Below are 112,015 nucleotides of genomic sequence, written 5' to 3' on the forward strand. Positions count from 1 at the left end.
TAAATTCAGCAATCGGTTACATTGCCAGCGCACAGCACTGAATATGTGTTAATTTACATAAATATAAAGATGTATTACACGCTTTGTCATTTGCTCGTGAATAATTTAATGCATACCACTTGAAAGTGTGGATTAACAAATGAAAACCCACACTTTTGGTCAGAGTCGAGTAATTTGCCCGAGTACAATTTACAAGACTCTGGCCAAAACTGTGGGTTTATATTCTTTGAAAATTCAACATTTTCATGTGAGTTTTTCGTGCTTATACTACAAAAAACGATAAAACTGAAAATGTCTCTCTGTCATTTGCTCGTGAATAATCCAATGCATAGCACTTGACAATGAAATTACTTTTCTAATACCCCCCCCCCCCAGAAACCTCCATCGGAAATCTATAACCTCAGTCGTAAGAAGCTGTGCCTGCTAAGGTCAATGTAGTGGGTTAGTCTTGGGCCACTTGTTATATAATTCAGGAAGCAGTCTACCTCTTCGTCACCTCTAGAAATTACACCTTGACTAAAGCCGTTCGATTTACGAAATATGCCACAGTAATGTGTAGCAATTACGCTTTGCATATGAATACAAGTGTGACTGTTTTACAATTAGCATAAAGACAGAAAGAGACATGTGTGGATTAACAATAATGAACTATCGGCCAGATAATGGTCACATGACCATAAGTGTAAACTTACATACACTGTATTATTGATTAGTTTGTTTTATTATTTGCATGGGAATGGGTATATCGAAATATACATCAGAATTCAGTTCAGGCACGCTTTAGGGATGAATTGATGCATTTAATAATTGTCTTGTTGAACCCAGATTGGTCCGAATAGTTGTTCACTATTGTCAACTACAATTATCACCCCTTTCCCGAATGTGGAAACTGAACCCTCCCTAAGTGAAAATGGAATCGCCTATTATATACAATAACTCACCCATACATGTTATGAACTCCACACATGACACACAGTAGTATTTGTTATCACCACCGTTTTAATAGATGATGATTCAAACAATATAATACATTCATTTTAATCGCAGTGTTCAACACCGGCTCTCGGGAGAAATTGATAAGAATTGTCAATTGTTAATTCAATCCAGTGGGTCGTCTTCTCAAAAGCTTCAGCTTTGATCGGTACATGCTGCATCGCAGAATTTCACTATAAATTAGGAAATTCGACGGATTATCTTCTTTCCCAGCGACGCCATTTTTGTTCCCTGTCTGCGCATGCGCTTTGTTTTTAGATACAGTGTGAATTCTTCAATAAACGGATCAAAACAGACGATTGCTACGACAATAATTGTTGACATCATGCCGGAACTGCAAACGTGTTCGGCTGGGCTACAAATAAAGACAAAACTGAATGTGACCCATCCATGTAACCCGCATTTGTCTGCATGACCACTGCGACAGCCATTTTGTTTCTGGTTATGCATTAATTGACGGAGCGAATATGCGATGAGTATATTGACAAAACATTGGACTTTAAGAGCAGAGAGTTTTCCAATGATTGAATGGATTCGTTAATTGTGTACCAATCGCAATAGAAGCGCATTGAATTACAATGTTGGATATTCAAATCATTCAATGCATTAATGTTGATGACTTTGCTGAAATGAAAGCGGATAACGTTCTTAAACTTTGATAGGTATACAAAACGATTATCGATCGTTATTGATCAACAGATTACCTCATCGTTGAATCAAATCGAAATTCATTGCTTTGAATAGAACTACGACAAAAATATCGATTATTACCGTTCGTGATTCCAGTATTCAAAAGAGTCTCAGGAGGTCTTCGGGAAAATTATCCGGTAGTTCATCACAGAGGAAGCCCCAAAGCATCTCACCGAAAAAAGACATCTCAACGAACGTGAATGAGCGTTGTCTGATTACAACCACGCTCGCTGGGTTGGTGACACTGATACCTGAATTGTCTAACATCGTAAAATTATCTGTCTCACTTCAGTATTTCCAGATTGTCGAGCACTGTACACGTTAACACGCACTTTAATTTGCCCTGTAGATCTCAGAAAACTTCCCCAAATAGCACCTGGTAAAATTTAGTGTGGATTAAAGGGCGGTAGTCGTCGCGCCACGCATGCGCGAGATATATGGGTCTCATATATACAAAGATGGCGACTTTGTCTCTTGCGCAGATCAACGAGTACAAAGTGAGACGTTTCCAAGCTTTAATGTAATTTTTACGTGATTGGAAGGTGTTGAAAGAGTCACCGGCGGTAATCAGTGCAAGTCGCGCCCAGGTCAAACCTCATACTTGTGATTTCCATTTGAAGAGCACATTGGATTGTGGGAAAATCAATGTTTATCAACAAAAATGTCGCACATGCGCAGCGCGACGACTATCGCGCTTTAAATATTATCTCCTCTTCTCAAATTATAAATACATACAGCACCGATATATCTGTTGTAATGTACGTGTAATAATGTAAACCAACGAGAGCTTCTTACACATGGATGATATCAACATGTGAATATACAAGTTAGACGGACAGTAATTTTTGAATGAACGTATTTTACCTTGTCTAGTATAATTTCTCAAGCGTTTTTTTATATATATATTTAGGTCACTAAGCAACGTATTTACGACGTATTAATGAATTTAATTCAGTTGGGGATATATGCTTTATGAGATTCGTTGGGTGACTAGAATACTCATGTATAATACCGATAATTAATAAATAAACGTACCTGTCAAATAGGTGTGCAACTTTCAATGTTCACTCACTGCATTTGTTCGCATCCGAGTATTCAGAGCTACACACGGTTAGTTTTGCGTACGTTATTTTGGTGTCATTTCGAGAGGTCTCTAAACACGTTATACTGAAAAAGGGAAAATATTCACTCCTGGGTTTAATTGTAACGGATTTCATATTGGCAGCATATTCACTGGGTTTTAAATTTAAATTACTGGTTTGTGGAGCAAGCATTACATTACATTACATTGTTAAATGTTTATATTAACTGGGGTTTGAATTTAAAATAGTATATTTACCTATCAAATAAGTAAAAGTGAAACCAAGCGAATATTTAAGACCTCTACAGTATAGCACCAAACTTGTTGGCAATACGAGACTCCGGTGAGACGAGGAGATCAACCTAAGTGCCGGGACAAAGAAGTTAGAATCCTTTATCAAGGAACAAATAGACAAGGACATGGCTCCTATGGGACTAATAGATCGACCCCTGTTATACATGAACAATAAGACCAACCTGTTTATATCCATCTCTAAGACTTACGAAAATAATAAATAAATAAAAATTGTGGCCATCTGTCGGCCATATTGTACCGAATAAAATTACTTATATCAAGTTGTGTTGTATAAGCATGCGAGCTGCAAATCAACCTGTTAATACAATTCATCGGGTTTGGGTAATATCTAGCACAGAACTAAACAAACACGTAGAGGTTCCCAACACACTGTTTAGCCCGAGGCGGGAGAAACGTGCACAACGTGTTGTCGCGACCTTGCCTTCGGACACAAAGGCATAGTACCGACGTAAATTCGCAAACCACCAACTTTCTGATTACGATGGTCTGTATTGAGTTCCACAATGTGTTCTTGAATAAAATTGCCGGGCGGTCTGCGTGCCAACTTAGACAAGAAGCTTAGACCAATTGAAGTAGACGATAGGTGACAGAATAAATCACAATTACAAGAATATAATAAATACTGTATATATTTCGTCCCTGCTCTAAACCTTCAATGAGAAAACGTAGTTTATATTCTTATACATTTCCATACATAACTCTGCACTGTAAGTTCTATTGTGCTAGGGAAGCGAATTATTCTACAGTTCTGTTCTCTTTGTTGTTCAGGGTTTCTTTAAAGTTCTATTCTCACTTTGTAAATATGTGACTCACCACTACCAGAACATAGGCTAAAAACATAAAATGGACAACATGGACAAACACAACATCCCTCTTTAAATTGTCTAATTATTAAAATTTGAAGCTATAGTTTTAAAAACTTCAATAGACCAAACAAAATTAGAATGAAATAAATAGTATACACAGGAAAGAAACAATAAAACATTAATATAACTAATGAAGAAGTTTATTGAATGAAATAAATGCATCAACGAATATATTTAATCAATTAATTAAAAATAATTTCTTGAGAAAAAAAAGGCATTGTGATAACGAGGTCAGTACCAAGGTAATAAGGGAAGTGAGACGTACTGTGTTGACATCATGATATACTGTCCTCCAGTACTTAGTCGAGCCAGGGAGCTGTAATGAGATCGCATTACAGCTCCCTGATCGAGCCGAGCACGCCCTTGCTGCGAAATAGAAAAATACTGAAGCATTGTTCATAGTTAATGGGGAACTGTATTTTGACCAACTGTATCTATTTCAATTATTTATTCTGTTTTACAGTTTTTCGATAAAAACACATAGTGTGTTGACATACGCAAGTACGTGTGCGTGCCGTCTCGTGGAGGTCACGTAATTCCATAGCATACGTATTGGCACACCTTGCGTAAACTATCTAGCTTCACCACATTAAAAAAAAAAGTGGCAACTCGGGGCCGAGTAACTTACTGTATAATACTTTATTTTAGCTGGATTCAATTTTCGCTGTTTTCAACTTGTATGACATTTATTTTTGATGAATTTTGATGAGTTGAATGTAAAACATTGGAAAAAACGTATTTTCATAAGATTTTATTTTCACTGATTCATTCTATCAGCGAAAATTAGTTCCAAGTGAAAATAATGTACTTTACAGTACTTAATGTTTCTTGATGTATGTAGAACCACTGGCAGTTCTTTACCCCAAACTGGCAACACGGGCATCATGATGTACTTTCAAATAAAAATATCCACAGTTAATTACAAAAGTATTTATTTAACAAGTTACGATAAATAGAAGTTACCCACAATACCTACCCTATTTCTGTTGTCAATATTACCAGAAACACGATATTTATTTTGTTTGGCCGTATCGTTGAAATCAAGGTGTGTGACGTCAACATTTAAAACACTAACTATGGTCCAAATTTTGCACTCTTGTCACCTTTAACAGAATAAACCGCCCCGGAAACCCGTATAATGTTTTTCTTCTGTTGGTGTCGAATATTTCAACCAAGACATGTAGCCAATGGAAAATTATGTCCATTTCTTTCGAAATTAACATATTGATCATAGAAAAATACTAAAAAATTGTGAAATATTGGCGGGGACGAAACTTTGGTATTCCAGTGTATCTTCCCTGAGTGTAACTACTTCGGGGCGTTGGTGCACATACTTCTGTAACCATGACGACTTATCATCATACTTGTAAACAAGGGTGTATGTTACATTGATAAGTTCGAATTCGTGTCAGGGCACAGTTTCTACTCAGTCTGTCGATTTCTGAGCACATTTGAAAATCCTTCTTTTACTCTCATTTTTTCCAGATAAATCGAATCAAATCGATCAGCGGTACTATAGTTACTGATTGTTCTCGGGTATAGAATTAATTTGGTAGTGCCGGTGAAAAATAAAAGCAATGAATAGCCTGGTCGATTTATTTGCATTTTTCCGCTCTCAAGTTGTTGTGCCTATAAACCCGCCACCAATGACAGCACTTATTTTCATAGTCTATATACGCTGAAAAAGATATATCATTAAGTTCTTTGGCATATCTCTGTGGAAATCATACATTCCGACACGTTTACATCATTTGAATACGGAATTCTACGTTAAAACATCAGTGTCACAAAGGTCGCTCTCACCATACTTCTTGATTTCAAATAATTATCGTAAATTTTGCGAATTTGCTGGAGAATAATTATCAGTTGGATATATCTGGGGAATGTTGCCTTAACTCCTTGCTCCAAAACTGAATGTAATATCGCCAACAACGATTATTTATTTATTTGTTTGTTTGTTTGTTTATACATAAATACAGCAGCACCTCGCGAAAAAATACTTATACCCCCTACACACATGATACATATTTATTTGTCTGCCTATCGTTGATTAAAATGCTGTGTTATTCTATACAGACATTCACCAGTAGTACACACATGTGAATGAGGAGTTGACACTACTCCGTCATTATTAGAGATATTTAAAATTATTTACACTCTGGTCTAATCTTGATCGGGCAATGCTCATGACGGTGACACAGACGATCACTGGCCTAACATTAATATGAACGGAAACAGATGACAAATTGTATTGTTACGTCAGATTTAAACTTTCGAACTCTATATAATGGTATATTTGTGACATCACGCACATGACCTATATGTGGAGTTCATTGTGAGATCAACGTCACGTTCAGTCACGTGACATATTAACGCGTGTTTTACCGGTGTTATACTCTGCCCGCTGCGCTTCGTGCTGATTTCTACCTTGTTCAACACTCCAAAATATATCTAATCTGCGAGACCATCAACAGATACTTATCACACTCGAAAAAGGTGCAGTCCTACTTAGACAAGGCGTAGCCAGAAAAAGATACGACGCGATTAGAGGTAGTTTGAAACGATTCTATTCGAGAACGCGACTTGACGTGTCTCTCGCGATACTTGGCAAGAATTGTCCACATGGCATTGTTGTGATTATCACATGCACACCACGCCGTACAGTGTATATACAACAGCGCTGTTTTAAATACCGTTTCACAACACCATATCAACTCATCAGGCAACTAGGAAATTAACCGCACGCTACCGAGGAGATATATTCGCTTGATCATGTCGGACAGTTCGTCTGACGACGAGTGTATTCCATATGATTCGACGGCGAACTGCACGACCGACTCAGGCCGCAAGCTGGCCGAGCGATTGTCTCGCACGAAATGCGATGATGCGCTTGAGGATCAAAAATGGGCCATGTTAGCGGGACAAGCGGCTTTTAACCTTCAATCCAACATCTTCCGCGCTGTGTTACCGCCAGGACTTATCAAGCCTCACATCTTTCCCCGCAATATCTCCGACATGGAACGAATGATAGACAAATGCAAGAACACAGTGGAGGAAGCCAGGCTGGAAAATGCCGAACAAAAATGGCAGGAGCTGAAAGCAAGATTACACTGGAAACGCGAACACGAACGTGTTTTAGAAATAATTAAGTCGGCGTACATGCACATAGCACACCCGTTAGAGGTACTCATGCGACTTCCTGTGGATCAGAAAAACAACCCAGAAGACACCAAGAACGCCTTTCGGATAGTATTGCAGCCAAACTTGCGAGACAGAGGCGACGAGGTATTGAACATGTTTGCAACGTTCGGCAGTTTGGTGTGACAATTGCCGGCGTTGGTCAGATTTAAATGGATTGTTTGTAGGATTGACATTGCCACATGTGAAGCACATATTTTCTAATATTCAGCAATTGAATTATTAGTTTAAATTTAAATTTGTTTATTATTTACATTTGTATTCTTATGTTTTGACTATTGGCAAATTGAGAGACCCGGTATAGCATTTAATCATTGTGTTTATATAAAAAACGAATCTGCATTTGTGCATACCGAACATTGTCGCAATGCCTTGTCCCTTGTCCCTTGGCACTTGTGTTTTCTCTTCTCGGTCAGTGACGTATGTGACATCACCAGGGTATGAAGTTTGTTTTTTTTGAATCTCGATTATCATTTATATTTCATGCGTCCCGTATCAATATAATAAGCGCACCAAAGTGGAATATCGTTCGTTCAATAACCTTCAACCTTGTTTCGTTATTCCAATTTTCTTGAGATAATTAAATCGATTTTCAGTAACCTTCCGTCTCGTGACATTGTGTTGTGTTGTTATAAACTACTAGTATCCATTGTACGTGTCTGCATTGGCCAAGAGGCCGCCTATTAAGAAAGCAGGTGGTTATAGTCTCGAGCATGCCCCGCTCGCAATTGTTGCGTGAATGAGAAGTAGTTTTTCAGTTCTTGGACAATACGCAGTTTCGTCACTTTTAGACGACGACGTCAGTCTCTGTCGAGGCAGGATGACCTAATTTCTATTTTCAAAGGGGAACTTACCGTTTCTAGTTTCGAGTCGTATTCATTAACGAAGGGGTGTGAATGTGACATGTTCCCTATACTCATTGATCAATATTTGAATAATGTCCGTCAATTCTGCACAATTCTGGAAACAATTAGTGTACAGTAGTAGTATTTACATTTATTTACATTTAGATACTATTTGCTGTACATGTGACGACAGAATAACTATTTTAAGAACGACCTAAATGTCGCGTAGATGTAAATGTTATTCAGACTTCGATGCGATTCGTTTCTAAAAACACTTTTGTTTATAGCGTCATTAAACTGTGAACATGGAAACAGGGCAAGGTCATTACACTTTACGTAACGACACATGTATCTATGCTTAGTGATGTATTTATATCAAGTGCCATCGCAGCCGCACCCGAGGTCGTCACCGTGATATACGGTATTACCCTGTACCTCTCGGAGCATAGCGGCAAGTTTATCAACGGTTAAACCCTCAACTGTTCAAGTCAATGTACACGGGGCTGGCAGGATAAGGGTTAGGAACATCTTCGATCAACATTGTTATTTTGACGGATATGCAACGATGTCACGTTGCGATGATAGCGGCGTTGTCCCTTGATAATCAAATTAAAGTATTGTACTCTAATCTTTAAAAACTCTGACAGTGATTTAAAAAAAAGAAATCGATCTTTTTCCTCAACAAAAGAGGGTATTATTTTTAGAGGGAAATATTTCTTGGTATGTCATGAATGTTTTTGTATCGGTATTGGTCTACTTGGGACTTTTACTGTACATCTAGACGGCTCGTTGAACTTAAGTGAATAGAAGGGATAGTGTATACAATCGCTATATTAATTTCACTAGTGAAATGAAACAGAAAATATGTTTGCCGTTCAGGGGTTTTTGTCATAATTATGTTCTTTTTTCCCCCGAAATTGTTTGATTGAGTGCCAAGTTATTATGCATTTGGTCAAAAATTGAGGATATATATGTTATGGACATACTAACAGCACCTCGGCAGTTGAGAAATCCTTATTCGAACATGTTCAGCTACTTTCAGGCACATGAATATATTAGCATAAATTAACACCACGTGACATGACAGTATTATTAGTACTCTTTGTGTTTGCTGATTTATAACAAAGATATTTTTGGATTTAAAAAAGAAAAAATTAATCGGATTAATGTGTTTAAATGTTACTGATCTGAATGTTTATTGACACGTTACTGCACTGTTTTTTTTAATTACCTGACTATAGCGAACCATAGTGCTGAATAATAGAACAATAAACGCTGTGCTGCTTTGTTGATGTGAAAACTACCGCCCGCACTGTAACGTTAGGGATGGACCAATAAAACTATGGGAGGGGTAACAAATCGGCGCAAATTATTTGTTTTATGTCACACACTGGCAGTTTTGAGCTAGATATTGTCCAATATGATGTTGCTGTATTTTAAAACTTGTGACCCATGATATGACTGACGGCAGCTCAGTGTATCCACCCGTAGTTGAAACCTATGGACTATGGACATAACGGTAATGTACACTTGCTATAATTTAATCGAACTTCATTTGGCCATAGACCATACATGTTTACAATAACCCCACCTATCCATAGTTTGAGAGAAATTGCAAACGTTTATTTTATGCTGATGAGCCAGCAATTATTCATTCCTATGCAAATTAGCTGTGTTGTGTTTTTAATTCACTTCTTTCTATGCAGTGAATGACGTAGTTGTATAAAGAAAATATTACATAAAAACTAACGCGTGTTTTTCCTGTTCACATCTGTAGTTATTGATCGCGCCCTTTAGTGGTGTGACGTCGAAATGACGTATTAATTGAGGGCAATGATGATTTAATTAACAACTGTTTTTGGTTGTGTAGTCGTTTGTCATCTGAAATATTGAAAAATCTCTTGAAAACAGTCTTCGTTGGATGGCTACATATCAAAACGATATCGAAGATTTTAAACCGTCTTCATGTCACCCATATACGTCATACAAAAGTTGTGTCGCTGGAGGGCGCTATCTATAAGAAAGGCGTGTATTGCTTATATTAATAGTATACTAGTATTACAGTGAGTACATATTTATTTTTTTAATTAAACGGACTTTTGTATAATATGAGCCCCTGAATGCACTAGTTGTATTACAAATGTGATGTTTTGAAGAAATACGTCAAATAACTTATCACGTGTTCCCCGGACGGACTGATTCGTATATCAATGTGCATACGGTTGCATATTCTTGTGATGTCATTCCAGTGACCGACAGTCCGTTAGGTATCCACGGAAACCATTAAAATCGCACTGACACGGCTGCATCAATAGCGATTTATATGTGTGCGTGTGAGGGAGTGGCGATAACGCGAGAGTTCATGTATAGGTCAGCCGTGTTCAATATTATATTTGTTTATTTGTCTCAGTCCCGTTGGATATTGGACGAAACTCGTATATACATATAATAGACATCGTGATTTCGTTGTTGTATTGGCTTCGCGCATATAATAACGTTAGTAGTAATTGTCGCTTAATGGACAAATATTGAATGGCAGTAATGACTCAAGATGAACAAAAGGGCCGGTGGCACCAGGTTTTAGTAGCTGTCCGCGTCGAATCCTTTTAAATCCGTCCAACCCGACGATTATACCTACCCTCCACGTTATTCCATGGTGTTTTGTTTGTGACATGAACAATTGGATGATTATGAACTGGTTCGCCATCACTTAAATTAAGAGACATCGACAGTGGTATTGCATTATTAAATGGCCGCTTTCAGCCGACCCAACGTTGCAACCATCATGATCTCTCACGTGTAGCAAGCGAAATCGAAACGTGGTTTTATTCCGCCAGTTTTACCGGTATTGTAGTGCCATGTCACTTCATATTGTACTCATGTTTGCTATAAGGTTCAGAACCGGTTCAGAACAAACGCCAGAGAGTAAATAAACAAGCAATGCAGGCTCGGAAGGTGATATATGAATGAGGTGTCAGGCTATCCGTGAGTCATTCGACGGACACTGTACTGTATTATAATTAACTCTGGCATGTTGCCAAACAACTCCTAGTTTACATAGCGTTTAAACACTTGAAAAAAAGAAAGTGTCCAATATTTACACTAAGTCACGCGCGATTATAGCGATGGTTTTACTAGATTACTAGAATAATCTTAAAACTTTGACAACAATTTCATAAATTTTGAAATTGTTTTGATCTTTTTCCTCAACAAAGGAGACAATTATTTTTAGAGAGAATTGTTTTGGGGTATGTTATGAATGTTTGTAAGCTTATATCGGTAGTACGTGACACTTTTACTGTACATCGAGATGGTTTACTGATCTCAGTGGCTAGAGGGTTAGTATCTACATTTATCCAATACATCATGGCAGTTCAGTGTAATAAAGCAGCGTAATAATTAATCATACTATCAAATAACAATTCAGACAATCTGATTGGTTCGTGCAAGCAGATTGACCTTTTGACATCACGCATCCGTGATGCCAAAAGGTCAAAAGATGACCATCGCAATATCTCAGAATGTTGGTAGTTTTACATAATATTTATTTGAATTATTATTTCAATTTTTCCGGTAGTTTCAGATGTTGTTCAATATATATATTATATGTGAGACGTTAGTTTTAATTCTCCCAACCTCAACGTCGGTTTCCGCGCATATACATTTATTTCACCCGCGTCTAGTAGTGATTCGTCACGGTTTGTGAAACGATCACCGTTTGAATTGACTTCAAAATTATTATTTATGTTAATAATATAATTCCCAAACCGTAATTGTAGTGATGACTCGCAATAACGACAATCGGCATTCATACATGGTGATTTGTTATGCAAATTCGTGACCCAACAATATCAGATATGTTAAACAAAGACATTTAAAAAAATCTTATATTGTAGGGTCACTATTAGTAGTATTATGTTATTATTATTATAATCGATTGGGTGCCAAGTTATTACACATGAGTTGGAATTATGAACTTATGTAAGGAAATGTACACTCGCTATAATTTAATCAAACTTACAACTTGTATAAATATATATAGCGTGAACATATGAGGGTACATGTGGCCAGATGAGATAAATGTTGTGTTTTACGGCTACCATACCTATCCATGTTTTGAGAGTAATTGAAAAGTTTATTTTTGTGCAAATGAGCCAAAAATTACTCATTCAGATGCAAATCAGCTATGATCATTACATTAATATAATTTTTATGCATTTCCCTCTACGTAATGGCTGACTAAAACGTAGTTGTATAAAGCAAATCATTGTACACATTTAATTTAAATCATGATTATGTACAATCCATTGAAAAAAAAAAAAAACTTTCTTTTGCGTCGATTTGGTATTCAAGTTTTGTTACAGCGAGCATATGTTAAAAATGTCTTTAAATTAGACGATATTTGGACTTGTAGATCAACTCGGTATAATAGGATTCCTGACAGTGTTATATAAACTCCTGAATACACTAGGTTGTACTACAAATTTGATATGGGATACACGTGAAATAACTTATCACGTGTGGTGTTCCGGGCGCACTGATTCGTGTATCAGTGTACATACGGTAGCATATTGCTGTGACGTTGTTATTCCAGTGACCGACAGTCCGTTTGTTAACCATGGCAACGGCTGCGCCATCAATAGTGATTCATATGTATGGTGGGGGGGAGAGAGTGGCGATAACTCCGCGAGTTCATGTGTAGCGGGTTTGTCCTAATGGTGAGATAATCAACAGGATTGAACAAAGAGGCGGTGAAACCAGATTATTGAATAGCTGTCATTTTAAATCCGTTCAACCCGGTGGTGACCGCGACAATTACACCAACCCCCACGGTGTTCCATAGTAGAGGGGGGCAAGGGTTATTTTCGTTCACAACGTAATTGCAATATTTTTTTGTTCGTACTACGTAAATTTAAAAAAAAAATTCCGTAATTCTGTAATCACAGGCTAGACGTACAACGTAATCGATCAAATATTTTTTTTGTACACTGTAAAAATGTGTCATTTTTCTCGGTACGTACAAGAATTTACATCCAAATAAAAAAATCTTAAAGAATAATCCAGGAAAATTACATTATAGAAACTGTAAAACGACTAGATGACACAATTCACTACAAAATTGAATGTCAAGACGTAAAAGGCTCTCTAACCGAATGAAGAGCATTACGAGGGTAATATGCGCGTGCATCTCTACACACGGCGCAGCAATGGCGGAGAATTTGAGCCGGAGAGCAGCTCTTCGGATCATTCAATGTTCCTTTTTTTTAACACTGTAAACTGTAAAAACGTCTTTTTTTCCTTGTAAATTGTAAAAAGCCCTTTTTATTTCCCGTAAAACCGTACCAGCTACCCCCCTTGCCTCCCCTCATAGTAATGTTCTTGTTTGTGAATTGGGAATAATTAGTGACTGGTTCGGTTGTTGGAGTTGTGGAGGAAGGAATGTCTGAACGCAACAACACCGTGCAGGCGGACGATGAATGGCAGTGTTTTGCATTTCACATGTATGGTGGATAAGGTTCAAAACCCCAATGAATAAACATACAAACATACAGTGTTGGAGAGTGCTACATGGATGATGTGTCAGTTTATTCGTGGGTCACTTGGCGGACAATACACGTAGTATACACGGAGATCTGTCTGACATTTGAACGATCGTGATATTATTGGCTTGTTGTCAAACCACCACAGTCTCTCTACTAGAGTCTCTACTCCCAGTAGAGTGACTGTGCCTCCACCGAGTCTATTTCTATATTCGATCGGGAGTTTATTTCTGACGCCTCTTGGACTAGATTATCCAGCTACAGCGATCAAAGATTATCGAGTGTAATTCGAAGTCATGTAAATATATTAACAGAAATATACAGAAAATGGGAGTAGGTTTTCGTAGTTCTTGAAATCATTCAAAATAACCATGTATATTGAATACCAAGGTACCAATAACTTACCTACTACTATTTTCCATATAATACATTTATCGATCATTGCAGCTTTCTTCTATATTCTTATTTAATACCGTCCACATCGTTCGCTTCACATTTTCTGACCCCTAACTATTACTCCACGTACAACAGCTGAGTTTAATTCTCCCAATTTCATGAGGAGGTCTCAGTTTTGAAATATTTTTCTCATTTTCATCTTTTTTCCCGTGGTAAAATTGCATGTATATTTTCCATTTTTGTTCTGTTTATTTCACAGCAGTTTTATGTCAGTTGCACTGGTTAATGATTCATATTTACACACGTCCGCAGCAAAAATAAACTCCAAATACGTCTGACTTGCTTTGGGGGACTAACGAAATAAAACATTATTGTCTCCCCTCGACTCTTATAACCTCTCGAACACCATCATGAAAAACGGGTCTATTTCAGACAAAAGACTGCATTTTTATCTCCACGGACACCCATCGTCATGGAAACCGGCGCAATGCATTCCAAGGGCACTGATTGGTATTCAGCCAGTTCGCTCAACGACATACTTCTCAAGTCATGGAAGTTTAATAATTTAATAATCAAAATACCCCGATTGACGTCTCCGTGACGTAAAACTAAACATACTTTTGACCGACAGCGATCAGGATGGACATCTTGAATATTCACCGCTGATAGCACACATACCCCTCATACCATTAGTGTTTTCAGTGCATAGCATTATACTGCATGGAAATTGGAATTCTGAAGCCCGACACCAACCATGGCTGTGAAATGTCATTGGCACTGGGTGTTTTATAACTTTTATATTTTAAACCCTCCTCCCCTTGATGATGAATCCTCTGACGTCAGTGCTAGCAATACTGGAATTAGACTGGCAAAGTCTTTTTTGTTTTACAGAAAATATAATTAATTGCCAATTTAGCCTTTTTAGGGTGATCGCGAAAACTAGCCAATCAATACTGGAATGTCACGCCTAGAACTTGGCAAGCACATGCTGTAAGTTTGACATGTATACAAGCAGGGGATTAGCCATTTGAACTTATGGGGGGGGGGATCTCGAATAGTGTAACCAATGCATTGCTTTTCGCGGTGTTTTATCCGTACATTTTCAATTTTCACGATCTTGCTAACATCTACCCCTTCAGCGTCGCCCCGTATTTTTTAAAAGTTTATTAATTTATTCTACAAATATGCAGTCATCAATACAGAATATTTGACTGAATCCGCACTGGGCGGAAGAAACCGAAGACAGAGCCCAGATCATAGTTTGCTGAACCTTTCTAAATATCTTTACTCGCACTTTAATTATTTGTTTTCTAATTCGGCGAATTCATTACAAATGTGCAATCAAAACTAACTGAAGCATGCTTGGCCCGAATTACAGGTAGGAGACTAAAAATGAAACAAAAATATTCAGGTCACCGAGATGTCATGGTTGATTTCTCTGGTGAAATTATTTTTTCATATCTCGAAATTTTGCTCGATGATATGAGATGGAAAAGCCATACATTATTATTGATATCAATCATGATACTGTGTGATAATTTGCTGTTATATGTGAGGTTCCTCCCATGATGCATTGCATATATGCGCAGTAACATGCTCAGTAACGCAAAATTAGAATTCGGTTGGAACTGCCATAATTATGATGAAAATGATATAAATTTGATATCTATACATAAAATATACATGTAATATAGTCAGGGGTCATTACCGTTTTATAATCATACTATACGTAAATATTATAGTTTCAAAGGGAATCTAATTAATAACGTTTCAGAACAATCATATATACCCCGAGTTTTGTTCCAGCTTTTCTTTTTCACTATTATGATAATGTTTCCTATCTAGACGCGAGATGAGAATTAGCTGTTTTATAATCATATAAATATTATATGATTATATTATATTAAATATTATATGTAAATTAGCTGTTTTATAATCATATAAATATTATAGTTTCAAAGGGAATCTAATTAATAACGTTTCAGAACAATCATATATACCCCGAGTTTTGTTCCAGCTTTTCTTTTTCACTATTATGATAATGTTTCCTATCTAGACGCGAGATGAGAATTAGCTGCCTCTTGACTCCGAAGGGCTGAATTCAATTTAGTATAGTGTTTTTTTCTCCCAGTTGCCAAGTTTATTTTTAACAGCGGAAAATAGTTCCATCTGGCTAAATGGTTTAGAACGACCATGGTATAAACCGTGCTCATTTTCTGCTTGATAGAAATGACCTGACTTGCGTGCATAGCGTGACAATGGCTTATCATTGCGTTCACAGTGTTGTAGCGCCACCAATTACAATTCTATGAATGTCTTCAAGTTAAGATCCATTACGACGCCAGGATACGAGTACATAAATGGCTCAAAACTGTCCCATTTTATAGGTCACTGAACTCATGAGTAATTATTCGTATTATCAGGGTTGTCGAAGTACATTGTTTGTGGGTTTGATTCCCATTCATTTTACCAAGATAGCAGTAATCGATAGCGTTCATTTCTAACAGAACAATTGATATTTTAAGTTCAATTTGGAATTATGACCATATTGGGCGGAGGTCATTGATATGTAATCTATCAAGTTGTATTGACAAGCCGGTCACAGTTATTGACAGGTGTGCCGGGTGGTTATATTACCAGGCGTGATGATACATAACACCGTGATTCGTTTCGTTCTAAAGAAAGTACGGAGAGCGGTCACAATCACGCACCTTCCTCCCCATCTCCACTCCTTTCGTTAACCATACACTGCATGCAATGTCCAACACATGGCTGTTCAATATTCGCTTAAATGATTGACAGCTACAAGGACACTCTCATCTGAAACATCGATATCATTTCGAAGACTAATAGGTAACATTTAATTGTGTATTTATGTATAGTCTGTCTGTGCCGAAACACCATACATCGATCAGCAACAATAAATTAGCAAATTCAGTGATCGATAACAAATATATGCTTTGAAAACCTACTCGTATATTCGCCAGTAACGTTGCAGTGTCATATTGAATATCGCCCTCTATAGTAAGCAAATAACACCGAATAAACGGCAAGGTAAAGACTATGTCTAATTATAGTAAATACGTACTGCGTGCGTGACTCGAACCGGCGCCCGCGTACGGCACCCAATCGCCTAGCTTCACGCCACTACACGTCTTCCCCTCGGCCACCGGGCATCCCCAAAAAAGGATGCCTAATAACCGAGCTTATTACGTGCAGAGAACATGAAACCCGTCCACGCGATACGCGCCACACAGCATGGCCAGAATGCGGCAAAGGCCTTCAGATCTGGCTGTAGTAGGATGGTGAAAGTAACGGTACAGCATTTTAACAGTGAATAAGTACTGAGAAATAATTTTTTTTAAACTCATAGTTGCCCTCTATAGTTCAGTACTGTATTATATTTCATACGAAGGATAGCAAGTAAGAGTGGGTTTTGAGCTTGTTTCCATGGAAACTGAGACCAGGATAATCACAGCATTTCATTATAAATACCTAAGCGTGAAAACCCAGCTGTTCTCAGACAATCAGTAGCGATACACATACACCAGGTAAAACTCAAGTACTTCGGAACACAACGCGATAACATTGTTATATATGCTTGTATTGTACGCTGAACATACTGATCAGCATTGACAGTTGTTGTAATCTCACGTAAAAATAAAATACTTACCATTAAAACTAAAGAAATAAAATATGCCAATTTACACCTAAAATCAACGTGTAAGAATGTAAGAACTAGTACGCAAAACTCGAGTTCAACATTGTGGTATGTCTAGATTCTAAAAGGCCGTCTCGCATGATTGAAAACGTTCTTTCTCCGTTTAATTCCGGCTCTCCTCACTCCTCTGGATAAAAGAGTAATCAACGGTTTTTACAATGTGTATAATGCTACATTGTGTCATTAATTACGCCAGTCCCGCGTCGAGAGAACAATTATTCGACAATGGCGCGAACTGATAGATTTTGTTACATTTTCGTAATGTATATTTCACATTTTTGCGCGGCGTTTTTTTTTATTGATGTTCGTAATGTGTTGTTGTGTATTTTCTTTCGTGTAATGGTTCCATGATATCGACACGCACAAAATTGAAATTCATCAAAGTAAATGAGCTACCCCGCCAAGCGGTGCTGATATGACATTGCGACTGCTCATAATCATGATACCAAATGACTCAGTTTACTGCCCATTCGCCAACTAGCCAACGATTATTTGTCTGACAGTTGGTTCAACACAAATAATGTTGCTAAAATATACTAATAAATGATTCATCTTTAAAATGTGGATAACAAAAGTGACTCGCATGTCAATTATAATTCGCCTTAGGTAAATAACATTGGAATCCTCGGACAGACAATTGGAGTTAAAGTGTACACTGAACGCTAGATTTTATTTCATTTTCTGCTATCTTGTATTTAAATATCAAACACCAGAAATCTGTTTTAAAATCCGATGACTCATTTACGAAATATAGCGGATTCTGTTAAAATCGCACGTAAGCTCCCCCCGTTTGACCTCGTTTACATGACCTCTTGGATGTGACGTCATAAGTGTGACCGCCCTGTTCAGTTTGCCGCCATTGATATGTAAACCGTATGTAAATGTCGTTCGTGATCAGCTGTGTTATTGTTGATTTTCGTGTATGTTCTACGGTTTTATTTTAGTGATATTGCAACCAAAGACGCGAACTGTTGCGTTTGGGAATTTTTTTATTCATTTGAGCTTCGTATTTAAACTAGTAATGTCAAGTGGTTGTGACAGACGAGGTAAACGCTGCGTTGCTTTCGGGTGCTGGAACACGAACCTTGACGGTGTTTCGCTTCACGCATTCCCCCTCGACAGACCGTCTTTGAGCAAACTTTGGACGAAGTTTGTTCGGGTGAAGAGAGCTAAATGGCATGGTCCTACGAAGCATTCTGTGCTTTGCTCAGTGCATTTCACAGACGAGTGCTACCCGGCAAAATACAAGTTTATGCGTGCGATGGGACAAGTTCCCGGAAGAAAAACTTTGCACAAAGATGCCGTGCCAACAATTCATACCGGCGTCCTGGCGGAGAGTATTAGTAACAAGACTGATACAAGTCAAGCGTATCCGGCTGTCTCAACACCTAAAAGGCCAAGGATTGCTTTTCTTAAAAGAGAAAATGCTAGGGTAGGTATTTGTATTCGTTCATGTTCGACTATGTGCCGCGCACTGAATTTACCGCGAGTATGTTTACGTTTACACATAACGACTGGCTATGGCGGTAATGCTATTACGTACGTTCAATTGTCTGTTTTTTTCATACATTATTATTTGTAATCATTGTTTGATACAGGTAACTCTGCAGTATTCGGAGGACACCCATGACGAGGACACAAGCCACCAAGTACAGGACACTGATTCTCTTACCGACAGCTCTATTCAGGTACTGAACATTTGCGAGAAACTTGCATGAAAAACATGTATGTATTCTATAAACAGCGTCTTGGTGTGTTTATATTAGTGTGTTTATAAATAAATAAATAAATAAATAAATAAATAAATAAATAAATAAATAAATAAATAAATAAATAAATAAATAAATAAATAAATAAATAAATAAATAAATAAATAAATAAATAAATAAATAAATAAATAAATAAATAAATAAATAAATAAATAAATAATCACTTCCTAAATTTTGTTTCACATTTAAGACTTTAACCAAGGCTAAGACTGTTAGAACATATGGTACTCAAATATCTTACAAGCAGCCTAATAAGAGAAGTGTGCGTGTACAAGTAAGGCCCTTTGGATCAAATAAAGGTATGTATTGTATGTGGGGAGGCTAGGAGAATATTTTATGTTGAAAATATTTTTTTCTCGTATCTTGACAATGAATATTTTTTTTTTCTCTTACCCTCAGATTTTTTTTTTAAAAGGTTCTCCATCACACTGCCAGGTTTTCAGATGGGACAATTACATTTGGTATTGTATTTGAACTTGACTGTGTTATTTGCATTACAGTTTGTCAGACAGAGATGTTGCATCCTCCAGAAAGAAGAAGCGTTCAAGTACAATGTGATCTCCTGAAACCAAACCAAACAATACAAGTACAAGAACCACCCCCAGACAATGAACTTGACACAACTTGGTCAAGTTTAGAGTCCAATGCAACAACTGATTCTGATGAGACATATGAACAGTCAGAATGTGAATCACAAGCTTCATGTTCGAGTGCTGATGATTGGTAAGTTTTAATAAAATTATAAAATATAAATGGGAAAATTTGTGAATGAAAGTAGGTAAACATGGTGAGCATTGAGTAGCTTCACATCACACGGTTTATGGTAAAAATAAAATGTGTTATACAATAAATATAGTTTAGTTTATTTCTCTTAATTATAGGTGTATGCAGAAAAATAGATTCTTTGTTGCTGGGGAAGCTCAACTCATGAATCTATTCCACACATGTACCAGATGCTCTTCACCTACATTAGGTGAAATCACACACATATGTGGCACAATGGTAAGAGTGGAGCAGAATTGTGTTTTTTGTGGACTAAGCACAAAATGGAACAGCCAATCCATGATAGGTTCCATTCCAAGTGGAAATCTTAGACTTTCTTGTGGAATTTTGTTAGCTGGGGCATTAGCATCAAAAACTTTACGTGTCCTACAGTTTATGAATATGCCAAGTATTTCAACGGATACTTTCATGAAACATCAAAGGTACTACCTCCAACCAGCAGTAATGGAAGTATGGGGAAACATGCGTGGAAAGTACATTGATGATGCACTTCAAAATGGAAGGTCACTTTGCATAGGTGGAGATGGGAGGTGTGACACCCCTGGCCATAGTGCTAAATTTGGCTCATATTCAGTCATGGACCTTGATAATGGTACTATGATTGACATACAGCTTGTGCAGGTATTTATACATTTTACTTACCAAGTACCTCGTTTTATGTAAACACCAATCTAGTAACAATTTATAATTAAATTGAATCTATTGTTTATATTCAGAGTAACGAGGTGAAAAGTAGCTGCCACATGGAGAAGGAAGGTTTGGCAAGGAGTGTGGCATATTTACAGGGTCAAGGTATTAATATCTACAAAATAGTCACAGACCGTCATGTTCAAATAATTAAATGGGTCAGAGAGAACATGACAGATACTCAACACTGTGTGGATGTGTGGCATGTTGCTAAAGGTAAGCAGTTTTCTCCCCCCACAATCTTTGAGAGCAGCTGTTTTATCATGCTTAAACATTTTTCCATTGTTCTATTGGTATGCAAATGATCCACTGTTATCCGTGGTCTATTGATATCAAAAATTGATGGGTACTAGGGTAGAACAGATTATTTTAGATGAAATTGTTAATCCTTGTAGGATATTTTCAATTTATTTTAGTCAAATACAGCATCAGTGATATTGATAATATTCAATATTCAGAGCAATTTAAGTGCAATTTTATAACATGACCAGCAAATTACCTTGCAACAGTTCAACTATAATCATGACTGAAAACACAGAATACTGATGATAGGATTTATTCCTTAAGGTCTACAGAAAGAAATGCTAGCTCTTTCTAAAGAGAAAGAGTGTGGTATATTACAAGACTGGATCAAAAGTGTCACCAATCATCTTTATTGGACTGCTGCCTCAACACCTGATGGAAATGGTGATTTGATGATGGACAAATGGACATCTGTTGTAAACCACATCCAAAATATTCATGAGGGGCATGGAACTTTCTTTCCTAGATGTGAACATGAGGATTTAACAAGACAAGAGAGAAGAAAGCGATGGTTAAAACCAGGTTATTTCTCTCTTATTCACATTTTAACACACTTTGACTAGGATGGTATATGTATGCTGTTATTATAATGCCTAAATATTATATATATATTTCCAGGAACTAAACCCTTAGAGAAATTGATAACGCTCCTCAATTCTCGACAAATGAAGAAAGATATACCTAAGTTGTCAACAATACAACAGACTTCAGAACTGGAAGGATACCATTCTGTGGTGAATCAGTTTGCCCCAAAGATGCATGGGTTCTCATACAATGGAATGATGTGCAGGTAACTGCGTACTTGTATTAATCAACATTGAAAATAAACAAGTAACTTTGCGGTCAAAAGAGCTTTGTTGTAATATACTGTGAGTTGGAAACGTAGGCTGGAGTGATGTTGATAAAGATTGGCACCATAAAAGAAACTTGTCATTGTATTATTTCACAATGTGTACCCCCCAAAAAACTACCTTCCAACTGGTACAGTTGAATAATAGCAGCAAAATATATTAACATTGAAATGACGACCTGAAATTCAACATTTTTGAAAAAACATTGGCCCTGGTAGTTCTGGCTAACAAATTAGTAGATTAAATTAGTACAAATATAAGTTTTATCACATTAAATTCTACAATCAAACAGAGAACAACATATTGTTTACAAATCAACAGGTTTGGAGACGTGTGTAATACACAAGTTCTCATTACTGTCTTTGACTTTAATTATTTACTGACAGGTCTTATCCCTGTGATAGAGCCTTCTAACTTCAAAAGTTAGCAATCACAATTGATGTAGTATGTAACAAGTATTCTAACACTCAGAATTTGTAATTCTATTAAGTCCTTAGTGGTAAAATACAGTATATCATAATGCATGGTTGTTTTATTTATAGGCTTGTCTTGGCAGCAATGCATTATAATGAAAATGGTGGGCGACATGCTGCTGTTACTAAGCAGGGAAATCCTTGCTATAAAATAACTTATCCAAAATTTAAAAAAGGCAGTTACACAGTGCGTCAAGTAAAGACAGAACCTACCTACAGTAAGTACCGGTATAAAATGTTCTACATGCATGTACACTAGCAGCTTTATATATTTGCATGACTGAAGCCACTTAAAATCACAACCACAGCTCAGTTTTTCAACAAATAAAACAATAACAATAATTAAAAAAATAAAATATTCTTTATTACAGATTATGTACAAAATGTGACAACTAATGTCACTGCAAGAGTGGTAAAATGTACCATGTCACAGGCAAAAGGTGATGTGTTGAACAAAGTACCTCCTGCACTCTGCAGTGAGTTCAAAAGACCGAATAAAGAAGTGGCAGTTTCTGACTTTCAGTCGAGGTTTTTTAATCAACATAATTAAATCCCTGATAAACTCCATTCTGTGAAGGATATGTTTCTCTGATAAGATGAACTGCACATGATGGGAGTGGAACTCTGACATCTTTGCCTAAATATCCCCAGCACCATCGGACAAGTTGCCTGTAGGCAACATACCTGTATCTCCTGCAAGGAAAATAAATTGAATGTACAAATTCTGTCTACTGCACACAGTTTATTCCAACCTAATAAAATGCCTATACTTCTATTGGACATGAGAGAATACTGTTAGTACACAATTACAAATGTAATGTAGTTGGTATGGCCCTCAACAATATTACTGAGGTTCTGGTTGTACATATTTATGTGTCAACCATTTTCAGTTCACAAAGTTCAGAAATTTCTAGCAAAACATAATTGTAATTGGTCTGACATTCATTAACATTTATGCACATCTACCATAATACATTTTCAGTGTAACAAAAACCATGATATATTTTGTCCTAATAAAATTGTGTTCATACCAGACCAGTATGTGCGACTTTTAATACTTACTCAGAGGATTCTGGAATAGTTCCATGGTACTGTCTATATACATGATAAGCTGTTAGCAATACATACTTGTCCAGACACACTGGCTTAAATCCAGGATGTTCTGTGATGCATGCTGTATTTGGAACTTCATCACAGACAGCTTTCACCTGCATTATTTCATAACAGCATCTACATTCCTCAGCAGAGGGCATGACATGACATCTGTTACACTGACACTTAAATTATATAAACAACATATACTTGAAGCAGGTATCTCAGCAAAAATGAAATTTACTATCTTGTTATTTACCTCCTAAATACAGTATAATTATTTGTGAGAACAAATTATTACCATATCAGAACTATCAAAGGTAAGTTGTCAAAATCTTAAAATTGATTTATTTTGCATATTTTCAAAATCATTTATTCCTGACACTTGAAAATACGGTCTTCACCTTAATATTCATTAGGCATTACCTCTACGATATAGCACCACCCCACCCCAAGTCTCAAATAAAAAAACAAAAACATCACAGCAACTTATTGGGAATAAGTTTTTTAAGCCTCCTCCCAAATGCTAACATTCTGGCCCCTTACAATTTAATTGTATGTGTTGTGGTTGTCATGATCTGTCTAATAATATAATGCTGGATGTCCAATATACAAGATAATTTCAATTTGGCTAATTAGTAAATGTCTTGCTTAAATTCGACTTTATAATTTATAATTACATCACAGTTGGGGATAGAGGGACTGTGATTACATGCATCACAAATATAAGCTCCTATGCATACAATTTAATCATAAATTGTAATTAACTACTAAGGCAATAATATGAAGCTTAAATGGTAGCTGTTGTTTCACCGATCGTATTGTACTGACTTGCAAATATAATGTCAACAGATACAGAAAATGAAATTAAACTTAGTGGGCTATGCATGTCTGAGTTCCGTGATTGAACGTAATCAGAACATTTCGTTCTGGGACTTAAACTACTCCGAAATACAGGTTAATAATTATTCAAAATATGCGGAACTCCGGAAGTTAATGTTATCAAAACCAGCTGATTCGACCACTTACCACTCGGTAGTATTCAGGCGATCGCCCAAAGCATCACCGACATCGTTTTCTTCAGCAGAATCACTGTGACTGTCGTCGTTAAATTCGGGCTCAAATTGGTAGGGCCGTATACCTCCGTCAACCGATGAACCCTCGACATCGAAGTCAGAAGACTCGTAATTCAACTCAAGCTCGCAATCACGGCTTTGCGACGACGCATCACTTGGAGTTGACGAACTTTCAGCACTATGAGTTGGCGACGCCATTATTCCTTAGGGTTATGTTTGGGTCACACTTGTGACGTCACAGATTTGACGCCCATAAATGACGCGGAGTTCCTGACAGACAAATGAGCATCGACGCACCGGTAAAAATGCTAACATTGATCGCCCATAACAAAGCTCATGGTGCGTGAATTTTGATGAAATTGTTGGTATTGTCACCAATTTATTTATTGAAATATAATATCTTTGACGAATTTATCGTTCAGTGTACACTTTAAACTAGCCATACTAATAATAGTAATATTGACAATATTGTAATATTGAGTCGATCATATCTCAAAATGGTTATATCTTTAAAATGAATAATTGGTAAGGGTTGGTTATTTTGCTCACGTGACTAGTATTTTAGACTAGTATATCCTCGGGGCGGACATCCGGGCATTTTCTACCGCCTGGCAACCCTCGCGGTGAAAACAAAGACCAAAAACTCACAGAAAACGGTACTTTGCGATGGCTGTTGAGAGTCCCCTGAACAGTGTAACAAGATTAGCCCCACGTGTGTAACATATATGAATTTGGTTGTTCAGGATTACTTCAAAGTTGAGTTTGTATTGTTTTCTCGAATTTTCACCAGCTCAACCGGCGTTCCACAGCAGCGCGCACAGAGCCCATAGAAATGCATGTACATGTACAGTGGTGCGCGTCGTAGCAACGTGGAACGTCTTGTGACGTAGCTCCGCCCCGAGGATACACGTCTCTGACCTCGTGATTGCCCCTGTCATGTACTAGTGCACAATAAGCCCGGCAAGTATAGCTTCGGGGTAGATCGGGGTAGGTCGCCTTCAAGTTTTTCATATCCGTAAGAATTAATATATTGTATCAGAGGTACATTGCTTGGGGTTTGCAACTCGCATAGTACTGTATGGTGACATCATGTCAAGATCCCATTCAAGTCTCTTCTCGTAGATAGCGAGACTGAGGCTACGACCTTCTGACATGACACATATCAATGTTCAAGGTTTGTAATAAAAAAATAAAACTTTTCTTGTCACTATCATAGTGAAAAATGTAATACATCGAAAATGTACAGAAAATATAGTTCTCGTAATCCGTCATATCGTGGGCAGCTATTTTGATCCACCTGGACATCCCAGTATCCTAGTTACCTCGGGCATGCGCATTCGCATTTTTCTGAGTTGGAACGCTTATGCGAGAGCGAGATTGTGACGGGATCTTGGTATCATGCCACCGTAGTTGCAAACCCCAAGTAATGTACCTCTGATTGTATACATTGATTTGTAGTAATTTCAAATTAGAATTCTATTTCTATCAGTTGCGCCCTCTTGTGGTGAGACGCTTCATGGCATATGTGACTACATATACTTGCACGACATATATTTGTTACACCCGTCTTCGTCATTGTGGTGCACTGTCGCTAGATGACGCGATTTATAAAAAACGGTGCATTCATGGTTTCTTTCCAGCGTGTCACCTTTAAAAATCAACAGACGATAGTAGAGAGTTTAAGATTTGCGTACGTAACGGGAACGTAACGTGTTGTTCTAATTTCGTTTGCGTTACGTTCTCGAGTGTCAGAAAATGATTAAGTACAAGCGCCCACGACGGGACCGTAACTGAAACAAAACCACGTCAATCCGTCTGTCACTGGGCAACCATAATATTATAACTATCCAATAAAATTTGTTAAGTCATTTCACGTCCGGAATCTGAATTAGTAGTTAGTTCCCAGACATTTGACAGAGCTCTCGCTATTTCCATCCACTCTGCTGAGGCCCCAGGCCTGTTTGCCGAATCCTCTTTCAGCAAATCAATGTCATGCGTTTTCAGTGGGTATAAATATCAGCTAAAATGCATCCAATATTTCTTATTTTATCATAAATATACAAAAAACAATCTAATATAAAACGTGTTATCAATGTCAGTGAAAATTATTCCAAATTGACAGCGAGAAAAGCTCTCGGAAATCAACTACGAGTCAGTCACCTTCATTACGTTCAAAACGAATGCCGTACGACCAGGCAACCGATGACGTCATTGGTTCGCGCGGAGGTCATGCACAAAGCAGTGACGTATCCGTTCTCATTCCGTTCTCGTATGCGCATCTTAATGTCTCTATTGTTGTCACTGGGACGTAAGTCAGTAGCCGGGAACGTGTAATATACCTGAATCTGACTGGTTTCGTTGTCATCTTTCATGTCACTGTTGAAGGGTTCAACAACCTATTTTAATGGGTAACATGTTTAAATGGTGGTGATTGTGCGACATTTGTGCTGATAAATATTGGTTTTCCCACAATCTAATGCGCTCTTGTAATACAAATCAAGAGTACAAGTTTTGACCTGGATAGAGCAAGGTGCACTAATTACCGCCGGTGACTCCTTCGATACCTTCCAATCACCAAAGAAATCACCTAGTTAAAGCTTGATAAAATCGCCATCTTTGTTCATATGGCTCCCATACTCTCACGCATGCGTGGCGCGACGATCACCGCCCTTTAATTAAAACAATGGTGAATTAGTTTTTTCTTGAAAACGGGAGTTTTCAAGTGTTGTGCGTGTCGGAGTGGATCACTTTCTGGGAATTCCATAGAGAAAAAGTGCTACAATTCATTTAAAGGTCATTGGTCTTCGCACCGCCTCCTGTTCAATGTGGGGATCATAGCGACTTACACAACGCGTGTAAAATACACTAAGCAAATAACACCGAATAAACGGCAAGGTAAAGACTATGTCTAATTATAGTAAATACGTACTGCGTGCGTGACTCGAACCGGCGCTCGCGTACGGCACCAAATCGCCTAGCTTCACGCCACTACACGTCTTCCCCTCGGCCACCGGGCATCCCCAATAAAGGATGCTTAATAACCGAGCTTATTACGTGCAGAGAACATGAAACACGTCCACGCGATACGCCCCACACAACATGGCCAGAATGCGGCAAAGGCCTTCAGATCTGGCTGTAGTAGGATGGTGAAAGTAATGTAAAATACACTGTTCGTTTACAAATTGGAACGCGCGCCTTTAATGGCGAGACGAAGAGAAGGGACGAACATCTTTTATAAGGTCGATAAAATCACAATATGAGGGAAGAGGGAAGAGAAACTTTCAAAATCCTTTTGGAAGAGCGCATATTTTAATAATTATCTGCTTAAAGGCAGAGTGGTCTGAATTTTTAGTGTGAGAAATTCACCAATTAAACTTGCAAATTAAGCATAATCTTAGGCAGTGCCATCTAAGCCGGGACTATTTTGTGAATTTGTGATAAAAAGAGGGGACAGGTGGTGAAAAAGGTTAAAATAGACGTTGGGCAACACAGAATAGTCACCTTCAATTAGAACATTTCCACATGTGTAACCAATAAACCAGGAGATGAACTCCATTTTATCATGGAATGAAATCAATACCAGGATCACATGAAGGTCTCATACCACTATAATAATCAACCAATGGCTGCTCGTAGCAATGCCTAGCAAGAACCAATGAAATTGTTTAAATATTTTTTTTCTCAGGTGCTCCCTGTTTGAGGGCGTAATCACCTGGGTCAGAGGTGAGACCAACATGTGGTCTTTTGTTTACTACTTAGCGGCTGTGTACCTGTGGGTTTATTCTGTGTGTATTTGGATGTTCTAATCTTGGTGTTTTTCCAGTGATTTCTCTTGGTGCAATCCAAATACAGTAGGTGTGTCTTGTTTACCTGAGATTTGCAAGAGTTTGAGCTGGCCAACATGTTAGTTTTTTTTCATATGGTTGATTACTGGCATGTTGATTTCCCATTTTTGAGCCATATTTTCAACTTTCTTCGTCATTTTCATGTCGCAATCTCGTCATATGGTAACATTGTCGTCTATGGAAATTCAATTAGTGGTATGAGCCCTGAAAGAGCTATTCAAAGGGCGGTGGTCGTCGCGCATCGCCTGTTCCAATTTCATGTAAATAAACAATGTATTTTACACGCGTTGTATACGTCGCTATGAGTCACGTCGCTATGAGTCACATATCGAACAGGACGCGGCGCGACGACCACTGTCCTCTAACGTAACAAAAAGACTCACACATACACAAATTCATCATCAAACCACCAATATTTATGATCAAAATTGTAGGTATTCTCAGCCAGTCTTATACCAGAGAGTTTTTTGTTATGTTTTCTGTACTTTTCTGGTTTGTTTTTGATTGTACACGTATTCGTTTTCGTCTGCGTTTTCTTTCTGTGTGCGCTAGGGGAGATATGGGATTGTTATTAAAAAATATGATTCAATTATACTATAATTTTTACTCGGGTATTTTCTAGGCCACCTCATCTGATCCATAATGATTCCCAAATTTGGCGAACGTGACAGTGAGGAAAAAACGCAGTCAACTCACATAATGTAGTTTGTTTTCACTAATCGAGTACACGTACATGTATACCGTGACGGAAAAGTAATATTTCTAAGTGAATTGCGCCACAAACGGCGAGATTTAAAGAACGGTTCTGGGTTAAAGGTTATTTCTGGTCGTATAAATTATCGCCGATAATCTCATCAACAACTCGGTGCTGGTCCTTGGATTTCTAAATTGGTTTACCGGTATTTCCCGTCGTTGTTTATCTGCCGTGTTTGTCTAACAGCGAATATAATTGGTTTTCTAACACCTCTATCTTTTTATCGGACTAATACCAATGAAAGAACCCCCGGTCAAGGTAAATATACATGGTGTATAACGAAAACTGCGCTCGCTTGAACGTACACACAGCACTGTACGCAGGGCTAGGGCTAGGTTTGACACAATCAACACGTCCACTCATTTAATACATCAATTCATTGAAATGTTGTCGGTCTGTGGTCTGCATCAGCTTACCCCCTGAGATTCTGATTTCCCACGCCTGGTATTTTTAAAGTTGTGGTTAAATTGTTTGCGATGTTGTCATCGTTGGCAATTCATATAATATGTATGTCTCTCTTGTCTTTGCGGTAATGTTAACATTAACTCGCCATGTCTATCTCGAGGTCAAAACGCAACATGTTAAAATTGCTTCACGTGTGCTTCTTTTGAAGTTTGATAACCAATAGCATTTGTGCCACCATCGGGAAAGGCAATACATTGTTTTTCTGAATAGTAAAAATCTAGAGAATGCGAGAGTCTGAGTGATTTGTCCACGGGGTGTTTGCATTTCGTCGGTCCGTTCAGTGTCTTTGACGCATTGCTTTGTCGTGGCACTATCAGACACTAGTCGAACCGTTCGTTATATTGTCTCTTTTGTAAATAGCTGTATTTAGTATTTAAATAAGGTTATCCAGTACTCTGAGCGTTTATACCGTCATCATTTTACTATTCGTAATTCTGTACTACTGTTTGCTTATCGTTGCAGTCAACAAATTGTCATTTTGATCTAGCTTTCACTTTTTAAAAAACGCTTTTCCTAAAGAAGAAAATCCAATTATGTCTAATATTGCAGCAAATTTACTTTTTAGATTATAATATAATAATGTAAACAAAATATAAACAATGGTGCCTGGTGATTCCCTGGTGATTCAATCCTTTAACTAGAGAGTGTACCCCTTTTGTATTGTCAGCACGATTTAGTATAAACAACCTTATAATTTTTGAGTATTTGAGTATTTAATTGTGCCAAAATTCAAATCTGAAAATTAAGCTGTTTGCAAGTTAATCTGATCAAAATGTGGTGTTTATTGTCTTCACCATTACTAATCCTGTCAACCATTGCTGTTTGAATTTTTCTTTGGGTGCATGCTAAACAGAGCTAACCTCGAAAGTACTGAAAAATCTGTATTAGAAGCTGCGACTTCTATAAAATTGGTATATTCTGACAGAGGCGATGCGGCTTCTATTGGAGCATCTACACGTATGAGAAATGGTGAATTTTTAGTTCTCAATTGTTAAAAAAGAATGGGTGCGACCTCTATTAGGGATGCGGCTTCTAATACTAATTTTACGGTAAGTAATGTTTGCTTGGATACAGTGGTAATCTAGACATCCTATAAATTTGAAAGGGAGAAACATTTAAATGAGGATACAGAAACTCAAAGAGTCTGGTATACATCTAAGACTTTTCTTAATGGAAAATGCTTCACATCAAACATTGATTTTGTTAAAAAAGGTTGTGTCTTGATGAAATATTAAGATGCAGAAAACTCATTCATAGCTTAATCCATGGGACTGCTTGGTGATATGAGGTTGCTGGCAAGACGTATCTTGCATATACCTGTTGTATTTATTACAGTACACATATTACTTAACAGGTAAAAGTTTTCAAACAAAATTTTCCAACTATTCTATTTTTCAACATGCATCACATACTTGCAGAGTTTCCTTGGTTACAACCACGTATTGTCATCAAGATTATGGTACGCTTCTCAGTCCAACGGTAAAATATAGTGGCACCTTTTAGCAAAACATCATCTATTTTGGAAAAACAGCATCATTCCTTATAAGGTAGGGTGCTGATACCCTGATTGATACCAAATTATTTCACACGACGACATATAGTTTATTTCTTATAAACTTGTAATTTGTAATTAATAACCCTTCAACCATAACTTGACATTTGAATGTGTTTTTGATATAACCACAAGGAGCCCAGGAACAATGATCAACTGTACGCACTCCCTATGAGCGGGGGCGGGGGGTGTATTGGCTGGTATCTAGTGTACGAAATAGACAAGGGATGAAGGCTCCAGCCAGCTAATATTTTTTAAACTGGAAAAAACAACAGACAAGCAGAATGAAAAATAAAATCTATAAAAAATACCAGATTAAAGAATATTAGTTGCTCTTTCAAATTTCGCCAAAGCCTTGCCTATATTTTACCTATATCTGCAGAATAAATCAAGAAAACTACACAAATTGACTCCATTCATGAATTATTAACGGTTGGCCCGAATGCACGGCACAGTTGGCGGCGAAGAACCAATCACAAGACTGGTTACAACCAGTTGAGCAAGGGTAACAGAGTTGTAACCTTATGATTGGTTGTTGACAAATTTTGGAACAGGCCAAAGTGGACTGGGAGTTCTGAACTAAAAAGCAATAACACTCTTTGTATGTGGGTTTGAATCTCACTATTGTCAGTAGTTAGAAAGGTTTCTCGTCTATTGAGGTTGAAGTACACTGGCAGTCACGCTAGTTTTCGTGATCACACTAAAATAACTAAATTGACAACTAATTATATTTTTATTGTAAAAAATAAAAAAAGAAGTCCCGATAGTCTAAGGTTGAAGCAGTTTTTCCTGCAGCTGTTTCCACCGGAAGGTTTCGTCAAACTCCAGTGAGCTTCCTATTAATATCTCATTTGTTTTCATATACTAGTAAAATAAAAGATTATTACTACATCTTAATCATAATGCCTCTATTTCATATTTGGATCAATGTCTGTGAAATAACTATGCAATATTTTTCTTGTTAAATCACATTTAGTTGGTAGCCTTCATGCTTTGCTACTGAATTCTGAAAATTTTCTCAGTTAGACATCAGAAAGCTGCTGGCTTACCAAGAAGTCTTCAAACTTACTTTATCAGAGTTTACAGCGTAGACTGTCTTTTAAGCCATTCTGAATGTTAACTTTTGGTAACTAGAGAAATACAATTGAATATCGATGATTCAAATCCTCATATCAGCAATAAGCTAGTATTTTTTCTCATCTTATAGTTTTGTTCAATCGTTTCAGACAAAGGGCAACTTGAGACAATGAAAACCCCTGTCTATAATAAGTAGCACATGTACTTGCTTATATAACACATGCAACAATAGGTCAAAATAAGTCATATTTTAATGATCCAACATTCCTATCATGAATAATATTTTCTGCATGTTCACCTCTATTGGAGATGTGCTTCCGTTGAAGCAAATACTGTAAAATACAAGTATTTTCGTTTGGAATTAATTTTCGCTGAAGGAATGATTCAGTGAAAATAAAATCCAGTGAATATACCTTTTTTTCGTATATTTTACACTCAACTTGTTAAAATTAAAATAAATTCCGTACAAAACACTCAAAAAGTCTTTTCAGCGAAAATAAATTCCAGCTATTACAGTATGGTATAAAATTTTTGTTTTTAGTTAACCTATTTTTAAAAAATCAAAGCAGTTAGAGTGTGCAAAGTTCACTGAAAGTAATATGTCAGTAGAGTACCAGGCCTCAGATACCTCCATTTGAAATTACAGCATAACTCAGCCCTGAGTTTAACCATGCATGCACAGTGCCGTCTGAATACCATACTTGGACACAGTAGGTTAACCCTGAAACCATGCATGTGACTTGTCAACCTAAATTAAGTGTTGAAAGCAAACCCAAGCTGCATAAATGGTCCTTTACTCAGTGGTTTTGTAATGGTGTAACTTAAGACCTATTTAGCAATTCAGATTGTCACTTTGTTTCCTAAAGCTTCCGGGATCTCATGTTAACTATTTTTTTTATAAAGAAACAACCAATTACGAAAGACTTTGTCTCAATTCTCTCCTAGTCTTGGGTTAACTTTGTTTATACGGTTCAGTCCATCCAACAGTTTGAACAGTTCATGATGGAACATGTTTTCGAAATTTCTTGAAATGAACCTACAAAAACATACTCGCCAATTCTCATTACGCTTCTACCAAATTCTAACCAATGATTTCTCATTGCTTCATGCCATTCGCTGAAAATTATACTCATTGTATCAATTATCAACTGCGTGTTTGTATGTTTTTAATCAAGGTACAAAATTTGCTGACAAAATGAGCATTGATTCAACAAATGAGTGGACACAACATAATATGCAGATTACACAATCTATTTTGATATTTTCAGTTTATAACCACTAGGTTTTTTAGTTCATGAATTTTCCAATAAAAAAACAATTTCTATTGTAATTTTAGATATACTCACGTGAATTTAATTTTGCAGATTTTACTCATCAGCAAAATTGAATAATTAATTTCTTTGCAGTAGTATGAAAGGAGCTAGAAACAAATTTATCTTCCAGCTGTCTAGGTGCTGTTAACATGTGCATAGCAAGCTGTCTAGGTGCTGTTAATATGTGCATAGCAAGCTGTCTAGGTGCTGTTAACATGTGCATAGCAAGCTGTCTAGGTGCTGTTAATATGTGCATAACAAGCTGTCTAGGTGCTGTTAACATGTGCATAGCAAGCTGCCTAGGTGTTGTTAACATATGCATAGCAAGCTGTCTAGGTGCTGTTAATATGTGCATAGCAAACTGTCTGGGTGCTGTTAACATGTGCATAGCAAGCTGTCTAGGTGCTGTTAACATGTGCATAGCAAGCTGTCTAGGTGCTGTTAATATGTGCATAGCAAGCTGTCTAGGTGCTGTTAACATGTGCATAGCAAGCTGCCTAGGTGTTGTTAACATATGCATAGCAAGCTGTCTAGGTGCTGTAAACTCATAGTTGCTGTCGACATAGGAAGTAAAGTAAGCAAATAACACCGAATAAACGGCAAGGTAAAGACTATGTCTAATTATAGTAAATACGTACTGCGTGCGTGACTCGAACCGGCGCTCGCGTATGGCACCTAATCGCCTAGCTTCACGCCACTACACGTCTTCCCCTCGGCCACCGGGCAACCCCAAAAAAGGATGCTTAATAACCGAGCTTATTACGTGCAGAGAACGTGTGGCTGTGTGGCGCGTATTGCGTGGACGGGTTTCACGTTCTCTGCACGTAATAAGCTCGGTTATTAAGCATCCTTTTTTGGGGTTGCCCGGTGGCCGAGGGGAAGACGTGTAGTGGCGTGAAGCTAGGCGATTAGGTGCCGTACGCGAGCGCCGGTTCGAGTCACGCACGCAGTACGTATTTACTATAATTAGACATAGTCTTTACCTTGCCGTTTATTCTGTGTTATTTGCTTACTTTACTTCCTATGTCGACAGCAACTATGAGTTTAAAAATTATTTCTCAGTACTTATTCACTGTTAAAATGCTGTACCATTACTTTCACCATCCTACTACAGCCAGATCTGAAGGCCTTTGCCGCATTCTGGCTATGCTGTGTGGCGCGTATCGCGTGGACGGGTTTCACGTTCTCTGCACGTAATAAGCTCGGTTATTAAGCATCCTTTTTTGGGGTTGCCCAGTGGCCGAGGGGAAGACGTGTAGTGGCGTGAAGCTAGGCGATTAGGTGCCGTACGCGAGCGCCGGTTCGAGTCACGCACGCAGTACGTATTTACTATAATTAGACATAGTCTTTACCTTGCCGTTTAATCGGTGTTATTTGCTTACTTTATTTCCTATGTCGACAGCAACTATGAGTTTAAAAATTATTTCTCAGTACTTATTCACTGTTAAAATGCTGTACCATTACTTTCACCATCCTACTACAGCCAGATCTGAAGGCCTTTGCCGCATTCTGGCTATGCTGTGTGGCGCGTATCGCGTGGACGGGTTTCACGTTCTCTGCACGTAATAAGCTCGGTTATTAAGCATCCTTTTTTGGGGTTGCCCAGTGGCCGAGGGGAAGACGTGTAGTGGCGTGAAGCTAGGCGATTAGGTGCCGTACGCGAGCGCCGGTTCGAGTCACGCACGCAGTACGTATTTACTATAATTAGACATAGTCTTTACCTTGCCGTTTAATCGGTGTTATTTGCTTACTTTATTTCCTATGTCGACAGCAACTATGAGTTTAAAAATTATTTCTCAGTACTTATTCACTGTTAAAATGCTGTACCATTACTTTCACCATCCTACTACAGCCAGATCTGAAGGCCTTTGCCGCATTCTGGCTATGCTGTGTGGCGCGTATCGCGTGGACGGGTTTCACGTTCTCTGCACGTAATAAGCTCGGTTATTAAGCATCCTTGTTTGGGGTTGCCCGGTGGCCGAGGGGAAGACGTGTAGTGGCGTGAAGCTACGCGATTAGGTGCCGTACGCGAGCGCCGGTTCGAGTCACGCACGCAGTACGTATTTACTATAATTAGACATAGTCTTTACCTTGCCGTTTATTCGGTGTTATTTGCTTACTTTACTTCCTATGTCGACAGCAACTATGAGTTTAAAAATTATTTCTCAGTACTTATTCACTATTAAAATGCTGTACCATTACTTTCACCATCCTACTACAGCCAGATCTGAAGGCCTTTGCCGCATTCTGGCTATGCTGTGTGGCGCGTATCGCGTGGACGGGTTTCACGTTCTCTGCACGTAATAAGCTCGGTTATTAAGCATCCTTTTTTGGGGTTGCCCGGTGGCCGAGGGGAAGACGTGTAGTGGCATGAAGCTAGGCGATTAGGTGCCGTACGCGAGCGCCGGTTCGAGTCACGCACGCAGTACGTATTTACTATAATTAGACATAGTCCTTACCTTGCCGTTTATTCGGTGTTATTTGCTTACTTTACTTCCTATGTCGACAGCAACTATGAGTTTAAAAATTATTTCTCAGTACTTATTCACTGTTAAAATGCTGTACCATTACTTTCACCATCCTACTACAGCCAGATCTGAAGGCCTTTGCCGCATTCTGGCTATGCTGTGTGGCGCGTATCGCGTGGACGGGTTTCACGTTCTCTGCACGTAATAAGCTCGGTTATTAAGCATCCTTTTTTGGGGTTGCCCGGTGGCCGACGGGAAGACGTGTAGTGGCGTGAAGCTACGCGATTAGGTGCCGTACGCGAGCGCCGGTTCGAGTCACGCACGCAGTACGTATTTACTATAATTAGACATAGTCTTTACCTTGCCGTTTATTCGGTGTTATTTGCTTACTTTACTTCCTATGTCGACAGCAACTATGAGTTTAAAAATTATTTCTCAGTACTTATTCACTATTAAAATGCTGTACCATTACTTTCACCATCCTACTACAGCCAGATCTGAAGGCCTTTGCCGCATTCTGGCTATGCTGTGTGGCGCGTATCGCGTGGACGGGTTTCACGTTCTCTGCACGTAATAAGCTCGGTTATTAAGCATCCTTTTTTGGGGTTGCCCGGTGGCCGAGGGGAAGACGTGTAGTGGCGTGAAGCTAGGCGATTAGGTGCCGTACGCGAGCGCCGGTTCGAGTCACGCACGCAGTACGTATTTACTATAATTAGACATAGTCCTTACCTTGCCGTTTATTCGGTGTTATTTGCTTACTTTACTTCCTATGTCGACAGCAACTATGAGTTTAAAAATTATTTCTCAGTACTTATTCACTGTTAAAATGCTGTACCATTACTTTCACCATCCTACTACAGCCAGATCTGAAGGCCTTTGCCGCATTCTGGCTATGCTGTGTGGCGCGTATCGCGTGGACGGGTTTCACGTTCTCTGCACGTAATAAGCTCGGTTATTAAGCATCCTTTTTTGGGGTTGCCCGGTGGCCGAGGGGAAGACGTGTAGTGGCGTGAAGCTAGGCGATTAGGTGCCGTACGCGAGCGCCGGTTCGAGTCACGCACGCAGTACGTATTTACTATAATTAGACATAGTCTTTACCTTGCCGTTTATTCGGTGTTATTTGCTTAGGTGCTGTTAATATATGGATAGCAAGCTGCCTAGGTGCTGTTAATATATGCATAGCAAGCTGCCTAGGTGCTGTTATGTGCATAGCAAGCTGCCTAGGTGCTGTTAACATGTGCATAGCAAGCTGCCTAGGTGCTGTTAATATGTACATAGCAAGCTGCCTAGGTGCTGTTAATGTGTGCATAGCTAGCTGTCTAGGTGCTGTTAATATGTGGATAGCAAGCTGCCTAGGTGCTGTTAATATATGCATAGCAAGCTGCCTAGGTGCTGTTATGTGCATAGCAAGCTGCCTAGGTGCTGTTAACATGTGCATAGCAAGCTGCCTAGGTGCTGTTAATATGTACATAGCAAGCTGCCTAGGTGCTGTTAATATGTGGATAGCAAGCTGCCTAGGTGCTGTTAATATGTGCATAGCAAGCTGCCTAGGTGCTGTTAACATGTGCAAAGCATGCTGCCTAGGTGCTGGTAATATGTGCATAGCAAGCTGTCTAGGTGCTGTTAATGTGTGCATAGCTAGCTGTCTAGGTGCTGTTAATATGTGGATAGCAAGCTGCCTAGGTGCTGTTAATATATGCATAGCAAGCTGCCTGGGTGCTGTTATGTGCATAGCAAGCTGCCTAGGTGCTGTTAACATGTGCATAGCAAGCTGCCTAGGTGCTGTTATTATGTACATAGCAAGCTGCCTAGGTGCTGTTAATATGTGCATAGCAAGCTGCCTAGGTGTTGTTAATATGTGCATAGCAAGCTGTCTAGGTGCTGTTAATATGTCCATAGCATGCTGCCTAGGTGCTGTTAATATGTGCATAGCAAACTGTCTGGGTGCTGTTAATATGTGCATAGCAAGCTGCCTAGGTGCTGTTAATATGTGCATAGCAAGCTGTCCAGGTGCTGTTTGCATGTGCATAGCAAGCTGTCTAGGTGCTGTTAATATGTGCATAGCAAGCTGTCTATGTGCTGTTAATATGTGGATAGCAAGCTGTCTAGGTGCTGTTAACATATGCATAGCAAGCTGTCTAGGTGCTGTTAATATGTGCATAGCAAGCTGTCTAGGTGCTGTTAACATGTACATAGCAAGCTGCCTAGGTGTTGTTAATATGTGCATAGCAAGCTGTCTAGGTGCTGTTAATATGTGCATAGCAAGCTGTCTAGGTGCTGTTAATATGTGGATAGCAAGCTGTCTAGGTGCTGTTAACATATGCATAGCAAGCTGTCTAGGTGCTGTTAATATGTGCATAGCAAGCTGTCTAGGTGCTGTTAACATGTGCATAGCAAGCTGCCTAGGTGCTGTTAACATATGCATAGCAAGCTGTCTAGGTGCTGTTAACATGTGCATAACAAGCTGCCTAGGTGCTGTTAACATGTGCATAAAGCATGCTGTCTAGGTGCTGTTAACATATGCATAGCAAGCTGTCTAGGTGCTGTTAACATGTGCATAGCATGCTGCCTAGGTGCTGTTAAAATATGCATAGCAAGCTGTCCAGGTGCTGTTAACATGTGCATACCAAGCTGACTAGGTGTTGTTATTAATATGTGCATAGCAAGCTGTCCAGGTGCTGTTAACATGTGCATAGCATGCTGCCTAGGTGCTGTTAAAATATGCATAGCAAGCTGTCCAGGTGCTGTTAACATATGCATAGCAAGCTGACTAGGTGTTGTTAATATGTGCATAGCAAGCTGTCCAGGTGCTGTTAACATGGGCATAGCATGCTGCCTAGGTGCTGTTAAAATATGCATAGCAAGCTGTCCAGGTGCTGTTAACATGTGCATAGCATGCTGCCTAGGTGCTGTTAAAATATGCATAGCAAGCTGTCCAGGTGCTGTTAACATGTGCATAGCAAGCTGTCTAGGTGCTGTTAACATGTGCATAGCAAGCTGCCTAGGTGCTGTTAACATGTGCATAAGCATGCTGTCTAGGTGCTGTTAACATATGCATAGCAAGCCATCTAGGTGCTGTTAACATGTGCATAGCATGCTGCCTAGGTGCTGTTAAAATATGCATAGCAAGCTGTCCAGGTGCTGTTAACATGTGCATAGCAAGCTGCCTAGGTGTTGTTAATATGTGCATAGCAAGCTGCCTAGGTGCTGTTAACATGTGCATAAGCATGCTGTCTAGGTGCTGGTTGCATGTGCATAGCAAGATGTCTAGGTGCTGTTAACATGTGCATAGCAAGCTGCCTAGGTGCTGTTAACATGTGCATAGCAAGCTGCCTAGGTGCTGTTAACATGTGCATAAGCATGCTGTCTAGGTGCTGTTAACATGTGCATAAGCAAGCTGTCTAGGTGCTGGTTACATGTGCATAGCAAGCTGTCTAGGTGCTGTTAACATGTGCATAGCAAGCTGTCTAGGTGTTGTTTTACATGTCTATATCCATGCAGCTGTATAGGTGCTGTTTATATGTCTAGCTTGTACACATGTACATGTTAACAATTTCCAAGATACAACCCTTCTGTTCAAGGATCGAAAAGCAAGGGTTGTAAGACGATTACTGGTATTCAAATTATGCAGGAAGCAATGCCAGATTTATTATGAATCAAATGCTGTAACATGCCATTTTGCAGAGCATTCCGGTTGACCTATGACCTCTGTGTCACTAGACACATTAACCTCTGACCTGTATGAATTGATGATGCAAACAATAGAATCATTGCTTGCCAAAATGCTGCTGCAACATTTTTGGCAAATATTGTTTTATTTTTTCTATAACTTCTTCGTTACATTTGTTAGAACAGAATGGACGTAATTTACCCATCAACATTAAAAAAAAATATAGAAACATTATGCAGGTTTATTATTGTAAGGTCATTTATTTTTCCTTGGGATTTTTTTAATTTTTTTTTTTTTGCTGAAAGTATGAATAAATCAGTGAAGATAAAATCTTTTGATAGTTTCTTTACTTCCTATATTTTACATTCAACTTATCAAAACTGAGAAAATTAATTCCAGCTAAAATAAATGATTTCACAGTAAGTAAAAAATGGTGAATATTGGCTTTAAAAGTGTTAAAAAAATTTAGTCATTGTTTGACAGTATTTTTATATATCTGGAGATTTCGGGTCTGTGGAGATCAGAAATCTTGTTCATCTGTGTCTGAAATGCATCATCACGTGTATGTTTTCGGGATTATACAACTTGGTAATGATACTTGCTGACCTACTCAAAAAGGTCTAATCCACGGCTTTAGAACCACAACAAGGTATGTGTCCAGTAATCGTACTGACAGTTGAATTAAGCTGAATGGCAGCTAGACTATGGTAAACTCTCTTCTAAGTTGTTTAATTTCCAGACAAAAATAAATTCTTTGTTCTGTGAGTAACTTACATATGTACTTACTAGTACTGTAAAGGGATTAATTACTCACTGGGTTTAATTTTGCTTATTTCATAAAATGCGCTAAATTAAAACCCAGTGAATATGTAAAATTTAGCATAGAACACATTATCTAAATGATAAAACAGTGAATTTAAAACCCACTGAATGTGCCTGAAATGGTAAATCAGCAAAATTTAAATCCAGTGAAAATTAGTCATTTTACAGTACATAATTGGCAGAACAGTATAAGGTATTGTTTGTTTTTTGTCTGCAATGTATGTATGTTTTGTCTTCGTCATACAGTATCGCACACTCAAATGAAACTCGCATAGTAATTAAGTTATTATTATTATGCATAAATCAAATAGATGTTTCCCTAATATATAGAGCAAATAAGGTAAACCATTCATAAACTTTAAACATAATTTATTTTTAACATAAAATGGTGACTACTGTAAAATCTGTATTAGAACCTGCAGCTTCTATTAAAATGGTACAATACAACAGAGGGGATGTGGCTTCTATTAGAGCATCTACACTTATGAGAAATGATGAATTTTTGATTCTCAATCATTCAAAAAGCATGGGTGCGACTTTTATTAGAAATGCGGCTTCTAATACAGATTTTACGGTAGTATGATTGTGCTGCTGGCACAGTTTATTTACTGATTTATTATATGCATTGATTTATAAATGCCTTGTGTTTGGAGTGGTGCTGCAAACGACCGGTCGTAACAAACCCATCACTGCATTATCCAGCTTTAGTTTCATACAAAGTTTAATAGGTCTGTATGGTAGATCTACATTAAATTGCGAGATTAAACAATCAAACAAAAACATAGATGAAAAAAAGATGATGTTGTAAACCCCATTGTACCTAATGTATTTCCTTACATGGATTGTTTGGATAATCATAACTTTCTAGTTTCTTTGAAGGATCCTGTATTTCGTTGATGTGCTTGCAACAGAATGTAAGCAACATTCAACAACTGTTACTAAGTGGTGATAGTTGTGTCTGGTCTAACAGTCTACACATATAAGGTCGACTCAGGATGTTAGTGTGTTTTTAATCATCTGAAAACTAATAACATTCCATTTGGAAAACAGCTAAACAATACAAGATCTCAGTAACTATCCATACCACTGTGATCATGTTCCCTGCAGTGTTCCCACAATGATTTGACAAGCTACGGGCATAGCTAGGACAATTTTCATATGAACTTAATCTCTAACTGGGACGTACGTTGTACCAGTGCACTTGTATTTTGATTCAAGGTCATCATGTGAATCAAAACTGTAAATGTGTCATTTTTAGACGAAGGAGCGAGAAAGGGATGATGCCCCCGAAATTCTCCAGAAGTTCTCCTTATATTAAAGCATACATCTTCAAATAACAATACTTTAAAAGGGTTAATTATTCACTGGGTTTTAATTTTGCTTATTTTGTTGACTGAACAATGCACTAAATTAAAACCCAGTAAATATGTAAAATTCAGCATAGAACACATTAACTAAATGATAAAACCATGAATTTAAAACCCACTGAATATGCCTAAAATGGTAAATCAGTGAAATTTAAACCCAGCGAAAATTAGTCATTTTACAGTATACTGATAATTCTGTGACAATTATCGAGAAATCAAATGACAAAATCATAGGTGAGGGTGTAAAATAATTCTGCTGGTGTTCATTGAATCTCATTATCCCAAATATGTGCGAGTTTCATGCAATGCATTATGGGACTTCTGTATCAAGCAGCTCAATATGCTCATGTGCAAGTTGTTTAGGTTAACAGTCGAGTTGATAGAAAAACAAGTGTACTTTTATTGGTTGATTATAATATGTTTACTGCGTTTTGAAGGCAAAATACGATATGTTGTGTTTTGTGGAGACCTTGAAATGCAAAAGCCAGACAATTACTGCAGATTTGATTCAGACAGGCCATTTTTGAAATACTTGGGAGAATTGATGTGTTTTTAGAGAATCCAAGCACATCTGAACTACTTAACCTACTGTGGAACCTATTCCAAAACCCCTAGGCTACTGGTAGTTCTATAGTTTTAAATGTAGCAAGATTTGCGAATTTGTAATACAAAGAATTACTTGGCTTCCTTATTTGGAGTTGATGAGTTACATCACACATCTATGTCATTTTTAAGGTTGTAGTCTTCAAATTTTAAACTCACAGAGCACAATATTATATGCGACTGAGTCTCAGTTTGGGTTCAAATGCCAGGGTTCATGCTGTGTCTACAGCCCAGTGACAGAGTGAAAGGTTATTTAAATCACCCCTGGAGGTCGAAGTAAACAAGATGAAACATTAATGCCTGATTCACTCTACAACTGAACCTGTGTTTAATTTAATTGTGAGTTGGGTGGGTAGGATTTCTATTCTCTATCAAGGTGAACTTTTGACTGAGGTTAAAATCAGTTGTTTTATCTCTGTTTTTTTTATGATTCCTTCAAATTTCAAAAATTTAGAGATTGTTGCCTTTGAGTACTAGTCCAAAATAATTGTGGTTAATGTATGTTTCAATATTTCATTTCAAATCACGATTCACCAGGATTAATTTGAGTTAAAGCGGGGAAGTCGTCACCTACACATGCGTCAGGGAGCGTGTCGTTGTTTACAAACAAGCGCCTACTCATGAGCCTCTGCGTTCTTAGCGTGTGTTGTTATCATCGCTTGGGACTCAATTCCCGCGCGTGCGCAGGTGACGACCCTCCCGCTTTAATTATGTTAAAGTTGTTAGTGTACAAGTATAGCCTTGCTACATTGTATGTTCACACTGCTGAGTAACGTTAAGTTGGATCACTTTGTAAATATCTTTACCAGTGGGATAAACCTGCGTTCTGTTCATACATCTTAGTGGTTTATATTTATCTCAGCATTCACATTCATTTTATGCCCTATTTACTGGTACCTACTATAGAGTCATCACAGTAGGGCATTGTTTACATGTCTCATCATGGGTATTAAAGAACGTTGGTTGTTGTGCCACGCATGTGCGAGATATGGAACACGTATGATCAAAGATGGCGACTGTTACGCAGACAAACGAGTACAAATTGAGACATTACTAAGCTTTGACTATGTAATTTTTTTGGCGATTGGAAGGTATCGAATGAGTCACCAGCGGTAAATAGTGCATGTTGCGCCCAGGTCAAAACTCATACTCGTGATTGCCATTAGAAGAATATATTGGGGCTATGCAAAAATCAATGTTTATCAACACAAATGTTGCATATGTGTAGCACAATGATCACCACCCTTTAAACATGGAACTTTTTATCTAGACCAGCGCTCTGACTCAGTGCCAACTGCAGCTCGACAATGTTAATTCGTTCTCACACATATGTTTTTTATCAGTAGGTTAAAAATCAAACTGGTTTGATCCTCACGTTTTGCTACACATGTTAACACCATAAATCTATCTCGTATATTTGCTTTAGAACCACATGTAAATCAAGAATTGGCTTCATTATATATTTATTATTATTATTATTTTATTTCCATTTCTCTAAAGAAATATACCCCACTGACCTGGGGGAACAGGTTACAATGCGAAAGTTACAGGCGTGACTTTAATCGCCTCAATAAAATAAAGTATTATATATATATACACATACACACACATATACAACTCATCTATTGGAGAACTCACACTAACAAATGATATCTAATCTGAAAAGCTGTGTATACAAATCTTGCAATACTTTGGATGATTTCATGGTTATCCTGAGAAAAAATATATGTAAGTTTACGGATAGGCGAAAGGAACTCGTGTTCCATATCTCGCACATGCGTGGCACAAAAACCAACGTTCTTTAATACCCATGATGAGACATGTAAACAAAAAATTGAGGTTAAAACAATGCCCTACTGTGATGACTCTATAGTAGGTACCAGTAAATAGGGCATAAAATGAATGTGAATGCTGAGATAAATATAAACCACTAAGATGTATGAAAATGCGTAACCGTCCACACCCTCCACATATAAGCACATATGGTACTACTAGTAAAGTCTATACAGTCTATACATAGTATAGTATATATGTACATTTCATTGTAATTTTTAAAAAGTTTCAGCCATGCATTAAAAACATTTATCAAATACCTTGTATTGCCTGGCCTCTTAACGCTATGGGAAGTGCGCCCTCACATCAAGGCATTAATTTCCTGTATCACGCCTGGCCCAGCGGACACGGCTTTCATGGACACGGCTTTCATCAATCAAAACAAAACTCGTCATTCTAAATTACGTTATGTGTTTGAGGTCATGCCATGATGAAATTGTAATTAACACCTGTTAGGCACAAGTACCAGTATATTATATTACCTTTATGGACTAGATACAGCTTTTGCTGCCCTTGGTCGTACGGCTTACATGCCCGAGCTTGCAAAGTCTGTATCCAGTTCATAAAGAATATTGTAAGGGTTATTAATATCATGCAAAGTTCCATGACTTACTTTTGTATGGTATCAACTGCATGACAAAAAATAGTATAAGCCTGAATGTGAATATTTGTCACAGTGCTGGAGTTAATGCAAAGCTGGTGCCTGATTGGCTACTGAAGTCAAACACCTAACAGTTAGACCAATCAGAAAGCAGCTTGTATGTTGATAAGCTTTTTCAATGTATCCAATTCAGCCTTGTTTATATGCTTTGACTCAATTTTGGTTCTGTGGTATGAGTAGATTTAAGTGTGTGTCTGATAATTTCTCTGGGAACCATGTGAGGTGGTGTTTGACTTCCTGAGCACTTGTTGTTCCGTCAAGTAAATATGAAGTAGGTTACTTGTATTAATAAATCAGTGTCCGGCTGTTCCAAACATCACTCGCCTATAAGCCTCCTCAGATATCCAATATAAATAAGAAAAAACGTCAGTAAACAATGTGTTCATAAAAAGTAATTTATTACTGGGTTATCCATCAATAGGAGCAGCCAACAGAACCAAAATATTTAGTTTCATTCTAGAAAGATGCGCATTACCAAATATTGGGATAAAATGTTTACATTCTTTAAAAGTTTAAGTAATGTTTAAATGTTTGCGATAATTTCACTGACATTGTTATCATATTCAACAAAATAATTCTGTTTAAAAAAAAAAGATTATGATTCAAATTTGAAATCCTTCTAATTCCCACATACTAATAATAAAATTATAAATAAAAAAATTACAGGAAATTTAAAAATATTTGTGATAACATTTGACAGGAATCAGTCTAGCAGTGAAAGAGTGATTCACTCGGTGGTGTAGCGATGAATTATTGCCTCGGACACGTGGTCCGAAATTCACTGACGGGTTGGTACAAAAAATATTTTTAAATAACTTTAAACTGTATTACTCAGCTTGGTCCTGAATACTTTCACAGTACTCCACCTTGTCAGTAACCAGTATTATTGGTACAATTGTGTGCTCGATATGGTGAGTGAAAATGCTGCAATCTTGTAAGTGGAGTAGTAGGCTTTGATTAGTTTAAAGTGACGTCTAGTGGCGCCACCTGCTTATACACAATCTGCTTAAATTAGTGCTATTTGAAATTCCTCAGTTCTTCCTAACTATGAGAACTGTAACTCGGCATTAATACAGCAAACTTTGAAACTATATCTGCTGCTTTACTAAAATTTAATTTATTTATTTATTTTTTTTAAATTGCTCTGCTCAAATTATAACATATTTTCATTGTAATTTTTTGTTATATTTTTAATTTTACGAAATATTTGACACAGTTAACAACCTTCTATGTGTACTTCTTGTTTTAGAAAATAAGATTTTTGTGAGACGGGGTTGTAAATAGATGGGTATGCAGTATAATACAAGAGTTGACCTTTGAAATGCTAAAGTCAAATTTGTTTAGCTTTCACAAAATGAATCTGAAATTTGTTCTAAAAATTTAATAAAAACTTGTAGCCAATGAAAAATTTGCTCTAGTTGGTCCAAAATTATTATAGAAAAATATTTAAATATTTGCAAAATATTTCAGGAAAAATTGTGGCTTTCATTGGTTAGTCACATGGGTATGCTTTATTTGTTTCATTGCTATGCTCACCAGCAACACTATTGACAGTTTAACTGTGTGTCGGGGGATTTTCTGTCGGTCAGCATTTCTCAAATTAACGCTAGCGTGTCAATCCATCAAACTGATTTAGTGATGTAGATTTATGTTTCTGTAGATTTTTAACAAACTAAAAATAACTGTAGTGATCGAAATTCTCACTCATCACTTTTATTCCTACACACAGTGATGCTTCACACCCTGGTGATCGAGTTAGCAAGCAAGAAAGTTTGGTCTTCTAATATACTAAATCTACAATTAAAAATACATTCCTTGTGGTGAAATTTTATAAACTTTACTTTCATGAGAGTGGGGATGTTAGGGATACCACCGAATATAACAATAACACAAGTTAACAGAGCAAACAAACAGAAAACCTGGTTTCAGCACTTCATAGGGTATATTTAAAAGTTGTAGGGGAGGTGTCCGTACATCATCGTCAGACAAGCTCCATTTATTCTGCCATAGTCTCAACACTGTACCCTGGCAGATTTTATTCAGTAAATATGTGTTTAAGTACACCCTCGATGGTAATTCAATATCCTGCCATTTTGTTTTATATCCATAGCCTTATGCTAGGACAATTCCCATTGGTTCCAGTCAGATCTATGCATTTTACTGATGTCAAATACACAACTGATTGGAGAATCGCGCAATGATTCATGGGAAATATATTTTGTTTTAAATTATCCCATCATTTACTATATTGCTATTTCTTCTAAAACTAAAAGTCAAAAGATCTGACTAGATAAGTGAAGAAATTTAGTTAATCACGTTTCAATATTTTTTTTCTGTCCTCTGACAACTTAATATGGTTGTTTCAAACTAATTCTGTATTTTCCACAGTTTTTATTTCGGTTTTGCATGAGATTAATATACAAGGGACAATACTGTGGTAACTTGTAATTGACATAGATCTGTTATTTCCATAATCATGCAGCGTTAGACAGTGTAGTGAGCAGCTGAAACTGCAGAAAGCGTAAACCCACACTTGTAATCGATGTATCTCATGTCATTCATATCAATTACAAAATGGCTGAAACAAAAACTACATCAACAAACAACGAGCTGATCAGGGATTATTTTGTTACGCTGCATAATATTCTTAGTATAAAATGTTGTATTTACACAACATATTTGAAAGTGAACATGACCCAGCTATGAAAACAGTACAAGAAAAAAACTGTACTGCTTTCATTGTAATTTTTTTGAATTTTAATACAAAGTAATGCATGGAAGCTGCGAATGTGAACAAAGTGCATACATATGCAAATAGCCTCTTGACACTTTATACTATGTACATACCAGTATTATAATTAGTTTGCATTTGGGCATTAAATGCTGTATATATATATATATGTTGGTGATAGAGCTTGACATTTCGTTGTCATGGTTTTAAAATTAAGTCCAGCACAGTGATAAATATTACCTGTGGTGTATTGGCTGAAAAGCACATGAGTGATATTTGCAGCTTTTATCACGTATCTTTACATACGAGTATCTCAGCATAGGTAATGTATTTACTGAGTTATGCTGGCCATCATAGTTTCCATTCTGATTTACAGGTAACTTATAAGCATCATTATCATGTGGTTTAATACACCATCAGTGATTGACTGAAAGTCAGCTGATTGTTCCAAAACCATATTTGGTCATAATACCCACAGTTCTCTGCAAATCCCCCCCCCCACATACACAGTTATTACTTTTTCCTCGCTAGTAGAATGACAGAAACTTTTGGAATACCCATAAATTATACAGTTTTGAACAAAATAAACATAAGTTATTGGAAAGAATAGTTATTATTGTATCCCCAGACGACATACTAGTAGTAATTTTTATTTTTAACATTTTAAAGTAAGAAATGGATCGTTGAAACTGATGAAGCATTGATTTTATGGTGACTGTAGCTGTGTTTCACAACTTTGGGTTATTTAGAGAACTAGCAATGAAAAATTAGGAAAAAATTAATAATAAATAGTACAAGTACAGATCGATTTATTAGGCTTCTCATTCTTCAAGTGACTGATACTACCATCATCCTAATTTTAACACCATATATTTCCACCAACATTTTCTCTGTATTTGTTCTATAGTTTCTCCGCTAATTATTCAACAAATTACTATTATTTGCAGTTACATTCTTGTTTTTTCTTGTGTGAAAGTTAACAGATTGACTTGAGTGGTCAGAGAATCATATTATGATATTATTTTTAACTAGGAAGCAAGTATACTGTAAAATCATAAATGCTTTATTTTTTTCAGCTGAATTAATTTTTCACTGGAAAGACATTTTGGCTGTTTTGTATGTATGTTGTAAATTTATTTCCACTGATTTTTGGTGACACATTTTGTATGGATTTTATCTTCACTGATCCATTATTTTCATTTTAGCTTCACTGATCCATTATTTTCATTTTATCTTCACTGATCCATTATATTCATTTTATTTTCACTAATCCATTATTTTCACCGAAAATAACAAAAATAAATTCCAAGTGAAAGTAATTTACAGTTAGCATTCCATCAAGTTTATTTTATTTTTAGTTTTCCCAATTTATATGTATTGTATAGATTTCCCTCTTTGCTTCTGATTACAAGTGGAATGTCAAAATTGAACTTATTCTAATCATTAATCATTGGGTCTATGTTTAAAATGAGTCATACGAGAGTTTCAGTCATTGACCATAGATAACCTCTAACAGATTAATAGTCTGGGTGTCCTGTTTCTAAACTAAGCTCCTCATGTGGTCTGTCTTGGCTTTATATCTTAAATGAACAACAAGATAAACTCATTTGCTGCCAACATACTGTAAAACACTTAAATTTGGAGGAGAGATATATTTTAACAAGTTTGGGAAAAATTGCAAAAATGATATAGCATTCCTTGAGACTGGAAGTCGACGTAACTTTTGAAAAATTCCATCTTCATGAATACAGTCAGGTTATTTTTTCAGCCGTTTGGATGCCGTGATTTTTTCCCGCCAGAAATTCAGTGCTACATTTTTCAAATCATTATGCAAATAATTTTATTGTGCTGTAATTTCTATTCAAAACTGTTAACTGTGATCATTGAAAACCTTATTTACCACAGACAGCTGGATAATTTTCCTGTCTGAGTATATATAAGTCTTAGATGCTGAGTTTAACCTTATATAACCTGTGTAGCCAACCAGTCAGCTCACTGACAATGAGTCTGTTCAAGTCAGCTGCTGCTCAGGATATTACGTAAAGACATGACAATAGTGTAGATGCCTTCTAGCTATTTATTGCTGGAATACGAATGCTTTAAGACCAGATGCAAAGACCTTTCAGTATATTTAACGAAAATTAGGTGGGTGCTGCCCCAACATTGTAAATTATACAAATGTAGTTAGTTCTCTATTGCTTTACTCTTGACGACATCAAAATTCACCACACTTTTTGTATTCCATAATTTGCATAATTTTGCAGATCAACTAACTTAAAGATTTCATAAAAAAAAAAATACTGTTTTACTGTTTTACATAGCGTGAACTTCAGTTATTAGAGGTCGCCCGGTTTTTCAAGGCCAAAACTTGAGATTGAATTGTGTTGAAGTTTGTCAATAATTTGTGCAGCGTTCTTCATGCATCAGTGATTTTGAAGCCTGGTTATCACAGCAATTCAGATATACATGTTTCAACCGACCAAGTTTTCTGATCGAACACTGCACACCAGCTTACACCCCCCTCATTCTTAATTTATAGATTGTTTACGATATATATTTATTCTAAAGATTAGATCACCTCCCACAACTGAACTAAACTCATTAGGGTGAATTGATTGGTTTAGATAATGGACCACATAATGTATGGTTGAATTACTGATTTAATGACAACTATTTGAAATTCTGTAATTCAAAAAAGGTTACTATTAACCTTTTCTCTACCAGTTCCCATGTTTCATCACAAAATAGTCCCGTTTATAGTCTGCATTTTCCTTCAGAAAATTGGGACTGCGTTTTTTTAGCAAAAACTGAAAATTGACTAAAATTTTATCTGTTGGCTCCAAAATTAGGGTTCAATTTTTTAGAAATTTTGAAGAATATAAAAAAAAGGTACAGAATAATTCGGGCATGAAAGTCTGGTGGTGAAAAGGTTAATGCTTTAAGCAACTTTCTTCAGATTTCACAAAATTTGTCAAAATTTTTTATCAAGATATGTAGTTAATGTGAAATGGTTTTCATTTGCTCCAAAATGAATAAAAAATTATAAAAAAATCCATAAAAATTGAAAAATCTTCCAACATTTTTTGCAGGAGAAAAAATATTTCTTTAAATCTGTTGATTGTTCAATTAAATGTTCAGAAATTATATTTCAACTAAAGTTCACTTTTACCCGCTGCAAAAAAAAAAGTAAAAAATTCACAATTTTCTCCGCTTCATGTAATTTAACTCTCACAAAATTAAAATTAGTTCACAATATTGTTGACTTGATTACATGTTTACACAGAAAATAAAGTAAGTGAGACGACACAGTTGATTCTGTAATTCTGCAAATCTGTCAACGATTTCATTCAGGTTAAACCAACACTTGGTGTGAAAAATAGACGCAGATTGATAATGAATACCTAGATGTATATACTCTTGCTAGAGATCACTGCCTTCTTGAGAACCCCTCATGAGTGATGAGTCATAATGATGTCACCATGGAGCTGTAATTTATTCATGTAGTATTGAATTATCATAAATTTGCATCATAAAATGTCTGCTACTAAATATATGCTATGATATTGTTATTATATAATATTTTAATTAATTATATTTCACTCTTGATAAATTATATTGAATAGTATACGTTGTCTGAAAATTGTCATCTTGGAGATCGTATATGCGGCCATTTTTAGCTCCACTGTCGAATTTGTCGAGCGGATGTTTATCATATTAGTGATTGTCTGTCGGCGTCCGTCGTCAGTGTCAACTTTTTATGTTTTCGACTTTTTCTTGAAAACTACAATTCTGAATGCTTTGATATTTGGTGTATATGTGCCTTGGGTAGACCACTTCTAGATTTGTTTATTTCATGATAATTTTGGTGAATATTTTTGGTAAAAAGTGATATTTTCGACTTCTTGTTAAAAACCGCAATTCCAATTGCTTTGATATTATATATATATATATATATATATATATATATATATATATATATATATATATAAAGGTAGTAAATGTGGACCTTTCTCAGATTTGTTCATTTTGTGATGATATCTTCAATTCTCTAATTTTAATGAATATTTTTTGTAATTTTTGGTAAAAAGTGATATTTTTAAATTCTTGTTGAAAACTGCAAGTCTGATTGCTTTGATTGTTCATTTTCTAATGATATCTTCAATTCTTCAATTGAAATGTGCATTGCTAACAGCAGAGCTATCTCAACCGACAAGCTGCTTGTTTTAGACCCTTGAGCTTATCAAGTCTGAACCCTAACATACCCCATCTCAAACTTTTGAACATCACTATTATCACTTTCAAAATGTCTGTGCCACATTTTTATTAATTGAATTATAATTTTTTAATATTGAACCACATAGGCAGAATTTACTATTAATTGGAGTTGATAAATTTTTTTTCAAGAAATATCACCTGGACACGCAAGAATAGCAACACATGCTAAAAATGCAAAGGCTCAACATGGGTAGACTCTTGTTTTTTGTCTGCTGCATGCGCAGATGAAAACTTCCCGACTTTGTTTATTTTTTTAAAGTTTAGGCCAGACTTTTTTTATTCCTTGTTTCGCGAGTTTTTATAAGGCAATTTTTTTTGAGGAGGGCGGAAAAAAAATATAATTAATTCTTTTTTTCCATTAGATTTGTGTGATTCTCAAAGAATTGTAAGTGAGATCATTGATCAGAGAGAAGAAATAAAATAAAATTTTATTCCATATATAACCTTGTTTCTTATCTGCGCGAGACTTCGGTACTTTGATCATGATACTCCCACGAAAATGCAACTTGGATTTGTTATGCGGCGGGCGTTAAAAAAAATAAAGATAAAAATAATATTTTTTAAAAATTTGTTTGCGCTTACAAATCGGCGGGCGTAAGAAATTACGCTGAAATAAAATTATATTTTTATTTCATTTTCGGCTCCTGTTCATACGACGGGTTCGGGAAACAAGGGATAATAAAAGTCTGGCCTTACTTGGTGTTAATTTGATATCCTATAAGTATGATGGTTGATACTAGAAAATGGATGATCTTATTCTTATACTTGTATTTTAATTTTCTTTCTTCTAGATCTTTCATTCAACATGAGTTGATGCTATAGTTCATCAAGATGCTTTTAACCATGAAGTTCTTGGTGTTTTTATTCATACTTGGCCCTGTTAAAGACTGTTTTGCTGCCATAAACTTAGGTAAGGTATCTGAAAACAGTGTTTATTTATTCTGTAGATTGCAAAACTCGCAATAATTTGTACTATACAGCAAGAAATATTTTCAGTAACATTACAAAGCAAGTAAAACGGTAACCTTACACAGTGAATCCCATGTGATTGGCAAATGTACTCATAACATTCAAAAGTATTTGTAACCTTACAAAAGTAAATTACACTGCTTTCCAAATCTGTTGTACACTGATTACATTTCATATATTGTTGTCATGTGTTGTTATCTGCTATAGAGACATGTCGAGTTGCGCTGGGTATGCAGACTAAGGAAATCAAAGATGAACAACTCTCTTCTAGTTCTACCTATAGTGAGGAGTTACTCGGTGCCAGATATGCAAGGTAAAAACAACATAACATGCGAAAACAAAATTTGTAATTGCATGATGGGAAATTGATGACTGCTGCTGGTGATTTTTTGTCCGAGGATGTTGTGATACCACCCTCTATAGCGTGATTGAGGACACCTATTGTTTTTCTTTCTCAAATTGAAAATTGATCTACATTCATTCACGTATGTTATGAATGCCGGGAAAGGTATGACAATCATGCTGAAATCAGTGTCACTAATGGTGTCTGACTAACCTCTGAATAGAACAGAAAATAATATCATTTATCTCTGTATCAACCAGACTGGGTCTGAATGAAGGTGCAGGTGCATGGTGTCCGGGAAATCCCATTTCCAAAGACCACAACGATGAATTTTTGGAAATCAATTTATTAAAGCTGACAGTGATTTCCTTGATAGCCATTCAAGGTAGAGATAATGCTGAAAGCAATGCTGTGGAGTATGCTACACATTTCAAACTAGTGTATTTCAGGCAGAGTGAGCTACCAACCGATGACTGGCGGCGGTTTGAATACAGGAACTACTACAATTATACGGTAATTATAAGTGTCTTTGTTTGTCACTGAGCAACTTTAACATTTCTCCATGAAATTAATATTTATGTTATATGTTGATATCAAATGTCACCATGCTGCTTGGTGATGTCATAGAGTATGTGATGATGTAATAGAGTAAGTGGTGACGTCACTGAGTGAGTGGTGACGTCATTGAGTGAGTGGTGACATCATTGAGTAAGTGGTGATGTCATTGAGTAAATGGTGATGTCATTGAGTAAGTGGTGATGTCATTGAGTGAGTGGTGATGTCATTGAGTAAGTGGTGATGTCATTGTGTAAGTGGTGATGTCATCGAGGAAGTGGTGATGTCATTGCGTAAGTGGTGATGTCATAGAGTAAGTGATGATGTCAGAGTAAGTGGTGATGTCATTGAGCAAGTGGTGAAGTCATTGAGTAAGTGGTGAAGTCATTGAGTGAGTGGTGAAGTCATTGAGTAAGTGGTGACGTCAATGTGTAAGTGGTGATGTCATTGAGTGAGTGGTGATGTCATTGTGTAAGTGGTGATGTCATTGAGTAAGTGGTGATGTCATCGAGTAAGTGGTGATGTAATAGAGTAAGTGGTGATGTCATTGAGTCAGTGGTGATGTAATAGAGTAAGTAGTGATGTCATTGAGTAAGTGGTGATGTCATTGAGTAATTGATGATGTCATTGAGTAAGTGGTGATGTCATTGAGTAAGTGGTGATGTCATTGAGTAAGTGGTGACATCATTGAGTAAGTGGTGATGTCATTGAGTAAGTGGTGATGTCATTGAGTCAGTGGTGATGTAATAGAGTAAGTGGTGATGTCATTGATTAAGTAGTGATGTCATTGTGTAAGTGGTGATGTCATTGAGTAAGTGGTGATGTCATCAAGTAAGTGGTGATGTAATAGAGTAAGTAGTGATGTCATTGAGTAAGTGGTGATGTCATTGAGTAAGTGATGATGTCATTGAGTAAGTGGTGATGTCATTGAGTAAGTGGTGATGTCATTGAGTAAGTGGTGACATCATTGAGTAAGTGGTGATGTCATTGAGTCAGTGGTGATGTCATTGAGTCAGTGGTGATGTAATAGAGTAAGTGGTGATGTCATAGAGTAAGTGGTGATTTCATAAAGTATGTTGGTGATGTCACTGAGTATATTGATGATGTCACTGAGCATATTGGTGATGTCACTGAGCATATTCGTGATGTCACTGCACAAGTAAATGTGCTTTTCTGATGGAGCAAATACAGTACATGATTTCAAAGAATATTGTTTGTTTTCAGGTGATGCTTGGCAATAATAATCCCAGCCAGGCCATATCTCACAGTATATCGCCCCCAATCATCGCGGAGAGAGTACGTGTATATCCGGTGAATCCCGTGGATGTGCCTTTACATGTCTGTATGCGAGTAGAACTCTACGGATGTCCATATCAAGGTAATAAAATACTCTCAAATATTTCAACTTCTGATGATAACAAGTAAACAGGAACAGGACTATATTATGGAAGGTGACAATTATTTATACTGGTAGTGAGAGGGCTGAATGCTTTACATTTGTGTATTAATATAAGCTGTCTAACTTAAATGTCTGCACACGGATTAGTTATAAACATCCATGAAAACTTCAAATTCACTTGTAACTCGATAGTAAAAAAATGATATGTAGTTGTGATATTTTGGGGAATTATTTAAAAATTCTGATTTTATATGGCACACATCTAGAATGGTTGGTGGTGCCACAAATAAGTAGTTTGGATGAATCTATTGAATGACATCCAGCGAGTGGTTGGTGTAAGTATGAACAAAAAAATAACTATCCTATATCAGACTACAGTGCAAGATTTTTACTGGTCCTTGCAAAATGTTATTACATTGGGTTTATTTAAGGATGTAGTAGACTTTCATTGGGCAAAACAGAAAAAGCTTGATAAAAATAACAATAATGGTTAATGACTAACATTTTTTACATGTCGTTGTAGCCCTTGCAACACTCTATCCAAAAATTGATAACACCAATGTCAACATTAATTACGTCACGTGACTGCTAAATAAACAAAATCGATTGTTCTGCTATTTTTACTGCTACTAGAAAACGAAAACAGTTAGCCAACACATTTTTATGAGAAAAGGAAGACTACAATGTTCTCAAAAATAATGTAAAAGAGATAGTTTCTGAATTGTTTGGTTCTTTTACAAAGTGGTGGAGAAGAATTCTGTAATAAATTAGAGTGCTCTGTTTTCACAGGTCAATTAGTAATGAAATATTACTGATACTTGAAAAATATTTTACATTTTGTTGTCAATTGATCTTGAGTTCAATCTCTGAAAAAATCAATGAAATCGGACAAGAACTGTTCGCGTAATCGTGATTTTTGTGATTTTAGACACGTTACGTTTCAAATGGCTGAAAAGACTCGAAAACCAAAAGTAGCACAGTCGAGAGGATATTTTCTGTTCAGCACATCGTATTCAGTTATTTTTTGATGTTTAAGATAGCTATTGTGTTGGTTTTATAAAAATCAAAACAACTCGTTTGGTACATGGCCGATAAAGTTATGAAAAAATCGATAATTTGAAAAAAGCAACGTGGGAACGAAGTATGGCCGCCCTTGAATAAACAGTGTAATCCCGTTATCAATTTAAGTTTATTTGCTTGACAAGCTTAGTTTTGAGTGTTATACCATATCACAACAAACAATTGTTTATGTGACCGTTAAACTTGAACACTGTCATGTCTACGCTCCCTTTCTCGCAACTTTCTTGTAAGCCACGGCACCAAGCGAAAATGTCATCAGAGCAGAACTACATAAATTTTATTTGTACTAAATACCGGCGATGAAACTTTTGTTGTTGTTGAATATCAATTTAAATTCGTAATTGAAGTAAAAAAAAGGCCTACTATTTGCTGACTGAATCCGCTTGGAAGCAAGTCAGTCAAGCTTGCCGACAGCACTATCGTGAATTACAGGTTGTCGTTTTTGCTCTATAACTCGTTACAATCAGAGTTTCGTTTAGTTTAGTTCAGTCGACTTGCAGTACGATTGTTATACAATTATTACCAGCACAAAACAGTTTACATTTCCAAGAGCTAAGAATGTACATGTAACTGATTTGTCTACGTACCACCGATGCATCACTCAAATTCATTTGAAAGTCAGTCTGCCATCCCAAATGACACAATGGACCTGATTAGTCTATTTTTGACAACCTCATATTCTTAGCCAATCCGCGTACATGTGTTATGTTTGAAAAGCCGCATGTTCATCGGAGACTAAAGTCAGATTCCCAGCCATAACGAGATTCTTCATGGATATTTATTTTTCCAGTTTTACACCAAGAACATTTACAGTGGTCAGCTAGATTCAATATCAATATATCCAGGTCATTGAGCCTTTCATTATTCGCTTTACCGTAAGCGTTGCCAGATACTGCAGACTTCGCTGGCGATATTTTTCGTTTCGACATCATGCTCATTTTGTATGTTGATGTTGTGTCATCAGCCTCCAGTGACAGTATAGTGGTGTCCTCATCATGAGCATTTGAGGTAGTTACGGTGGTGTCTTCAGTCTCCAGTGTGGTGGAGCAGATGTCACTTGGGTTTTCACTCGACTTGTCTGTTGTCGACTCGTCCAACTTTGTTTCCGTAGAGGGACTGTGTACGTAGTAAAAAATATGGTTTCTGCTATTCAGAAACTTGCAGGTTTCGCTTGTTATTGGGACACTCTTTTACCGATTTTTTTTCCCAGTGCCATTTTTTAAAATAAACTTGATCAATACAAAATAAATGAACAGTAATATATAGTAGAGAAAAGCGATGCGATGAACTATCAAAAACGAGTGAGTGTATCCGGTCATTTGACCGGGCGCGTACACACGATGTTTATTTGCAGGATTAAGCTAAATACAAATGTTATTGTTTAGGCACAGTGGGGCTTAGACGAAGTGCACATTCCAGGGATTTCCGTTACTTGTAAATTACTTTTTATTTTTTAAAAAGCCGTTTTTCTTGAAATAAAAAAGTGATTTAATAAAAAAACAAGATCGTATATGTATAAGTCACCGTTTAATAAAAGAAGAAAAAAATTAAAATCACCACAAAAGTCTACTACATTTTTAATAGTGGGTCAATGTTAATATTGAACTTAGCATGCCTAATACATGGTCGGTTAATACTACGGTAGCATGCAAAATACTGATTGAACAAAATTCTCCAATTTTTGTTTTTCATGTAGATGATTTACAGTCGTATAGCATGCCACAAGGTAATGCCATGGATGAGGAACTGGTATTCACCGATAGAATGTACGATGGCGTCAATAACAACGGTATATTGAAATATGGACTCGGACAGTTAACAGACGGCAAAGTTGCTGATAATTACTACGATCACATGGACCCATATTTTGGGAAAGGTTACCACTGGGTAGGATGGGATCGTCAGGCAACACCGCAACTGGAAATTACATTCCGCTTTGACTCGGTACGAAACTTCACATCCATGATGTTGCATTGTAACAATCAGTTTGATCAAGGAGTGTCGTTATTTGCATCGGTGGTTATCTGGTTCAGTGTAAAGGGAGGATATTATTCTACTAATTCGTTGAGATTCACTCCGCAGCGAGATGATACGCATCCAGACGCGAAACACCTTAATATTGAACTAAATCACAACATTGGCGAAACTGTCAAGTGTCAGTTTGAGTATTATTCTCGCTGGATTATGTTCAGTGAAGTCAGTTTTGAGTCATGTAAGTACATAAGTTGTCATATTTTTTGGATATTATATTTACCATTTGATGTAAAACCGATTTTAGTATTATTTCTATTAGGACAGTTTTCATATTCTGGTATTCTTCATGGCCAACTTTTTAAAAATCAATAAATAAATAAAAATATTTGGTTTCCATACTCAATTTAATAATATACAACACGTAATACAAGAATTCAGTATTTAAATTATATACAGAATACAGGACAGTTGTACTGACGCAACATGCATGTTGAATTCTGTAGTAAATGATTAATTATATCCAGTGGCTTTGGCCTTGTTATGAATCTTACTGTGTCTCACTAGAACTTGGTGAGTCAGTAGGCCCTGTTTTTGTCATTGAACCTCTGGTAAATATCATGAAGCCAGGCAACCAACACTATGCTTGTTAATTACAGACTTTATTGTTGAGTCCCAAGTGATGACAACAACACACGGTAAAAACGCAAAGGCTCATGGGTAGACATTTGTTTGTAAGCAATGACACGTTATCGCCATCTGGCGCATGTGCAGGCGACAACTTCCCCGCTTTAATCTTTTTATCACAACCAAGAGAAATACACTCTCATGGTGTGGAAACTGCAGCGAGAAGTGAAAACAGTTTGAGTTTTCTCTGTGGATGACTACTGCCGGTGGTGTGATACAATCCTATGTAACGCCTGACACAACAGTGTCCATAAATAAACTGATGATGAATGTTTATAATGTTATATGAATTAAATTATTTCATTTCAATTACTTAATTGTTCTCATCCTGTTTCTCTTGAACAGCCTTCATGACAGAAAATTACACTGTACCCAGTAGTACATCCGTTCCTTATGATGTTGACCCGATGTTTGTACCAGTCAAACCGACCACTCATCCTAGTACTGGTAGACAGAATGAAATCATTGCACTCTCATCTACAACTGGTGAGTCATTTTATAAGGGATAAGGGATAAGTAATAAGACACATGTTGATGGTGAATTTTTGGCAATTAAACAATTTCAAATTTTTATGTTAATATTTCTACAAGAATGGTATCTAGAATTGTGGAAACAAATTAAAATAAAAGAAATAATTTAGAATTTTCACGTTTAACCTATTCACCACCAGATTTTATAGCCCCAATTTTGGTGTACTTTTTAGCTTTGCTGTCGACTTTGTCAATCAGAGCTTATCATATGAGTGATTGTGCGCCGTTGTCGTTGCCGCATTTTTACTTTTTCAATTTTCTTCTTGAAAACTAAAAGCCTGATTCCTTTGATACTTGGTGTATATGTACCTCAGGTAGACCTCTCTTAGATTTTGCTCATTTCGTGATGATATCTTTAATTCTCTAATTTTGGTGGTAAAAAAGTCAAGTATATTTGAAATATGCTAATAAGCCGATTTCATTTTCTACACAAGATTAACTGCAAAAGTATTCAATAGATTTCTCAACCCATGTCTAAGTATATGCAGATTAAAATTTTGGAAAAAATCTGTGAAAAAATTATTTTATGAATGGTGACAGAGATGAACTTTGTTGCTCAAGGATCATGGCTGATATTTAGCGTCTTTTCACAGGATCTGCCGAGAAACCAGAAAAAATTGTCAAACCTGCTGCCAAAGCGAAAACTGGACTGATTGGTGGTCTGGTCTGTCTGGTCATCATCATTGCTATCCTCATTGGTGTAATTCTGATATTGCTATGGCGACAGAAACAAAACAAATCGTTAATGAAAGGACCGAGGATAGTGGAGCAAGTTCACTGTGATTTGAATTCAGTGCGTATTACGAACAATCAGCTTGGGACACAACACTCGCGTCGCAGTAATCCTACATATGACCAGTTACTGCTACAAGACGACCCTGAGGGTGACGTACCTTGGGTGTCAAAACGATCGTTACCAGAAATACCACCAACCTGCGTAGAAAATTCAGGTAATAATTCTCAGAAATCTTGTCTCTTGACAAAGACACATTAACAATATAACCATTTTTGCCGTTGATCCCACAGTATTTTTGCAATTTTCTGTATCATGTTATTTGGTTGCGATTGAGTTTTACCTGATTACAGTTGATTTTCTCACGTAAAACAGTGTAGGTGTAAGAAAAAGATGGATTTTACATCTTGCATTTCAACGCTTACTACAAAACTACTTTTTGAAATAATCAACCAGTTTCAGGGATTGCTGTAGAAAGCCTACCCGTAATAGTTGTGGTCAAACTGTTCAAAAAGACATCCATATTCTATGTTTTGTTTTGTTTGTGTGCAGTTGTAGTGTGAGCGCCCTCTATTGGCCACACTGACACCAAATTTACTTTGTTTATGAAGACATCTGTGAAATCTTTTCCACCCAGTTCTCTTTACTGCTATGTTTACTTGTGACTGTTTTGAGGTTTTGAGGTGTTCTCTCTCGTAGCACGATCCGTGTTTCCCTAGGTTTAATAAAGCACTTTCCGTTTCTGCCAAATCTTGATTTCCCTGATGTGTTTAATAATAAATAGCTATTATAAGAAAAATAAACTAGTGAAAAAAAGAGCTACTGATCGAACTACTACTAAATTTCTACCAGTTCTGATTTACCATGTACAGTTACATGTATACCTGCCAAGTTTGTGTGTAATTTTTAAGCAACACATAATAACATATATTTGTTAATTTTCCAGGTTGTTCATCAAGAATTTATGCAGAACCTGACATCACTAAATCAACAGGGCACAGCAGTAAATCCAACTTTCTTCAACAACCGTACGCAGAAACTGACGTCATCCACAAATTCAATATTCAGGGCGTATCTGGTAATAATATTTACTCTGTGCCGTCAGCAAGTCTGGAAAAGCTCACTAATTTGAATCCTGTCGCACCAGAAATAAACATGGAAGACTTGGAATTCCTGGAAGTTCTTGGAGATGGGCAGTTTGGACAGGTGAGATATTTGTGTTAACGTATTCCTTGAAAATTGATATGTATCACAGTGGTTAACCTTTTCACCACCAGTTCATTAAAATTCACAAAATAGTCCCATTTATAGTCTGCACTTTCCTTCAGAAGATTGGGACAAAAATAGTCAATTTTTTTTAATAAAAACTGAAAATTGATTCAAATTTTGTCTGTTGGCTTCAAAATTAAGGTTCAGAAATATTGAAGAAAAAGGGCGAAAAAGTTTGATCATGAAAAGGGAGTTTGCAGGTTTGACTTCCATGATTGGCTGCTTACTCAGCAGTGGAAAAGTGGGGAAAAAAAATTAGTACACCTGCTCACTTATCTGGCTTGTATATGTAGCTTTTATATATATGTGAGAGACATGAATGACCAGTTAGAGAAAACATAAATTTGTTTACCTCTACAAGGCTTCTGTACTGCGTACATGTGAGCCTTTACAGCAGGAGAACCTAGTACATGCATAGGGGTTACCGTATGTCTAAGTTTACTATGCAATGAAACCACTAGTATACTTGTTACTATTAACGCAACGACCCTGTTCACTTTATTTTTATAAATATTTATAAATTTCAATAAAAGTTTAATGCAACCAGCCAATCAGTGTATTGCGCAATGACATCATTTGAAAATGTTTCAATGTTATTCCGTTGGCAAATAGGAACATTTCTCATTTCAGTTTGAATTGTGTAATGTGTAAAGATTTATAAAAATAACGAGAATGGCTTTCTTGTGTGGATATGATTACCGCATGATTGTAATAATCTTTAATTTTTTTTTTGTCTCATTTTGTAAGGTTCATTTGTGTGAAATTGAAAATCATGAGTTACTAAATGGAAATGGTGCAAACAAACAAACAAATATACTGGTTGCTGTCAAGATGCTGAGAAAGGATGCAAACAAAAATGCCAGGTATGTCACCTCATGAGGGTGCTGTTGCTACTGTATTCTGTCCTCCCTGTTGTATCCTCAACTCGAAAAAAACATTATTTTTAATAATTTATATTTTACGCTCACTGTATGCAACGTTTGGAACACTTTAAATAATATGTATTCTTGTCTACTTTATATCATGTAGATCTGATTTCATGACAGAAATAAAGATAATGTCTCAGTTGCATCATGATAACATAGTAAGACTGCTGGGTAAATGCACCAAGGAAGAGCCTTGGTGTATGATTGTAGAGTACATGCCAAATGGGGATCTGAATCAGTTCTTGTTTGACAGAGATCTTGATACACAAATCAATGGTGCAGCAAAATCTCAACCAATCAGGTAATGATGTTATTTATTTATATATTTATTTATTAGAAATGCATATAAACGAAAAAATGCATTTATTATATGTACTTAATCTTTAAAATACTGTAGAATACTTTATTTTCGCTTGGAATTAATTTTTGCTATTTTCACTGAAGGAATAAAATTCAGTGAAAATAAAATCCAGCGAATATACCTTTTTTCCTATATTTCACATTCAACTCGTCTAAAATCAGTGAAAATAAATTCCATACAAAACACACAAAAAGTCTTTTCAGAGAAAATTAATTCCAGCTAAAATAAAGTATTTTACAGTATAACAGATTTTGACCATAGAAACACCTCCAAATTCCAATGCGGCTTTGAATGGATTACTTCATAATTCTGTTGTTTTCAGTGTTAGATAGATAAAAGCTCTATAATGATTTGAAAATATTTTTTTTATTGAATTTTTTTTGATAAACTTGAGTTTAATTTTGTAAACATGAATCAAAACATCATGTATGCATGACTATGATTCACTATTGGGTGGAATTAGCTTTCTATTATCTGTGAAAACGTCAGGATGTCGCTCAGCTTCAAATATTGTTTGTAAGTTTATATTATATTTGTTAATTTCTCTTTTGATCAGTTTTGAAGATCTCATATACATCGTGAAGCAAATAACTGATGGTATGCAATACTTGTCATCGTTAAATTTCGTACATCGCGACTTAGCGACCAGAAACTGTCTAGTAGGACAACGTTACAGGATACGTATTGCAGACTTTGGAATGAGTAGAAGTCTCTACTCAGCTGACTATTATAAAATTGAAGGCAAAGCAATTCTACCAATTAGATGGATGGCATGGGAATCAATATTATATGTAAGTAACAATATTTGAAAAAGTTTTTCTCTACTTCGTAGAAAAACAGACGGAGTAATTTTTTATAGCTGGAATTGAAAAGACTTTTTGGGTGTTTTGTTTAGAATTTATTTTCACTGATTATTGAAGAGTTGAATGTCAAATATAGGAAAAAGGTATATTTTATTTTCACTGAATCATTCCTTCAGCAAAAATGGTGAAAATTACTTCCAAGCGAAAATAAAGTATTCTACAAAACTATATGAAAATCAGATTTAGCAATTGATGTAGTAAACACGAACCATATGTACTATGTACACATGATGTAAATTGCTCAGAACCCATATTTCATGTTTGCGATTACATGCATGTGGCAGTCTAAGTCCCTAGGTAAACCAGACCTGGATCTGAACTGATTTTAATTTGCGTCATGGTTACTCATGATAGTGGCTCCTGTTTTTAAATTCTACCTGAGGGCTGAACACTGAAAAGCAATTGACCCATAACCAGAGTGTGCCAAAGCTATTGACAGAGATTTTTTCACTAACAGATACTAATTTAGGGGTAAAATTCCTTAAAAACCATTTCGAGTATTATGATAGAAAGACGGTAACACTGTCAAATAAAGACGTAGATATTAAATTAAATTTCCGAGGCCACTTTTATGTACTTATCAGCCCTTTCATATTGCATATAAAAAAAGGGTTACGGGTGATGACAATAATATTCAACATCTGGCGCAAAAAATGAAATTTTTAGGGATCTAATAAATGTTGAAAGATGCCAGTTACTCAAAGAGACTTACAATATTTGTTCCATAAACCAAGTTAAATTTATTTATTTTCAGGGCAAGTTCAGTACCAATAGCGATGTCTGGGCATATGGTGTAACACTATGGGAGATTTTCACGTTGGCAAAAGAACAGCCTTATTCAGATTTAACGGACCAGCAAGTCATAGAAAACACGGGTGAATACTACAGAAATACCGGCGAAGAGGTAATTCTGGATAGACCATCTGCTTGTCCTAAGGATATCTATTGTTATATGAAGCAGTGCTGGAGGCGAGACACGGAAACGAGGCCGACATTTGATTATTTGGATGGAATATTCCAACAAAAAAATGATGGATATGAACCAGAATTTGAAGATTAGGGATGGTTGTAAATGTTGAACTTTGACCCTAATTTGGTTGTTCGTTGTTTGTTTCTTCCAGGGTACATCGACAAATGTTTTGATTATTTCCTGTCTTCCACAACTATTCATTTTCTTAATTAGGATTCATTAAAATTTAATAATGATAATAATTAACCAAGTGGAGAGACAATTTCAAAATCAAACATGTGCCAAATTTTAGTGATTTCTTCATAATCATAGTTTCACAATAAATACGATACTTTTCGCAAAGTATATGTATGCTGCCAAATTAGAGTTTTATAGAGTACAATTGTTGGTACCAGGTGAAAATGTGAAATTTTTAATTTCAGTATACTGCATAGAAACTCATATTTCACAAAATGAGTCAAAGTAGATAACTCTAAGTATTTTTTTTAGCTTGTTTAAAATAAGTTGTTTGATTTATTGTAATTTAAAATGTTGTCTTAGCAGTAAACCTACATAAGTATTTGTTTAATGCAGTTCATAACATTATTTCTCTGAGAAATGCTGCTAAGTTTGATTCCACAATATTTTTATGTAAATCATAAATCATAAATTGTTGCTAGCGAAATTAAAATGTCAAACGTAAATACACACATTATACCATTGCTTGATGCAAGTATACACCGAGCAGCTCCTTGTATGGTATTAAAGTATTGTGTGTATGAATAATGCTATAATTATGAAATCCATTTTTATTCTCAATATTTTTTTGTTTCTGATTTGAACACTGGATGTTCTGTTGTCATGGTGAAAGGATGCATGTTATTCATTGAATATTTTAAAATTAATATTTCATAGAGAAGATAGAAAGTGATTCTGATCTTTTATTTGGTAAAAAGGTGTTTGTTTATTAAATTGTTTTAATATAAATGAGCTGAATTCTGACAAACAGGATATTAAATCTATGCGAGTCCAACATTTTTTTGTGCATATATACGGTATGTAATTTGCCCAGTGATGCATTGCATATTTTTTGAAACTAGAAATTTCCATCAAATGACTGGTGCTTAAAATCGTACTTAATCAAAAAATGTACTTTTTTCTTATAAATGATACTTACTATTGGAACTGAAAGCATTATAAAATATATAATCCATTGTCTCACCACGCTTTATATCTTGTCAACTTAATCAGAAACTTTTGCTTTCACATATTGGATGAATTACCATAGTTCCATAGTTTTAATGTATTTCCATAGTTCAGTATTTAAGCAGGATTTGAATGGGTATTGCCATGCAGGGAAATGCATGTCTGAACCTTGTATATATTTTTTATTAATTCATTGACCATAAACTTTAGAATGACTTAAAATCTGTGGATTGATCAAAGATTTTATAAGTTCAGTGTATGCAACTATACATCAGTATGGGATATATGAATTCTATTTTAAGTATGGCAGCATATTCGCAAGACAAATATTATTGGAGGTATTGAACATCAAATATGTGTGTCTGTGATGGATCTGGCTGTAAGTGGTTGTTTCAAGCAGGGTTTTCTAGTAACCCTTTTTGTTAAGGGTATATGTTGTGCATTTTTACCAATAAGCTTGTAAATGAAGTTTTTTCTTTCACAATCTAACATTGAGTGAGTTGATTGAAATGTACTAAATAAACTATGATCAGCATTATCACATTTTAAAACTTACATGTACAACTTTTTTCAAAGCTACGAAAAAATTTATGATTCTACCGTCGATTAAATTGTGATTTCAGTCGCTGAACTGTTGACACGAAGCATCGTGTTCGATATCAGTCCCAATATATAATATAAATTGTTCAAATAAATTCTGAACACTCGCTGTGTGACAATGAGACCACCTGTTGAAGATTTGTTACCAAAAGTGTACATACCATTCATATTTTTTTAGATTTTGTCTGTAAAGTTACGCACTTGACAGCCATTGGTGCTGTTCGCTGTTGAGAGTACATGTACTTGGCGAAAAGTGTGTGTGGCTGTCAATATGTTAAAAGTAATACCATATTTTCTCTATTTGAAGCACATCTCTATATAAAAGTGCACATAAACCGATAATGAAAAATATAAATATTTTAAAACTTGAGGGCAATCGCAGGGATATTGTGTCATTGTGACGATTCATCTTCAAGACCTTGATGAAATTTTCACTACCACAATATTTTTTCCCGACTCACAAGGAATTGTTTTGCAAAATCAAATTGGTTTACAGTTTATATCACAATAAAACCCCGAAAAATAATTTGGTCAGTGGATTCACTCCAACTGTGTTGTCAGATGAATTTGTTGTTGTTGATTTTGGGATTTTTTTTCAAGACTATAATTTCTCAAATCTTTCATTGTGGTGTGAGGTTTGGACATCTTGCAATTTATGATCTTATTTTTGCACAATAACAAAAATAGTTTTCCATTTGCTTTAATAGACTTTTCATGCAATATTTGCTGTATTCATTTTTAAAATAAATTAAAAAAAATTGCTCACTGATCCTAGATTTTTTCTTGAAAAATTCGCTAAACAAGTTATACATGTTTTACCACATAAATTTGCACACCTAAAGTTTTAAATGGTAATATAATAAACATTTTAGAACATATTTCATAACATTTTTTTGAAGATAAAAAAAAAGTATTTTCTACTAAAATAGTTTATATTACATTATTTTTAAAGTTTATTAAACAACTTTTTTCTGTGTGTTCATGTTATGGATTCTACAAAGGGTAAATAAAAAGATGAGGATGTGTATTAAACCCTGATGACATGTGATCACAAATTTGTGAGATTTCTGTGATACCATCTTTGCATATCATCTTTATGTACCTTTTTACTGACTCTTACGTCTAAAACTTGGTTCATTTGGAATCCTGGCGTGGGACAATAGGTGATTATCTATTCCCTGCAAGATCTTGCATAATGTGTAAAATGTACAGATCTAATGTCTGCCATAAAAATCGAATAAATTTGATTTTGAACTTAATTTTTTTTTATAGTTCCATATAAAAAATGCTGATCTTTAAGTGAGGAATATGGCTTTGAGATACCCTTACTTCATCAAAATCTACCATCATTAAATATGTATAGCACAACGATGCAAATAACCCCCAAAATATAACTGATACAACGTTATGATTATTATTTGTTATTTTTCATGTTCAATTTCACTCATAATGTGAGATCTCGCAGTAAACGGAAAATTGTCTATTTATAAAAAAGCGCAATGGACATTATACTTGTTTTGTAGTAAGTAAACAAAACATACTCGAGTTTTAGTTTTATGCCTGAAAGTAACATGTATCCCTCACACTGTTCTTTGTAAATTTCTTTTGTTTTTCAATGTGTGCTGGTTTCACTGTATGTTGTTCTGTGAATTACAACAAATATCTATTTTTCCAAATATTTGCCAACATTTATAACGGCATTCACAAACATATACTGCTGAAAAACAATTGACTTTTTATTATGTACAACTCTTGTGCATTCCTATGAGTAGTATTGTAAATAAACAGCTATTGCAAGTAATACAATGTTTGTCTGTGTATTTTTGTTGTTTATTTATTTCCTCGATGTACTAAATTGCACATAACACAAGTCTAACATTATGATGAGGAGCATAATAAATGGTTTTATTCAAGGAAATTAAATATTTTGGACCACCATTATAAGATGAAAATGTTCTCAAAGCACCAGGTTATTGTCTGTCGTCGTCGTCTGTAAACAATTCTATTTTTGACTTCTTCTTGAAAACTACCAGGCCAATTACTTTAAAACTTGATATGTAGGTACATTATATGGTCTTTGCTTCATGACAATATCTTCAATTTTCTATGTTTCGCAAAAAATGGTATTTTTGACTTGACTTGAAAACTAGCAGCTCAATTGTTTTGATACTTGGTATGTAAGTACTTTGGGTGAACATCTGAGATTTGTCCATTTCTGTGACGATATTTTCAATTCTTATTTTAGTGTGAATATTTTTGTCTTTTTTGGGGGGGGCGGAATGCATTTTTCGACTTCTTGAAAAACCACCATCTCAATTGCTTTGATACTTACTTTGTAACAAGTTGATAAAAATTGTAATTGCCATGGTAACTACCATTCACTACCATGGTTGTGATAAGACAAGACCATCTTGGTACCAATAACCGTTGTATAGAACTCAACTGTGTTTTGAGGAAGGTTTCTGGTGTATATTCTGACAACCATGATTCGGATAGATATTTTGTTAGGTCAGTAAATTTATAAAAAAAATAGATATAATATACACATTATTGTTATAAATATTTGGACAATCCAAGTTTTAAACCTTTTAGGAATGGCACAGTTTCATAAGCATTGACCGATCCTCTTGTGTCTGGAGATTATGTAACCCCCCCCCCCCCCCAAAGAGCTAAAACTATAATTTGGTTTCTAATGCTAACTTGAAATTATCTTTCACAATTTCCATTTTTTGTTCAATTTCTATCATTTTAGCAGTTTTGTTGCATTCCATATATACAGAATGTATTCGTTTATACTCTGCCACAGTCTGTTTGGCATACTCCCTAGCTTTTTTATAATTTTTCAGTTGGATGCATGCTTCTGTTAAGTAACCTAAGGACTCTGCAACGCCGTCGTTTTGTGGTTGTTGGGCAAGTACTTTCCTTCTCAACTCCACTGCTTCTCTGAAATTGACCTTCGCCTTCTGAAGCTTACCGGCACGAAGCATCACTTCTCCCAGCAGATGCATCGTGCTAGCGGTGGATGTGTGTTCTCCCATTCGTTTTTTTCTAATCTCCAATGATTTTTTAAAATTTACTTCCGCGTTTTCTAAATCTGCGATGCGTGAATAAACTTTAGCTCTGTTGTTATAAATTAGCGACATATCATGGTGATCCACTCCCATCTTGCGTCTCATTTCATAAGCTTCATCTAACAACTCTAGCGCTTTCTTCGTGTTTCCTCGCTTACTGTATTCCATGGCTACGTTATTCAACGAAATCACAATATCGTTTGCAGGCTTCTTGTTAAATCGTTTTTTGGTTCGCAGAGATAACTTGAAATAATGAAACGCTTTCTCAGTATTGCCCAGTTGGTTGTAGTATAGACCAAGACCGTTCTGCATGCCACCCATAATAGGATGGTCTCCGAATAACTTGCCACGCATCGAGAGTGACATCATGTGATATTTTTCACCTTCTGTCAGCTCCCCTGCAGAAAAGTACAAACAATTACTGAGTTTAGAAACACAGCTTCATTACATGTATTATTTTTGTACTTTATTATATAGGTAATGTATTAGAATTGCCATCGACAACAAATGTGTATCTCACCGACAAATGTATGTACAACACCAAGACTTGATAGTGTGGATGCAGTGTGTCTGTGGGGTATCATGCCGAGTCTTTTCTGTATATCGTAAGCTTTGTAAAGATACCTGCAATGGGAAAATACCTAGTAATATATCTGTGTGCAGTATTTTAAAGGGCGGTGGTCGTCGCGTCGATCCTGTTCGATATGGGACTCACAGCGACGTATACAACGCATGTAAAAGGCATTGTTTGTTTACATGATCATACGAACACGCGCTGCGCGACGTCCACGCCCTTTAAACAAAAACTGTAGGACTCATCCAAATTGCTCAGTTTCGCGAACTTTCTGTAAACATACTCTCACGTGAACCTGTGACTGATTCTACAAGGTTGCTGGCTTTATTAGAAGAATTAAAAAAAATTAAAAATCTCTTGAACGCATTGAATACTATACCTCAATGCCTGGCGTTCTTTACCCTGCATATGCCGATTCCATCCAATACTGCTATACACTCGTGCCAATGTATCTTGCATGTCAGTCATTGGTGATAATAATTCAGCGGCTTCATTGTAATTATCGCTTGCTTCCTGCCAATTACCTGCAAACAATCAACTTTCTTGGCCAATCATATTCCATGAAATCATATTATTGACTAATTCTATTTCCAAAAAAAAATCATAATATGGATCATTCATATTTCTATAAATTATATCCTAAAATTAAATCTTAATAATATAAATTATATGACCTAACTCCTACATCCCATTTCGGCTACGGTAATTCCAGTTATCAAACAATTCATATTCTTAGATCCTGAAAATATATTTTGTCTGATCACAATAAAAATCATAACATTTTTTAAATTACCTCTAATTTGAGTAAGTGCCTGTCCATAACAATGCAACATAACAGCACAATCAGCCGGATCATTCTGCATTCTGGCTGAGTTCACGCATGCTTCATAGAATTCTACTGCTCCAGCAGATGGTAGAAAATTCATCAAGAGGTACTCGGCATGTTGTGCTACGTTAATCATTACGTGGTAACGTTCGTCTCCACAATGCATCGCCTCTCGTAAAAACTTTGCAATGTTCTGCATCTCAATGCTTAGTAGTGGAATTGTGCTCTTCGGTTTCCGATCAATGTAACTTGACATCTGATGCAGTAAATCGGCGAAGAAGTCACAAAAGCGATCACGGACTAAGTCTTCATCGTGTAAATGTGAGAAATGGTCTCTGATGTACTCACGAATAAACGGGTGGATGTCGTACCTAAGTGTATCAAACGCATCGCTGATTTCGATTTCAACATTCTCTTTGTCTAATAAAGAACGTTTACATAAAGGATTCAACACATCCTGTTTAACTGTGGCTGTACTCGGTTTGCCAGTCACGGCAGCCGCTAGACGTGGTCCAAAGGACCCTGGAATATACTGCAATTCAGAGGATTTCTCTTGCAATATTGGTGACAAAGCATCCATAAATGTGTCAATCACAAGCAGTTTTTTGTCAGAGCATTCATCAAGACTGGACATTCTCTTTTCCAACCTGGTAGAAAGCTCTGTCGGAGTATATTGTCCATTTCGCAGTGCTGAACCAGCAACAATCAACAATTTGGGCAAAAAACTGCATAAATTAGCAAGTTTAACTTTATATTTCTGAATGTTTACACCTTCTGCAACTAATTCTAAGAGAGTTTCCGCATCTTCTGGTTGAAGTGGTTTGAGATCCAGCGAGTAGAGAACAATGTGGTTGACAACTCGAAATTTAAACCTTGTTGTGACTAAAACCTGAACCAAATCTGATGATTCTTCGATTAAATTTAGAATGGAATCAATAAACTCTGTTTTTGCTGTATTTTCAGCCAATAATATATCTTCTGCATTATCCAATAGTATGAGGTGATGATGTTTGGTGTTATGAACAATGTCCAATATACGTTGAAACGGTGATGTTAATTGGCTACTCGGAGAACAGCAATCATAGGCGACCGCTGATTTGTCTTTTTGAATATGTGATTGATCTAGTGCATGATACGATTGTTTTGATAGGGTAAACAGATTAACAAGCTGTGAAATGATTGGTTCAATACTCTTGACATTTCTAACACTAATATCATGTATATGCAAAACAGACTGATCTTCTTTGTAACTTTCTTCCATTTTCTTCAATATCTGTTTTGCTAATTCTGTTTTCCCAACCATGGGTTGGCCTGTTATTTGAACGATCTTTTTACCAGATTCCAATGCCGTCTGCAACTCTGACAGCTCCTTCTCTCGACCAATGAACGTGATATTCTCTTGTGACGTCATCTTTGTTCTACGGGATTCAATATACTGTTATTATATTGTATGGCAATTAGAATACGTTATAATAATTAGTGATCATTCACATGTGATAATTAATGCAGTTCATGGTGATAATTATATCGAAACAGACTATTAGGTATTCAGTCTACAATTAGAAGAAATAAATGCAGAAAACCATGAAGGGGTGTAAATAAGTGAATGTCAGTAAATATTACCAGGAACGAGGAAACACAATCTCCTGTGCTGGACAGCACATTCACTATCAAATCACAGTGTTTTTACCTGTTCGAAGCTAAATAATTTGATGCTAATCAACACGGCGCATGTGCAATAACTGGGACTAACCTTTTTAAGAGATGAGTAATTTAGTAATAACCAATTTTGAACTATTTTATACTGGGCATTGTCTATAGGATTCACATGAATTAGCTTGTACAGAACCTTCAATTATTAGAAACTATCATGTACGTTTAATTTTGATTTTTTTAATACAACTGTACATTGCGATTTTTCTAATGACTATATACGAGATCGCAGATTATCTCCTATATTGGAAAGGGGGGGTTAAGCGAATATATACGCCACAAAACATATTGTTTTTGCAAATTCTATTGCATAATGTTTTTATAACTGTATTGTGTCTAAATGTTTATATTGATTTGTTGATCTAGTGATTGTATGAAGCCGATGATGTCATTGATTATGATAATTGTACAGACAATATTAATTAATGGTGTATCAGCACATGTAAGTAAAATGTTGTCCAATGAAATAATCATTAAAAAGTATTGATATTATTGTCCATTATCAAAAAACAAAACAACCTTAGTTTCTATTTTTTCTGTGACCTTTGACCAAATACATAGCAGGCTCTTGGTAGCAAATGTAGATCATAGGCATACACATGCATCTGTAACACGTTTTATACAACATTTATTTTCAATTTGTACCTAATAATTTACCCATTCACTCTTAATTGTGAATTTATAAAGTCATTGACCTAAATAATTTTGACACTATAATCAATATTATAGCCACTGTTTGGGCTGATATATGGTTATTGAAGGTCTCATGCCACTAATTAACCAATTTAAATGCCCAGCAAGAACCAATGAAATTTTTTAAATATTATTTTTCTCAGGTGCTCCCTGTTTGAGGGCGTAATCACCTGGGTCAGAGGTGCGACCAACATGTGGTCTTTTGTTTACTACTTAGCGGCTGTGTACCTGTGGGTTTATTCTGTGTGTTAATGTATGTTCTAATCTTGGTGTTTTTCCAGTGATTTCTCTTGGTGCAATCCAAATACAGTAGGTGTGTCTTGTTTACCTGAGATTTGCAAGAGTTTGAGCTGGCCAACATGTTAGTTTTTTTCATATGGTTGATTACTGGCATGTTGATTTCCCATTTTTGAGCCATATTTTCAACTTTCTTCGTCATTTTCATATAGCAATCTCGTCATATGTTAACATTGTCGTCTATGGAAATTCAATTAGTGGTATGAGCCCTTATAGCTCACACGGCTACCCTGGACGCCATCTTGAATTTGAAGGGGTCAAAGATTACAGAAAAGGTAGCAAGACTTTTTTTTCGGTGGGTATTTAACTTACATGAGGTCATACACTATTGACACACATTTAGATACGAAACAGTGATTATGAACACACTATGCCATAGAATCTTAATACAACAATCTGTGGCGTAGATATAATCTTATTTCTCCTTTCTTCCAGTATAATGGGGGCAATCTATGACCGCTTCTGGCCCATGACCTCTATTGTGAGGTTAAACGTCAATGAAGCACAATGCACATTTTTCATAACATATACAAACTAGTCTTAACAAAGTCATACATAATAGGTTTTAATAATTTCCAATAAGTTTTACTATAACCCGGCATCACAATACAAACTAATACCCATTAACAATGCCCAGTGTCAGTAAAAAACCTAACAATAAATATTAGCGTAAAACCACCCAGACTCTTAGTGTAATACAGTACGTATACGTTACCCACATTGTGTCGTATCCACCCAGTCGTAACTGTCACGTAGTCTTGACGTAATGTAACGGTCTTGTAATGCTCGGCGTTACAAAGTGTTAATCGCTAATACTGATCTAGAATCTGTTAATCAAATGTTAACAGTAATGCCCACTCTAGACTGCCGTATGTTTACACTATTTTTATGCGGGGAAACTCCAAGGGGAATCCCCTAGTTTGCGCAGTCGCAGTATTAACCCTAACATTGAAGATCAACGCTGTTATTCACCACATGAGTACTGGTAACGCCAAAGTGGGGGCGGTTTACTTCAACGATACAACCGAATGAACGTGTGATTTCTAGACGATGTGTGCTACGTCAAATAGACATATATTTTTCGCGTGAAGTTTGAAGGGCGGTGGTCGTCGCGCAGCGATTTTGATTTTGATGGCGATTTTGATTGTTGTACAAACTGAGACCAAGTGTAATTAGGTAGTTTCTTTGGTGATTGGAAGGCATCGAAGAAGTCATTGGCGGTAATTAGTTTACGTCTCGTCCAGGTCAAAACTCGTATTCGTGATTTTCATTAAAAAAACGCATTGCATTGTGGGAAAAGCAATGTTTATCAACACATGTTGCACATTCGCGGCGCGACGACCGCCGCCCTGTATAGTGCTTTTATTGTTGGCTCTTGTATTGTCCCTCACATGTAGACGCCTGGAATAACTGTATTTTGCACAAATGTCCTAAAAAAATAAAAAAATAAACAAACTATTGCTGGAAAAATGCCACACGAAACAACATTTTTGGAGCAAACAAAGGTCCACCACTGAGCGAATAATTTAATGACAGATGATGACTTTTGTTTTGCGTTGGCGATGTGTTCAATTGTGCAACGACGTTCAGCTGTTTGTGTAAACGCATATCATTCGTGTAAGACGTTGATGAATAAAACTTGCAGTATATTTGAAAGAATTGACCAGCGGACAACATACTGAACATAACAACAGTCGAAAAATGGCGGCCATATATATAAAGAACAGCTTTATTTACATAATCTAAAAATAGCATAGTTACAACTTACATAGAGGTTGTTATTGTCAAAATCAAATGTCATAGTAAAATACATTACAAAATTCGACAATGCTATATTTAATAGCCCAATAAATTCGATTGAAACTTCTAGATACAGGATTGCATACCAACAAATGTTTTTTTTTTTAAATTCACGAATATTAAGTCTCACGCCGTAAAATTTGCACGTTACAGCAGGTTACAGACATGAAAGAACAAAGGCCACGTTCATATACCACGGTTCAAACACTTGAAAGCAACTAATGCAAACTTTACAAAAATGGAAATATAAATACATAAAATGTAATAGAAAACTCATTAATACTCTATTCGAAACATAACAACCACAGTTTAAAAACCATAAGCAAACATGAAACATGTGCACTTTCTATTCTCATTTAAAGATGATATAAGCACCGAACATTACTTTCCCTTTTTGAAAACATACACTACTTGATCTGGGTTTACGGAAGAAGCATGGGATTATCATTGCGTGTATACAAATCCGACATAGAGAACGTGCTAAAGCGACTGGCAGTGACGCTATCCCGTGGGTACCCCTAGAAATACTCATACAATAGGAATTTGTGGGGTGGGGTCAGACAGATATCATTTCGATGTTTACTTAAAAAACAAATAATCAAATATAACAACTATGTAATGAATACTGACAACAAGAGTTCCATTCTGTTTTAAAAAAACAAACATAACAAACACTTCAGTAAAATTAATAGCTTACAAGAAGTTCTTTACTCTACGTAAATATATGGAAAAAATGAAATGTGAGAGTAACCAACAATATTACTAACATGCAAGACATTTAAAAACATTTTAATTAAAATAGATATAGGTGATATAAGAATCTTCATGAACAATAATTTAAATCTAGCTAAGTAACTACTTTCTACAAATATACAACGCAGTGTAAAATCTGCAAACCTTTCAAGTTCAAGACAACAAGCACAAACCAACCATTAAAACCCCAGGTTTTAACATATCAATTTCATATTATTTTAATGTGTCAATGTATTCTGAACCAAAGCATTTGATTATCTATGTAGCAACTGATATTTAAATAGTTGGTATACTCTTTCGACCCTTTCTTAGGTCATTATCCCAGATTGGAAGGAAGGGTATTACACCTAAAAAAATCTTTCTAACATCACGTATTACATACAAGGTACACAGCTACACTTTACAAAAGTATTAACCATATATTAACCATATAACCATTACAATATAGTATTAACCATTATATTATGGTATGTTCCTACTCTGTTTCAAACACCAACTTGAATTTCTCTTTCACAGTTTCTATCTTTTGATCAATCTCTAGCATTTTATCAATTTTATTCCCTTCCCCATACACATCATGCAACCTTTGATACTCCGTCACAGTTTGCCGGGCATACTCCCTAGCTTCCCTGTATTTTTTCATTTGAATGCATGATTCTGTCAAGCAATTCAGGGACTCAGCAACACCACCATTTTCTGGCTCGTTAGCAAGCACTTTTCTTCTAAACTCTAGTGCGTTACTGAACATCTTTTTTGCTTCCTGAAATTTACCAGCACGAAGCATAACTTTTCCCAACATGTTCATTGTATCACCCACAGAAGTGTGCTTTCCCATTAGTTTCTGTCGAATCTCCAATGTTTTTTTATAGTATAGCTCTGCATTCTCTAAATCTGAGCCTCTGGCATAGACTTTGGCTTTGGTGTTGTATATTAGCGCCATATCAGGGTGATCCATACCCATCTTACACCTCATCTCATAAGCTTCGTCTAACAACTCCAACGCTTTCTCCATGTCTTGTCGCTTGCTGTACTCCAAGGCTACATTGGTTAATGAATATATGATATCATTAGCAGGCTTCTTGTTGAACCGCTTCTTCGTTCGCAAAGATAACTTGAAATAATGAAACGCTTTCTCACTGTTTCCAACTTTGTTATAGTAAATACCCAGATTGTTCTGCAAGCCGCCCATAATGGGATGATCTCCTAACAAGTCACCACGCATTGATCGTGATAAATCGTGATATTTTTTCGCTTCAGCCAGCTCCCCTATAGAAATATACAGATCAAAAGACAATTCAATGTTTTTCCTATTATAAGTGCACTCCAATTTACCTTAATAACCTGCTCTATAAAACATGCATCTCTATCAAAAGAACAATTTTTCGTATTGATTTGCATCGCAACTACAGACATTTTAATAAAAAATATGAAATCTTAATATACTCATCTGACATCACTGGGACAAATGTGAATCTGTACAGATTCTGAGTCCTAGTGTGAACATTTTGCCTTGATTTTGTAGACATGCAGGTCATTTTATAACCATATACTTCAAACCATAATCATCATTATATTAGAAAGATTACAAATAAATCTTTGTATAATATAGCTTACCGATAGCTGTGTTTATAACACCTAGGCATGCTGCTGTAGATGAAGTATCTCTATGTGGTATCAAACCTAAATTCTTCTGTATATCATAGGCTTTGTAGAAATAACTGTAATGATACAAGACAACATTTTATTTCATAAAAAAACATTTCACATTACTACAACGGAATTGAACATAGTGGCAGAAGAACATTTTGGGCGTTTCCCGTTGTATTTTATGTGATTTAAAAGACACAAGGTCTGTAGAGGCTCAAGTACTAGTGATAATAATGTCCTGATTGTGAGTAGGAATAATACAGTTATTTTGTATATGAATAATTCTTGAACATTTTTTTGTGGTGGACTTTCATTGTTTTTTCAGCACGAACGGTTAACGTTCCATTTATTCGTTCTTGTTTTGGTAATTTGTCTATAACAGGGTTCATTAAAGATAATTTTTGAATTTTAAATAATCTACAGAGCTTGTAGAGGAATGTAATGCAAGAGCGTTTACAACTAGTAATGATATCATTACTATGAACTGACAATGAAATATATCCACAAATTAGCATAGCAAACCGTGAACATCGTACCTGAGTGCTTCCCGTTCTTTACCAAGCAAATGCAGATTCCATCCAATACTTGTGTAAAGTCTTGCCAGTTTATCTTGCTTGTTTGTCATTGGGGACAATAATTCAGCGGCTTCTTTATAAACATTTCTTGCTTTCTGCCAGTTACCTGTCAAATGTCAAGATTAATCTCAGTTATGATCGCAAAATACACACTCTGCACTAATCTAATCTGAAGTTCATATTTTGAAATCAATTTTATTCCAAACTAGTATATTTAGGCCAGTCTGAAAATCACAATGTATGTTCACCAAAATCCTTATTTTGAACAACCATATTCTTCAAAACACCTACTTTTGACCATTCAAAGAATTATTCCCTTGGCCAATGAAATTCCAATTTGAACACCAATCTATAAATATCTTACAAGATAATTTGAGTTCATGATATACAAATGTAGATCGACCCAAAACCTGGTGTTACATACAGCAATCTATAGTAGATCACTATGCCTTACCCCTAATTTGATTAAGTGCCTGTCCATAACAATGCAGCATAACAGCACAATCAGCCGGGTCATTCTGCATTCTGGCTGAGTTCACGCATGCTTCATAGAATTCCACTGCTCCAGCAGATGGTAGAAAATTCATCAAGAGGTACTCGGCATGTTGTGCTACGTTAATCATTACGTGGTAACGTTCGTCCCCACAATGCATTGCCTCTCGTAAAAACTTTGCAATGTTCTGCATCTCAATGCTTAGTAGTGGAATTGTGCTTTTTGGTTTCCGATCAATATAACTTGACATCTGATGCAGTAATTCAGCGAAAAAGTCACAAAAGCGATCACGGACTAAGTCTTCATCGTGTAAATGTGAGAAATGGTCTCTGATGTACTCACGAATAAATGGGTGGATGTCGTACCTAAGTTTATCAAACGCATCGCTGATTTCGAATTCAACGCTCTCTTTATCTAATAAAGACCGTTTACATAAAGGATTCAATACATCCTGTTTAACTATGGCTGTACTCGGTTTGCCTGTCACTGCAGCCGCTAGACGTGGTCCAAAGGACCCTGGAATATACTGCAACTCAGAGGATTTCTCTTGCAATATTGGCAACAAAGCATCCATAAATGAGCCAATCACAATCTTTCCTTCGTCAGAGAGCTCATCAAGACTGGACATTCTCTTTTCCAATCTGGTAGAAAGCTCTTCCGGAGTATATTGCCCATTTCGCAGTGCTGAACCAGCAACAATCAACAATTTGGGCAAAAAACTGCATAAATTAGCAAGTTTAATTTTATATTCTTGAATATCTACACCTTCTGCAACTAATTCTAAGAGAGTTTCTGCATCTTCTGGTTGAAGTGGTTTGAGATCCAGGGAGTAGAAAACCACGTGGTTGACAACTCGAAATTTAAACCTTGTTGTGACTACAACCTGAATCAAATCCGATGATTCTTCGATTAAATTCAGAATGGAATCAATAAAATCTGATTTTGCTGTACTTTCAGCCAATAATATATCTTCTGCATTATCCAACAGTATAATGTGATGATGTTTGGCCTTATGAACAATGTCCAGTATACGTTGAAACGGTAATGTTAATTGGCGACTTGGGGAACTGCAATTATAGCCGACCGCTGATTGATCCTCTTGAACATGTGACTGATCTGAAGCATAATACGATTGTTCTGATAGGGTAAACTGGTTAATAAGCTGTGAAATGATTGGTTCAATATTCTTGACATTTCTAATGCTGACCTCATGTATGTGCAAAATAGACTGATCTTCTTTATAGAAATCTTTCATTTTCTTCAACAAGTGTTTTGCTAACTCTGTTTTCCCGACCATGGGTTGGCCTGTTATTTGAATGATCTTTTTTCCAGATTCCAATGCGGTCTGAAGCTCTGACAGTTCCTTCTCTCGACCAATGAACGTGACATTCTCTTGTGACGTCATCTTTGCTCTGTAGGATTTAATATACTGTGATTTTGTTTATTCTATGAAAGGGAAAAGCATAAAATGCGCAGTAACAACAGATGGTGACTAAAATAGTAACTACTCAAGATGAACAACATTCTCCAAGCCTCGACTGGTTACCAGCGTTGATAAGCGTAGTTGGGGGTTCAGAAGTTTACACCTCAATCTGAGGGTTAACTCGTTGTTTTTTTTGTTTTTTTTTTCTTCGAATATGAAATATGAAAAGCAGAAAGTTGGGGACGTCATAAACGTTACATGAATATAATTTTATAAGTTAATTGCTGTTAGATTTCGAATGGCCAATCAAGAAATAGTATTGTAACACCATTCTGTATTCTAATATTATTAATGAGTTTGTTCAACATCAACCAATCAGTCAACGCTTCATCTTATGGAAGTGAGCGGTCGCAGTTGCTATGTCACGTGACGGCATTCGCGTGCATGGGCGTAGACAATGTTTAGCTCTCGCGTCAATTATTATTATAAATGTATCTGAATGAAAACTGATGGTAGACTTTTACAATTTGTTTATAAATACGTTTATAAGCAAAACTCTAGCTTTGTGACTTTCACTGTATCATTTATTTGTTTATTTTACATAAAAAAAAAATTTCAAGCTAAAGTGTAGCCACTGAAACGTTTTCTGAACACAAAAAAGTAGGTCCGCTCTTGCGTACAAAGTAGTGAGGGAGCCTGTAGCAGAAACTGATTCAGCGCATTCATTCGACGCTCGGAGCGCCCCTGGACGTTCAGGTAAATTCACCTAGTGTGTTTTTCCCCTGATTCATAGTGCGAAGTTGAATTGGAAGTGATACGACGGCGTTATCGACATGAATAAACTCCGAAATCGGTCAAATCATGCAACTAAAAAGTGCATTATAGTTTTTTGCATGGTCAAATACACATAGGCGAAGTGTTGAAAAAAAAGGACAAAAATCCCTCATAACTACGACCGAGTAGTTGAAATGTACGACAGTGAGTTGCACACCTTTTCTTATACACACCGTGTAAACTGAGCATGCACATTTCTGAAATGAACATTTGACCAATAAGCGCTGTGTCACGCGTGACTGTGAGCAATACTCACGTGTTATCGTCCAGACACTTGGGCTGTAACCATCTAATCAGAATAATCTCTAAAACAGTAGGCTGTGAACCCGTCTTAACGCGACAATTTATTGTCGATAATCAGCTGTCAAAACGAACAAACACTAGAAAGTGTTTATAGTCACTTAAGACGTTTCAAATCAGTATGCGTCAATATGGGGAAATCCAAGGGAAATCCCCTAAGTTTGCGCAGTCGCAGTAACTGGAAAGCTAAAAATAGATTGTCTTCAGTGAAACGATTGTTTCGCTCCCGCGAATAAACTGTGATGTGACCTTTTGCTGAGACAGGGTTGTGTCACGAACCCTGTAAGGGTTATAGTCGTAGCACGTGTAAACAAATGTGCTAATCATACTATATACAAAAATGTACATATATACATTAAGGGTTGGCCCGTTTAAAAATCGTGTGCTGGTGGATGACAAAAATATATGGGCTTAGCAAAGTAAGTTACTGTCGTTACAGTCATTCTTTGAACGATTATGTTTAACTAAATATTGCTACATTACAGCAAGTTATTATCAACATTGTCGGTTGATAATAACATGTTGATAATAACTTGCTGTAGTGTAGCAATATTTAGTTAAACATAATCGTTCAAAGAATGACTGAAACGATAGTAACTCTCACAAAAACGGAATGAACAGTTTAACAAAAAAGTCAAACTTAAAGCGGGGGAGTCGTCATCTGCGCATGCGTCAGATGGCCATAGCGTGTCATTGTTTACAAACATGAACCCATGAACCTTTGCGTTTTTAGCGTGTGTTGTTATCGTCGTTTGGAACTCAATTCCCGCTCGTGTGCAGGTGACGACCCTCCCGCTTTAATTTGAACGTATGAGCGGGGGCTGTTTAGTGCGTCTACCAGGCCTGGTGTATTTAAATCAATTGATATGTTATTTGTAGAATGTATCGGCAAACGACAAGGCTTGTTGTGTCCAATGATGAAAATGCCGCACCTAGTGCATGATCCAGCATCTTGATATAGGGGTATACCAGCCAACTTGAATCGAAGTCACCTGCAACTTAAGATAGAAAGATACCCGTGATATTCAAGTCAAAAACCGTCTACATTTCGTCGTTTCAATATTAGTTACCCCCGGTAGTAGAATGTTAACTGTTTTGGTTCACTTAAAAATATTGTAAATTTTGTAATACTTCTAGACATAAAAAAGTACCATGTATGACGCTATATATCTTGTTTTGACCACGTGTAACTGAGCGAAATGGTGAAATATTGAGATGTATCCTTTCCACAGAAAACATTAGTGTTGTATCAATTTTCTCCGAACTTAGTAGGGAGACACCATATTTTAAATTTACATAATATCAAATATGTAAAAATAAAGAAAATGTCAATGTTTTTATTTTTGTGTAACGTTCTGCCATACAACGTAATCTTACCATCCCTCGTATTTAGAAGATACTCGGCAACTGCAAACACATTTGAGAGAAGGCGCTTTCAGCTTTTAAGAACAAATCTATTTTAATCATAATAAATCCTCCATTTTCAATATTGGCTATCAAAGTGTTCCTTTTGACTTTGTCCCTTCTTTTCCAAGTGAAGTTGTAAGCAATTTGTTTTATAACTGTCTTGTTTTATGACTTCTTCGTAAATAAATTGTGATAAATCAAATGTATTCAAAATGTCGTATTTTACTGATGATCGAGAATTCCGTCTGGACTGCTTCAATTGTGTTACTTTTTCATCTGTAATAAATTTAGTTTCAACATAAGTGAAAAATATCCCTAATATTGCATTTTATGATATATATTTGGGGGGTATGCCTATACTCTAATATTCTGTTTTGTCATGATTCAGTCTTAACCCCGAACAGTTGCCAAACTTATTCACAATTTAGAACAATCTATATATCTACCAAAGGTGAATGAACTAAACATGATATGTCGTCGGCATACATTACAAGCTTGATAATTTTAAAATTCTGATAGAAAAACTGTTGCGGATTCTAACTGATGGCAGTTCAATGTTTGAAACGAAAAGGTAATTTAAGAAAGAGATAAGGGGTCACTTTGGCGGACTCTCTAATTTACTGTAAAATAACCCGTCGATGCTCCATAGTTCATAGCACGGGAGGTGATATTATTATACAGTGTTTTGACATCATCTATAAAGTTATTGACAAAATTAAATGATTTTAAATTATGAATAACGAAACTGTGGTTCACACAGTCAAAAGCTTTATGGAAACTGATTGATCAATATCTAGAACTTTGGGGTTATTTTGAAATTTCGTGAAACAAATTGCATCAAAAATCGCGCGCACATCATCTCCGATATAACGATCCTTTACAAATACACACTGATCCGAATGAATTATTTTTAGCAGAACATATTGGATATGCGTTAATTCTATAATTCTGGATTAGGGTTTTATCACTATTTTTCTTGGCTAAGACTGTTATAACTTCTTGTCCGCTATAAACCTTTAGTATTTGGAAAAGTCACTAAAAACTTAAAAAATAAATGAACAAAATTGAACAATCACTACTAGAAATAAAACACGAACTGCAGCGAAATCAAGAGATATGGGGTGCAGAAATATCTTCGCCAGCCAATACACATTTATTCGGCCGTCGTCAAAACACCTTGAACCCCCCCCCCCCCGTGAGCGGCCTGCCCTGGTGACACCGGTTCACACTCAAAGGGTACCACCACATAAAACAAATACGCGCGGTTGCCAGTGTGTGCAGAGATAATCCGCCACGAGGACAATACTATTGGCTCCTGTGCATGTTCTGAACTTGCTAATTACAATACACTTTACAACCAAAGCAAATTATTGTTTTTAAATCATTTCATAGCCGAGAAGAGATCCCCCAGTACTAGACATATTTATATTAGAATGCGAAGTGTGTTCTCATTGATTTCTGATTACTAGTATCTGTAATTAGCGAAACGAACCATTTACTAATTAAATATTGTTATTTTCGGCAAATTTTTGTATGGACATATATACGACTGAAAGGTGAATATACTGGTCAAGTTTTGTCCGACAGTTGTAAATATTGTACGTGTAAGACTCTAGTTTCGCTGATTACAGATTTCCGATTATCTGTAATTAGCGAAACGAACCATTTACGTATAAAATATTGTTATTTTCGGTAAATATTTTGTAAATGTTGAACGTATAAAACCCATTTCCACTGATTACAGTTTAATTTTCATTATGTGTGTTATCCCGTTTTTGTTTCGTTTTTTGATTACAATATTATAAGCCTCTTTTTGTTTTACCACACAGCTGTTCTTGTGTAACGTCAATAAACATTGAACAAAACATTGGAAGGGAACACTGACATCAAACTTTTTCTGAAATTATTTCATTCAAACATTAAACCCATTTTACTCTATGGTGTAGATGTCTGGGGATCAGACATTTTGGATTTTGGAAAATGGGAGAAATGTCCAATTGAGAAAACCCACTTAAAATTTTGTAAGAGAACACTTTGTTTAAACAGGTATACAAGCAACGCAGCATGTAGGAGCGAAATAGGCGAACTACCACTATTAATAGAAATTAAAAAAATGCTAATAAAATACTGGTTAAGACTAAAAGATATGCCAGAGGATAACCTTGCAAAACAAGCATACTATGAACAACGAAAATCACAGCAACATACATGGTTATCATCAGTAAATAAAATATTAAAAGATAATTATTACACATCATTAATACATTTTACAACAGGTATTCCAAAAAGAAACATTCATAAGATTATAAATAACATTGAAGCAAATATAAAACAAAAATATGTAAACCAGTGGAAGTCACACATCTCAAATAATAATAGTAAACTTAGAACATTTGCAAAAATCAAATTTAAATACCCTTTTGAGCCGTATTTGACACTACAAAACATTAACCATAGAAATGCATTAATAAAATTGAGAACAAGCACACACAAACTTGAAATTGAAAAGGGCAGGTACACACACCCTAAAACACCAGTAAATGAAAGAAAATGCAAACAGTGCAACATGAATGTGATTGAGGATGAATTTCACTTTCTCATGATCTGTCCAAAATATGGAAACTTGCGCCAACAACTTATGTCTGAATTTAATTTTCTATCACATGATGCACACAATACATTCATTCGATTGCTCAGTGCAGATGATTGTGAAATTATAAAAAAGGTTTCACAGTTTATTTACAAAGCCTTTCAAGAAAGAATAGATAGTTGATAGCTTTGAATTTTATTATTATTAGTCTTAGTTTTATTATTATTAAACTTATTAGTATTAGTAAAAAATTTAACACATTACATTTTACTTTTATACTTAACATTATAATATTTTCTCTTTCTTTATTATTTCATTATTATTATACTTTTATTGCTACTGCACTGATAGAAATACTGTATTTCTAAAGATGCAATAAATATTATTATTATTATTTATAAACATATAAGTATCATATCATGAAATCTTCTAGCGCCACCATTCGGTGAACTCAAAAAACATAGGTCGCGAACAAAATGGCTGCCAACGTCAACACTGGCGATGAAGGTATTGTTGATTTCCGGTTTATTATGAATCTACCGAGCATTGAGAACAATGTTGTGTGATGTTGCCCTCAGTATATCATACACGTACTGCTACAACCATAACATATTATAATGTAGCATGAACAATGCACTAGAACCATGACAGCGTAGTACAGACCGGGAGTACATGCAAACACATGTACATATTCTACTCGCTCTCGCAGTTCTTTTATCTGAGCCGTGTTCTACTTGATATTTCACACAACCAAAGTCCCTCTATCTCCGACCTGGAAACGCTTGGCAGTCTATTGTCCCAGGGCTGGTTGATAGAGGGACTGTGACACAACTACTAACTTTTTCATGTTCCTCGAATATGCTTTATGTAGTACCTCCTTCTAAAGGTCCCATATTTACATTTACCGCTTTGTAATCACATCGGCCACATGTACTTTTACATTTACTTAACGAGGTAAAGTACTTTTATGATACCAATACATCTTTCAGAAGATAGAGGTGATAAACAAACATCATGGCACTTTTTGGGAAGAATTATTTTTATTATTTATTTATTTATTTTGCCAAGTGAGTGATGTTGAAATTTGGAGAGACCAAGACCTAAGTGAACTCATTCACTGTAACCCAAAATCCAGGAGCCTTATCTCCTGATCCATATTTACAATTATCAGTATTCCACAATTATTAAATAGGATGCACTATAATTGATCATTATATTTCCGTTTACTCATGTACCTTTCAATCTTTTTTCAGATGCTAATATATTTCGATTCCAAGATTTGTATTTAAAAACTAAACCTGACGAATATTATGACTATCCAGACTCCCTTAGAGAAAATAAAATGCCCATTGTTATTGATAATGGTGAGTTATTTGTTTGTCTTTACTGTATTGTCTTTTCGTCCAGCTGTCGTCTTGTGTCCAGCTGTCATCTTGTCGTCCAATAAATTCCTTCAGTCTAAGAATGAGTAAAGATTGAAATTTAGGGTTCAGCTTTTTTCATGTTATTAATTAACCACTGGTTGCTGGTGAAGAACTAGCGAAAGCCAATATTATGTGTACTATTCTCTAAAATCATCACTGGTTTCAACAAGGTACACAGTATACTTTGAAAGACTGGGTTATTAGTCCCCGTTCGGACGCAGTCCGAAAACGGGGACTTATGTTTTGCCCTGTGTGCGTCCGTGCGTCCGTGCGTCCGTGCGTCCGTGATCACCTGTATCTTGAACATGCATGGGCCGATTAAGTTCAAACTTCACTCATACATCACACCTTATATGGGACATATGCACATGCATTTTTTTCATGATCCGATTAACGATAGCCGAATAGCGGCCATTTTAAGGCCGAAAATGCATCAAAATCGTACATTTTCACCATTCCGGACCCGGATCTCAGTTATGCATGGACGGATTTTGTTCAAATTTGGTACATACATTAAACATAATAGGACCTTGATGCACGTCATTTTTTTTTTTTGGATCGGGTTCGAAATGGCCGACTGGCGGCCATTTTGTTTTAAAGAATTCAGTTCTGGATCCGTATCCGAGACATGTCTGGATTGATCAAGTTCAAACTTCACACACACAAGGTACATCATGTCACAAATATGTATGTGCATTTGTTTCATGATCTCATTAACGATAGCCGAATAGCGGCCATTTTAAGGCCGAAAATGCATCAAAATCGCACATTTTCACCATTCCGGACCCGGATCTCAGTTATGCATGGGCGGATTTTGTTCAAATTTGGTACATACATTAAACATAATAGGACCTTGATGCACGTCATTTTTTTTTTTGGATCGGGTTCGAAATGGCCGACTGGCGGCCATTTTGTTTTAAAGAATTCAGTTCTGGATCCGTATCTGAGACATGCTTGGATTGATCGAGTTCAAACTTCACACACACAAGGTACATCATGTCACAAATATGTATGTGCATTTGTTTCATGATCTCATTAACAATAGCCAAATGGCGGTCGCTTTAAGGCCGAAAATGCATTGAAATCGCACATTTTCACCATTCCGGACCCGGATCTCAGTTATGCATGGACGGATTTCATTCAAATTTGGTACATACATTAAACATAATAGGACCTTGATGCACGTCATTTTTTTTCGGATCAAGTTCGAAATAGCCGACTGGCGGCCATTTTGTTTTAAAGAATTCAGTTCTGGATCCGTATCCGAGACATGTCTGGATTGATCAAGTTCAAACTTCACACACACAAGGTACATCATGTCACAAATATGTATGTGCATTTGTTTCATGATCTCATTAACGATAGCCAAATGGGGGCCGCTTTAAGGTCGAAAATGCATTGAAATCGCACATTTTCACCATTCCGGACCCGTATCTCAGTTATGCATGGATGGATTTTGTTCAAATTTGGTACATACATTAAACATAATAGGACCTTGATGCACGTCTTTTTTTTTTTTCGGATCAAATTCGAAATGGCCGACTGGCGGCCATTTTGTTAAAGAATTCAGTTCTGGATCCGTATCCAAGACATGTCTGGATTGATCAAGTTCAAACTTCACACACACATGGTACATCATGTCACAAATAGATATGTGCATTTGTTTCATGATCTGCTTAACAATAGCGGAATGATGGCCATTTTAAGGCCGAAAATGCATCAAAATCACATATTTTCACAATTCCAGAACCGGATCTCAGTCATGCATGGATGGATTTTGTTCAGATTTAGCACAATGTGTTGTACATATGCAGGTGCATTTCGGTCATGATCTGCTTTGAATGTATATGTCACTCAAATATGAACGGAATGGGGACGTGTCATTGACAATGACTTGTTCATCCTGTCTTCTTTTCATCAGGTGCTTGCAACTGCAGAGTAGGCTGGGCATTTGATGAGAATCCACGGTTACAGTTCAAGAATGTGGTTGCTAAGCAACGGGGTAGAAAAGATGCAGACACAAGCACCCAGATTGGTAATGACATCAGCAACATTGAAGTGGTGAGGTGGCTCCTGAAAACGCAGTTTGACAGGAACATTGTGACTCACTACGATGTACAGGAAGTCACTTTTGATTATATATTTTCACACTTGGGTATCAAGACACAGGGAATGGTGGACCATCCTATCGTGTTAACTGAACCACTTTGCAATCCGAATTACTGCAGACAGTGTAAGTGGATTTTTTCATCACTTGTATTTATACCCAGGGTTCTGTGAGTAAGCTTTATCAATACTAGTTCATTGCATATTGAACAATTGTCTTGAAGTGCAATTTACCAAACAATAACTCACAGCTCCATTAACAGTGCAAGTGCATGTACATCTAATTTTAAAATACAGACTATATTTTGCGCTTACTTTTTACCCTTAGTGCATGAAAGAATATTTATATGATAAAGGAATTTTAATATGATATCCCATAATACTATTTTGTTAATTTAATGTCAGAGGACACAAGTAACAAAATAAATCACTCATCACCATATGACAGGCGTATTTTTTCTGTACACGGTAGACATGTAGAAGTTTTTTTCTGTAACATATCATGAGCACATAGTTGTCCATATATGCCCCCCTCTTTCAATGATAAGTCATTTGTCCCTAATTTTATAAATTACCATTTTCCATCTATACCCACCAACTCCATTTCAGAGACATGTCATTTGCAGATCAAACGTCTAATTTCACTCTATTACTCTGTTGTGTTACATTGCACTTGTCTAGACTAGATGCTTAACATTATTTTGAAATTAAATTTGGTAAATTTTGTTTTCTTGGCAAACAAACAAAAACTTAGTACTACAATAGAACTAAAACAATTAATGCACTTTAACTTGATGAATGTTTCAACTTGTGTCAATATGTTCACAATGTGTTGTGTAGTGACTGAACTAACTAGTGTGCATGGTCCCTGTATCCTATCTATGCACCAGCCACCTCAATAATGTGCAAACTGTACCTCGCATACTGTCTTGCACAGAACCAACTGCTTATCCAATATGGCACTGTGAGCAGTTCATTATTATTTTAATAAATAACTTTTTTACCACTAGACTTTCTCGCCCAAATTTTCTGCACTTTTTTCTCGTCAACATTTCTAGAAATGAACCCTTATTTTGGAACCAACAGACAAAATTTGGGTAAATTTTCAGTTTTTACTCAAAAAATTTGGCTATTTTTGTCTTCTTAATGAAAGTGCAGACTATAAATGGGAGTATTTTGTGAATTTGTGATAAAAAGAGGGAACTGGTGGTGAAAAGGTTAAAGAGATACCTATCAATCCCTGGGATTTCACAATGACATTGTGGGATTGACTTGAACTTGAATTTCAAACTTATTTTCCCCAAGATTAATAACATTAATCTCATATTATAATATTTTCAGTGATGTCAGAGTTATTATTTGAATGTTACCACGTTCCAAAAGTTGCATATGGAGTGGATAGTCTTTTCAGCCTTTATTACAATCAACCAAAAGCTGGTGAGTCATCAATATTATACTTTTCTTTGCAGTAGTGTGTTCTTTTATAGACCGATAAGACATGCAGTGACTTTTTGTGATTCGAATAATTATGCTCATTCCTTGGTGTACCAATTAGGCCTGAAATTGAATGTCTGTAGTCAACGTACACCCTACCAAAATAAGTGGGAGCTTTTATCACTGCATAGCGCCCTCAAATGACGAATTGATTAAACTTGCAACATTTGTGCACCATGGAAACAAATAAATCATCCCATTTTTTAAAAACATTTTACCAAAAACTTTTTTTTTTGCAAGACCTTTACGCAACGGGAAACCATACATTGTTATAATAGTAATCTTTAAAATACATGTAGTTATTGAGTTTGTAAAATGGAATTCACATTAGCATATTTGTCTTTATAAACAGCCAGTACTGATGCTATTATCTTATCCTCTGGTTACCAAGCAACGCATGTCATACCTGTCATCAATGGTCGAGTGAATTCTACTAACTGCAAGAGAATTAACATCGGTAGTTCTCACGCTACATCATTTATGCATCGATTACTACAACTCAAATACCCAGCACATTTTACAGCCATTACATTGAGCCGATCAGAGGTCAGTCACTCAGAATAAGAATTAGGAATTAGCATAGCGTAATTGTTAAGCCATTCTCCACAGGTTATACAAGAAAATAGCTACAACTAATGTTAGCACTTTTCTTCAGACTAAAATGCATAATATTATCACATCACAAGTTTATTCTTTTCACCACCAGTTTCCTTTTTTCATCACAAATTCACAAAATAGTCCTGTTTATATACTGCACTTCCTTCAGAAGATTGGAACAAAAATAACCATTTTTTTAAGTAAAAAACTGAAAATTGACTCAAATTGTGTCTGTTGACTCTAAAATTAGTGTTTATTTCCAGAAATATTGAAGAATATAAGAAAAAAGTGCAGACAAATTTGGGCAAGGAAGTATGGTGGTGAAAAGGTTAATGATTTATAAGATTAGAGTATTTAAGTGTGTAATATGCAATGAAAAGCATACATGAATTGAAGAAGTCTCATCAAGAATTGTTAGATGATCTAAAAAATCGCAAGAGAATCCTACATTCTAGACTTTTTAATGTATGTTAGTAAGTCTGTAACCGGTCACTGCTAGCATAGTGGTTGTCGCATCCGACTCATGATCGGTAGACCCAAGTTCAAATCCTACCTTAGGCTGAACATCAAAAGGGTCTACCCCTACCCTGGGTGAATATGCCACAGACTCAATGGGAAGGCCAATTCCACTGGCCGAGATTCATTCACTAATGAATGCGACTTTGGGGGAACCTTGGTTAAGGTCCGCAGGTGCGTGTGTTCGACCAAGCCTGGTTGATGCCAGGATAGCATATTAAAATTGCCATTTGATAGGGAGATGGCCACACAGCCCTGTCATGTAGTCCCAAACAGGAAATGACTTCTGTGGCAAAATGCACTATGTGTCAGCACATTCAATGCCTGGAACTGTCGCCTGGCACAAAAACATTTAAAAAAAAAAGTCTGTGAAAGGTTTGTGTTCATTCGCACACCATTTATGTAGGATGTGCATTTACCGGGTAGCATCACACCCTGATAAGGATTTTTTTTGGTAAATCCTAAGAAATAATTCCTGTTTAAAGTCGTTCTCTCAAAAAAAATCACATGATGTTTTGACGCCATTAAGACCATGGACCTTTGTCCAGCTTTACGTTTGTTTCAAGGGAAATACATAACAAGTGAAATGAATAGAAAAATGGTCTATTAATAGAATGTTTACGGTACTGGTTGTATTTAGTACAATGTTTTTCCTGCTATTAATATACTTAAAACTTTTCTCAGCTCAGGAACTTATTAATGTACATAGCGAATAAGTCAGAAATATACAAAAAAATATTAAAAATGTCTGTTTAATGACCTCGCTTTTTACACGTATGACATCATTGACAGAAATGACCTGAAAATCTCTTTTGTCACGAGATTCAGAACATTGCAACAGATGTTATCATAAGCTGAAAATCTCCTATAGACTGGCAGTATGCTTCTCAATAATTGGACACTCTGGTATCCATACAGTGAAACTTGTTGAAGCTTAAAAAGCAGTAGTGATTGCAACGAGATACCAGTCTCATGCGACATATGCATATGTTTGTTTGTAGATAATTTGAAAAATTCCCTAGATCAGTTTAGTCCATGTTCCCCTAGCTTTGTTTACTTTTAGTCCATGTTCCCCTAGCTTTGTTTACTTTTAGTTCATGTTCCCCTAGCTTTGTTTACTTTTAGTCCATGTTCCCCTAGCTTTGTTTACTTTTAGTCCATGTTCCCCTAGCTTTGTTTACTTTTATGAAAGATTTCTATAAACTGACACTGCTGTAAAGTCAACACTTTACTGTATTCGGTTTTTGAAATGATTCGCTGCACAGTGCATTAGTGCCACTCAAAATTTGGCAAGGCTACACTAGGTGTGCTATGTTTTAAACTCAATTAATGTTTTTTTTCTTAGGAACTGACTAATGAACACTGTTACATGGCTGTTGATTATCAGGACGAACTTAATGACTGGAATTCTTTGGAATATTACTACGAGAATGTACATAAAATACAACTGCCATTCACACCAGTAAGTACGGTAGCTTTTGATTATTCCTCACCATGTAATACTGGCAGAAGATGAATGATCCTTATCACACATTCGTTTATACAGTGTCATTACTAAAGAAGTTCAAACACTCATCATTTTCAAATTTGGTGTGTGTTGTAGTCATACACGCAAATTTTTATATTTTACAAATTGGTGAGAACAAATTTAAATTGAACACTCATCATCTACCGAGGAAATTAGTATGCGTGTCTGTCATTATGTTACATTGAAACCAAGATTTGTAAATTGTATTTTGATTTGCTAAACCCTAATTTCAACCCTACATGCTCCACAACTGAGATATGCACTACTGTTAGCTGTATTCAGTTACTGTTTCAGTGTGCAATCAAAACTGTCACCCCCTACACAGTCATGAAACAATGCTGTGGGATCTGCCATCTTTAATAGCTTTCTTGTTTAGGTTATTAAGTATGTGTGGGAAAAAACACAGCATATGATTTTATTACAAGGATAGCTCAAAATATGCACGAAGACAGTACAGTGGGAGTATCGACCAACGCGCAGTGGCGTACAGTCTGAGTCATCATGGGAATGCCGAAATCAAAAAAGTTTAGAACAGAATCAGCAAACTTCTTTGTGTGGAGTCCTGTCAAACCCTAGTGGCAGCCATGTTTGTTTTTATTAGAAGACGCTTAATCATTCCATATTTAGAATTCGCATTTCCTTATATAGAAACTCATTTAGTTGCCATGTGTTGCCATTGACTACACCAAGTGAAAATGTGATCAGGATAAATCCTGAGAAACTCAGAAAAAAAGCAGAACCTTTTTTCTTCTAGATTCCAGGAAGTTCATTATCTGCCAAAGACAAAGAAGAAAGAAAACAACAACAAGTCAAACGGTTACAGGCTATGAATGCAAAAAGACGAGAAGAAAGGGTATGTTTTTTTATTTTGTCTGTAAATTATATACAAATGGTAACTACTTAAGTATTTTTAACGCAGAAACTCTCTGAAAGGTTGAACAATTTACTTTTCAGCTCCGCTCTCGACTTTGTCGAGTGGAGCTTATCATATGAGTGATTGTCCGTCGTCGTCTGTAGTATGTAGTCTGTTGTCAACTTTTTACATTTTTGTCTTTTTCTTCAAAACCGTTAAACCAAATACTTTCATATTTGCAACATAGATTCTTAGGGGAGTCCTCTCTTAGATTTGTTCATTTTGTGATGATATCTTCAATTCTCTAATTTTGATGAATATTTTTGTCATTTTTGGTAAAAAGTGATATTTTCGACTTCTTGTTGAAAACCGCTAGTCTGATTGTAAAAAACTGCACGTCCAATTCTTTGATATTATACATTATAAGTACCTCAGGTAGACCTCTCTCAGGTTTGTTCATTTAGTGATGATATCTTCAATTCTCTAATTTTGATGAATATTTTTGGTAAAAAGTGATATTTTTGACTTCTTGTTGAAAACAGCAAGTCTGGTTGATTTGATACTATACATATTGTTCATTTTCTAATGATATCTTCAGTTCTTCAATTGAAATGTGCCTTTCAGGGCTATCTCAGCCAACAGGCTGCTTGTTAAAAATATGGTATAATTTTTCGATTAAAAATGGTCACTAGCGTTAGCCTTATGATTCAGTGTGATTGGAATTTTTGCAAACTATGTTTAATGTAATCCACACTGTAAAATTATTCATGAATTTGAGTATTTTGCATTATTTGTTTTACTGGTATTTGGTAGCATCACATCTAAGGAACATCACAACTATACATCATAATATCTGTCATCATTGACATTGTCATGGTTTTCAACATCAACTGAATATTATTTCATTATTTTGTGTCTTTCTAGATTCTTCTATATAGCCCACAAAAAAAAGTTTTGTTTCTTGTCATCTCCACAGCAGTTTGAAATCTGTGCTCAAATTTGTGTTGTCATTAAAATTATTTTACCCTTGTATTCATCACTAATAACTTGATTTTGTTGTTTTCAGCTCGCAGCCGAACAAGAAAAACTACAACAGTTAATGAGTATACAGGAACTCCTAGAAGACGAGGATGAGGATGCATTCAATGTTAGTTAGTTATTTCCTCCAATAAATGCAATTATAACTTTAGTCAACTTTTTGTCACCCTTCACAAAATATTTTGTGCTCTGTAATTTTTCCGTCAAAAGTATTAACTGAGATCAAATATACATGAGATAAGAGTAGATCAAAGTAAATCATGTAATAAACATACATGTAGTTACATTTCTCGAAATATTAACACCAGTGTGCGAGTCTTGGAACTAAGTTTGTTTTTGCTGAGCTTTTTATTTTCTCATTTTTCTCATTGTATAATTCTGAAATACATAAATTTTTCCTGTGATTACACTCGAGCTGGTATCTTCAGACAATTTACTAGATTCTGACAATAAACCAGTTATAGACCAGCGAAGTGACAGCCACAACTAGACAATCGGCAACCGTGTTGCAGCTGGTGATTTCTTGCATCAATGAGAGACAAGCCGTGGTGTAACAAGCCATAATTCCCCACTGCAAACTTCAAGGCATCTGGCCTGAAAATTTCAGTGTGTTGTAGATAGGGTGAAGTTATTTTAAGCAGTGCTGTTGCAAAACAGGGATTGTCCAGGCTTCTGAGTGGTCATTGTCAGCAAATGGTATATATTAAACCATAGACCTTAGAAGGTCTATGATTAAATAATTATTTGTTGATGGGGAAATTATAGTGACCTTGCCTAGTACTTAAATTTAAAGGAAAAGTCAAGGGTAACAACAGAATACTCCAAAACGAAAGAGCACAGCAAATGTAAGGACATGCAATTTACAGTATATGTATATCACTTTTCATTCTCTAGATAATCAACTTTTCACCAGTATTATGTAATCCGCCATCCTCAGCATAGGATAATCCTTGGCTGGAGAATCAAGATGGCGGATTACATAATACTGGTGAAAAGTCACATACTGTGGAATACTTTATTTTCGCTGGAATAAATTTTCGCTGAAAAGGCTTTTGGGGCGTTTTTCTTGGAATTTATTTTCACTGATTTTTGATGAGTTTAATGTGAAATATAGGAAAAAAAGTATATTCACTGGATTTTATTTTCACGGAATCATCCCTTCAGTGAAAATAGCAAAAATAAATTCCAAGCGAAAATAAAGTATTCTACAGTATCTAAAACAAAAAAAGTGATATACAAAAACTGTAAATTGATTCTCCTACATTTGTGGAGCTCTTTTCTTGGGGAGCATTATGTTGTTTGGTTTGACTTCCCCTTTAAATTAAAGCAGCCAGTGTACAAGTATCTAATACCACAGAACATTGGGTACACTCTCACAACACCCCTTTGTCCTGTGATGTTTCCTGCACTAAACCCCCACTATGTCATGGTCTTTTTAATACGTAACAGTTTTATATTTTAGAGAGCCTTGGAGAAGTTTGGTTATTCTTCCGCTGATGAACTGCAAACTGCTGTGAATAAATTAACACTATCCATGCAAAGAATCAAAGATAAAATCCTTGGAGTGGAACAAACGGAAGATTCCAATAATCAGGAGGTATGTGGCTTTATCTTGATGAGAGCGACAGCTGCAAGACTTATTTCCACCCATCATATAGTGTTTCATTCTCTCCCATCTTCCCGTAAACTGTTCCAATTACCATGGTTACATAGATCAGTGGAACAGCAGAACAGAATGGAACACTATTTTAGGTGCTATCAGCGATATCTCAGTGATTATTTGCATCTGTATCTATTTAACAAAGTGATGACTTTTTCAAAATATGAGAAAGTTAAATTGAGTTCTGAGAATGATTTGTCTGAATCGTGGCAAATTCAAAATGGACACCAAATTCAGGTAGGATGCTAAAGAAAATCACATGCACTTCGAACAAAAACGAAACGAAAACAGGAAAATTTTACCAATGATACAGATAAGCATTAGATTACATACAAAGTTCAATGAATTAATCATGAAGATGTGTGATTCTGAAAAAAATAGAATAATGACAGTTGTATTTATCCCATGGCATTGAAATCATTGAGTTTAGACAATTAATGTTCTTGACATTTACAACAAATTACTGAAAGACCACAACAAAGTAACTTGAAAACTGTATATTCATATACATGTATAATGAAAATCAAATAATTTAATTAGTTAGAATGTTTTATGAAACTTAGAAAATAGTTTTTATACATGTTAATAAGATTTTGTTTGCTTACAACTGAGCCATATTAAAATATTAATATTGCAAAACAATGAATTTACTCCAGAAATTCTAAAAACATGTTGATTTTAAACAGTTTTGGAAGAGTCCATGAACAGATGATTTCCTATCCTTGCCCAACCTGACTGCCTGAGGGCGTGCAGGTTTCCGGATACATGTAGTTCCAAATAATTGTCCCCATTAAACATGTGATAATTTTTGAAATTCTGATTTAAATCTGCAATACTGTGGAATACTTTATTTTTGCTGGAACTAATTTTCGCTGAAAAGGCTTTTTGGGCGTTTTGTGTGGAACCTATTTTCACTGATTTTTGATGAGTTTAATGTGAAATATAGGAAAAAAAGTATATTCGCTGGATTTTATTTTCACGGAATCATCCCATCAGCGAAAATAGCGAAAATAAAGTATTCTACAGTATTAGATTTAATCTTTTCACCACTTGACTTTTTCGCCCAAATTTTTTTCTTCCATTCTTCAATATTTCTGGGAAAGAACGCTAATTTTAGAGCCAATAGACAAAATTTGAATAAATTTTCAGTTTCACTCAAAAAATTTGGCTATGTTTGTCCCGATCTTCTGAAAGAAAGTGCAGACTATAAACAGGACTTGTGGATTTGTGATGAAAAGAGGGAGCTAGTGATAAAATGGTTGATATTACTAAGTTTTCAGCACACAAAATCATGTGCATAAATGTATACCGTAACATCATGTGCTTTATTCGACTTTGATTATGTTGCATTTAATCAACACAATGGTGCGTGATAAACAGATTATTTTGGGGTTATTACGAAATCCCTCTATTGAATTGCAACAATTGTTTCATTCTATATTGGGTGACAGACAACTTGTAAAGAGGAGCCCGTTTACGACTTGATAGACATTCCAGATGAAGCACTTACGTTAGAACAGAAAGAAGAAAAAAGACGCCAGAGGATTCTGAAGAATGCCAGCGATGCAAGATTAAAATCAAAGAAAGCCAGAGAGGAGCAAAGAGCTCAGCAAGAATTAGAAATGAAAGAAATGGAAGCAAAACGACAAGTGGACTTTGATGGCTGGATATCGGACATTAGAACACAAAGACAGGTAAACTACTGTGAAATACTTTATTTTAGGTGGAATTAATTTTCCCTGAAAAACCGTTTGGGTGTTTTGTATGGAATATATTTTCACTGATTTTTGACGAGTTGAATGTAAAATATAGGAAAAAAAGTTTATTCTCTAGATTTTATTTTTACTGATCATTGCTTCAGCAAAAATAGTGAAAATTAATTCTAAATGAAAATAAAGTATTTTACAGTATCTAACTGTTGCATTCTGGTGTTCAAGACTTGGCACAGAGGGCGCTGCTTCAAAGTATGATCTCAAGAGTGAACAATTCTTTGACTACATTATCAAGATTATTTTAATTCTGGTGTAACAGCAATCTTCCACTTTCTTGTTCTCTGATGATGTCATGTTTTGGAACAGTGCCCTCAGTGTCAGATTTTTCATATCTGAAAAGAGAAATATATTGAAATAATTGATATTCCACTATTCTGTTATATCTAAGATTGAATTTGAACTTTTTATATTCTCAAAAACTTTCTCAACAAATTGAAAAATAATAAGTTCACTGAAAAAACTTTGTGAGGCACTATGCACAGAAAGTAATCTTTATTGTGTATACTTTCCAATAAAGTCAACATCAGTTTGTTGTTTATCAACAATCTCAAAAATTAAATGGCCTTTATTGAAATTACCACTATACATGCTGTGAATTTTAACATTTTGACTCTTTCAAATTGCCACAAAACAAAAAGTTTGTCTAACTATGGGTGGTGTTGGTAAAGTCACATATAGTCACTTAAAATTTAACTTAACTTAAAAGTTGGCATAACATCTAATTACTGTAAAAGGATTAATTATTCACTGGGTTTTAATTTGCTTATTTCGCTGACTGGAAAATGTGCTAAATTAAAACCCAGTGAATATGTAAAATTTAGCATAGAGAACATTATCTAAATGATAAAACCGTGAATTTGCCTGAACACACTGAATATGCCTGAAATGTAAAATCAGCAAAATTTAAACCCAGTGAAAATTACACATTTTACAGTATAAATTTTCTCTAAGCATTATCAATCGTTCTGGACAGTAACAAGCTATTGCTTTGACTTCAAACGAACTCATGATGGGCTTGAATGGTTTCAACACTCTTTCTGTTGCCAAATAACATTTTACGTTCATCTCGTTACAGGATCTGCTCGAGAGTCGGGCTCAGAGACAGCAGCTGAAGTCACAATTAGCGAAAAGAAAAAGTCAAGCATCGCAGGAAAGGATGAGAATATTGACACAGTTAGCGCATGGTAAGTGAGCATGTAGAAATATCTTGTTTATTTGTCACAGATGATGTACAAAAGTGCTTAATACTTCCTGCTCACATCACCAGAGTAGTGAATTACTGAAATCCTGCTATATACGACATTGTCTGCAATTCAAAGACTGGCTCAAACTACAAACATGGATAGATTGACTTCTCGGTTGGCCACTCTGTCTAGTGTACATGAGTGTGTTGGTATTTCGGCATGCAAGTACCCACATGTTTATACGTGGGAAGGTCTTGTTTTCTGTTCTAAAGTCATGATTGTCTTCCGTTGTTTCTGTCAGGTAAAAGTGTAAGTGGTAAAGGTCAAGAAGACACATTTGGTCTAAATGACGATGACTGGAATGTTTATAAAGCCATTGTAAGTAATAATTTCATGTTAATATTTCTAGCACTCACAGTTAAAATAATGGATTTCTGCAGGATGATGGTTCCTCTTTTTCACTTATGGCACTGCTCTAGAAGAGCTGGGGCTTCCAGACCTTGCCTGTTGATCTGAATATTAAATACTGTGACTATTAAATTAAATACTTTGTTTTGACTGGAATTAATTTTCGCTGAAAATAATTTTTTTTTTTGTATGGAATTTATTTTCCCTGATTTCTGACGAGTTGAATGTCAATTATAGGAAAAAAGATATATTTGCTGGATTTTATTTTCACTGAATCATTCCTTCATTGAAAAGAGCAAAAATTAATATTAATATAAATATTTTACAGTAAACTAATAAACAAGCCAGTAGATTGATTAGCGATCTGCTGGTGGATGCAGAGAAACATTTTGTTGGCCATGGCAATGGTAGGACAGAATTTTAAAAATTGTTTCATCTAATTAAAGCGTAGGTGTTACCACTAAGTTTGAACAATATCGGTCTAGGCAAAAAAAATTACAGAAAAGGTGATACGTACAGATACATAGACAAGCTTGTAGGCTCAAAAGGTTCTAGGACTGACAATAAATACAGTGGAAACTTTAGAAACTTACTTAAATATGAACTTGCTTGTTAAACTTGAACGGTTGCTTGTTAGACTGAATGTTCAATGAACTGCAATACTCAATAAAGTTGAATGATTTGAACACTTGATAAACTTAGTTTAAAATTGTAACATTGGACACACACTCAAGCAAAGTAGAATGAGATATGTCTAGAATCTTGTAGAAAAAATGCCATGGCTAGATCATTTTTTTTTTTGGCCTGTCAAGTTTGGACATAATCAGCCCGGCCAAAAAAAATCACAGAAGAGTTAATACTTATGTGTCAATAGCCATACATACAGAGACAGACAAGTGGACGTAGACACCGGTATAATGACGTGAAGGGAAAGGCATAGTAGTGATAGAATGTCTGGCGTTCGGCATCCGGCATCTGGCGTCGTCATCCGGCATCTGGCGTCGTCATCAGGCATCATCGTCATAGTAAACTTTCTTGTGGGCGCAATAACTCCAATAATATTCAGCCGATCGCTATGGTTGATCTGTAGGTATAGTTGGCCTGTATAGATTTCAGAGTTGATCTTCCAAAAATTGTGATTTTTGAAAGTGTACATAGCGCTTTACAAAGAATACACAGTGTCGTGGTTAAGACCTTTGCTTGTGGAAGTTCATGAATTCAAATTCCATGCTAGAGACTTAATTTTGTCTTATTTTTTATTAGTCCCCGTTCGGACGTAGTCGGAAAACGGGGACTTATGGTTTGCCCTGTGTGCGTCCGTGTGTCCGTGCGTCCGTGATCATCTGTATCTCGAACATGCATGGACCGATTAAGTTCAAACTTCACTCATACATTACACATTATATGGGACATATGCACATGCATTTTTTTCATGATCCGATTACTGATAGCCGAATAGCGGCCATTTTAAGGCCGAAAATGCATCAAAATCGCACATTTTCACCATTCCGGACCCGGATCTCAGTTATGCATGGACGGATTTTGTTCAAATTTGGTACATACATTAAACATAATAGGACCTTGATGCACGTCATTTTTTTTTTTTTTTGCATCGGGTTTGAAATGGCCGACTGGCGGTCATTTTGTTTTAAAGAATTCAGTTCTGGATCCGTATCTGAGACATGTCTGGATTGATCGAGTTCAAACTTCACACACACAAGGTACATCATGCACAAATATGTATGTGCATTTGTTTCATGATCTCATTAACAATAGCCAAATGGCAGCCGCTTTAAGGCCAAAAATGCATTGAAATCGCACATTTTCACCATTCCGGACCCGGATCTCAGTTTCGCATGGACGGATTTTGTTCAAATTTGGTACATACATTAAACATAATAGGATCTTGATGCACGTCATTTTTTTTTCCGGATCAAGTTTGAAATGGCCGACTGGTGGCCATTTTGTTTTAAAGAATTCAGTTCTGGATCCGTATCCGAGACATGTCTGGATTGATCAAGTTTAAACTTCACACACATGGTACATCATGTCACAAATATGTATGTGCATTTGTTTCATGATCCGCTTAACAATAGCTGAATGATGGCCATTTTAAGGTCGAAAATGCATCAAAATCACGTATTTTCACAATTCCGGAACCGGATCTCAGTCATGCATGAATGGATTTTGTTCAGATTTAGTACAATGTGTTGTACATATGCAGGTGCATTTCGGATCAGACCACTGAAAGTGGTCTGAGATCTCGGTCATGATCTGCTTTGAATATATATGCCACTCAAATATGAACAGAACGGGGACGTGTCATTGACAATGACTTGTTTTATTTCGAATGGGGAATACTATAAATTGTCATGCGTTTTTTTCTTTGAATTATTTTTACCCTCTTTTTCAGCATTTTTTTCCCATTTTTAGCTCTGCTGTCGACTTTGTCGAGTGGAGCTTATCATATGAGTGATTGTTCGTTGGCGTCCGGCGTCTGTGTCAATTGCTTTGATATTACATGTATAGATGCTACATGTGGACCTTTCTCAGATTTGTTCATTTTGTGATATCTTAAATTCTCTAATTTTGGTGAATATTTTTGTAATTTTTGGTGAAAAGTGATATTTTCGACTTCTTGTTAAAAACCAAAAGTCCAATTGCTTTGATATTACATATATAGGTACTAAATGTGGACCTTTCTCAGATTTGTTCATTTTGTAATGATATCCTCAATTCTCTAATTTTGGTGAATATTTTTGTAATTTTTGGTAAAAAGTGATATTTTCGACTTCTTGTTGAAAATCGTAAGTCTGATTGCTTTGCTATTATATATATATAGGTATTACATGTGGACCTCTTTCAGATGTGTTCATTTCGTGATGATATCTTCAATTATCTAATTTTGGTGAATATTTTTGGTAAAAAGTGATATTTTTGAATTCTTGTTGAAAACAGCAAGTCCGATTGCTATACATACTATACATATTGTTCATTTTATAATGATATCTTCAGTTCTTTAATTAAAATGTGCCTTGCTAACAGCGGAGCTATCTCAGCCGAGAGACTGCTTGTTTTTAATATTAAATGTTATCAATAGGGGGCGATCTTTAACTTTTTGTTTAATAATAACTTCAGTGTTTAATATTGTCAATGAATTTAATAACATATATTGACATATACTATCCAGCTATTCTGTTACATTATTCCATCTCTCTTTTCAGTCGTCAAATGCAAATTCAGCCAATTACAAATCGTGATAATGACTTTAATATGTTTAGTTATGAATTCCCAAGTTAAATATACTGTAAAATACTGAAACGGCTTTTTGGGTGTTTTGTATGGAATTTATTTTCACTGATTTTTGATGAGTTGAGTGTAAAATATAGGAAAAAAGTTATATTCGCTTTATTTTCACTGAATCATCTTTTCAGCGCAAATAGCGAAAATAAAGTATTTTACAGTAGTTAGCACAAATTAAACAAGGTACATATTATTGCTCCTTTATTACATAATTAACGTAATACATTGTTCTGCATTAATTACTCTCGATTTCATTATTAGTGAAATTGAAAATTTTTATTTTCAATATTTTGAAATGAAAAAGCCTGAAACAAACATTACCAGTACATTTTGGTAGATCGGTATTCATATCTTTAGCATTGCTGTCGTCTAGGAATGGATCTAGTTATGAATTGAATACTCCGATATAATCCGATAATTGATGAATAAAAAACATCATGACATATGTTGTAGCTATACATTTATATAACAATACATGTAAATACTATATTTATGCATGTAGCAAGTGTATTCAATATAGATTAACCCTTTGAGCATGAAGTCAACTTCAGGCCCAATCAACAAAATAGTTTCATTTTTAATTTCCACATGAAATGTTGTGAAAACTTAAAATTTTTTAAATCAAAAACTAGGAGCAATGTCATATTTTGTCTGTTTGGTTCAAAATTAAAATTGAATTCAGTGAAATTTACAGAAAATGTGAAAATATTTAGAAAATGTGATTAAAAATCTCAACTTTTTTGATCGAAAACTAGAAGTGATGTCACATTTTGTCTGTTTGGTCCAAAATTAAGATTGAATTCAGTGAAATTTACAGAAAATGTGAAAATATTTAGAAAATGTGATTAAAAATTTCAACTTTTTTGATCAAAAACTAGAAGTGATGTCACATTTTGTCTGTTTGGTCCAAAATTAAGATTGAATTCAGTGAAAATTACAGAAAATATGAACAAATTGCACTAAATTTAAGTAAAAAAAAAATTACCACTCAAAGGGTTAAATAAATATATTCAGAGAAGGTGCAGTTATGATATATTTATTACTTTCAGTGACTCAAATAATTAGGTTGAATTATGTGCAACAGCTGGTATTATTTTCAATAACATCAACTATTTAAATAATCAATCGAAAAATACATTCACTACTGTAAAAGGATTAATTATTCACTGGGTTTTAATTTTGCTTATTTTGCTGACGGGAAAATGCACTAAATTAAAACCCAGTGAATATGTCAAATTTGGCATAGGATACATTATCTAAATAATAAAACCCACTGAATATGGCTGAAATGGTAAATCAGTGTATTATTATTTTTTAGGCCTTTTCTACAATTCATGTTATATTATTCAATGGGGACATTGAGGTTAATACAGTACATGTAGTATTAATTAAGGAACGCATTGACTAGTATTTTGCTTGCCAAATTTTTCTTAAATATGTTGATTAACTGTTTGTTTCACAGAATAAAGAAGCTGGTGACAGTGACTCAGAGGCAGAACAAGATAAACTAGCAGAGGTCGAACAGCTTCTTGCTGAGTATGATCCAGAATTTCAAAAGTAAGTGTTGAAACCAATCCCTCTTACTTAGGGTGTGATAAAATATAATTTGTATTGTATAACAGTGGTTTTGTTAACCCTTTCACCACCAGTTCCCTCTTTTCATCACAAATTAAAAAAATTGTTCCTTTTAATATAGTCTGCACTTTCCTTCAAAAGATTTGAACACAAATAGCCAAATATTTTGATTAAAAACTGAAAATTTACCCACAAAACTAGTTTTCTTTTTCGAAGATATTGAAGAATATAGGAAAAAAGATAAATTTGTGCGAGAAAGTCTGGTGGTTAAAATGTTAAGGGTGGTGATTAGGTAATTATTGTTACTACAGAGTTGTTTAACCTTTTCATCACCTGTTCCTGCTTTTCATCATAAATTAGTTCTGTTTGTAGTTTGCACTTTTCTTCAGAAGATTGGGACAAAATAGTAAATTTTTTGATTAAAAACTGAAAATGGGCTCCAAAATTAGGGCTCATTTCCAGAAATATTGAAGATCATGCGGCGAGTAAGTCTGGTTAATGAATATATTACCTCACTTCTCCATAGTCTTAGTTGTTTGGAATTTCTGTCACATTTTTCTCATTAACCATTTAACAAAGAATCCTTGTGGGGAGCAACGTCACAAGACGTTCCATGTTTCTAAGACTCGCACCACTGTACCACGTATTTTTCTACGGGCTCTGCGCGCACTGCTGAGGAACGCCGAGCGAAGAACCGGTGAAAATTCAAGAAAACAACAGGAACTCAACTTTGAAGTAATCCTGAACAATCAAATTTATATGCATTACACACGCAGGGGTAATCTTGTTACACTGTTCAGGGGAGTCTCAACAACCATCCCAAAGTACCGTTTTCTGAGAGTTTTCGGCCTTTGTTTTCACTGTGATGGTTGACTTGCGGTGAAAATGCCCAAATGTCCGCCCCCAAGAATAGGATGGTCTCACTTACGTCACTTTGGCTACTGAAGACATAGTATTGGCAGCATGCATATAGACCAATGAAGTGAAATATAAGGAGTATTGTGGAGTTGTTAACCAACAGTTGGGTTGTCTGTGTCAAGAAGTTACAAAAATAAAGCTGCCAATTAAAACATACTTTCTCCCTCTTGGGTGGATTCTGGATTCTGCGTGACCAATCATTCATGTACAAATGGATTTTACAAAATATTATTTTACCAACCAATTCATACACAGATGCATTTTGATAAATTATAGATGCACAATGTTGTATGCATTTGTAAAATTAACAAAATATTAAACAAACAAAATAACAGCTATAATTCAAAGTAATGGTACATTAATTATAAAGAATTGCCTTTATAAGCATTAAAACAAACACAACCAAGTGTTCTTCAATCTTGCAAAATAAATTGTTATAACATTATCTCTATCTGCAACTAGATGTACATCATATTCACTTTATGTTCTAGGGAGATGTTGGCGCAACAACAGGTAGGAATGACCTTTGACCTCACTGAGTATTACCAACTACATCTGGGCGTGGAGCGGATCCGGGTTCCAGAATTATTATTCCAGCCGTCAATGATTGGTGTGGAGCAAGCCGGAATTGCAGAGACACTGGAATACGTTCTGAGTCGATATCCTATGGATGTTCAAAATAATCTTGTCCAAGTAAGAATCAACCAACCATCACCATTCTATTTCACTGTTGTCAAGATATATCTATTTTATTTCTTCTGAGGCTGCTTTACTAAAAAAAAAAAAACCCTCAGACACAATCGTCAGTAGATCTGCTGGAAATAATTTGTTCCATGCAATCTGTGTACCGTATATGCCTAAGTCAAGTTAAATTTTATCTCTACAACTAATTGTCGCAGGAAATTCGAATACTCATCCAATTTGCATCTTGTTCTCTCTCTGCATGATTTCTTCAGCTACTGCTGCTGAGTTAATTGTTTCCACGGCATGTAATTCCTTGATTCATGATTGTTTAACTCTCCTCCATAGTTGTGATGTTCAGGGACTCTAGTAGTATATTAATAGTGCTGGTATGTTTTATTGTAATTATTCCTTGTTTATTACTTGTTCGTTTAGTCTAAATTCACCAAACCCAATACTATAAGTGATTAACATATAGCAATCATGCCGACCTGTCGGGTATCTTAACGTCTAAGTACTAGGTCAGCCAATAACCCAAGGGACAACATTCAATTAGACCTATGTCTAACTTGAATGAATCAAGTATTGAGTGTGTGGCGTACTAAAGGAAACAGTCTGTCGGTCTTCAAACATACAAATTCTCCAATTCCAAGATGTTATCAATGAAACCGCTGATTCTTGCTGTTTCAACCGATATAACCAACTAACAACACAATTTATACACGTTTATGGTCTTCTAAGTGTAACAAAATACATTATACATTGCACTTTACATAAACATTTATTCATGCAATGGTGACAGTAGTAATTTTCTTCATGAGCTGTCCCTTCTGATGGATTCCCTCCCTCTTTGTGCAGCCATGTATGATTAATGTTTATTTGTTGAAACTATGCGCAGCTAATATGTGTTTATTTCTTTTAGAATATTTTCATGACAGGTGGCAACACAATGTATCCCAATATGAAGACTAGATTGGACAAAGAGCTATTAGCAATGAGACCTTTCCAATCAGCATTCAAAATACACACTGCCAGTAAGTGTTTCACTATATATTTCATATTTCACTTCAACTTATCACCACCAGGAGGGTACATGTATGCGATAACCAGTTTTGAAAAGAGTGAAATAGATAAAAGTCATAAATATTGATACAAGGTCAAAATGATTATCTAGAACAAAAATCACAATTGATTCAGACACAGCTACCGATCAATCAACTAATAGTGACTAGATGTAAGACAACTCATGCAAACACACCATACGAATTTGGAGCGAATTTGGACATCAAAATAAAGAACTGTAATCATATGTTTTACTTATGTGGCGTGAGCAATTAACTGGATTATGCTTTGACTCTAATCACTGATAATGTGACGTACATGGAGTTATGTAACCCAACATACAAAATTGGAGTTAATTTTCAGTTTTTACTCAAACAAACAGCCTCTCGGCTGAGATAGCTCCGCTGTTATCAATGCACATTTCAATTAAAGAACAGAAGATATCATCAGAAAATGAACAATATGTATCTGTATTAAAGCAATCACACTTGCTGTTTTCAACAAAAATTTGAAAATATAACTTTTTATCAAAAATATTCATTAAAATCATCACGTAATGAACAAATCTGAGAGAGGTCTACCTGTAGTACCTATGTAGTATATATAATATCAAAGCAATTAGACTTTCAGTTTTTAACAAGAAGTCGAAAACATCACTTTTTACCAAAAATGACAAAAATATTCATTAAAATTAGAGAATTGAAGATATCATCACGAAATGAACAAATTTGAGAGAGGTCCACATGTAGTACTTACATATGTAATGTCTAAGCAATCGGACTTGCGTTTTTTCAACAAGAAGTCGAAAATATAACTCTTTACCAAAAATGCCAAAAATATTCATCAAAATGAGAGAATTAAAGATATCATCACAAAATGAACAAATCTGAGAGAGATCCACCCAAGGTACCTACATAACAAGTATCAAAATATTTGGGCTAGCGCTTTTCAAGAAGAAGTTGAAAATAGCGTTTTTGACCAAAAATAACAAAAATATTCGCTATAAATAAGACAATTGAACATATCCACACGAAATGAACAAATCTGAGCGAGAACCACCCAAGGTACCTCCCTAAAAAGTTTCACAGCTATACAGTTTGTGGTTTTAAGAGGAAGTCGAAAATATAAAGTTGACGACGGCGACAACGATGGCGCGACGACGTCGGAGGATAAACAGTAATACTATCAGCTTCGCTCGACTTCGTCATCAGCAGAGCTAAAAAATTGGCTCTATTCTGAATGAAAGTGCAGACTATAAACATGACTATTTTTGAATTTCTAATGAAAAGAGGGAACTGCTGGAAAAAAGGTTAAATAAAAACACACATAATAACCCCGGTAGAGGCTTTGGAAATGAGCATACACAAAGAAACCAGCTTGAGATAACCTACCGGTAGTTCTTTCAGAATCTCACTCACTTACATTAGAATTTCTAGAAACATATGTTTGTCATGTGATTATGTCATTTTTATTGTATCTTATAAATCCTGAATAGTGAATAAACATGGAGTAGCTAGGAATTTGCCTTCTATGGGGAACCATGGTTGTCACCTGTCTGGTTTTATCCAGGAACGCAGTCGTGTCATTGAACCGTAATGAATGAATGAATGAATGAATGAATGAATGAATGAATGAATGAATGAATGAATGAATGAATGAATACTGATGGAAGACACTTACACTGGCACATGTACTATTGATTTTATTTTGTGTATTTATTTTCAGATAACCCATTACTAGATAGTTGGTATGGAGCTAGAAAATGGACACTATCGCAAAATGTTTGTTATATTACCAAAGCTGAGTATGAAGAGAAAGGGGGAGAATATTTAAAAGAACATATCACATCGAATACATTTGTACCAACGCCAAAATAAATATCAGATGTTTTTTTTGTACTTCATCACAGCAAATTATTTGTTGTTACTTTCCCTTTCACCACAGTGTAGTTAACTGTTATCTTCTAAAGGTTGATAAAGACAGATTTAATAATTTGTTGATACACATTGGTAAATGTTACACATAGAAATATGTGAAAAAACTTACAATAGGCCAAGCAACAGAACAAATTTTAGAGTAAACCATGGGTTTTTACAAAGATCCTGAAACTTTTCTGTAGCATTGGATAAACCAATGTCACTCACAACCAAAACAGTTAATTAAGAACAGAACTAAAATGAGTTGAGTTGATTATTGTACCAAGGATTACACATTGGCTCTATGAGTGGCACTAACGCCTTTAATTAACCTGTTCACCACCAGTTCTCTCTTTTCATCACAAATTCACAAAATAGTCTTATTTATAATCTCAACTTTCCTTCAGAAGACTGGGACAAGAATAGCCAAATTTGTTTGTGTAAAATCTAAAAATTGACTCAAATTTTGTCTCTTGTCTCCAAAATCAGGGTTCATTACCAGAAATATTGAAGAATATAAGAAAAAAGTGCAGACAAATTGGGGCGAGAAAGTCTGGTGGTGAAACGATTTAAAAAAAATGATCATATTTCCTTGAATATTGTTTTTTTTTGTGGTAAAAATTTTGTTCGATTACATATGGTAAAAAAATCATGTGTAATAACAGGTACAAGATACTTATGGTTGTAAGGAATTACTGGGAATTCTGATAAATAGTGAGCTTTAACATGACTTGATTGGAGTTGTTGGCAGTTTTTCTCTAAACTAAGATAGTTTGCAAAGGGAAAGAACCTGAAAAGTTGATGGTATGTGTAAAAATCCATTATTATGTAAGCATCCCCTGCCGGTCACTTGTAGCATAGTGGTTGTCGCATCAGACTCATGATCGGTAGACCCAAGTTCAAATCCTACCTTAGGCTGAACATCAAAAGAGTCGACCCCTACCCTGGGTGAGTGTGCCACAGACTCAATGGAAAGGCCAATTCCACTGGCCGAGATTCATTCACTAATGAATGCGACTTTGGGGGAACACTAGCACTTGCAATTTGCACTTACAAAAAAAAAAAAGTCAGGGGAGACAACATCTCCTGCTGCAGGCCTCTAAGGACGTATCAAAATGAATGGAAAAAATGGGTGCTGTCAGGCAACGTGTTAAAACACTTAAACTTAGACTTGTGTTGTGATAAAATTGTCACACCTATTTATTAGGACAATCTACGTAAAAAGTCTTGTTGTTGACATTGCGTGGTAGTATTAACATTGAAGTTTATTTTTATTACAACTCATAACCTATGAAATGAGGCTAAATAGAAAATGACGACTTAATCAGACTACCAGAAATAACTGTTCAATTAGACAACAGTAAGTGAAAATGAAACCGTATTGATCAACCTTGATCAACATTTATTGACACTGGTATATGGTAATGGGCAGTGGTCATCATGCCCTGTCCTGTTTGATATATATACGAGACGTATACTAGTACATGTATATAGCAACATATCCAACGTGTGTAAAATACATTATTTGTTTACATGAAATAGTAATAATTTAAATGTATTTGAAATAATAGTTGTATCCTGCCTATAGTCTAAACCTTGGGATTATATACATTACCACCACTTATTCCATCGTATTATTTTTCTATAGTTTAACAAAATAAAATAAAAATATCTGTGGATAACAAGATTTATTTTTTTGTTATTTTTGTGTGTATATTGAAATGACATTGTTCGGTTGTATTTAAGGGTAATACATTTTTTTTTGATAATTTCTTTTAAAGCAGGGGAGTTGTCACGTGCGCATGTGTCAGATGGCCATAGTGTGTCATTGTTTACAAAGAAGCATCTACCCATGATCCTTTGCGTTTTTAGCGTGAGTTGTTATCATCGCTTGGGACTCAATTCCTGTGCGTGCGCAGGTGACGACCCTCGCGCTTTAAGTTGCTCTGGTTATAACTAGTATATAATTTCAAGTGGCATAGTATTGAAGGAAAGTGGTCGTGACAACACGTCCTGTTTGATATGGGCATACACGGCTTATTGTAATCGAAGAAACGAAATGGGATAATACACATAATGAAAATTAAACTGTAATCAGGTTTTATACGCACAATATTTACAAAATATTTGCTAAAAATAACTATTTAATACGTAAATGGTTCGTTTACAGATAATCAAAAATCTGTAATCAGCGAAACAAGAGCCTTACACGTACAATTTGTTGGACAAAAATTTGCCAGTATATTCACCTTTTAAGTCGTATATATAAGGACATAAAACATTTGCCAAAAATAACAATATTTAATTAGTAAATGGTTTGTTTCGCCAATGAGATAATCAAAAATCTGTAATCGGCGAAGAAAGTGTCCAACACATACAATATTTCGACATGTATGTATTGTACGTCAGGCTCATAATTTACCAGTC

The 112,015-nt window shown here is 35.8% G+C and overlaps 6 protein-coding genes across 9 annotated transcripts; 3 read left to right on the plus strand and 3 right to left on the minus strand.

Annotated features, from left to right (window-relative positions):
* The first annotated feature begins 20,332 nt into the window (after nucleotides 1-20,332).
* Nucleotides 20,333-23,546, plus strand: LOC146732638 (uncharacterized). Of its 2 annotated transcripts, XM_085492269.1 has the most exons (5): nucleotides 20,333-20,818; nucleotides 20,914-21,709; nucleotides 21,806-21,977; nucleotides 22,581-22,729; nucleotides 22,883-23,546. In XM_085492269.1, the coding sequence occupies exons 2-5, from the start codon at nucleotides 21,466-21,468 to the stop codon at nucleotides 23,059-23,061; spliced, it is 744 nt and encodes a 247-aa protein (XP_085348395.1). In that variant the 5' UTR covers nucleotides 20,333-20,818; nucleotides 20,914-21,465; the 3' UTR covers nucleotides 23,062-23,546. The 2 variants fall into 2 exon arrangements, with proteins under 2 accessions (XP_085348395.1, XP_085348394.1); XM_085492268.1 differs by lacking the exons at nucleotides 21,806-21,977; nucleotides 22,581-22,729; nucleotides 22,883-23,546 and having other exon boundaries at nucleotides 20,914-21,455.
* On the minus strand, nucleotides 22,854-24,964 carry LOC146732639 (uncharacterized). 2 transcript variants are annotated; one of them, XM_085492270.1, is made up of 2 exons: nucleotides 24,633-24,964; nucleotides 22,854-23,204 (listed from the first exon to the last, which is right to left on the minus strand). In XM_085492270.1, exons 1-2 carry the CDS (start codon nucleotides 24,875-24,877, stop codon nucleotides 23,045-23,047), a joined length of 405 nt encoding a protein of 134 aa, XP_085348396.1. In that variant the 5' UTR covers nucleotides 24,878-24,964; the 3' UTR covers nucleotides 22,854-23,044. The 2 variants fall into 2 exon arrangements, with proteins under 2 accessions (XP_085348396.1, XP_085348397.1); XM_085492271.1 differs by lacking the exon at nucleotides 24,633-24,964 and adding an exon at nucleotides 23,574-24,619.
* Nucleotides 24,965-29,371: 4,407 nt separating this feature from the next.
* Nucleotides 29,372-68,363, plus strand: LOC100369776 (discoidin domain-containing receptor 2-like). The gene is made up of 13 exons (XM_085492267.1): nucleotides 29,372-29,536; nucleotides 52,907-53,025; nucleotides 53,292-53,397; nucleotides 53,688-53,940; nucleotides 55,207-55,360; nucleotides 58,158-58,673; nucleotides 59,465-59,605; nucleotides 60,244-60,600; nucleotides 61,330-61,589; nucleotides 62,400-62,515; nucleotides 62,682-62,879; nucleotides 63,496-63,730; nucleotides 64,557-68,363. Exons 2-13 carry the CDS (start codon nucleotides 52,947-52,949, stop codon nucleotides 64,860-64,862), a joined length of 2,721 nt encoding a protein of 906 aa, XP_085348393.1. The 5' UTR covers nucleotides 29,372-29,536; nucleotides 52,907-52,946; the 3' UTR covers nucleotides 64,863-68,363.
* Nucleotides 68,364-68,365: 2 nt separating this feature from the next.
* On the minus strand, nucleotides 68,366-74,624 carry LOC102805089 (uncharacterized). Its single transcript, XM_006818880.3, has 5 exons — nucleotides 74,451-74,624; nucleotides 70,996-72,446; nucleotides 70,582-70,726; nucleotides 70,149-70,252; nucleotides 68,366-70,026 (listed from the first exon to the last, which is right to left on the minus strand). Exons 2-5 carry the CDS (start codon nucleotides 72,437-72,439, stop codon nucleotides 69,233-69,235), a joined length of 2,487 nt encoding a protein of 828 aa, XP_006818943.1. The 5' UTR covers nucleotides 72,440-72,446; nucleotides 74,451-74,624; the 3' UTR covers nucleotides 68,366-69,232.
* Nucleotides 74,625-75,444: 820 nt separating this feature from the next.
* Nucleotides 75,445-81,681, minus strand: LOC100369926 (uncharacterized). 2 transcript variants are annotated; one of them, XM_085492204.1, is made up of 5 exons: nucleotides 81,513-81,681; nucleotides 78,961-80,411; nucleotides 78,468-78,612; nucleotides 77,899-78,002; nucleotides 75,445-77,550 (listed from the first exon to the last, which is right to left on the minus strand). In XM_085492204.1, the coding sequence occupies exons 2-5, from the start codon at nucleotides 80,402-80,404 to the stop codon at nucleotides 76,760-76,762; spliced, it is 2,484 nt and encodes an 827-aa protein (XP_085348330.1). In that variant the 5' UTR covers nucleotides 80,405-80,411; nucleotides 81,513-81,681; the 3' UTR covers nucleotides 75,445-76,759. The 2 variants fall into 2 exon arrangements, with proteins under 2 accessions (XP_085348330.1, XP_085348331.1); XM_085492205.1 differs by having other exon boundaries at nucleotides 78,961-80,428.
* Nucleotides 81,682-86,003: 4,322 nt separating this feature from the next.
* Nucleotides 86,004-111,275, plus strand: LOC100370071 (actin-related protein 5-like). The gene is made up of 16 exons (XM_006818879.3): nucleotides 86,004-86,060; nucleotides 86,807-86,917; nucleotides 88,899-89,210; nucleotides 90,425-90,520; nucleotides 90,930-91,123; nucleotides 93,036-93,152; nucleotides 93,973-94,071; nucleotides 95,138-95,218; nucleotides 96,572-96,706; nucleotides 98,221-98,463; nucleotides 99,617-99,725; nucleotides 100,027-100,103; nucleotides 104,899-104,993; nucleotides 106,421-106,622; nucleotides 107,533-107,644; nucleotides 109,398-111,275. The coding sequence occupies exons 1-16, from the start codon at nucleotides 86,030-86,032 to the stop codon at nucleotides 109,547-109,549; spliced, it is 2,166 nt and encodes a 721-aa protein (XP_006818942.2). The 5' UTR covers nucleotides 86,004-86,029; the 3' UTR covers nucleotides 109,550-111,275.
* Nucleotides 111,276-112,015: the final 740 nt, after the last annotated feature.

The sequence above is a fragment of the Saccoglossus kowalevskii genome, chromosome 17, assembly GCF_978046115.1.
Source record: "Saccoglossus kowalevskii chromosome 17, keSacKowa6.1, whole genome shotgun sequence".
Classification (NCBI taxonomy): domain Eukaryota; kingdom Metazoa; phylum Hemichordata; class Enteropneusta; family Harrimaniidae; genus Saccoglossus; species Saccoglossus kowalevskii.

Bases quoted from the DNA above. Each gene is read 5' to 3' on its own strand.
- LOC100369926 (XM_085492204.1), bottom strand. From the start codon at position 80,404: ATGACGTCACAAGAGAATGTCACGTTCATTGGTCGAGAGAAGGAACTG. The intron at 78,003-78,467 runs GTACGATGTTCA...GTATCATTACAG, and splicing joins AAAGAACGGGAAGCACTCAG to TTATTTCTACAAAGCCTATG. The intron at 77,551-77,898 runs GTAAGCTATATT...ATATTTCTATAG, and splicing joins TGTTATAAACACAGCTATCG to GGGAGCTGGCTGAAGCGAAA.
- LOC100370071 (XM_006818879.3), top strand. From the start codon at position 86,030: ATGGCTGCCAACGTCAACACTGGCGATGAAG. The intron at 96,707-98,220 runs GTATGTGGCTTT...ATTGGGTGACAG, and splicing joins AAGATTCCAATAATCAGGAG to ACAACTTGTAAAGAGGAGCC. The intron at 104,994-106,420 runs GTAAGTGTTGAA...TTTATGTTCTAG, and splicing joins TATGATCCAGAATTTCAAAA to GGAGATGTTGGCGCAACAAC.
- LOC100369776 (XM_085492267.1), top strand. From the start codon at position 52,947: ATGCTTTTAACCATGAAGTTCTTGGTGTTTTTATTCATACTTGGCCCT. The intron at 53,941-55,206 runs GTAATTATAAGT...GTTTGTTTTCAG, and splicing joins GGAACTACTACAATTATACG to GTGATGCTTGGCAATAATAA. The intron at 62,880-63,495 runs GTAATGATGTTA...TCTTTTGATCAG, and splicing joins GCAAAATCTCAACCAATCAG to TTTTGAAGATCTCATATACA.
- LOC146732639 (XM_085492270.1), bottom strand. From the start codon at position 24,877: ATGGCGTCGCCAACTCATAGTGCTGAAAGTTCGTCAACTCCAAGTGAT. The intron at 23,205-24,632 runs GTAAGTGGTCGA...TTTTCCTTGCAG, and splicing joins CGCCTGAATACTACCGAGTG to GAGATACAGGTATGTTGCCT.
- LOC102805089 (XM_006818880.3), bottom strand. From the start codon at position 72,439: ATGACGTCACAAGAGAATATCACGTTCATTGGTCGAGAGAAGGAGCTG. The intron at 70,727-70,995 runs GTAATTTAAAAA...GATTGTTTGCAG, and splicing joins GGCACTTACTCAAATTAGAG to GTAATTGGCAGGAAGCAAGC. The intron at 70,253-70,581 runs GTATAGTATTCA...TTCCCATTGCAG, and splicing joins AAAGAACGCCAGGCATTGAG to GTATCTTTACAAAGCTTACG.
- LOC146732638 (XM_085492268.1), top strand. From the start codon at position 20,342: ATGAATCTATTCCACACATGTACCAGATGCTCTTCACCTACATTAGGT. The intron at 20,819-20,913 runs GTATTTATACAT...GTTTATATTCAG, and splicing joins TTGACATACAGCTTGTGCAG to AGTAACGAGGTGAAAAGTAG.